Genomic DNA, 144,179 nt, shown 5'->3' on the forward strand with positions numbered 1-144,179 from the left:
GGAATTAACCTCGAAAATACAGCAAGCAATAGGAGCGTAGCGCAAAGGTCCCGAGGTCGATATTCACACGTAAAGGCCAATCCAACTGGTCAACGTCAAATAGTCGTTTATAAAAAATTATAATATACGAACATTATTATTATTGTGAACTGCAGCGTTAGGCGGGAAGCGCAGTGTGTCGGAATCCGCCTTAGTGTCTTGTTATTCGAATCTAAATAGTCAACAAAGAAAATGGCGTCGAACGGATAAGATTATCTCTACGGCAGAACGTAAAAGGTCGATAAACTATAAAGGTATAGATCGATTCAGCTGAAATTTGGTGTGAGGTGAGGTGAAAATTTAAGCCTCTCCGACCCCAGGAATTGGTAGAGATGCGAAAGTGCAATAGCGCCATTTTAACCGTGCCGTATTGAGAACCGTTGCTAGACCACTTCACATTAGTGGTCCAAATTGGAACGCTTAAGTTTGACCTGTTTATACTACAAAACAATTTAACCCTACCGTTCTCTGCTTTTTCGGGCTTAGGCATTTCGGAAACTGTCTTTAAAAAAAAGGTTAGAAGACTATAATATGGGTGTGTCATGGCATTTATTATGTGACAAGTATGTATGTGTTGGTTACTTTAATCTATATCGATCCAACAATTGTCACTCCCACATTAAATAATTTAGTTAGTTGTTAAAGATATCTCTTCAAATTATCACCATATGATTAGATTTATGGGTGTGTCATGACATTTATTATGTGACAAGTATGTATGTGTTGGTTAGTTTAATCTATATCGATCCAATAATTGTCACTCCCACATTAAATAATTTAGTTAGTTGTTAAAGATATCTCTTCAAATTATCACCATATGATTAGATTTAAAGGAGCCAAGTCTTTAACTCGGCATCATCCACAATCTTCGACATGGCAAATACGACTTACTGGTCAAGTTAAATCAACATTAATGCTGTTTTCTTACCATGAAAAGGTGGACTTCTGGTATCCAATATTTAAGAGAACATGAAAATTAAAAAATTGGTACACGAATCGCGTGCAAGAATGCTTTCGGCGCATTTGTAATGAAGCGACTAGATGAACGAGGTTACACATTCCACAGGCGAATACTACCGGTGTGTAGACTGGAATAACCAGACGCCAAAGACTGCCCTTGACTCTTCGCGTATTTCGTCCAACATTCCTATTACATTACCATATGCGTCGCGACCCATTTCTAGTTGACAAATAATAGCGATTTAGGATGATAAACTATTCAAAACAAAACACTAGGTATTTTTTATGGATAGAACTATTTCTCAGTTATTTAATAACAATGTTTCGTAAAACGTGACCTACGTGGATTTCCTTGTCTGTCTTGTGTTTTGTTATGAATTGTTAAATATTAATAAGGTTGTTGATAACATCTTTATCAAAATAAATATTATGTTATCGAGTGCAGTTAATTAATGAGATAAACGGAGAGAAGATTGAGATATGAAGGAAATCTGACAAGACAGATGCCATACGTATCGGTTCTTCACGAATTTCAAAGATGATTACGTTAAAAATGTGAGGTATAAATTGCGTTCAGCGATAAAGTGAAAAATCTTGGTGTGTATTTGGACATTAACAACAGTAAACCATCGTCCAAGATATGCTACTACCATTTTAGGAACATTGGCAACATCCGTCATATGTTAACTGCAGAAACCTCAAAAAAACCTTGTACAGTTGTTCGTTCATAAATATTATCAAAATTAGATTACTGTATCAGTCTTTTTACGGTCATTTCATCTCAATTATTACAATACAAAAACAACAGAAGATACCAAATTATACAGCCAGATTAATTTCCAAATCACCAAAACGTTAGAGTATATCTCCAGTACTAAAGTTTCTGCATTGGTTGCGTATAAGGGAATGTTCTTTTCATATGGGTTGCGTATATGTGAAAAGATAGATTTCCAAATTTTAAGTTGTATATCGGTGCCTTCATGACAATGCTCCTTCATATTTAAAGAAACTTAAAAATCTTATTTTAATTTACGCCTTTGTATGTCAATAACGTAATTAAATCAACCTGTCCATAATATCTTATACAAAGTATTGGACGTTAAATCGGTAATAAACAACAAACAGCATCCCTACCCAAGGCAGCTCGACCAAAATGGGCACTTTGCGGAACTGGTTTGCCGTAGTAAAACCAAGACCGCTGTAAGAGAAACGAAAATTCCGAGGATATACTGATGGAATAATGTCAAGCACTACAACTTAGTCAAACATTACCATGTTAGTCGGCCAGTGACAATCAACTGATGGTCAGAGGAGCACAGCAACAGCTGGATAAAATGAAAACAAACTTAATTGCCAAGCTGTCATCAGGGGGGGGGGGGGGAGGCTATTACATTATTACATATATACTTTGCATTAATATGTCTTAAAATTGTATTTTCTAATATAAGGTAACATTTATTTTCGTGATAATTATATATAGGTTTTTATTGGCGCTAGGAATATCTGTGCTAACTTATCACACTAAAGCTCATCTCGAGTGCTATGGTGTCAAAGACCGTGTGGGCCTTCTTCCCTCATAGTGAATGGTTGACGCAAGTAAGTGGGGTTCGTCGGAAGCGTATAGTCCAGTGAATTAAATAATGTTAAACATCAACTTTAAAAAGGTCGTCAACAATTTGATGGGCCCTCGGCAGCTGTTACACTGCCTATGGGATAATCCACCTCTGTCCATACGAGCTCTGCGATCCCAATATGAACATTATTACTGTATCAACATGGAAGCTGAATAAAGTTGGTTTTAAATCATTTGAAATTTCAGCATCTTTGAAGTGGAATGCCCTACCGTTAACTTTAGAATCTGCTCCAACATTTAAATCTAAATTAAATACATTCGTGTTTTCTAAATATCAATTTTTTTTTAAAAAAGTAACTTAAAATTAATCCTGCGTGCGCTTTGAGCAGACTTTATTGTTCGGAGTTTAGCGCTATATAAGAATGACTATCTCTCAGCCACGTGACTCAATGACAAATCTAGTGATCTTAAACCATTCAGCCACTCCCGTGGGCGATTAGACAATATGTGAATGTTTTAAAGATGCATTATGTAAAAGCTAACTCTAGCTATTGAAGGTCGTACTTTTTCCCTCAAATGTTATGTAAATTATTAATTAGACATTTATTCACATGACAAGTCCTTAATCAACACTATAGACATCGCATCGGATGGTCATAATTTTAATGGATTGAAAGACGATCGCCATTTAATAATTTAATTTAAACCCGTATAATAGAGACTTTTACTTATCAGAAGTGATCTGAATGTAAAATTCAATATAATTTCTTATTTTTTAAACTTCTATAGCGAGACCTGTCTCTTTATATATAAGGCATCTGTAAATTCTAGAATGATTCATATGAATATATAATAGTGATTTGACAGCCTTTTAAGCAACAGATATAGAAATAATTATGTGCTGACTTTCTTAGAAAATATAAAACTATTGCTTTAAGCACCCGTGACACGGAATATAAAACATTTATAATTTACAAAGACCCAGACTTCTTATTGCAACTATAAATCATTAAATTCAAAAGATACGAAGGTGAAAGCATTTAGGTTTTTCTGTAACCGAATTTGCAGAATGCTATTTGTAGTGCGTGTGAGCACTTGCAAATTACCACTAGGAATGTCAAATGTTGATATTCGAAGAAATTGGCAGTAACTTCAAACCACAGAAAATTTACATTTAAAATATGTCTCTGTTGTCGAATACTCACGACATCCGAGAAGAATATTTACTTACCAGCTATATAAGGGTGTACACGATAAAAGGGTTTCCGTACTTGAATATGAAACTAATGAAGAAAAGGGTGTTGATTTGATTAAATCTAGCGTGTTAGGAACGAACACTTTAATATGTGAAAATATCAGCCGATAGATATTTCGGGCGTCTACCACATCTGATTCTGTAAGCAGCTCTACTGTGTAAATTTGGTGTAGCTTCTGGCAGCTGTGCACTCAAAGCGTCGAGAATAAGCTCCGATTGTAGAAACAAAAACTTACAAAATCCGATTTAAATAAATTTACACACAATCTAACATGTCCAAGCGACCAATTTAAATTCGACGATGAATATGTTCAGCTTAGACTAAGCACCTATCCCCCGGTCTGACGGTTACACGTTTTGGAAAACGAAAACTCTGTTGCTTCAACTAGAGATAGAGTATTTAAACAAAGTCTGTATATATTCATCGTAATGAATATAGGCAGAGATAAATTGCTTCTAATGGATGGAGAGTCATAAAATTATAGTTTCATTATATCCATATCTTGACTAAGTTCGATTATAACATTTTCTGCTCGGGTTATGCAAAGTTATAAACAACTTGAATGCTCAATGTTTCATAAAAAGATGTGCTTATTGTAATTAATAAGTACGTCATTGGTTTGGGATTGATGCGAGGAACATAAGGCTTAGCTTTGGTTTGTTCTATTTATACTAACAGTCGCAGTCGTATCTTAAATACCAATATGGCATTGTAATCGGTAGATATATTTGTTCAGACCATACGTAGTAGTAATCTCACAAGAAAGCATATTGGCCCAAACATTATTAAAATCGACCTGTCCAAAGGTATCTTATAGCCATTTAAAGATTAGTGTACTGTCTATTTATGGGGCACCGCCATCTTTGTTTTCAAGTCGACGTCTGGATGATATTATCAAGATTTTAGCTAATCCGTATTGGCCTTTTGGAGGTCTAAATTAATATCGAATGAAAATATGTATAAGGAAATATAATGTTCAATGAATTCTACCGCTGTTCCTAGCTAAATGAGAGTGCTTCTTTAAATCTTGATTCATTAGTTTCTCAAGTGTAAAAAAGAAAATCATGTTTTCTCTCTAGTTGCATGACAAGATTGGGTTTGCTATTATATCTAAATAATGATGTTTGCCTTACTGGTTGTTTTGTTTAAAACGCCAACAACTATCAAGGAAGGTTAAACCGCCATTCCAATTGATAAAAGTTAAGAAAGGCTGGAAACAAATTAATATCACACTGTTAAAGTATATCGTGAATTTCATCAAATTTACGTGAAAGCTAATGTGATATACATGTTGTACATGTAGACATTATTGCCAAATGATAATTATAGTTATTAATTTGAGAAAATGGGACTTTTAATTCACCAATTCTAAAACAAAGAGCCATTTAATATACTTTAAAGGATGTATAACTCTATTCCGTGGAACCTTAAAATAGACGAAAATGGGTTGAAAGAACATATTATTATTAAGGTAATATGAATATATTTTATTTTTTATTGTAATTTTTAATCATTTCTGTTCGATGAAATACACAAACAATTCAATTTAACCTGTAGGTTATTTTCGCTCATGGCCATTACTAATCCCGGTCAAGTTCATAGAGAACCCGATGTCGGGAACGGATTTTAATAATATCTCCATTGTGTGTTAAATATTGTATATCAGGATTCCATATTTTCACGGTAAGATAAAACTGTCAATACTGATTGAAATGGAACAATATTAAATATTTATTTTAATAAGTAGTTTTTTTTTTATTTCAAATATTATGGATAATATTGAGTTAGGGCTATACATCCTTTAAAAACGAGAAAATATTACTAAAGATATAGCCTCTCTTAATTTAATGGAAATTACATGTCATTGAGATGTCGAGCTCTAGAAATAAATTTTTAATTTCAAGATACAAGCAATACTTCGTCTGGAGCTAGTATATCAAGTAAAAATGTTTATTTTAAGACGACGGTGATGGTAATATTCGACGAACCACTATTCTGTCCAATCAATAAGCCCACACAGTCTTACGGTATTATGTATTCATTTTTGTCTTAATGATGCCTTCCCGAGAACAAACTGTGCGTGTTGATGATATATTTGGAACAAAAACATATTCCAACTAATTTATCTATCAGCACTTTGCTTAAACCCCTCTCAAAACATTTTAAACACAAGGATCTTATTTAAGCGGCCACGAGAGAGAATACAATTAATAGCTTGTAGTTGTTGTTAGCAGATGTCCATTTACCAAAAATATAGAAACTTCAGTAAATTATTTTTTGACCGGTGTTTATCGGAAAATCTACTCTTTTTAGAACAGAAATCGGTGTCTCTACTTTTCACTTATATACCAAATATGCCATACCTTTAATGGAAATAACAATCTGGTTTAAACACAGATTCTGCTTCGCTTCGTTTTTTTTATAGTTTAAATTGTTGTTTCACTTGTCCTTTCTAAACCAGGATCTAGAAGGGTTGTTCAATAGCCCGCTTTCTTGGTGATCCGAGGGATTAGCTAATCAGATGGTCAGTTGGGTTCAATTATTGTCTTGTACCTCACGGAACTGTGGGTAGATTTTCGCAGCGATATAAAACAAATGACAAAGCAAAGGTGCGTATTTCCGTCCAGATATATATAAAATTACTCCACAGATTGCTTAAAGGGGTATTAGGTAAGATTAGGGCTGACTGTTATCGCTATAATAGTTAAGAATTAGATAATGAAAAGAGACTATGCTGAAAATTCAGTCAAATTACTTCACTATGAGCCGAGGTATTAGCGATAGAATTATAGGCTAGTCTCTATCGCCATTACTACCGTTGTTTCTATACTAAATATCGCAGGGATCCGATGGCATAGAGAGTTGATTATGGTTTTGGTAAGTTGTCTAATTAATAATTTATAAAATATTTAAGGTCTAAATAAAGACCCACAATAGACAGATTAAGCCCTAGCATAATGCGTGTTTAATCGAATGACTAATCAGATTGTAGGAAATAACTATCCCAAAGATACTTTCGTGGTATTGGATCTTTAAGTGTTAAAAGTGACAACTAATTTCACACGTTGGTTATGATACTATTTTTCTTCTGTGATTCTCCTTACCATATAGCCAATATAACCGAGGGGTTTAGCCAATACCACTACATACTTATATTTATATTAAATTAAGTGTAAGACATCGAGTTAATTCTCGGAAAACTTGGTCACCGCTTCTAGATTCCCGGTGAACGAAATGACAATAACAAAATACGAAAAGGGCTTGGGTCTTTGTCAATAAATAAGTGTAATTCGGCCGAAACACGTATTGTTTCTGTATGTGTTTTTACTATTTTCTTCTTTTGTGTGTGTGTGTGGGGGGGGGGGGGTAGTCAGATTTTGCAGCCAAAACTGTACATGGTGCAAACATTTAGCCAACGTAGATGTGGTTGACCTCCGTGGATCTACTTATTAAATATAAATAGGGCCAGGAAGTATTTTACAGATGGGACGAAAATAATCTCAGATTATTGCTCAATGGATCTTCTTCAGGTTTTTGGACGAATCCCATATGGGTTCTGACTGGCGTTTTTTTCGAATTTGGAAGTTCGCTCGATTAATTTTAGCATCAAAGATTTGCGAATGTTTTCTCCATCTATTTTGTTAACATTCAAGATGGCGTATCTCAGACACTATTTGAGGTATCAAGTTGAATCTTGGTAGGAATAAGGAAAACACATCGATGCCTTCATCAAAATGGCATATTAAAAATAAAATGCGACGGCCTCAGGAAATTTCCGATTCCTTCCGATTTTTCCCGAACGTGAATAATTCTCTCCATTTTAAAAATACACTAAAAAGGACATATGTGGTGTTAGCCCCAGATAGTGTCTTTCATTTTCAGGGACATTGTTCCATAACATTTTCAAACGTTTGGCCGCCGTATTGGATTTTACAAAAAAATCTTCAAATCGATATTCCGATTTTCGAAAACTTTTTTGTTTTGTTTGTACCTAGACCAGGTGGCAATAATTCTTAGGGAGACTTTTTTGAATTTCGACGACGTTGTTTATTTCCGGCTTCGCTTTGAATGTTTCCGACTTTTTACCTACTATCTGGTGACCTAGCTGTTCAATGACCATTGCATATATGATGAACCTGACGTCTACTCGTAAGTAAAAAAAGGTAAATTTAATAGTTTTATTAGTTGTAAACGCAAATATGGTGCTCCCTCTCTCTCTGACGTCCGTGGTTAGCATGCTGTAGGCGATGTGTATTTTCGTTTATTAAACATGTTAACTTAGTTATATAATCCGTTATCCCCTCCTGTATTCACGGTGTAGTATTCATACCCGATGTTTTTCTCTTAAGATTACCTGACTCATACTTAAATCCTTATTCACGAATGTAGTCGGTATAACCCATCTTTTTATGAGATTACCTTATTATCAACTGTCTCTGCACATTTGTAAATTGTGTATGCTTGTTAACGTCTATTGAAATCTTGTCCTGTGTGAATTATAGTATTCTTAAGCCATTTTGTAAGGTAGGTAAAAAGTTAATACAATATAGGGCAATTAAAAAGCGGCATATTATATCATTCTTGATACAGGCTCGACTTTTAAAGCAATGATTTGAAAGTTTCTGAGCGTATTTGCTGTTGTGGACTGGAATAGGGTGTGGGGAGAGCAAAGTTCGATGGCGACTACAAGCGCTGAACTTCTAAGATTTTAATCCAAGAACGCCGAGATTTAAAATAAAATGAAATAGGGTTTAACGTCCTGCTTTTCTGCACGGTATCTTCGCTATAATAAAGACGGGCATGAGCAATTCAATTGGTTGTAAGGGAAATTGTGCTCGGACAGCAACGCTACACCCTTCTCTTTTTTCTTGCTGCCAATGGTATATAGGCGTTTTTCATCAACAGGCCATCCTCTTTTATTACCAATAAGGGGAAATCGGACAGGAAAATCCACGAGAAATTTTCTTGCCGAACACCAGACCTCTTGGTTACTGAGCAACACACCATACCCACTGAGCCACCGCGGCATATCTTGTATGAAGACATGGCAGCCCAATCCGGATTTCAAGTATTGCGACGCTCCCGCATGCCGGAGAGGGCGCCACAATACCCATTAAATGTGTGACCATAACGCACAAGTGACTGCAATGAAATGAAATGAAATGTTGTTTAATGGCAAGTGAGCTCCAACCAGGCTATATTGCGCCAAACATATGGTGAATCTAACAAGACAAAGTAAAATGATATCACATAAATGAATTTATATATGTAAATAAAAACAAATATCACAGAAAATATATTAATTAAAAATAAATATAACAAATCTTTTACATATATAAATATTTAAAACGATATACATGATTAAATATATACATTGAGAATAAAAGTTTGTCTCTTTTATAAATGTTAGCAAATAGCTGACGCACTGACTGTCAACGGTAGTATTTAGATCTAATTTACTTGAAATGTTTGCACTCAATCAAGATGTGACTGCAAACTAGAGCTTAGAACACTATTCTGCAGATTACTTTGACATACCAAACCCCACCTGTGACTATATAGTTTCCGTATAAATACAATCAGATATGTGCAAATATGTATGTTCGCCGCCGCGATCCACACCCAGATATGTGGTAACAAAATAAACAGCATGAACCCGTGAATGTTTTAGGCCATCGAATTTGAGCCCCAAGCAAATTGGCCCTGGGCGAATTTGTTTAAAGGGGAAATTTTGGCCCGGGACAACTTGACCCTCGACGAATTGGGCCCCTATTGTGTTGACTGCCAACAGTAAGATGGGTCTTTAACCTGCTGCCAGTGTGAAATAACTCCTCATTCGGTCACTGATATGAAATAAATGATTTTGACTAAACACCAACCAAGCCATTTGTGGACAATTCTATGATATGGTGGTGTTAGCCCCCTATATTATCTTTTGTTTTCTGAGACTTTTCTCCATAACATTTTCATCCCTTTGGCCGCCACATTGAATTTTACAAAAAAAAACCGTTCAAATCTATATTCAGTCGTTATTTTGATTCCGATTTTCATCTTCTATCTAACCTTTCAATGACCCTTGACCTTCGCGTATATGATGACCCCGATGTCTACTAACAATTAATATCAAAAGTTCGATCTTGAAGTATAACTTCCGGTTTTATTAAGAGTTCACAAGCGGTTGCCATGCAAGATACGCCCACATTTTGCAAGAGATGGACATAGAACAAGCTCAAATAAAGAAGTGATTTTTCTTAAAATCAAGGGCTATAATTCAGGAATTTACAATCCGATATGCATGAATATTGCAAGGAAACAAGATCTTTGGGTTATAAACATGTATTTAAAGTTTCATCAAAATCGGATTAAAATTGTGTCCCCTCTCTAGAGGGTCCAAAACCTTGATACACCATATATTTACAATATTTGCGTACGAGGGGCAGCCATTTTGTCCGGCAGTTTTGGTCCGATTTGTACGAAATTCAGACTCATTCATCATAAGGGTGTAACAGTGATATATTCAAACGTTGTTTTAAATCGGATAAAAATTGTGACATCTATAGGGATCACATCCTAAAAACGCGAGTTTTCGCATAATCAAGGGCCATAATTTAGGAAGTTATGATCCAATATGTGCGAATATCGAAAGGAACCAAGATCTTTAGGTTATAAATATGTTTGTCAAGTTTCATCAAAATCAGATCAAAATTGTGACCTCTATAGGGTCCACAACCTTGATATACCATAGTTTTCAGTTTGAGAACGAACGGCGGCCATTTTGTCTGTCAATTTTGGGCCGATTGTCACGAAATTCGAACTCGGCCGTCCCTTGAGTGTAACGGTGATATAATAATACGTTTTTCTTAAATCGGATAAAAATATTGACCTCTATAGGTTCCAAAAGCTAAAACCGCGATTTTTCGTACAATCAGGGGCCATAATTCAGGAAGTTACAGTTCGATATGCGCGAATATCGAACGGAACTGAGATCTTTGGGTTATAAATTTACATTTCAGGTTTCAACAAAATCGAATAAAAATTGTGACCTCTATAGGGTCCACAAGCTAAAAACGTGATTTTTTGTACAAACAGGGACCATAATCCATGAAGTTTCGATCCGATACATGCCAATATCAAAAGCAGCCGAGATCTTTTGGGGATAAACCTATATTTCAAGTTTCGTCAAAATCGGACAAGAATTGTGACCTGTAGAGAGTCCACAAACAAATTGTGGACGGACGGACAGGGGCGACGACAATATACGTCCACATGAAAATGTGGGCGTATAAAAACGACAGGTTTTGGATTTGACTATACTCAATAATTTATGGTGTAAGTTGATTTTTGACGTGACCTGATCTACCGAAACACGTCAGTACTCCTTCGGAATTCTAGTTTTAACTGTTACTTAGAGCAGGCTTTAAAACTATGTTTTCTATTGATTTCCCGTGCTACACTAGTTTTACCCTACACCATCCAACCGTTACCCAATAACGGGAACATGTTGTTTTAAAGGCATACCTATATTCCGCAGAAAGTTTATTCTGGTCTGCATTAACCTGGCGTGTGGGGCCGTATTATATCAAGTCAATAGCGTCCGGATCTTGCCAACAAATTAAAGGTTTGATTTCACTAATTGTACGCTACACTATCTAAATGTTGCCCAATAACGGGAACATAATGTTTCTTTAAACTTTAATAAAATAAAAAAAAGTACGAACAATCCAAACCATTAGACAAAATTCGAAGTCCTAAAAAAACGGTATAGTCAAAATAGTGTAATAAGGCAAAACAGTGTAATCAGCATATTTAAGACATACCTAATATATTCCGCAGAAATCACTAATAAAATATCAAGCACTGGGCTACATGTACTTTAAGCAAACACTAATAATATACAGGAGTATCCAGATCTCCTTTAATAGGATAGCGTCCGGATCGTGCCAACAAATTAATGGTTCGATTTCAGATTCGCCACCTTATCTAATCTGTTGGATCTTGCTGATTCATTGCCGGCTGCCATATTTTTTCATCTTTAAAAAATGTTTATCAAACTTTGTGTGTTTATTAGTTTGATACGCAATGTGTTATGCATTAAATTAATACTAATTGTCACTGTAATAAACAAATTAAATTAAAAAGAAACGTTTTCCACAAATATTGCCAATATTGATATCGAATACTAACTCTGATTCTGATTTAGTGGCAAAGCTGAAAATACCTTGATGAAGTTCAATAATGGACATTTTCTGGATAGTATATGCGGAGTGATACGCAATTTGATTGGTGATACTTGGTGTATAGTTTCATTGCATCAATTCCTTGACTAAATAATGTGCATTTTCTGCAGAAAAGTCAAGATTTCAATTTCAATGATCGGGAATTTGGGACACAATAATTGAGGTAGAATGTTCAAACACGGTGTAGATATTTATTGAATACTTCGACTTACTTCGATGATGATTATTTTTACTAAGGCTAAGTACAAACAAGCAATTTGATTGGTTGATACCTAGGAAGACGAATTCTCGAAAAATGTTCGTTGTTTGTAGATAATGAATCAGAAATTGATTGGCTTTAGTTGTTTCAACCAGGAGTGAATTACAGTACTTATATTGTCATGTATTGAAGTTAGAACTATCACTTTTAATAGTAAGTTAAAGAGTAACGGCTTTCTTAACACAAAATGGGGATTTTGAGATGGTTATTTATGGCAACCGAATGTGTAAATAAGGCTAAACATTGTCGATTTACATAAATGGTGCTTTGTTTAAGTGCTTCCACACACCACACAACTATTGAATTGGTACTTAAACTTTATCATTCTCCATTTTCATGACATATAGCGTCAAAGACTTTGCGGTGCTTATATTCTTGAATGGCGACTTATTGATGATTCCTCTGTTTCCTGGAAGTGTCAAGCGTCAATCAAACCAATTAAGCATTATTGAAGATAATCAATAACATGTATAGAAAAGTTATGACAACCTGTATAAGGAATGCAGTTCCCGCGTCAATCATTATCTTTTTGCTTCCCGAATTTGAATCTTGAAATATTCCATATATTATTGAGACAACGGCACAAAATGACAGCATGAAATTGGGCTGTATTTAAAATATTTAATGTTGGCAATCACAGAATTGAATTGGATTATCGCGTAATAGCAAATGACAAAAATATTGATGATGAAAACCATCACTTGTCAGATTAAGCCAGGCATTTACTGAAAACCTAATCCAGTGCTGCATAATGAACAAAGAATCCGCAAGGTTTCATCGATCAAGTTGAAGGCGTCCCTTGATTGAAACAGGCAGCATTTTAAGTCGACATCATAATGTTCGTAGCCTTAATGTAAAGTTAAATTAGGAGACAGTAGTCTTATTTCTGACAATAAATCTTAATTTATCAACCTTAATGTCATCAACACTCAAATTTATAATCAAATATGGGAAAAGGTAACTTGATGAACTTTACGTTTTTAAACAATCGGGTCATACATAGGCCAACATGAATAACATGAAAATATCTTCATCAAAATAAGTAATTAGGCATACAGATTTAGTTGTAGATAGACATTTTTAACCGAGGTGTAATGCGGCAGAATTTTAAAAATAAATGAATATGGCGTATCAATGTGTATTGCAATGTATAATATGATTAGGGTTGCTGCTATATTCAAGGGGGTGTGGGGCATGGTACGGAATACTTTTATACGATACGTCGTTGTCTTAAGCCCCCATTGTTGGTCACCTGCTTCCTTTGTTGTTATTTACTAAATTTATTACGTGTTCACTGTTTCGTATCTAGACTTTGTAAGTGGGCAGATTGATGGGAGTGAGAATCTTTATTAATAATATATATATATACGAAACATATTGAGGAAATTCTCCTCATAGAACTCGGTATAAAGATCTGCATAATGAACATCCACGCATTTTACTTGGAATATAAGTTGAGGTATTGCGTCCCCAAGTCGCCATCAATCAAATTGCTTAACTGTAATTTTCTCTGACAGAATGTGTCCATTTTAATAATCCTCCGCGGACATCAGAATGACAATTTGCCTATATTCTTGTGTTGTATATGGATTTAAAGTGTGCTTTATGGGCGTGTTTTTGAATGTTAAATAATTATTCAAATGACACAACAGAAGTTCCCGCGGTATGTTCCTTTAAATCTAAAACAAATTATTTGTCACGGGATGTATACCCTATTTCCACATGCCGTATTGTATACCAGCAATAATTTGGTTGGAAAACAACATTCGTCACACTTTGTAAAGACGACAATACGATTTAACCTACTTGCTCTTGAAGTTTATCGAAATGTAGGTGAGGACCAGATTCCTAATTCCAACGTATTTATATTGGATGTGCTTGATATGTCAAAACCAATGTATCAAGAGTCTAGAACCTTAATGATGCGAATATCGATAACACCGGTCAATGCAAGGGATTGCTTTATATATATAACCCAGGAACTGCTATCAAATAGGTACATCTATTTTGATATAGTATTGACGTCGGGTGGATTCAGATCAAGTGGAATAATCAGATGATTTCCAGGAATAGTTCTGTATATAGTTTAAAACATTAGATGAGTTTTTCCTTTCGTCTGTCAAAGTACATTTCCGTTTATGCATTGGAAAACGTAGACCCCATTTCCCGAGTAAAATTCTCCTCCTTAAAGGGTACTGAAAATGAAGGATTAAAAGTGGTAAATGCCTGTAGATATTGTCGTTTGTTATTATATAACCCAAATGTCATTCAAATTAGTTTAGGCATTTTAACTTAAAGTAAGAAATATAACCATGTCATACAAACTTGCCGTCGGGTTTGTGTACTCAACCACTGACTGATTCTTACTCTACTTGTGTAATAATAAAAAAAAATACGCAATCAGCTAGACAACGATGTGTGGCTAATTATTACAAGATTGGTTTAATTTTAGGTTTTATTTAGAATTTGTTATAAATATACCTTAATCTAGACAGCCATTGCCGGCACATTTCCGTGACTTTTGATCGAAGTAGATCTTAATAAGCCAACAATAGAATACAATAATAGGCCACAGTGTCTTTGGGATTAAAGCAAGATACGTGAAATTTTCATGTATTTATAGAGGGAAATGATGTTTAACGACAACTCAACACAAACTAGGTCATTTCGGGACTGTGGTTTATAGAGGGAAATGATGTTTAAGGACATCTCAACACAAACTGGGTCATTTCGGGACTATGGACAATGCCACAAAACAACTGTACATGTAGTAAGATTGGTAGAATTTTTGCTCTTTAAATTAATAGCATTGTATTAGTAATATCTCTTTAAATTATTATTAGATTCACACATTGTATAGAAGTCATGTCTCTAATGCACTCAAATAATGAGTGACGAATTTAAATATAAAAAGGGTTATAATTTAGTAAATATAACTGGTTCCGTGGGAATCAGAATATCATATTTAACACGTGATTGGAAATTTACTAATGGCATCATACACTGTAACCATCAAAGCAAATCCATTATTTGCAGATTCTTTAGTCATGGCGTAAGCAAATCTGCTAAAAAGCCTAAACCAGCCATTTAAGATTCAGATATCGTTGGATTCCAGAGAGATTACCATCTGATTTCCTAAACCATATAATGCAGTGCTTTCTATCAGCAGAGTCGCCCAGCCAGTCTGGGTGGTTTAAGTGTGCTATTGTAACCTATTATGCATCATAACCATATGTATCCAGCTTGATATAAAATGTAGAACTGAACTGTTTCATTGTTATTCCTGGTAAGACAAACGTCTTAACTAATGAAAAGATAAACGGCTTAACTACTTAGATAAGAAGAAAATACACAACTTGAAAAGAAAGCAAAACAGAAAATTACAAAAACTAAAGGATAACAAGGTTACAATGATATGTAGTAAGAATAGAGTGCATGGGTCATACGTAGGAAGTGGCTACCGGTTTAGTACTTGTCAGCTTTCCACGTCTGACAAAAGACCCATGGTGCTACACAACGCCAACTGGGTCATTTGGCCACCCATCTCCTGCGTTGATATACGTTATTGTTCATACACATAAACATTGGAGGACTATTTAGAATGTAGTACCGCCTAAGAGATATAATTAATAATCTTCGATAATAGATGGTAACGGTTGAATGTTTACCCGACGAGTTGTGAGCATGAAACTCGACAAAGTTGTTATTTCCTGTTTGCGTGTTCAATTACATTAGTCCACAGAGCATAACACAAAGGATTACTACACACTCGACAAAGTTGTTATTTCCTGTTTGCGTATTCAATAACATTAGTCCACAGAGCATAACACAAAGGATTACTACACACCTCTTTGTAATTCGCTCGTTTCATAACGATTCGTCTGAAAATTTAAATCTTTGAAATTAATGGCCATTGGATGTTTGAAACCTCCAACACTCTGGCGACACAAATGGGGCATTTTCCAAATTCACTCTAGAATATAGGGTTATGATCTAGAGCCGCCCAATAAGCGAATGGCCTGGTACGCTTCATACACTAGTAACCTGGAATTTATTTTGAAAACGAACTCTGTGGATAAGTTATTAAAAACGATATGTTGAGAGTAATAATAAAATAAAACCAAGTACGAACAATCCAAACCATTAGACAAAATTCGAAGTCCTAAAAAAACCCCAAAACCCCCCAAAAACATTAGTCTATAATGCTAAATTAATAATGTTAAAGTCTCTCAACTCAATATCATCCAAAGTCTTCGACAGTATTTGTCTTTTTAAATTAATATTAATGTTGTGATCTTACCGGGAAAAGACGGGCTTCTGATATCTAATATTTAAAACAAAATAAACATTTTACCATTGGTACACGAATCGTGTACCATAATGCATTTCGGTGCCATTTGTAACAAGAGACTCGAAGAACGATTCTAGACATATTCCACAAGTCATGTCAAACGGTGATGCCGTATTCTTATCTGGAGAGCATGCGTAATAAATCCTATCGCTGTAGACTGGAATAACCAGGCGCTAGAGATTGCCATTCGATTGAGACTTCCGGCGTATTTCGCCGAACACATCTGATTTGAAATTAGAGTAAAAACTGAAACAATTGAATGTAAAATCTGTGTATTTACATTCATATTATATTATTATATGCGTTGCGACCTATTTGTGTCAATTTCTAGGTCCCAAACATTGGCGAGATTTAGCTCCTTCAATAAAACTGCGACGTGAATAAACATCGGCCATGCTCATATGTATTGGATAATTTAAATCGGATTTGAGTTTGGAATAAGTATATTGAGTATCAAATATGGTTTATGCCCGAAACACTTATATGTGCTCAATAATCCGATGCCTTCTTGGGGTATATAAATTTAATCAGACACCATGATTTATCGCTATTCGATCAGGACTTCCAAAACCCACAATCACACATATAAAGCATTTCTAAATGGACTCTAGAATAGTACGAGCGTATTTGTAATACTATGGTCTCTGCGACCATATTGTATCTTTAACTAATTATTGGATTCCTATATTGTAGAGAAGTCATATCTCACGAGTGATAGGTTTATATATAAAAATAGTTCTAATTTCACAAACATTTAATTCTGGCTTAATAACAAAATAACACGTCTGACACTTCTTGTGGAAAGTTTCTACATGTCCATATAAGGGTAGTTCTTGACATCATTAAGCTCAGTAACCAATCATCATAATTCATTACATAATATTGGTCTAATTAAATAATTGATAGAGCTGTCTCAATGACGCTGTCAGTGTTATAGACTTTGGGTAGCCGCTAGATTGGTAGAGAGCAGGATCATGTAGATTCGGGAGAGACTGTTGAGGTTCAAGAGACCCCATTGATTTGTAGGAGAGCCATATGATGTAGTGTGTTCCTTCAGTAAAGTCGATCTGCGAATTAGGGGGTGGAGAGAAAGACATGTTAATTTTAAGTATTGTAATGTAGCCTAAGCTTGTAACCTATGTATCCAGTGCTTGGTATAAAATGTAGAAGTAAGACGAAAATACACAACGTGAAAAGGGGTCCTAGCTATAAGAAGAGAATTACAAATATAACCAGAGACAATACTAGACGATAACAAGTCTAATAGAATATGTAGCAGAGGGGAGAGTATGCGTCACATGATGGATGTGGGTTTGTTTTTGGCATCAATGCTTTCCACATCAAACCGCTACCGCATATCGCTGATATTTCCCAAATCAAACGTTTATTAACTGCAACAATTCAAGAAGAGAACTACTCAATATTATTTTTTTCTGGTGTATATTGTGTATGTTTATTTGTAATGATTAGCCATAAGTCCAGTAGGTATATCAATAAACATGAGCCAGTTGGTCATAACAAGAACGGGTATTGACAATCGCGATATGTAATATGTGACGTCACACACAAATCATCTTGTTTGTGTGGTCAGAAAAAGGGTGTTTTAAAGTCTATATAATCACAATGCCTTTAGTTGCATGTCACATTTTCATTTTATGTTCCCTTTAATATTACACAAATTACAATGTCAAATAAAGGCGTGTTCGTTACAAGATTACCAAATTATGTGTCGACGACAACTTGACGGAAAATAAACGAATAGTAAACCTAACCTGCATGGCTAATATTGTTACATAATGACAGATGTTATCGTGCCATCTTGACACATGAAAGCAGAATTGATGAAAATATCTTTATGTCGGCTAATGACATCCATGGTATTCTAGTCATTACCATAATATAAACTTACCATTATATAGCTGGCCAGAGTTATGTCATTCCCAATGTCTTGTAAAGAAATCTGTACTGAACGCTTAATCTGGTATATAATGCAATGTAGCCAGCTTCATAATCTCTTCCGTCATCCTTTGTCTAGAAATGGTTTTTAAGCAGGAATGAAACGGGAGATAGTAGGGTCTTGGGTTAAGGCTAGAACAAGGGCCGTATAAGTTGGTTGCAATCGGGACCGCGCCGGTCTGAGACCAGGCCAGAACGCCTGAGGTTACAGGACTCCCGCCTGGCGGAGTTCAGGCTGAGCTATGACCAGGGTTTTCTCAACACAAGTTAACTTTAATGAGTCATTTTAATTTAAGGAGTTTTTGTACAGTATATGCCCACAAGAATCAATGTGTTATAAGATGTTAAACCAGTGTTATCATCCAGAACCGATCCAAAGAACGAAAAGTGTAAACAATATGTTCATGTGTTTGACTTTTTAAATGAAAGGAGGGGCCATATTTGTCTGGAAACATACACATGATGCGTTGTTTTCTTGCAACGATTTCTATTTCGATCCAAAAGTTATCCAATTTCCACTTAATTATAGAAGATTATAACTTATATAGAATTAGCATCAATATTACTTATATAGAATTAGCATCAATATTACTTATATAGAATTAGCATCAATATTACTGATCGGTCGGTGCCTTAAAAAGCGTCCGTCATTTATGACATAATATTAGCAAAGTTTCATATTATATTACAAAGGGATACTGTATATACAAAATGAAATCTAGTCTGTTAAAATCCGCCTCAACAAAATCGCGTAAGGGCCAAAAGACCTCAAGAGGTTAGGCAGGCGATCCTACTCCTTGTCATGTACAAATAGGGTGATAAGAATTGGCCAGCAATGAAAAATACATGCTTCAAGAGAAACTATATCTATTTTGTATCCGCCCACTTGGTTTAAGGTTGTCGCCGCCCCATCCATTCAAACATGTACACAAAGGGATAGTTTCATAAACCAATAACTCTAATGTCGCCTTCGAAATAAGAAGAAATATTGATGTTCTTTAAGTGATCCAACGACATAAATTCTTCAGCTGAATACCCAAGTTGTTGGTTTCACAAAGAGACATCAACAAGATTCTAATTATTAAAGCAGTACCCGGCTTCGCTTGCTATCGTACTACTCTTGGGAGTGAATGAAAGAAATCCGCGAGTAGTCCTTTGATATTTCTAAATCAACGGTAATCGATCCCCCATTTTGTTAGTACGAAACTACGTGTATACATATAGAATCAGACAATCACGCAAATGAAAGTTAGTCCATTGATTGGTAATAAACTTTTGTAGGAAAGAAGTGCAGGGGGTAAGAGGTATGTTTTTCAAACAGTGAATCCACTCTCTTCCCTACTACGTTTGATTAAACTCATTACTATGCATCAATATTCTATTATCGCAGACACTTGCCTCCTACCAAATCATCTGGCGACTGACAATGTTGATATAGGGGCTAGATAAACCATGTCTTTGGCTAAATTTGGGAATTCAAATATCGCTAACAATAAGAGAGACGAACCTACTACTGATAAAAAAACCATATACGAACCGTCTTTATCTAAAGTACAATGCCTAACCATAACCTTTAATGAAAATTCGGTTAATGCAATCTAAATTTTATCTTATGCGAATGATAATAAAGAAATACATGTTTTACTTTGGCATATCAATTACAATGGGTTTTTTTTGTTACCTAATTATTTCTTGGAAATAGATTCATGTTCCCAAAATAGAACACATTTGGTTCATGTAATTAATTAAAAACTGTTCTCTATGCGTATCACGAATATATGTCATCAAATTAAAGACCAAACAAGCATTATGTTTTAATTAAAACCCCTGTGACAAGACGGTCATTATACCATTTTGTTTATTTGAGGACATATAAAATCATAAAACTATTCTTTAATTTGTAATCGAGACGGTTGAAACTTAGCAAGTAAGCTAGATGTCATCATGTTGGCCTCGCTGATGGACAGAAATATGACCCGATATTTTATTATTATGTAATCCATTATTGAGGGGGATGATCACGTGGCTAAGTGGGTAAGACGCTGGCTCGCTAACCTGGAGGTCGGGTGTTCGATCCCTGCATTGGCCGAGAAAGTTCCTCGAGATTTTCCGGCGTGGTTCCCCCTTGTCAGTGATGCAGGACGGAGGGTCTGACAAGGACAGCTGTCTAGTCCTTCGGATGACACGAAACACCGAGGTCCCGTGTATACATTAGAATGCACGTAAAAGATCCCTTGGCAGTTGGAATTCGATATAAGAGTAGGCGATAGTGCCGCTGCCCGGGCAAAATTTCCCTCATAGCACACTGTATGGCGTATGCCCGTCTTCATTAGCCCAGCATAGGAGCAGAACAGTAGGACGTTAAACCCCATTTAATTTCATTTCATTATTGAGGAAATACAGATAACCAATCAACTAATAAATCAATCTTAATTCGGATTTAAGACAGTCCCATCAAATGGGTTGGAACAGTCTTGTTACATAAGGAGCAGCATCGATCCACGGAATTTTCAAGTCGTCTTATCTTTGTAAATACTGAACGGAATTGAATCGATTTTGGACTAATATTCCTCTTAGAAGTTCAGCTTCACAATATTGTAGTTTGCAAGGGATTCTATAGGGTTAATTTCGCACACAAAGTCTTTAATAATTATCTTTGCACACTGCACGGGCATCCAACTTAATATACTTTTAAATTATATTATCCAGATAAGGCATGCGTGAATGTTCACATATGTTATGAACGTATTCACTTGTAATTGGAATTCGGTTGCTGAAGTCCAGTCGATAAGGCAGACGAAAATCGTTAAGACCAAAATTATTGAAGTCGGTCAATCCTAAATAAGTCCACTGTACTTTCTGTTGATTTGATTATTGTGTTATAATCGTCTTAAATGTGTAGTTTAATGGTCGAGTGCGAGACATTAAGTAATATTGATACTGCACGAGTGCGTTTAGCACGAAGGCTATATCTATGTATTACGCAATGTCTTGCACGAGACCATTAAACAGCTTAAAATACAGACACTATCCAGCACCTCAATTTCAATGAAATACGTCACGCGGGTCCAATATTTCAGCAAGTATAAATAATGTACGCTTGGCACATTGTCCGTACCACTGTGTGAAATAATGGTACGCCAACATCAAAAGATGACGTCACATCTGTATTTTAATATAGCTTATTATATTGGTGAACATTTAGCAAATACCTATAACCTGTTGGTGGTTGTTTCATCGTCCTACTAGCTGAATATCACTTTTCCGTTCTGATTATCTAAAATTTTATATAAATAATATGTCGATTTGACTTATGGGGAGTTTAAGTCGCAAGTCTATAAACCAGTAAAACGTATTACATAAATTATTATTATTATTATTATTATTATTGATTTTTTGGACTTGAATTGTATGGCGGAATGATATATATGTAGACATAAGGATATCGGAAAATTTTACATCATCCATAGAAGTATATAATCCTCTTCTCATTTCCTGAAAAAAATGTGTATGGGGCCAGTCTCCTTCAAATTCATTTATCATATAATTATGATATATTTGGCTCTTTGTTGGTAAAAATAAAATTAAAAAAATCTGTAATAAATCTGTAGATTGTTCATTGCTCGCAAGCATAACCCACTTTTATATTAGATTTGAAGCCACATATGAGTAATGGATATGATGTAGTCCGAATTATGACAGGTCACGCGTAAATAATGTAGCAGATGAATTCTAGAAGTTATTATGTTACTGATCACTCCAATCTTCTGGCTATACCAGCAGTGTGCTCTTTATAAGTCTTCGTCGTCATTTGACGTTTCTAATCTACAGACATTGCGATGGAAACTTGTAGCAACACGTATTTAATAAATTGGCTACTCGTCTCATAAATCGAGAATCAGACGCTTCCAATTGTTATCATTTGCTTATATAGGTTTCGATTTACGGTCACGTCTCGCGCGATGCAACTGAATAACACAATATATCATCGATATATTGAAAAAAGGAATATTATAGATATATTTATCGCGCAAAGATCACCTTTTGAAAAATAAATTGTCTCCCGATAAGTAGTCACTATTCATACTTTCTCTTTCACGAAATCAAACACTATTGTGATAAGTTCACTTATTTGTGAATTTTACAGTTCCCGGGTAGTGTTCAGTCAAACACAATAATCCACACAAACTTAACATACACTAAGGAATAGGGCGAAAACCGAGGTCCTGTGCAAACGTTGGCGCGTCCGAAAAGAATCGATTGACAGTTGAAATTTGAAGTATGAGTACGCCGTAGTGCCGCAGCTAGGGCATATGCCCGTCTTAATTGCTTAGTCGGTAAATTAGTAAATTTAAATGTGTCGGTGGCATGTTTTTAATACTCTGTATTGTAATTTAGTTCAGCCCATCTTAACCTATGGATCAGCAATTTGGGGCACTAGAGAATTTAGATGCGTTAATAACGTTCAGAATAGAGCCTGGCGTTTTTTCTTAGGCGTGGGGAGTAAAATATCAAATTTGGCGGTCAGTGGTGATATGGGCTGGGCATCAAACTTTACAAAACAGAAAGTAGAAATTATTAGATTCTGGAGAAGATTATCACGTGTAGACCCAACACGCCTTGTTAGTAAGGTTAAGGCGTGGTCTTTTAAATTCAGGAAGTCCTGGGCCTGTTTCACGAAATCTTAACTTAGATAAATCCAAATTTTAGTAATTTGATTGGATAATATTAGATTGATTTTAGCTCTTAGCCCATCAAAATTGAAGTATCTACTAAAATTTGGATTTTATCTTTAGTTAAGATTTCGAGAAACAGGGCCCAGGAATAATACGTTAATAAAGTGAATGGTCAAATTACAAATCATAATTTCTGATTTATTCAATATACGTAAAACTGATATTTTAACTCTGAAAGATTTTAGGCTCTGGTATCAGGGGCTATAAGGGGTTAATTAATGGTAACAAATTAAGAACATATAGGCTATTTAAGCACTCATTGTATGTCGAAACTTATGTAAAATGTATATTCGACAGATCGCAACGTAGTGTTTTAGCAAAACTACGACGTGGGTCATTGCCTTTAGCAATAGAAACTGGACGTTTTGTAAAACCAGTGACATTATTAACAGACAGAAAATGTAATTATTGCCACACGTCAAATATAGAAGATGAGACTCATTTCTTGTGTACATGTAAATGCTACATTGATCTGAGATGAAAGTTATGGAACGCCGCAAGCAACATAAACCCACATTTCCTAAAGCCCCCGTCAGACCGGGTTGGCGCCCTACGGCGAGCAGAAAATGCACCAGGTCGCCGGCAAACGTGCATACAACGCGAGAAAATGTCCCAAAATTTTGACAAACTTGAAAAAAGTCGCGTTCTTACCGCGACCTGTGCGATTATACCGCGTTCTCATGGCGCGCTCGTCACGACCTCTCCGCGCTTATGGCGTTTCTATTGAGATTTATTGGCTTGGCATTGGCGGGCATCGGCGAACCCACGCCGCTCTAACCAAGCTCAGGGGGTTCTTACCACGTGTCTTCTATGTGTATCGCAACTGCACGTGCGTTTCTACCATGTAATCACGACGACTATATCAGCTGGTCAGATTTTTTAAAAATTCAAGATGACGACATATATACACACTGATGTATGAACTTTGAATCACCTGTTTTTATAGCAAGTCGTACATAAAAAGCATGGTCACAATAGGAGCGTAATGCAAGCTTGGTAACCGCGCCATGGTCGTATTAAGACTTCCATTTATTTGAGATGTTAATGTCCCAAACCGGCTATAAACTTACATTACTCTCTTGTGGGTGAGAAAGAAATATTATTACAAGTTAGATAAAGCTATATATTATTATGTTATTTGATATTGACACGTCATATTGACAGTAAGGTGATTGTAGACTCAATGTCAGTTGTATTTTATGAGAAATGATAAATGGTAGCAGTTATTTTTCATATCTATGATTTAAGTTCTCTGAATTTTTATGCACAGAAGTTACACTATTCCAAGAAAATAGATAAAGGAAACTAAATGATCTATTGCCAAGCTGTGTTTATGTATACATGGCGAAATTACTGATAGCGAATTCATTACCTGTATTTGCATTTTAGGTGTGTATAATGTCGATATCAATAAGTATATGTTTTGATTGTCATTAGAGCAACAAATCGAAAATGTTTCTGTCATTAAGAAATGGCATTCCAACCTATTAACCTTTCATCAAGCAAGCATAACATACTGCTCGTTTAGAGGACATATCATTAGTTTTACCGAGCATACTCTTTATTCATATTCCAGAAGTTTGGCATTCTGTTGTGTTGAAAAATGATGGAATGTGTATGTTATGTATTTATATTAAAGCAGCCATATATCAAGGTAGTTAAGACATACGAACAGGTAAACATAAAAGAAGAGATAAACAATGTTACATATATAAATTTGAAATGACTGACGATAAGCACGTGGCAACTATCTGATAACAGGTATGCCTTCCGCTAATCTGTATGGTATTGATGGATGTGTTAAAAATAACGTGCATAATTCTTTGTGTCAATTATCACATAATTTTTGAATGAAATATTATATTTTATGCAATTTATCGCAGGCTTTTGTTTCTCCACTAGTTGTTTACAAACTGGAATTAAAAGCTTGATGAGTAATTTGACCTCAGATTGTGGTTTAGGGTTAGATTTTAGAATCTGGGGAAGAGGTTAAATCTCCGCGTAAGCACTGACCTAGGATGATGTAAATTTAGTTAGTGGTATTTCCTAATTTTATATAAATAAATGTATATAGAAATTTGGCTGTTGGTCTTCTGTGGGTGGCTTCTGGTATATTTGTTTCTGAAGAAAAATATAATATTAAATTGATGCCCTCGGGTGAGAGCTACCATATAGTGTGTTTCTTACTAGGGATTGGATTTTCAAATGGAAACCTAGTTCTAGATATCTCCTTTATAAATTTAGTCAAATTTCGTTTGTATACATAATTCTGTTTAATGTATAGTATGTATTTTTCAATAGGAAATAGAACGAACTAAGCTTAAATTATAATAAGAGAAATTAGGCGACTGGGTGTATATCCGGTGCACCATGTTATTGTAATCAACATAATAAATAATGTTATCTCACTTTCACTTTAAATAACTTGATGACGCCTTGTTATGTGTTAGAAACATAATTATGATGAAACTTGAAACGGGAGAGAGAGAGAAGGGGGAGAGAGGGAGTACTCGGAGAAACCCCTAGAGATGACGCAAGCGAACCTACTACCTATACTCCTACTCATAATGCACGAAATAAATGTAATGGTTTTGTAAATGTCATTGATTATGTTCTTTGATTAAAAAAACATGGTAATTAATATTAAAAATTGATATGCTTTGTAGAACCAAATAAATACACAACTTACTATTTTCAGACCATTAATTATATATAATAGATTGAAATTAGCTAGTCAGTGACTGCGTAAACAAACGAACCGCGTGTTAAGGTTGATTTTCCTCAAGTTCTCCATCCATTATAAAAACGGGTTCACTTCATTTAGATTTCTTTGCTTACATGATTACATTTGCACAGCATACAAACTGCTTAATTTCCATCGATCGATAGGTTTTTTTTATATACACAGTCATTTCGATTGAGTTCGCTTCATTTTAGTATAAATATCGAACGATCGGCGATGCCGAGTGATTTACACCTCTTGGAAATATCCACCAGTGTCTATAGACTCATATCTATGAAATACCTCGTATTCTACAAAAAATAACCGATCGTTGGAGGAACTTCATCTAATGACGTCACAGAATCCAATATAAATAGTTGATCTGTGGGTTTCCTATGATAGTACACACGTTATCACCGTACCAAGTTTACTAACTGCCACAACATATTAAGACTATTTAACAGACTTCGATAATAGCTCTACACATCTTAACAATTAGGTTATACTCGTCTTGCGCGCTGTGAATGCTATACCATCATAGAGTTCTTAACGGCACCAAGCTTCGTTTAATAGTAGTAGTACTATATAACTACCGTTTACAGTAAACAGTCTCTGTACAAGTTTGTTCAACAAATCGATTTTGTTTTAGATTTTATCAAAAGTGGACTTTTCTGTTATATTTATTAACAAATATTCAGATGTGCCGAAAACAATACAAAAGTTACTAATGATGCAAGCGATAGAGACATAGGTGCAGGTCTTGTAATAGGTGACAATCTCACTAGTGTTGTTTTATTATTAACTAATAAATAAACAGACATGGGTTGTGTAAATTCAACAAAAAATAAATTAAAGCAAGGAAAGTTCGAAACCTCTAAATCTGGACATCGGAAAACATACTTGACAACAAATGGGCATACGGGAAATGGAGTTTCCCCAGAGACATCTCCCAGAGAAGAAGATATTAAACCAGCTATCACAGAAAGACAAAAAGAACTAGTGTTAGAATCGTGGGAGATTGTACAGGCTGATGTGTCCACAGTTGGGGTTAATATGTTCATGCGGTAAGAAAATTTCTTTTGAAATACAATATATTTATTATTATTACAAACTATTAGTATTTGTTTAACTATTTGTATACGAGTGATTCTTTTCGACGAGTTCCTCCTGTTATTCGCATTATAGAAATCATATTTCCATTCATGTTCCAAAACTGACAGTGTTTTAATTACACTATACGCATCAGAATATGAACAAAAGCAGTTGGGATTTTTCTCATTAATAAGCTGAACAAACATTCTGAAGTTTCAGGATTTTGTTTGCATCTTATGTTTTGATTGATGTTCGTACCATGAGTTGTTATTAGATGACAGTGTTTGTTATGGTAAACAAGACAATATATTGCCGACGGGTAACGCATCGTGTTATATTTCAGACGTTCTGTAGACCCATTATATGTTTCTGTAGTATGGGACATAAGTGTCTGATTTTTAAGGACCGTCGTGTGCTCGTAAATTGTTAGATGTTAGATGTTACTGGGTTGTTAAATCCAGACTAGCTATAATTTCGGACTTACAAGCCGTTTAAACAGCGATTTATTATAGTTAACTTTAAGAGTACATAATTTACTTGAAATCGTAAATGGCCACAATGTATGCATATGCCGTAAGATAGCTAAAGCTGGCAATTTTAAGCCGATCCTTGCCGATGGCCAAGCTATGTCAGTAGAGAAAAACAGCTGTAGTAGCGAGTTTGGTTTTTAGAAAATAGTTTATTTTCCCCCCTAAGCTAACTAACCAATCGCCGACGTTTGAAACCAGCTTAACCCCATGATGACGATGGGAACAAGGGGTTAAAAAATCATAACGTGTTTCTGTAATGTACATAAATGATGAATATTCCATTTGTCTGTGCTTGGGATGAGATGAAATACAGACATATATGATCTCTTTTATCATACAACTTTAAAAGTATTTCTAATCTGCAATTATGTATTTAAATACAACGTCTATCACAAAGTGACTCACTCGATCTTTTTCAAGTCGATAAATGTCAAAGGGATAGTGTTTTTGTATGACTTCACAATACTATAATAGTACCTTAGGGGCGATTATGATAGACTTATGGTTAAAATTACGATTACGATAAATGTTAAGACACGAGGCCTAACATAATAGTATTGATATCACATATCACAATCGACATTCCAAAACTAATTGAAAAAAGAGATGTAGTTTACGATAAAACAAAAAGATAATTGGATCTATTATTTCCACATTTTAATAATATGATGCCAATAAAAAAAATTAATTTATTGCTTTTATTTTTATTGAATTGCGTGTACGCTTAAGGAAATGAAAATGGGATTTAACGTCATATTGTTGTGAACCAGCCGGGTCAATGAAATATTGTCCGTAGAGTGGCGTCTCTGCCTGTTCTATACAGAATTCCAATGGTTAGTGAACGTGTGCGCCAATTTTGTATATAGTTTTCCTTCCATCCTAACGACTAGAGACTGTTCCCTGTTCCTTGTCAGACTCTCCGCCCTGAACTGACATCATTCTGCACACCAATGAGAATAGATTTTTGAAATGAAATTAAATGAAATGGGGATTAACGCCCTACTGTTCGGCTCCGACTTGGCTAGTGAAGACGGGCATATGCAATACAATGTGCTATGAGGGAAATTTTGCCCCAGCCGCGGCACTATGGCCTACTCTTACATCGAATTCGAACTACCAAAGGATCTTTTACGTACACGCCAATGTATACACTGACAAGGAGAAACAACGTCGGAAAATCCCGATGAACCGTCTCGGCCAATACAGGGATCAAAAACGCGACCTCCAGGCTAGCGAGCCAGAGTCTTACCCACTTAGCCACGAATATATTTCTGTCCTGAATGGCCGCCATATGGAAAAATTAGTATTCTATTTTATAATGCGGTACTAATCCGTTTATAGCTTTCATATACACACAGAGGCTAAATAAACATTTTCAAGTTTATTAAATGGAAGCGAAATTGTCAAAGTATTTAGGAATTATATGCCTGTTGTTTGTTCTCAAGTGGAGCTAATTGTGGACGGTGTACATTTAGTATCCATTGACTGACATGGGGAACCTACGAAGGAAATTCTTCAGGATTTTTTTCGACCAACATCGGGTAATGAACCTAAGACCTCCCGCCGTACTTAGAGCACCACACGCACGATCTGGTAAACTGTTATATTTAGGGCCTTGGAATTTGGATAATGCAACGTAAAAGACAAAAAAACTGCGTTTCGCTAGAAACCGGAATCTGTCCATCAGATAGGATATGTGTATCGCAGATTCGGTAAAAATGGTTAAGGTTCATTAGTTAAAGATACATTATGTGATATTAGATAAAGAGCTGGCAGGTCCCACTGTAATAGTTAAAAACTAGATAATTTAAAGAGAATCTGCTGAAAATTTCAGTCAAATTGATCCACTCTGAACCGAGATTTTAGCGATTGAATTTTCGGCTTAGCCTCGGTCATCATTACTGAAGTCGGTACGATAACAAAACATAGTCTGGATTATCCATTTCATGATTAAATTATGAATGGAAGTCGAACAGCAAATCGGAACCTAATCCAATAAACATCGCAGGCTAGCGACGAAATCGAGAGTTGATTATGGTCTGCATAAGTTAATTAATGTCTAATTAATAATTTAGATAACATTTCAGGCCTAAAGAAAGACCTGCAATAGACAGATTTAGCTCTTGCATTTAATGCATGTTTAGATAGGAATAACTACTACTTAGATAATTACTTAATACTTCATTACCTAGAAAGTGCAATAAGGACAACTAATGCGACTTTACGTTTATTACTTAATATGTATATATTACAAAAATAATACTGTACGGAATTATAATTTTACAAAAGGCAGGGGGATTATTTAGTTATATGTTTTCTTTATATACATGCAGGCTTACGGAAATCATTAACGACCTAAAAGAAGAAACTAGGATTATATTAAACTGATTGAATATTTTTCAATGAGATATTATTTTTATAAAGTTTAACCATATTTTTTAATAAATTATTCTGTTATTCAAAACATATCTTAAAATAGTAATATAAAGCGAAAATAATGAATGAAAATACACGGTCACACAAAAATAAATGCTTGAATCTAATATGTTTGGTAATATTATAGGCGTTAAACGTAACAAATAATTTTGTTGACCATTATCACATGTTAAGTGTACGCGCTAATTTCATCCCATATGATCATGGCACATTCTTTTCTTGAGGTACCTTTCAGATTTCTTCTCTTCGGGAGACAATATCATAAGTACAAATGTGCATCTAATATTAGTTAAGTTCCCTTTAAATCTTATATTTATCACCTCGAGATGGGACGACACTGCCGTGAGTCAATGTGTGAACATTGTTAATATATTTACATATTTAAAACTAATAACGCTGAATAAATGCAACTCTGTTGTCACCTTACATATTTTCTTACATATCAATCAAATTGTATTAGTTGACAGGGCTGAATTTTACTGCGCAACAGAAATTGTTAGAATGTCTCATAAAGAATATCTATGTGGAATTTAGATGACAAATGTTCAGAAGGTAATTGGTACTCTTATGGGCGTCAATTAGTGCCTGCCTTTATGTACCAGTCTATTTCTGTATTAATTTATCCTAGGTTCGGTGATAATATATGATCCCCATGAGTTCGAGATTAAAGAAATCACAACTCAGCAGTGTACACGAAATTTCCTTCAAACCTGTCACATCAATGATATGCTAGCACACTAAAAGCTGCATTCAGTTAAATGTTGATAAGTAGAAATAGCTACCTCGTCTCTGATCTAATATATCTATTTAACTCTGGGGTTTCTGATATTACCCGACGTGTTTACTCATTCCGAAACACCTGAAGCGGGTTTCCTTTTCGTTTTTATAGTTCAAAATTTCGTTTTACTTATCTTGTTATATAACCCGAGTTCTGGTTGATATGATGGATTAGCCAATAAAACGGTCTGGTACGGTGAGTTCTTGGCGTGTGGTGCACGGAACCGTGGGTAAAGCACTAGAAAAGCCGCTCGTATGACCCTTGATACGACCCTCCACTACAACCGGTCAGATCTTCGGAGAACGCCTGCACATACGATGCCATATGTGTATTGTGCGTTAGGGCAAGGGTTAGACTTGGTCCAGGGTTAGTGTTAGCGCTAGCCCAGTTTACATTTCGTTACCCTAACTACATATGACGTCATATGGGCTAAAATGTGCAGGAACGTCTCTGATCTAGCGTTCTCCCAGATCTTCATGTAGTGTAGGCCATCGAAAGTATATAAAAAAAAAAGAAACGAAACATAGATCTGTATTTTAATCAGATTGGCTCCAATACTGAAACATAGGCATGGATATGAGGGATTTCTTGGTTAGCGGTTTCGACTATTTGGGGTATGATTGGCGGTCACGTGAAAATGTCGAACAAACACAAACCGAAATCGTAGTCTAAAAGAAGAAGGGTAAAATACTTCAAATGCGGTTATTACAGTTCCTTGCAATGTAGACGCAAACTGAAATTACTAACTGTTATGAACAGTAATAGCCAGTTAAACCAGTACGAACGTGCTATATGAACAAGGAATTAACCCAGTATGACATCATCACAGCCAGCTTGGAATCACAAATCGAAGACAGAACAGGCATACCAAGCCGTACTTGAATTGACGGTAGTCGTTTCCAAGAACACCAATACGTTGAGTAATGATCTTCTTGCATAGAAATAAAATAAGAATCACTTATTTTAGTTACATTAACCTTTCCGCATTTGTTTTATTTCATACCTTCAATATTTCATTCGCCCAGTATTCATTAATTCAGTTAAACATTTTTATTGTTCTTATGTTTCTATTAATCCCTCATTTTTACTTAGACGTTAAGCTACTAATTTTATGACAGACAGTTGACACATTAACGAGTTTAATTACCATCTTATTGTTTTATTTTATTGCAATGTATTTTATATTTTAATCGTTCCTCTTTAATTGTTATTAGTAACATTGGTGTATATTGTTCACGATACATTATGGGAGATTAGATAAAGAGCTGGCAGTTCTCACTATAATAGTTAAAATCTGTATAATGTAAAGGGAATTTTCTGAAAATTTCAATCAAATTGATCCACTCTGAATAGAGGTTTTAGCGATTGAATATTCGGCCTAGCCTCGATCATCATTACTAAAGTCGGTACGATAAAAAAAACATAGTCTCGATTATCCATTTCATGACTAAATCATGAATGGAAGTCGAACAGCAAATCGGAACCTAATCCAATAAACATCGCAGGCTAGCGATGATATCGAGAGTTGATTACGGTCTGGATAAGCTAATTAATGTCGTAATTAATTTTAGATAAGATTTCAGGCCTAAAGAAAGACCTGCAATAGGCAGATTTAACTCTTGCATAATGTATGTTTGATTAATTAGATACCATTTTATTATAAATACCGATATGTACATTTATATAGCATTCTAGGTTTCATCCCGTTTCCAGGACAGTTACTCTGTTTGCTGGACGTGCTGTTCTCATGATGTTAATGTTTTCAGGTAATAAATAGTTTCAAGGATAGTTCCAGTCTTTAGATATTACCGAAGATTCTCGCTGCTGCAGTATTCCGTCATTCTGTAGAATTTGATATATGTTAATGATATCGGACGATGTGACAGATTTCCTTGTATGCTTCAGGTTTCTGTTTAAATATTGTATCATTTAAGGGAATATGTATTTTATTGTGGCATATTTATGTATCAGTTTTTTTTTATATATTATGCGGCACACACGGTTATCATGTGTTTGGCCATACAAAAAGTATATAAAGGTAGACCATGCAGACCTACATTAAATACTAGTAGTTTCATGCTCAGAAGGGATGGCCTTTATATCTGCCCACTTTACACAAGAACCGTTTTGTGTTCAATACACCATTTTACAAGAAAGTCGTTTAACGTTCTCCTCGACAGCTATTGTAAGTTAACGGTAAATTATTTCGGCGAATAAATCACTTTAATTTATTTCTGGTAATTTAAATGGACATGAGATATTTTAGGTTGACATCTAACCCAATCTATTGAACTATATATTATTGTAATTGTCAAACGCTGAATAGTTACATTTACTTTCCTATTAATCTCAATACACCGCGACATTGATTTAATTTGACTGTTGGAAACGGCTGCAAAGTACGTTTGGTATATCTGATTGGACTCGTCCAATCTAAGTAAAAATGTTAACAATATTTGGTTGTGTATATATATATAACAAAAATATAAAAGTGTTTGCAAAAAGAACTACGTTATTTGTCGATTACTAGCACTTTCGCTTATTTTATTCAGCTCTACACTCTACAGGTAAACAACATTTAGATAATACAACATTATGTTGTTTACCTGAGGACCTCAATGAAATAAGCGAAAGTGCTAGTAATCGACAAATAATTTTCTTTCTTCAAAGACGTTTATATTTTTGTGTATTTAATACCTAAGAGTAATTATCTTTAACTTTTCGAACATCAGCTTAGAAGCTAGGCTATCCACTCTGTTCAAAACTAAAATTGTTAGCTGACAGTGTTAGATTGAAAGTACTTACAACATTGCCTCGAAGAACATGCTCAGCTGCATACTTATGTTGCAATTAATTAAAATTTAAAGGGTGGATACAACGAAGGTCTATAAATAATTGTATCTATGATCCTTGTAATTCGAGTGTTATTTTGAAATTTTAGGTTGTCAGGAAACGAATATACTCGCGCAGTCCCAGAGTCTATAGACAGTCTGGTCCCGTACAAAATCAATCTATATGAGAGGGAGAGATAGGGGTTAACGCCCACTCGACACAAGCTATGGTTCAATTTCATCCAATAATTCGCTTGTGTGTAGAGATATTTAGGACTGGTAGGTAAACCTGAGGACCCGTAGAAAACCTACGACCATCCCACCACTTATCAAGCACAAGCGGGGAATCGAAACCACGCCAAATGAGTCAATGACAGACCTCTAGACTTAAAGCGTGCCCCATATATACTCTTCAAAAACCGAAACGCATAGTGACATTTCGTCGTCGGTATATCCTCGCTCTACCATCGCCTTGTTGCAACATGAACCGCGACTCATCGCTGAACCAAACTGTTCTGCAACGTTGCTGTGGCCATACCCTATGTGCCTCAACCCAGTCGGATTTGACGGTGTCGGCGTATTTCAAAACAACAGCTCTAACGGGACACCTGGATCGTAATACGGTTTCACGTAGGCGTCTGTGGACTGTCTGGTCTGGTCTGAGATCCTACGCCGCCCAGGAATTTCTGCTGCAGTAGAGGTCACTGTTGTGAACCGTTTCCGCAAATAACGTAACCGGATGTGACGAACCAGAGCAGGTGGGGTCACTCTTGTTTGGCCTCGGCTTGGGTGGTCACGTGTTGAACTCGGATGTCGGTACCTATCCCAAAGGCGAGAAGTGGTACTCTGGGAAACATTCAGCAGCCTGGCTACATCTGTCTGGTATTCACCTGCTTGTAACCGACCGATAGCGTTTTTGCGTTGGTCTTCGTAAAGAGGTGGCATCACTCACTTGGCTCGTTGAGTGTTTACATGTGCAACTGATTTTGAAACCGAGAACCCCGGGATTTTAAAGGCCTTAGGTGTGGGTTTCATGCGAAAAGCTTGGTGCAATCAAGCGAAAACAAACTTTGGCAAAACGTATGACCAGTCACAATTAGTGACCCTACATTTAAAACCAATAATGAATTCCTTTTATCCTTACATAATGACAGTAAAAACAAGTAAGATTTATGGAAACAACGATTCGGTTCAAATAAAAAAAATGATGAAAAATGGGCTGTGGGTTTCTGTTTTTGAAGAGTATATATTAGAGAGATATAAAAACTCGTCACCTAACTTGCATATCGTTATTCCCGTCAATCAAATCCTTTAGTTCTGTCAGCGAATTCAATAGAACAACTCATAGTTACATATTAATTCTTGAAATTTAAAAACAACTGCGTCTTTTATTGTATACATAGCCATGAGGTTGTATGTTTAATGCAATCATAGTGAGGGGTCACTGCGAGGTCAATCAGTGCAATTGGATAAGTACCCACGAACACGTTTGAATTTGTTTATCACGTCATACAAGTTACGTCACCATTTTAGCCTTGGACTTGCATCTGTAACCATGTTTGGGTTCTAACGGACTAGTGGAACAGTATACACGGTTAATTAATGACCTACAATCGTCGACATACAAGCCTTAGTGCACGCCGTCATTATTACTACTGTGTGAGTAATGGCTTTATTAAACGCCCGTTTCCACTGAGTTGATATTGCAGACATGAATATCGCTTTAATCTGGCGTTGATACCTGTAAAATTTAAGAGTATATTTACTCGACACGAATATGCTATCTTAACGTTCTTTAATTTAGGCAATCATTTAGCGTACGTTAGTGCTTTATGTATCTTCATCGAAAGAAGTGTCATGTGTCTAAATTTACTTGACCCGAATATGCTATCTGAAATTTCTCCGATTTGGGTTATCCCATTTCGCGTGGTGCTTATGTACTTCATTGAAACATATTCCATTTTATTATTAATGTGGGGTTTCACATATTCTTGAGAACTTTTCAGCACCACGGATAAAATAAGTAAATATTTATTTAATTTATTAATTCCCAACCGCTAGATGTACATATTAACGTCGCATCAGGTAGATTTGAAATATAAAAATTACAGTAGAGGTAAACAGGTATTGCATATGCCAGAAACTGCTGCTGAAAGTCACACCTCTCGGATCCCATTCAAACCGAGTTTTCCGTAAAGTCTAAAATGTCAGCGTGCCAAATGCGACTACTCTTATGTAGGTAGGATTTGAGAATTACATTTCTAATCTTGTCCTGATTAGAGAAGTTTTATTTCGCTCTAAGCATACTACTAAGAAATAGTGGAATGTTATACAAATCCCAATTTTAAAAAATGATAAAGATACCCTTAAAGTCAAGCTTATTATAGTTTTCCCTTGCCATTTAAATTGACATCAGTGATGAAAGACATAGTTCACTATATTAAAGAGAAATTATCACTTTGACTAAAAAAAAATGAAATGCGGTTTGACGTCCTACTTTTTAGCACCAACAGGGCTCAAGAAGACGGGCATACGTTATGGTGCATGCTATGAGAGCAATTCTGCCAAAACATTGGCGTACTTGTACATCTAAACATTCCCGATATAAATTGCGTAACCAAATCAAGTGTATATACCATCAAGTGCGCATATCTCTTTAATAATAGAAATGTTTTAAAGGTGCCATCCCAAGTACGAACTCTGTGATTTGGTGATATAAATGGATTAAAAAATATTCAAATGACTTTATCTGTCAAACGTTTGCCTCAAACCCATCTCAAAACATCTGAACCATCTAAAGGTACCTATAGGCGTAGCATTATCTATTAAGTGCAGGAGGACCGCACTATACGCAAAACAAAAATCTACAAGATAAACCTGCTGACAAAACAGAATATAGACATTGTAAAAAAATAAACAAATATAAATTAAGTGAATGGATCCTGGGGCAAGCCTTAAGCGTCCACTACGCTGTACAGTCCCGGGCCTGAATGGTGCAGCCTTCACGTCAATAATTCTTGCTTTAAGTTCTAAGTTGTTCCTATATAACTCCTACTGAGATTTTATATATACTATACATTTTCATGCGTTATCGAATTTCAATAAATTTCTTTGCATTTTTTAGAATTGAAACTACCTCTCGTTTTTCTTACTATATCTTTGCATTTTTTAAAATTGAAGATACCTCTCGTTTTTCTTACTGTTAGATATCAGTGTATGTTAGAAGTTAGTTCAGCTCTGAACGTAGGTCTCATTTCACTCGGCCTGTACGTTCAGGAACTCTTCTGTTGAATCCTTGTCGAAACTGAGATCCGCCCCAGCCAATGAAGTCCGCCAAGTTGGTAAGAAGACGGAGACGTATTTTTTAACAGCGTGTTGTGTCGCTCATACTGGTTCTATCGAGGTAAGTAAGGTCTTATTTTCTCACTAAGGTGTTCATTTATATTGTTCAGGCGTTCACTGGGTTGACACGCGACCGTTTAGCAGTAAAAAGTTGCCCCGTAAGATTGACTGGGCGGATCTCAATTTCGACAAGGATTCAATAGAAGAGTTCCTGAACGTACAGGCCGAGTGAAATGAGAGCTGAACTAGTTAGAAGTAGGCTCGATAAATCCAGTAGACAAAAGGAAAAGGCCTTATCTTGAGAATGGTCATGTATAATCCATTATAATGGATCAGAACATTCATGTATTCTCGAAATATATCTATTTTAATTTTCCCATCGTCATTATCATTGTTGAAGATTGATGTTACATTATGTTGTTAAAATTGTGTATGCATACATTAGATACCGTAATCTATTATTATTGCTATTATGTTAAATTAAATGAGATTTTAGTTGTTTAAAAATGTATTCTAGTAATCCGTATAATGAAATATTATTGTTAGCCTATGCTATGGACAGACTATGAGATAAGATTTGCTAAATGTTGAACTTACCTGTTAAATTGCATATGCATACTGTATGTTTAATATTGATAATATTAATAATTGTTCTTGCTATTTTTATACGCCCACATTTTCATGTGGACGTATATATTGTCGTCGCCCCTGTCCGTCCGGAAGTCCGTCCGTCCTAAATTGTTTGTGGACACTCTACATGTCACAATTCTTATCCAATTTTGACGAAACTTGAAATATAGGTTTATCTCCAAAAGATCTCGGCCTGCTTTCAATATTGGCATGTATCGGATCGAAACTTCATGGATTATGGCCCCTGTTTGTACAAACAAATCACGTTTTTAGCTTGTGGACCCTATAAAGGTCACAATTGTTATCCGATTTTGTTGAAACTTGAAATGTAAGTTTATAACGCAAAGATCTCGGTTACTGTCGATATTCGCGCATATCGGACTGTAATTTACTGAATTATGGTCCCTGATTGTACGAAAAATCGCGTTTTTACATAGTGGACCCTATAGAGGGCATAATTTTTATCCGATTTGAAAAACCCTATTATTATATCACCGTTACACCCTAAGGACGACCGAGTTCGAATTTCGTTAAAATCGGCCCAAAATTGACAGACAAAATAGCCGCCGTTCGTTCTCAAATAGCGTAAAAATATGGTATATCAAGGTTGTGGATCCTGTGGAGGTCACAATATTTATCCGATTTTGTTGAAACTTGAAATGTAAGTTTATAACACAAGGATCTCGGTTCCTTTCGATATTTGCGCATATCGAATTGTAATTTCCTGAATTATGGCCCTTGATTGTAGGAAAAATCATTTTCTTTTTAGCTTGTTCTCTATCCATCTCTCGAAAATGTGGGCGTATCCTGCCTGGCAGCCGCTGGTTAATGATGGTAATGGCACGGTATACGTTGATCCGATTTTAACTAAAAGCTTAGTTGTTTAAAAATTGTATTCTAGTAATCCGTATTATGAAATACTATTCTTTGCGTATCGTATTTGCAGAATATGAGATACGATTATCTAAATATTTTACTTGTTTGTTAAATTGCATATGAATACTATATGTTTAATATTAACAAATTGTTCTTACTAATTTTAATGATGGTAATGTCATGGTATACGCCATATTTAACTAAAAGCTTTGTTTGTTTCAAATGCAATCGTGCACGCAGTATTATGAAATACTATTGTTAGAGTATGATAACACAATAAATTCTTCAAACAATCCAATAACCGGCAGCCAAATATAATTGATTTTTGTCGAGAGACACGGTGTTATAAGTCATCAGATTTATTAAATATTACTAGGAAAGTTCCATAATTCAACTGTTTACAAAGAGCTCGCGCTAAAAGCTTCACAAACCCTTTGGTCATTATCACATTTTTATTAATTTTACTAAGTCCCTAAGGATTTTGAAACCTTCTCTAGTTGTCAAAATGTAAAATGTTCTTTGATTGTTTAGAGCCATGTGATGTGTTACAGCACTTATAATATATACAGTTATTTCCCCGAGACAGTATTGCCATATATCTTAAGTTTGTTTTACGTAGCCCAACGTTATTTTATCAAAGCGATCGGTGGGTAGTTTAGAGGAAAGCGTTACTTTTATGGTTATGATAGATAATAATACATATAAATGTAACAATCGTTCAAATCTAGACACAACCACTCAAAATTGAATAGGTGTCCATTTATGGTCATTCATTAAGAACATTCTCAAAATGGCTGTCTTTTTCTAAGATGCCTGAAACTTTCGGCGTAAAATGATATTCATTTGCCCAAAAGTAGGCCATCTTTAACAAAAATGGCCGCTATCTTAAACAAAATGGCCATCATCTTGGATTTTTGAATGGCTAATGGCCTTATTCAAAAGGAGTATTTGTGCACTAAACCATCGATTTCGACAAGTATAAAAAGTGTAAGTATTTCTGAATATTATCAAATCTCATAACTACCGAAACTCGAAGGACTGGCGTACTTTGAGTAAGTTATTTGCGTTAGCCTTCGTTAACTCATTCAAAACAACTAAACATGCGTACGAATCGTCATAATTATCGTTTATAACTCGGTGACAGCTCATCAGATTTGTCAAACGTTTTGGAATCAAAATATTTGAACATCCACGCTGAAATTGCATATTCAAATCACGTCAAACCTTAAAGCATTGTTTCACATGACAGCTTTACGTGTATATTATCTAAAAAAACAAATCGAAATAAAAATGCACAAAATAACAAAAATACATTTAAATCATAGAAACGATTTCCAGATCAATAATACATGTATTTTTATTTCTCCCTTTTCTATGGTTTTATAGTTATATTGGAGCTATTAAAATATCTGATTTATTTTCGTGTCCAGAAATGACCAGGCGCGCAATACTGATGTTTGTTACACACTGAACTTTACCTTTGCATACGCTGGAGGTTGTTAACTTTTGGTATTTAGAGCTTTTTTGTGATTTTTCCTTATTCAGTATTGCAAACCTTCACCTGAATGTCACCGTCCCTGAGTTGTCCCCTGCACAGTCGATATGTGTATAGTGTGTGTGGGTTAGTTGTATTTTACGTCCGCTTTCACCGAGGTGATATCGCAGACAAAAAATGTGTATAGTCATGACTCCTCCTTAAATATCTTTGCTTCACCGAAAACGAATTCTAGGCTGTATAAAGAGGCAAGGGATTCCCTTATACCTTGCAGCTGGCAGAAAGTAACACGTGAAAATAAACATAACATTCGCCTTGAATTTTAAATATACATTATACACTGTTGGTGGGCATACGCGAACAGCAAAGCCGTCAGTTATCATAATACATAAGTATACCCTTTTAGTCCATACTGATTTTGGTTGTTCGACGGGGCGATCGATACTATTGTGTGCATACTTATTATTAAAGTGGTATGGCGAAACCAATTTATGAAGTTTATTAAAAGATTTTAACATCTCGGACGTAAAGCTTATTAACGTCGCAATGTCGATTGGTGCTCTAAGAATGCAGACGTAATTTCTTTTCTGTTGGTGATTAAATGGTTGTTTAGATTTTAAATAAAAGTAATACCGTGCAATTGCATGAATTACTAATCTCAGACATAACATAATATACGTGATTGCCTAATTTACCGTTTCGATCCACTACGCAGTCACTAATTCCCTTTCAGCGGTCTCCCACGGACGGAGTCTTCTGACCGCTCCTGTCTGTCGCTAGCAAAGGCTGACTTCGACCGTGAGAGAGAGCGTTCCGACATGAACTAGAAACTTCACCAGTAAGTTAACATTCGATTTATACAAGTTTTGAGATTTACATGAAAAGAAATGAAATGGGTTTCACGCCCTACTGTTCTGCTCCTACTGGGCTAATGTAGACGGGTTTGCGATTTACATACTTCGCGATAAAAGAATAATAGCGCTGAGTTTTTTTAATACATAACTTTATAAGTTAAATTTATGAACTTTTGCTGCACATAAAGACGCCGATTGGACCAGCAAATCGGTTTAAATTAAACATGCGACACAAGTCATAAAGTAACTATCACATCACTTTGAATTACCTATACGTCGCACGAGTTGTTCTAACAAGTTTCTGGGTACGTAGTTACTTGTACTGAAGTGTAAATGTTAACACCATAAAAGTGTTGTCATTAATCAACTAAATTCCTTTCGAACAGTAAAAAAAAATATGGTTCAAAATATACAACATACAACAATTGTTCAGAACCATGCGATATATTATTGTTTTAAATAACTAAACCGGTTTTTTTTCTTGTTCAAAATGATTTTAAGGTTCGCGACATGAACATCTTCAGACATGAAAATTCCATTTCTACTGAGAAATGGTTCTTATATATTGAAACATAAAACGACAATTTATCAGATGTGAAAGTTAATCAGTCTAAAAGCAAGCAAACAATTTTATTAACAAAACAGTAAGTAACACTAGAGTCAGTGACAATGGTGTTTCAGCTGAAAAAAGCTACCATCGCCAGCTATTCTGAAATGGCCGTAAACAATTATAGATTAAGGTCACGTCGAGAACTATTTTTTGACGAAAGCAAAGTGCTATCCAATCAATAAATCTCAGTTGACAACAATGATTTAGTCATAAGACCAATTTTTATTTCTTATGAATTCCACACGATTATTTTTATCCTTTAACATTTCGAACTTTCCACCATTCATACCGGAAATGTCCTATGTTTGACCTTCCGTTTAATGGACTACTATTTTCCAAATTAATCAAGATAGAAATACCAGCTGGGTAGTAAATCAGAAGTGCGTTAAATAATGTCAGCATGTGTTTCAACTTAGAAATAAGTGTCTGGTTTTCAAGATATTTTTTCTCTGCTTTGAATATTACATGATCACTATCTATATATACGTATATTAGCCATGCCCAGATAGACATCCAAGTCCATTGAATGGCACGATCTGTGTTTCCAAGATAGGATTGTCATCCGAAGTAGTGACAACAACTAGATATATAGCCGATTAAGTTTTAGGTTTTTTTTAAAAATATATTTTATTTGCTTAGAATGTGATTTGATCACATCCAAGCTCATTGAAAGTTATTATCTGAAGTGTTTCCAGGATTGTAACCTATTTTTGGTTGGTTCGTAGAATCAAACTGCGATCAAGGGTAGATAAATTGAATACGTGAAAACCCCGTGGATAAACACAGGGTATTGTGGAGTAGAACGGAATGAGACCACTTGGGATACCGAGGATGCGGGGTGCATGGCTGCAGGCAAAGTAATCATTGCGTATTAATCCAAGAGTTACAAAATACTTCATTACATCGATTCGTAAAATATGTATTATTATTAATATTCTTAGGTTTTGAATTGAGCCAAAACTATTCAATAATTTTGATCTGCAAATAGCTGCACAATAACACAAATAATAAAAATATATTATTTGACATTTATGTCTGAACATGAACCAATATTAATCACAGTCTTGGTTATTGAAATTGCAATCCGACACTCTAAATCGTGATTACAGTTGTCCTCGTTGAAATATAACTGAAAATGCAAACAGGAAAGTAGGCGTCTGAGTTGTATATTAAATACAAGAAACGTTAAGACCACACAATTCGTAATGTTTCTTGTTGCCTTTTGTAACTGATATGTCGAACCTTTTTTCTTCTACGTCTATATCTGTTTTAGTTATAAAAATATTTTTTCATAGTTCGGATAAGAGCGTGTTGTTTTTATAACACTATAAATGCCAAATCATTGCACCCTCAACATTAAAGTTTCGATGCACTATTTAAACGGACCCATAAATATATATATTATCTCTCTATTTACCGTAAATACTTTAAAAGTGCGAAAATCTGTCATTCGCTGATATAATCAATGTTTCTTAACCACATCAAGTTTCAGTCTATGTGCGTCATTTGCATTTTTCTGAAAATATCAAATTTATTAAAATTTGTATTGTTATTTCTAATCAGTTATGTTCGGCGAAATACGTGAGCAGTTCAAAATGAATGACAATCGTTTGCGTCTGGACAGTCCATAGAGAAAACGTCACTCACTGTTTTTTAAAATGTTCATTTTGTCTTAAATATTGGATATCGGGATCCTCCTTTTTCCAAGTAAAATAACAACATCAATATTGATGGAATTGTACCAAAATTGTACTTGAATCTGTTATTTTTATCATTTATTATATTGTTTAATCATGTATGTATTGCTCATCTATCGCCGTATCATGTATACACGTTACAATATTCATTTTAATACTGTTGTTTGATTTGCCTTAAATATAGCCAAATTATACACTGGTTGAAATAGACGTTAAGTCCCACGAACGGTAAGAAATAAATGGGTCACAACGCATATAATAATGTAATATGAATTATATAAGCCGATTTACATTCAATTGTTTCTGTTTTTACTGTAATTTCTAATCGGTTATATATGTTCGGCGAAATGCGCGGATAGTCTGAAATGAATGGTTATTCCAGTCTACACCGGTAGTATTCTCCTGCATGGGATAAGTTTAGCCTCCTTCATCGAGTCGGTTCACAAAACTGGTGCTCAAAAGCATTCTAACACGCGATTCGTGTTCCAATTTTAAAAGGGTCTTTTTGTCTTAAATATTGGATATCAAAAGACCACTTTTCATGCTAAGATAACACGCGATTCGTGTACCAATTTTAAAAGGGTCTTTTTGTCTTAAATATTGGAAATCAAAAGACCGCTTTTCATGGTAAGATAACACGGTCAATGTTGATTTAAACTGACCAATAGACCAATAAACCGTGTCTGCAATGTCAAAGACCGACTGATATTGAGTTAAAGACTTGGCTCCTCTAGAGAGGCATTTCTGTCTTTTTGGCTTCAAATGTTATATCAACGATCATTTGGGCATTTATTAACATGACAAATCAATAATCCACTCTCTATCTCTAGACCATCGGATGGCAGAGATTTAAACAGAGATTAGAACGCCCGCCAGATTTAAGTATTTAACGTTAAATGGATAATTGAGACTGAGACTCGTTTGCCCAGTAACGTTGCTACAATAATAAATAATCTAAGCTACGTCTTCTAATACTCATGACTTCACTCAGAATAAAGTAATTTAAAGGCTCAATACCACTCTTGTTGTAACTGAATAATATGTCCCAATCTTTATTCTGATCAACAAATTGTACTATTTTACAATATTCCAATTAATTGATGATACAAATTTGATCTTAACACACCTAATTTAAAAAATTAGAAAAATTCAACTAAATGATTTGAAAAGCCTGACGTAAAGCTTTTCAAATGTGACTTGGATTTAAAAATATTTTTGAACCCTCTGGACAAGTAAAATAGGATTTAATGGATAATTTACACAACAGGTAGGACACTAACACATGTAGTACTTAGAATAAGGCTATTTTTTTATTTTCTGGAGCTGTCAAGCCAGCAAGAGTGTTACTGTCCCTTTAAATGAAATATTCAATATGTATGTTTCATGATTTATTTTTGTACTATAATAGCAATACAGCTCTTTATCTAAATCTTACATAATGCATCTTAAAAGAACTGGAGAATTAACCGAAGTCTGTTATATCCGAAGAGAATTTGCACCTCTAACGATGTTGCAAAGATAAGATTATGGAGAGCACGGGAATATAAATCTCTTTTCTCATTTGTTGGTTAAATTATTTTTAGAAACAATTAATAACAAAACGTTAAACCTTAAAATAGAATATTTTTTTTCTGAAATTAATTATGTTCCTGTAATTTAGACGCCACATTTAGCATTCAAATTCGGTTCTTTTGTAATGCGATACTATGAATACACTAGTAAATAAATTTTATGTGGCTAAAAATGGTTTTGCATTCAGAGGTCGCGAATTACAAAAGGTAGTTTATTAGCTTTAAAGCGGCGACGTCGATGTTGCAATATTTTATACCATATATTATATATACTTTAAATATTTGTATTCGATTGCCTATGCCTCGAAAGAGGGTGGGTGGCAGCGTAGTTTAATGTTTGCTCAAAGTGTTGGAAATCACAGAAAAAGTTCCCCCTGGAGAACCCCACCCCCTTTTAGTCGGTAATGTATACTCCACTGGTTAACCCCACCCGCATTTTACCACTGCTCCCAGTTTCTAAAAAAAATTGGAAAGTATACTATTTGATCGAACCTCGCGGATTTAACACCGACAATGAGATGGATTACTGGTGGTTTTTAAACAGTTATCTAAACTCATCTACACAGGATGTTTAATAACAAGATACATAAATCTGAAGAAAATTCATTAATCGAAACATATTCTGAAAACAAGCTAGATTTTCGCTAAAAGTCATGTAAATGTCCCATTTTAATAAATAATATACATTTGTGGAATTCCCTACTGTGGAGTTAAAGAAATCTATTTACTTCCTAATACAACAGACGCCAAATATATATTTATTGTATCCGTCAGATGTGATCCTTGCTGTGAAGTTTATAACCCCTGGCACGAACACGGCCTATTTACCTTTACTCTGGAAGCAGAGTATTTTTTTACTTAAAACATTACATGGTGGCTAAGGAGATGCGTTTACTTTAATTATAGTAATACACCATATATACATCCGGTCAATCACATTTTACTGTCTTGTTTATTTTTTATTACAATTTAAGTTGGTGGGGTAATTAAATGCTCAGCTAATTATTGTTTGTCTGATTATTCAGAAAAAAAACCATGTTTCGGTCTTTTATTAACCACATAAATGTGTATTGTTAGGGTCATATGTTTATTCCAAGACGTTACATGACTTTAAATTAATAATTGGATCCGTTTGCCCTAACCGGACCGTTAATTAGTCTTTTCCCTTATTTTGTCTGAAGTTGGGCTTCGTTGGATGGCGCCTAAAATATTTTAAAGGTATTTGTTGGTAGCTGTAACTGCGATCTGTATATTAGAGGTAGATCCAAGATATGTTTTCATAGAGATATAGAGACGGAGGTGGTGGATTAGGTTTTAACGTCCACTTAAACCAGCCCATTGAAAGTAACACCATTGTTTTAACGATAATATATAAAATATAACCGCGCACAGCCTTTGTATGGAAATAAAACATACAGAATTATGATCATCTGCAAACTTATTGAATAAAATACTCCAAGTTACAAAATGGCGGGTAACATCTTCGTCAATTAATATGATTAAACACTGATTTATGACAAGAAATTGTTCTGGCTTGCAGAGATTTATTGCCATATAAAGACTATCGTCGGAGCAGGACAGAAGGACGTTAACCCTCATTTCATTTGTATATTTTTATTTTAATTATACGCATGTAGACAGTTTCGTTTTCGCAGTGGGTGGAGAAACGAGAAAACACTTGGGCGACATTATTTCAAAACAGAAGGACACATATAGAAGATGTTTCGAATAAATACCTTTTAATATTGAAACGTTTTGTTAAGATAAAATTAATCTATATAGAACTATTTGAACTATATGAAAACATATCTTGGATCTAACTCTAATATACAGATCGCAGTTACAGCTACCAACAAATACCTTTAAAATATTTTAGGCGCCATCCAACGAAGCCCAACTTCAGACAAAAAAAGGGAAAAGACTAATTAACGGTCCGGTTAGTGCAAACGGATCCAATTATTAATTTAAAGTCATGTAACGTCTTGGAATAAATATATGACCCTAACAATACACCTTTATGTGGTTAATAAAAGACCGAAACATGTTGTTTTTTTCTGAATAATCAGACAAACAATAATTAGCTGAGCATTTAATTACCCCATCAACTTAAATTGTAATAACAAATAAACAAGCTTGTAAAATGTGATTGACCGGATGTATATATAGTGTATTACTATAAACCCATCTCCTTAGCCACCATGTAATGTTTTAAGTAACAAAATACTCTGGTTCCAGAGTAAAGGTAAATAGGCCATGTTCGTGCCAGGGGTTATAAACCTCACAGCAAGGATCACATCTGACGGATACAATAAATATATGTTTGGCGTCTGTTGTATTAGGAAGTAAACAGATTTCTTTAATTCCACAGTAGGGAATTCCACAAATGAAAATGAAGATATGGATTAGGCCGTTTATGAGAGTAGCTCGTGGATCTTCTGAAATCCACCTGGCTTATATTAATGTCACGGAAAGCTTTCATCTGTAATGTGTCGGATATGAGATCAGTGCCATGTCAATTTTGCAATAAATTGTTGAAGGGTTAAATTCCTATTTGCCTTGTGTTCTTTCTGATAAACATTGTATACTCCTGTGATGAGGAACAAAGGTGTTAATGACTTAGTTTCTGGACCTCGGCCTTGAATTATCAGCCCTAATGCGTGACTTACTAGATTACAAATGGAGATCTTGATGGATCGAAAACAATAGTGTTAAAATCACATGTAATCATTTACATTAGCTTTCGGTGTCTAACAACTAGATCAGCTAGTGTTGTTAACAATACTTTCTAATGTAGTCAAATCTACCTTTAAGCTTATTATTCCGGAGCTATATCTAGGATTCTAAACATGCAATTCGTGGCAATATTATTAAACACAGGGGCCTGTTTCACGAAATTTTAACTAAGATAAAATCCAAATTTTAGTAATTTGATTGGATAACATTAGTTTGATTTTAGTGCTTGGCCAATCAAAATTGAAGTATCTACTAAAATTTGGATTTTATGTTTAGTTAAAATTTCGTGAAACAGGACCCAGGTCTATTTCATTCGTATCACGTGAACTCAGTGTACTCAAGAGTAAAAAAGCGTCCAATGCTACTGACTTTATTTCTCACAATTACTGCATCCATCGGGTAACTTCTACTTAAGCTTGCGATAATGTAGCTGTATTATAATGTGGACATGTTTAAATGCCTAAACGTCAATTAATTATTGCATAATATATATAATTCCCTAATTGCCCTTTCAACATCGTGTACCAATATGCTGATATATTAGCGAGCGGTTGTTGATTACTTACCGAGGTTTACCATGCAAGCATATAAGTGTCATAGACGTTGCAGAATATACCATGCAGAACACTCGACACCACAAATGTAACAGTTTCCGCCTAAATCTATTAACCTTGTAAATATATATTCTAGACTTAATGCCCGAAATACACTTAAGACATCAAACCCGAAATATACTACCCTTCTTTTCGGTTTTAAACAATTATTAAACCCTTCACATCTTAATAATGGCCGCATTGGTCAAGTGAATACGTTACTGCCTGCAACTTTCCTATAATCGGGGGCAACAATACTGAAATTAATTGTGTTCGAGTGTCTCAAATCAGCAAGGGCCGTCTTTCTTCTGCTAAATACTAACCTTTGCTGAAAATTAGATGACTGTGACATCACACAATGGGTACGATAGTGTACATGTATCACTCAGGAACTGCAAGAGTCATGTTTATTTCAATGCCAACTAATCTAATAGAGTGTGGATCTTTGGATGGACGAACCTGGGCGATGACAGTATTCCAGCACATTAGCTAGTTGGCGTATAACAACAAAGCGAGTTTACATAAGAACCCAAGGTTACGTCGAAGCTTTAGTAATTGTACGTTTTATGTTTACACCCGTAATGACGGGTCATCATGATATCACCTTAAACACTGCAAATTCCATTCAACTGGAACTTTCATGAGGTAATTTATTGGTGTAGTATGCAATCAATACTATAGGATAGCAATTCAACTGTAATTCATTCAATAAGGTCAAATTGATACTGTCTGTTAAATTGTACGACTTCGTAAACATTCTGTGAAGAAGCCATGCCTGAATTCCAGTCTGTCTTCCCTCTCTATAAGCATTTAAATTGCCTAGTAAATAGATTACAAGAAATCAATTTTCGACCGTAACACACTGCTTTAACCATCAGCTATTAAGGTTAAACACCCTTTGATACTCGGTGATGTCTTCTGGTGCCACTACAAAAGCTTAGACACTTCAGTTCTTGTAATGCCTCAATTATGTATTGCTTGGTATATTACACCTTTTTGGTTTTTCTCTGTTCTCTGTGATACACTCTGGTGGTATTATGTATCTTAATCGATATATAATACTATTAACTGGTGTAATGCGTAGCATATTTGTTTAACTTCTTTATTTCCCCCTATTCAAAAAGGCAACGAGTTGTGCAATTGCTTGGTCAATAAAAGTGGAGAGAAAAGACTATTTATTATAGTATCAATATGTCCCTATGGACCGTGTGTTTGATGTATCTTAAATCTGTTCTTGTTCACAAACCTCTCAGTATTTAATAAACTATCAAACACACACATCAATTATAACGTATCTAGAAACCTGGTCCTGAACAGATGCCGATTCCCAGTTTACTCGTTTGTTAACAGGACAAGCATAATCATTCCTTCTATATAAACAGTTCTAATATTAACTAAATATTGACTTGATTTCATTTGACATAATATGATTTTGAATTGCTCTGCGATTTAGAAGAGCCAAACCTCTTTGAATTAGGTCAAACAAAGTATTGAATCAGGTTGATCTCGTACTTCAATAGGGATGGGATTAGAATTCAGTTGAGAAAGATTGAGTTAAAGTCGACATTTTAGTAACTGTTGGTTTGTATCTCAACACCGGCATCCCATCTATATATACTGTAGATGTAATATTTTCAAATAAGCTCGACTGTCATTCTACAAAAGTATCTTAACGCGTCATAAATTTTGAATAGTATTACGCCTTACACTGGCCTACAATTATTACACGTTTATACATACGTTTAAACGTGCGCTTCTCGGCGTTGGCCTGATGGGTATGTCTCAAAGTTTGCATATATTATCTCATTATTACAGAACATACCACGTGTAAATGTGCACTCAAATTACAAATTAGGTTTATGTTAACCGTACACAAACGTTTGATTCCACGATTATGTTTTCATTAGCCCACTCGCTGCTGAAAAGTAAGAAGTTAAAACTAACTCCATCGCCATTACTTCTGACAATGTCAACACACATAAATCTGTTAATTTAGTGCATTAGCAAGGCTTGTATCTGGTTTGTCGATGAAATAATTTATTTGATGTAGCCATCATTGAAAACTAATTCCACAAAGAATATTCATATGCATAAGCTCTTCCCTAATTACCGAGGCAGTCAGTCTTATCGTTATGGCATGCAGTGAAGATTTACTGCGGAACCAATTTGTGTGTGTACGTGACAAAAAGTGGGGTTTTCCCCAGTTACCCACTGATAATGAAGAGCACTGCACTCAAGAGAAATAATAAAATTAATTTGTACCATATATGTTTTGTAAGGACCAGGGTGTTCTGGGTACAAGCTAGATCCCAATGATTATGTTGATGCTAGACCAGAAAGATCCATGGCAGTGGAAAATGAAGTATATCTTTAACACGATTGATTTCTATTATGATGAGCTTTAAAAATGGAAACCTTGTCTATTAAAATTGATAGATTTGATTTTTAGTGGTTGTCTTTTGTTATCCCCAGACCATCAATTTTTAAATTACAGAATTGTGAATGCCTTCTCTTATCAGGAATTAGCCCACTTATTTCATTTGCTTATTTCAATTACAGAAAGGTCAGACATGGAGGTAAAGGGTCACGCATGGTCCAATATAACCCGAAGAAATCGATTAAGTCCTTGTTATGTGTGAATAATTTGAATATTTGTTGCTGTCTGGTTTTGAAATAATTGCTTATGCGTGTTAGTTAATCTGAACATTACACTATGAAAAATATAAGTCAGGGTCGACTTCAATTGGTCTTTTGCATTGGATACAATATCACCAACATTGTGTGTTACTAAAGAACTGCACATGTCAATGATTGTTAACATTCATCTGCATCATATCGCTAACATTTTGGGAAAAGTAAACACAGATTCACTTGTTTCAACATTCGTGAGGGTACAATATCGATATACATTTTGAATACAAGCGCCAACTAATTTATAATGGCCTTAAGTGGCATAATACTCGGGTGATAATCCTCGTACCGTTTGCTTAGAAGCTTATGACATGTAAATATATCGCATGATGATTCCCATTTATGATTGGACAATAATGTATGTGATTTATTTGACGTTAACCTGAAAGCGAAACACTAGCTTTTAAAAAGAAATTGTGTAGAACACCTTTTTACTGCGATGATTAACATTCTATACTCTTTGAGGCACTAAGGATTATTTGTCCACTAAAAGCTAAACAGCCACTGCTATAAAAGCATCTTTTTATCGGACGTATATGTGTTAAATGTATCCATGTTAAATGAGCATTACCTTCTGTGAGTTTCGAAGAAGGGCATACGCCATGCAGTGTGCTATAAGTGAACTTCTCCCCGAACAGCAGCGCTACTGTCTATTTTTATTTCGAATTTCAACCGACAGGGGTTCTTTCACGTACACTTTCCACCCCATCCTGCACGTACTCGGTCAACGCCGGGAACGAACACATTACCCCAATGTCAGCGAGCCAGCGTACTCACTGTGCCACCGTTGCTCCTTGTAAGTTTCAACGAAATGAACATATCACATACCAACTGTCAACGTATTGGACCACCGAATATTACTGAACCTAACGACTAACGCAGTGATACGATATCAATAGGTATAGAATACGTTCGTTGGCCTTAACCTCTATACCATTTGCCATTTTCTTAAGACTATTGGTGTTTAAATAATAAACTTTTTATTGTTACAATGTCCGTTTACTGATTTGTATGTAATCATCCGCATCCTAAATCAATGGTTTAACACGCGAAAGAGTTTTCGAAATTAATAGTAAAATCTATTTCTATTCAGTCTAGAATGTTTTTACAACTCAATTTACCCGCTATTTCAGATTTGTTAAAGGTCCATAGATTTCTTTTCAAATCAATCTCCGTATACAAACAGAAGTATAGTAAACTTTTTAATCAACTCGCGAGGCCGTTTTATGGTATTGTGATGGTGTTGCTAGACAGGCGTAAATGAAAGAAATAGTTTGTTCACTTGGAATAAAAGACAAGGTTGCGATCTATTTTACAGAAATTCATTTAGTCACAATATTTATATCTATGCTCATGGCGTTTCAATAAATTGGTTTCACCGATCAGCGACGTTCTGCCTGAAGTTCCTCGAACTTTTATTGGGTTATCTAATTGATTTTAAGTCGTGGTTGTATGTAACAATGTTACTTCAGAGAAAAAAGTCATCATGTATTTCTGGATGAGATTGTTCAAATGTTTCATCTTGCTCCCCGACGGTTGTGTTGACAAGATTGGAAGTGAAAATAATAAAATACACATAACTATTGTCAATCAATGATTTTAAAAAATACCACCGAGAAAACGTCTAGTTCACAAGGTGAATATATATTCTTAGTACCAAAAGGATTTGATTCTAATTTCTGAGGATGTTTCCAAGTATTAACCGATATCAAGAGATTGGCTAGCCGCGACTGGTTCATCTTCAGAAGCTAACATTTGAAATCGTATTTAAATAATAAAACTTATATGCAAATAAAGAAGTTTTATTGTCTTGCGATTGCCAAAAGCTTATCACAAATATGCTTCTGATAAGATTACTTGCAAAATTCGAAGTAAACCTGGCTACTCATTTCTGTCATAATGAAATATGGGGATCGAATCCGAAGTGTTTATTAGGGATATACATGGCACTCGCTGTCACGGAGCATACATTCATTGGGTTTTTTTTATGAGGTGAACCAATGGCTATCATGAACAGATAGATATGGCACACAATTTCATCCCCCAGACGGTTGTTTATTCATATTTCGTCATCAAGATTGATTTTCCTATGTAAGAGCGAGGACAAGGCAATAGACGGTTTGAAGCAGGCTGATTATAAACTGTTGGTAGCAATCTGCCAAAGCTTAAATTCTTTTTTCGAATTACCTACCAGACGCATCAAAACATCTGGTCTTGTGGAATATATTATTTTCTTGATTCTTCTTACTCAGTTTATATATATACATATATATCTTGAATAGTAATTCTAATGCAATATCACCCATCCCCATAGCGGACTGTATAATATATTCTTTAAAAAAGTAGGGGATATTAAAATGCAAATACCTATGCAGGTTGTGATATGATAAATAGTCATAGACACTTGACATGCTTTGAGGGTATGTTCACAGATGAAGAACTTATCGCCCGAACAGAACCACTGAGCTGCAGATGCGACATGCAATAGCACCATACACATGGGAGAGGTTCATTGTCAAATTTGACACTTCAAGGAAGGGTGGATGAAAACTGCCGCGTGCTGGTTTATCCATCCATGTTTGCTTTCCTATCGGTTCTTGCATAAGATTTACTGTTTAGTGTATCTTTGCTTGAGTGTGTTACGTTTAATTTGATTGGGAGACGTGTTCGTCGACGTCAACCGACAACACTGCAAGAATTGTCCATGGTACTGCAAGAGGAGTGGGTCAGATTGCCCTAAATCTTGATTGGGCGGGTCATTGAGAGCATGCCACGACGAATTGCTGAATGGCTGAGGATTGTTGGAGCAATTACTCATTATTAAGACAAAAATCAAAAAAGTCCATTTTCACGTTTGACGGTGTATCTCTTTGTGAGTGAAATGGGACCGTCATATAAGCCGCCCATATGAACTGTTTATATTCATGTGTAGGCAATTGGCCTGTTATTAACATACACATGGTTACCTCTAATAAAATAAAAACAGCAGTGCATTTCCGCAGTTTTGTATTGTATTTTAAAGGCTCAATACCACTCTTGTTGTAACTGAATAATATGTCCCAATCTTTATTCTGGTCAACAAATTGTACTATTTTACAATATTCCAATTAATTGGTGATACAAATTTCATCTTAACACACCTAATTTTAAAAATTGGAAAAATTCAACTAAATGATTTGAAAAGCCTAACGTAAACCTTTTAAAATGTGACTTGGATTTAAAAATATTTTCGAACCCTCTGGATAAGTAAAATATGATGTAATGGATAATTTACACAACAGGTAGGACACTTAAACATCTAGTACTTAAAATATGGCTATTATTTATTTTCTGGAGCTGTCAAGCCAGCAAGAGTGTTATTGTCCCTTTAATATCCCCTACTATTTTTTAAAAGTATATTTCTCTGAAATTATATATAAATGCATGTATACATTGAAGAAAGGTAGATGAAGGAAATGAATTTAATTTCCAGTAAAAAGACTACAAAAAAAGACTCATTAGCAGTGACAGAAACGCCTGAGAACATCGGCGAGGTTTGCCAAGCGACCACGTGCTCCTTTTCACATATACAATAGAAGGTGGAACCCGTAATGAAATCGTTCATAAACCAATGTGGTTACGCTACTAATGCTTTGAACATTTCATAGGTTGTTAACAAAGCTTATAAACCTATAACGGTAAATCCCTTTGATCTTTGGGGTATATTCTATGCCCGGAGTAACTTGCGGTCTGAAAGTCGGGGGCGACTTTGGATATATACAGGGGGATTTTGGGTTATTCTTCTGAAAGTTTTTCTTTAAAACTGTAACGGGTTACTCTTCCAAGGTAGGTTTTTATTTTCCTTAGGAAAACATGATATCAGGTTTTTCTTACTGGAATTCTGGGATATTCTCATTGTACGTACATGTAAACACAGACGGTTTATAAGCAAGATAAAATCCTCGACTTCGATTATGCTGGGGAAGAAAGACTAAAGAAAAAAAACCATGACAGAAAAACCTCGGCCTGCTGGCCTCAGTTTTTCTTTTTCTCGGGTTATTTTCTTCAGTCTTTCTTTCCCCAGCATAACCTCAGTCTCGTGCTTTATCCTACACACAATAATACAATGTAGATCATTGCATTGTAATCGCCGAGATTTGCAGATTAAGATTGCTTGACTACAAAATTACATCGTGTGCCAGTTAATTATTTTTAGGGAAATCGCGAAGTTCCTGTGATGAATACAGTCCGGTGTGTATGCTTAAACTGATATGCTATGATTAATTTAGAAAATGTAATCTACTAAGTAAACCTTCAAGAGGTACAAGTACATTCATCGCTCCAACATCAAAGAGGGATACATCTGGCTAGGATTACTTATTCATCTATCCCCTTGGAAATCCTAAGGAGCGTTACGGTGCCACGCTAGTAAAATGTTGTGTAAAACCTTTAATTATTCCACGGGTTTCTTTGAAGGAAACGCTTAATTAATACATTTTTAAAATTTTTCTCAGGGTAAATGTGTTTTTCATTCTGTTATATATCTTTAAATAAAATTACATCAAGGAAAAACATTTTTAAGTTTTCAAATACGTAGTAGAATAAGAAGTACAATTCTTCTACATTTAGTTTAACACCCAATGCTGCCCTGTACTTACTATGCTGTTCTTAAGGATATGACCGGGGCGGCAAAGCGCAGGGAAAAATTTCAATAATATTGTTCGGTGTATATAAACTATCAAGTGAATATTTTATTAATAAACAGAACAGCTGACCATTAACTCGATATGGCATTCGGACGATCTGTTTTCAAATACAAAATTTGTGGTTTTCAGATAGCCTTAAGACATCCTGTGACAGGCGCCCTCGTGACGTCTTTGATCACGTCGGCGTAATTAAATAGCTTCTATTTTTATTTTTAACGGGATAAAATATCCACCTTATTTCATCTATTACATGCTTCAAAAACTCCTTAGGTCTATCATTTTATTTTTCCTGGTCGTTAATTAGAGGCATCATACATTCAAATTAAAATGAAGAAAATTACACAATTATTACTTACCTTTCTCTCTCCCGGATCCATATCCGAACATTTTGTTTTTTCGAAAAAAGAATCAAAATTTTACGGATGTCTTATCACGAGTTATATGTACCCCCATTTAAAAAAAAAAATGCTTTATGTAAAATATAAAAAACTGAATATGAAAAGCTGATATCTGATACCATAATCGAAACAATGAAAGAGATACAGTTGCTATATGCAACTACATGTTTTGTTATATTAAGTATGATTTCCACCAGTTCTATCGGGCATAGGGCATATTAGTTCAGCCTTTATAAAAGACAAATCTTCAGTGCCTGTTTATTCCAAGCTACCAGACATAATTTGTTTGTATCTCCATATTTGCGTCAAATATCAGGCTGGTGTCCAATATTTTAATGCAAATCAAATGGTACTCATTTCGAATACATAAGGGTCGATGGAACAGGATATGAAATGAAATGAAATGAAAAGAAATGGGGTTTAACGTCCTACTGTTCTGCTTCTATACTGGGCTAATGAAGACGGGCATACACCTTACAGATAACCAGATGGATCATTATCATTCATTTGTAATCTGACACCATATCATATTTTAAAAATAACTGCAGGAGAATCGCTCAATAGGCTGACTACAAAAATACAAAATCAAGTCGACATCGAGATAAAATAATTGACATTGACATAAATAGCTATTGACTGGTAAAGATTTCTAATTCTTTGCTACTTAAAAGCACATATATATAATCTGGGGGTGTTTTTCTTTTTATCAATTTTTTATTTTATAAATAAACTTGATATGATTATTAATAATTGAGAACTAGTGTCAAGCACAGTTGAAGGGTTTTGGGTAATATCTTACAGAAATAACCGTTCTTGCTAATTACAAGCTTATTTGTAGCAAATAAAACTACGGGATGTGGGGTTAGTTCCTGTTTTCAATTTTATAAAATGTCAGAAGGATGTGAGTAATAACCTGCGAATAAAATCTGTGACATTCAAATTAGTATTTACTGTAAGAATAACATTTAAATCCTTGTGACAGAAATGAACACATGAGAAAACAAGTCAATGACATTATTAATTAAGTTGACTTGTGTACCGGTTATTAAATCGTTAACTGTGTGAAAAATGACAGCTATTACGTATAGTAATCTCGTGTTCATTTGTCGTATAAGAGCTTACACTTCATCTTTAAATTGAAACCAAACACAGTAGACATTTTGTGTTTGGTTAAGATAAAATGGTAGCTTCTGCACATGGCTATTGTAACAAGTACGATCGTACTGTGGACCAGGAACAAAGTATGACATCATTACCGCCGTGTTGGAATTGTGACATCATGTCCAAAATTAATACGCAAGTTTTATATCTACCGTAATTGAATTGGTGAAATAGGCTTTATTCGAAAAGCATTGGCCCAAAGAACAATAAATTAAGTAATGGTTTTGACTAGACGGATGTAAATGAAATTTGGAATGAGATACAGAAAAAAAACCCAATGGTAATTCGAGACAAACTAGGTGATTAAGGGACTTATATTTGATCAAATTTGATTTCAACAATTCGCCTGCGCAGAACGGGTTTTGTCTGTGGGATGAAACCACAAGACCCGGGGAATACCCACGAGCTTGCCCAGGCGACCAAACTCCATGTCACGTACATGTGAGGAATAGAGATCACGCCACTTTACTTAATGGCAGACCGTATGATCTATCTGTTTAAACAGCCAAGGTTATATTCTCATTGGCACCAAATATAATAATATGGTTTCACATTCTGGTTCGTCAAAGATCAAGCCGCATTAAGTTCAGATAGAATAAAACCCGTTCAGATCTCTTAGGAATTTAATTGGCATAAAACAATCAGGTTGCTTCGATCAAAATTGTGACGATCATAAAAAAATAGAATATAAATCAGAAAATTAACTCAGATAAAGAACAAACCAATAAATCTTCAGATTCTGTTTAAGTGTGCTGCCATTGATGTATTCGTCAGCTCCTGTCCTATAAAAAGTGCTTGGTACAACCTAGAATCTTTTAAGGAAATGTATAATTAATAGCAATTGAAGTCTGCCGGAATCACTCTATCCAGATTAGTAATGGGGGATTGTAAAGTTAATGACAAGGAATACCTTCAACTACTTTTCCACATTATGACCATGTGGGTCGTCATTGTTTAATGATGGATTCTGATTTCAGAATAATTTTTACAAGACAAAATATGAATCCGCGGGCTAGATCTATAAAATTGTCGAATAATTAGATACGCTGTGGGATTAAAAACAAAAGAAAATTGGTCAATCAATACCGTCCATACAGGAAAAGCAACCAGTGTAGAAAAAAAGCCAACAAACACGTTTAATTGATCATCGGATAACATTTCACATTTAAATTCACACAATAACATAACCGAATGACATGGCATGGTGTGAATCCGAATTAAACAGCTAGTCTATATTGAGGCTTCAAATATCTCTCTAAGAATAAATATATCGATGCCTGTTTGATTACTTCACAAGTCCACAGGCAGAGCAGAATGAAATCGGAAAATAAAGGTTTTTTTTTAAAGAGGCCTTATAACTTTCAACAAAGAGAATAAAATGTAATTTAAATTCTTTATTCACTACCATATTCATAATAACAGTAGACTCTCCTAGTCATCGAGATTCCAACCCTACCTAGAATAAGGCATTTTGCCAAAGCGTCCGCGAAGCTTGATAGAAACCAATATATACTTTAATATATGCAACTTGTTAACGTCAATGTTTCTGAAATATATATTTTCATATCTGTCACAATCGAAATGGACACTGTGGTGTATCTCTTTCAGCCAATCGCGATATTATCAAATCAGCCCCAAGTGATGCGTTCGATTGTTGATGTCTATATACTGTTTTCAGTATTTTAGGCTATTCACCAAAGTGAGCGGAAGTCGCTTTGTTCATAAGATTTAGTATCGTTTTGCTCTAAATTGTCAACTGTCAAAAGCAAAATAGGGTATATTCTTAATGTGAAGAAGTAGAAAGGGTTGTATTAAAATATTGGTCAAAACCGACATTTTGATTTTCACAGCGGTCATAAACTATTAAGCTATTGCGTCGTCGACTCAAAAGAGTGTATGCTAGTCATGGTCTTTAGGTCCAGTAGTACACTAATGGTAGGAGTGATTAAACTATTATATTTCCCGAACCTATACGGTCATGTTAAACCTTATGTCAAGCTCAAAATGTCACTTTCTGAGATACCCCTTATATCTAGTTCGGGACGATTGTACAACATACACCAAGCAGTACTAATGACGACAGAAGTCTTGTCTATATCCATTAATGGTCATCTCCAGACCAATATAATCTCCTGCGCTTGAGCAATATTTCATAATATGAAAATCTAATTATATATTTCGCTGTATGGTGTCTGCGACATATGTAGGTTACGAACTGAATGCGATTAGAAACGTGCCCGAATGAATATGATTTGTTTTCGTCAAGATCTCACGCAGTTTTGAGCGTTATCCAATCATTCTGTTCAAAGTGAAATCGCAGTAATCATAATGATGATCAGTGGGTCGTAAAACTATCAAGTGCATCCAGACTATTCTTGATACAAACGTAGAAAAATTTGTTTTAAACATACATTATGCAAGAGCTAAATCTGCCGGTTATAGGTGTTTCTTTGGGCCCGAAATGTTATCAAATTAATTAACTTATCCAGACCATAATCAACTCTCGATGTCATCGCTAGCCTGCGATGTTTATTGGATTAGGTTCCGATTTGCTGTTCGACTTCCATTCATGATTTAATCATGAAATGGATAATTGAGACTATGGGTTTTTTTTTATCGTACCGTCTTTAGTAATGATGATCGAGGCTAGGCCGAAAAATCAGCAAATTCCCTTTACATTATCTAGTTTTTAACTATTATAGTGAGACCTGCCAGCTCTTTATCTAATCTCCCATAATGTATCTTTAACTATACGTGAAGCGGTGTCAGCTGTTCTACAAGTAATATACTTTAAATTTGATAGTTAGCTTTAACAACAGGATTATAAGCTTAAACGGTTTCGTTAGTTTTTGCGAATTTATCAAGTGGATGATAATACAACCACCGGAAAAAATATCTGATCCGTTCGCTTTCTCAATTTATCGGTGACCTGCCCTGTGTTCGCGTATTCTGTAACATGATCACTATGTAAATGGCGGATTATAATCACATGGTTATATGTACCCACCCAGTACTAATAGTCTTCACTAAGCTTATTTAATACGTCCAGCAACTGTTACCGAAAACCAAGATATAATAAACCGAAATATCTTGTTATCCGTTACCAAATTACGAATGTATTGGTTTTTCATCCCGATGTTATGTTCTACTCAGTAAGCCGGTCTCCAAAACCCCGAACCAAACTATATAGCCCAATGAGCGATATATGTCGTGCACAAGGCAGCGTTTGTTCTTTATAGAACATTATTAGACAGTTACGATATTTAACAAATTCTGTTGTATAATTAGCATGAATGCACCAAGTAAAACTTTCTGAACTGAATTAATGAATATGGTACATTAAAAACACTATTAATTATATCTACGTCACCTTAATGGAAATATATATGTATTAATCATGCAGAACACTAGTAATCTCCTACTGGACTTACTAGGCACTATAAACAATATATTAGTTGATTCGACCATTGTTCCCGAGGAGCATAATCGTAATCTGCGATTTATACATTAAGAGGATTGCCATTCATATATATATACATAATGGGCATAATTGTAGGTCTGTGAAGTGTTCGTATTTACAAGTTTACGTTTATTATCAGTCCCTAGACGTATATAAATACTTTATAATAGCCGAGTTACTACTCATGTAGAAATAACTTATTATTATTGTCGCAAATTGAAACCTTCTTCTGGTATTCATTTACGACGTTGCTCGAGGCATGTAATCACATTAGAGAACCGAATCATCTTAGCTAGGGCGCGTTCTCATGGAAATGTCATCTTTGTATTGTCAATGTACAGATTGTAAATTAAATCTAATATCAGCCGTTCGTCCTCGACTTTGTTTAAAAGATTATAGAGTTCAACATTTAATATATCTATATCATTTATTGATTGTGACGCAAGGTTGTATTTCTAACCTTTAAATAAAATCGGATAAACGCCAGTAACAATAATAAATCTCACCACTATTTTTTGTATGCTTGTGGGATTTAAAACAAAGTAATAATATTGCCAAATAGATGAGCAAAAAAAAAACCAACAAAAAAACAATTATAATTGGATGGAAAAGCAGAAAGGTTGTGCCATTGTAGCTGTTTAATTCTCTCAATGACAAAATTAGTTATATCGGTCATTTTTATTTTCAGATTGTTTGAGACGCAGCCAGATGTACAAGACGTGTTTGTTCCTTTCAAAGGGAAGTCAGTGGATGAACTTAAAGACAGCACCCAACTTAAATCTCACGCTATGCGAGTCTTGAGTGCAGTGGAGAAAAGTATAGCTAGTTTTGACAATCCAAAACGGTTAGAGGAAATGCTCAGTGATCTTGGTGCCCGACATGTTATGTATAATGCCAAGGTGGATTATATTGACGTAAGTATAAATATAATGATCACGTGGGGATTCATATAAAAACTAATAACGTTAATTCCGAAGTAGAACGTTATGAAAATGCATTATGTAACGACCATGTAAAGCGTATCATTATTTCATTATCTTTGGATTAGGCCGAATAAAGAAGAAAACGGTAAAATTCTTGTCTTCTGAATATTTAAGTCATTTAAATGCAAAATTTTGATTACACACAAGAACCATCCCACGTATATAAATCGAGTTTCACTCATAAGAAATGTCACATTAAAATGAATAGAGATAATTTTTATGGTTACCATTTTACAAAATGTAACTTTTAATGCTGATTGTGTGTGCTGTTTTATTAACACCCGTGGTTTTTGGCAATCGATATATGCACTCTAAACCATCATTTTGTGAATTTGCTGAAGGTTATCTTAATTCCACGATGTTAGCGTCAACGATTGATAAACAGCAGAGACGTGGGATGGTTGAATTCCGAGAAGAAAATATCACAATTTCACAGGAAACGAGTGCCAATACGATGCATCTGTTTTATTAATTAGAAGTAAAAAAAAGGAAGCTGAAATATCTATTATGTAAAAGATAAAACAATCTTTGTAGCTAATGTAGTTTTAAAAAACGAACTTATAAAGAAGTTTTCGGTACTTAATCACGTAAAGTTCTTATATTTCGCATAGCGGGCAATCCTCACAAGTAGAAATGACCAGCTAAGAAAAGTGGTAGCGAGTCAAAATCTTTGCTTATTCGAGTGTAAATGGAACATTTTCAATAATTGTTGAGATCGTTAAATATTTGGTGAATGAAATGGGGTTTAACGTCCTACTTTTCTGCGCCGACTGAAGCCACGATATAATGTGCTATGAAGAAAATGTTACCCGGACAGCGGCTATACGGTCTACTTATAAATCTAAATCCAAATGCCAAGGACGCTTTTATGTGCAGTGCACGCCAGTGTGTGCACAAGACCTCGGTTTTTTGCACCATCCGAACAATTATACGTTGTCCATTACCCGGCCCTCCGTTCTGCACCATATACAAAATCCCTGAGAACTTTTACGGTCAGCTCAGGGACAGAATGGGACAGCAAACGTCTTACTCACTGAGTCACCGTGGCGCCCTAAATATTTGATAGTCAGTGGTGTCTGCTTCCTCTCGATGCAAATGGCTGCAAGCGGTGCTAGCAACAGTTACAGATATATTTGTAATTTAAAAGACGCAGATCCTGGGCGCCCTGTACGTAGACACAAAGTATGTTTTCAACACGAAATTGTTTTTGTTATACTAAACGTGTATTTGATAAATTATATCTTTTAGATTTGTTTAATTGGAATGGTCTACGTTAAAATCTTTTAAATCGATTGTCTCCAATGATTGAATGTATTTATTTCGTCCTAAACCTACGTATTGTTTCTGTTGAATGTCGTGTTGATTGGCAGACATGGTAACCGTAATGAATTGTTCGAACCACCAGTCAATCAGACATTTACGTCTGTTCCTTGGGTTAAACACTATTTAATCTTTAAAGTTGCAATTGATACGGATACAATAACATGGGCTTATATTAGTTTGCTGCCATACGATTTACTCTTTTGTATATTCGGTGTTATGGTTCATTGGCAAATGCTAATTAATAATAATAATAAACGGTCAAATGATTAATATTAATAAGAAACCACCAAATATTATATGAATACTAATAAAAATAATAATACTGAATTGATTTTAAAAAATAAAATCGAATAAAGACAACGTTTGTTATGGAAAGACATGTAATTTGCGAGTAAAACAAATGTATAGAGTCCAGTTCGAGTGGGGGTGACGTATTTTTAGTTGATTTTTTTCTGTTTTGTTAGGGGGGTGGGGGGGAGAAGACTAATGCTGGTGTCACACTGTCCCGAAATTGACACCAGATGGCCATACGAAAATAGAATGCTGAGTTTTGAGCGAAGATGGCCCCGAAACTGGTCAAATACCAATCGACAGCCAAGGCAAGTGCGATGCCTACAGAAAATCACACGATGGCACCCGAACCACACATACGGAGACGTGAATTTTGTATAATAGTTTATACCCGCATGACACACGAAGGCCACACGATGGCTTGTAGAGTTGCTCAGGACTGACTCAGGAAGATAATTTATCGGGCATCACAATCTCTTGAAATTGACACCAGATAAAGTAAATTAAGCCATCGTATGACCTCCTGTGAAGTTGTTTCAGGCTCCGGCAGCAACTTCATGAGTGCTGGCAAAATCTTTGGCATGCCAAACAATTGCCGAAGGACCTTGCGGAGATTCATTTTCGTGTTGAATTTGTGTGTTCATTTTGCCCTCCATAAGGCCATCGTAAGGGCATAGAGAGGACTTCGCGTAGTCTTGTTGCCTTCATTGAACAATCGGGCAGTTTCTTTTTTACTTCGCATTGTGGTTGTATGGAGAACAAGCGGTTGTCATGCAAGATACGCCCACATTTTGCAAGCGATGGACAGATAACAAGCTAAAAAATGTGATAATCCAGGAAATTACTGTCCAAATATAAATTTCATGCTTCATCAAAATAGGATACAAATTGTGACCCCTGGAGGGTCCACAGCCTTGGTATTACATACTTTTACACTATTTGCGTACGGGGAGCGGCCATTTTGTCCGGTAGTGTCGATCCGATTTCATCAAAATAGGATACAAATTGTGACTGTCCTGATATTCACCGATACACCGAGGAAAGGTGCTAATAAGTTACTTACATCACATTTCTATCGAGTATTGTGAAAATGTGAAAAATAGTTTTTATTATCGAGTCGTTTCAACCGAAAAGTGACAAATACTTTCTGCTCTTTCATTATTTATCCCTTTCTGAGCCCCACGTTACATTTCATGGTAGAATGATTTCGCAGTGGAGAGACGACCTGGGTAGTATTTACACGTGCGCCTTGCTATGATACTCTGAGCGTAATACAATCACGTGTTTGTTAAGACCATATCGTTAAAACAACTTGTCCAGGGCGTAGAGGACTGCGATATTATTAAATGTAGTGTAAAGGAAATGCGAAACGTGGGTCATTCCTGGTGAAAGTATGCATCGGCGGATGGTTCTTCCGTTGAAATTTATTTGTAATAAAGTTTATGACTTTCTAGGCGTTTTTTTCATCCTGCTTATTTTCAATGCCTGTGAAGTGTCCAGCAAGAGAACTGCGCCTTCTATCATCACAATTAATTAAAATAATTCTTCAATATTCTAATTTATATATTTTGCATATTAATATAAATCAAACCAAATTATGAAATAGATGCCAATTGATATGTATAATAATTGATTTTTGTAATATGTTGTTATCTTAATTTAATGTCATTGTATATGTTTTTGAACTGCCATGTAGTCCCCCCCCCCCCATTTTGTTTTGTTACTATGATTTTGACTAGTTGTTTCATGTACATTGGTTAGAGCCATCGTTATCAATTGCGATCTGGGTCGGACTAAACGTCCGCTACTTTTGGTTGATAGGTATCTAAAACGGTATAAAAGTATCAGTGTATCACAAATGAACAGTACTCTTTCTGTACATTTCTAATACACGGATACTTTTATGCATGAAATGCAAATAAACAGGACAGTTTTATCAAAGGTTGCCAGTGGCAACGAGTAGAAGTGGGATGTAATAATATTATGCGTACTACTCTAATGGAGATAAACACAATTGAGACAATCAATATTGATCTCGGTACTTTAGATGAAATATTTGGAGATATGTCCGAACATGAACTTAAAACACCAACCCTCTTGTCAGGTATCAGCTACAAACAATAAAATATACAATAATCTATTACAAAAACATAAAGTTTATTTTAAAAAATATTTTTTAAAAAATGAAGTGAGAATTTTTTTTATTTTTTTTTTGGGGGGGGGGGGCTATACTCATACTGCTACTATAGCAACCGAACGATAAGCGAGTCAAATCTAACGAGAGTAGCCTGTTATCCCGTTACGTCAAGACGTTTTCATTACGTCAAAATTTATTTCTTTGGTTTTTACGTCATTAAAACAGATTTGCAGTTTGACGAATTTTGAAGTTTACTACACAATAAAATGAGTTCTTTTGAAATCTTAAAAAAAAATAGCATGTTACAATGTCGATAAACACCTGTTTCGCATTTAGAGGGGTGTTATTGTCCAATAGACATGGGTCCTAATGATCTCAGGACATGTCTATTGGACAATAACACCCCTCTAAATGCGAAAAAGGAAGTTTTTATCTGCAAAATAATCCATGATAATATCGAAAGGAACCGATATCCTTGGGTGATAACTCTATATTTCACATTTAGTCAAAATCGGATTAAAATTGTGACATGAAGTGTCCACAAACAAAGTGTGGACGAACGCCCGGACAGGCTGGGCGACGACAATATACGTCCACCTTAAAATGTGAGCGTATAAGAATGGCCAATGGCACCGATAATCAGTCAAAGATGACACGATTTGACTAGATGATTTCACGATAGCCTTATGAAGGACATAATGGACACACGAATTTAAAATTAAAATTGAACGTTTGCCAGCGCTCAGATGCCCTCACGAATGGCCCGATGTTTTACACTTAGAACCGAACTTGAACATTTACTCTAACGTGTGTCAATCTGGAGTCAATTTCGAGACAGAGTGACGCCCGTTTAAGTAATCAGTGGATATTTTCATATTTACTACAATCACCTTCCGTAGTTAAATAGGTAGTATAATTAAAATGGAATAGATTTGATGATTCGTGAGCATACAGGTGTAAGTTGGTTGGTTAATAACATTGTCATTTTCTGATAGAGGCTAAAGTTTAAATAAACCTTTCTTTTTGAATCAATGTACAACCCGGAAAAGTTAATGTGTCATGATTCGCCCCTATGTATATTATTGTTACCTGTATGCGCCACAATTAACATTCTTAAAATTCAAACAATTAAAAACCCTATCGATATTAAAGATGTATTATGTAAGAGCTAAGTCTGCCTATTACAGGTCTTACTAGTGGCTTCAATTGTTATATAACTTATTAATTAGACATATTCACATGACAGGACTATAACCAACTCTCTGGACCATCAGGTGGCCTAGTTGTAAATGGTTTTGAATAACTGCGAGATTTACAAATTAACGATAAAATGGATAATCGAGGCTAGGTCTCGGTTATCAAGTAGTGTTGCTGCAATAATAAAGGATCTACCCTACATCTTCAAACAGTCATAACTTCGCCCGTAATTTGAAAGAAATGTTCAATATATTCATTCTACATTTTCTATTTTGGAACTATTATAGCAATAACGGCTAGCTCTTTATGTTAATCTTACATACTGCATCTTTTAGGAAACACGTTATCCGTGTTTAAATATACTCAAAACGCTTTATATTTGAACTTATGAACTCAGATTCGCCAGAAAATCAAAACAATTTCAAAAGGACGTCACCGACAACCCACAAATTATCCTAACTTGTCTTTTTTCTTTGATAGCAGTAGCGATGCTAACCGGCCATTATGTCAAAAGAATTTCAATATGCGTGTCATTCTAACCCTGGACTCAAGGGTCATATGGTCGTAAATTAGATCGAATTTACAATGGCTGTACTTTGAATCTTACATTGTAGTATATAAATACATCTTCATTTGACATGTTGAATCTTGGTACTTGATAACTTGTCATCAGCAATCGTCGAGTCATTTGCTGGTTATTGTTAGCCATAAAATGCCTTAATTAGACCATCGCGCAGTTGAATGGTTGGCCTTTGGTAGGCGTTCGTGTACTTGTTGTATATTCCAATAATTGAGATCTTTTAATAATCAAGGAAGAACATAAGCGTAACATGAGAGAGAGAGAGAGAGAGGTAAAGAGAGAGAGGGGTAGAGAGGGATATATAAATATATATATCTTTATTTCATAAAATCTTCGTTTACGCGTATATAGCATGATGCAGATAGACGGAAGGGGGGAGGGGTATGGAAGTTAAACATGACTGCAACCCAGCAACCTTGGGATCGTAAACACGGTATTTGCATTGATGATAGGCGCGATAGTCCACTTCTAGATTAACACTATCACTTCCGCAGATGAAGTGGCAATAAAAGTTTCTACTTTGTGATCAAATTCACCTACACTGTTACGTCTATTATGTGCACCGCTGTCCCTTTATTTGTCATTAACATTTCTTTTGTTTAATTCGGAAACGCTTAAATAGAATTGATTACCACTATAATAACCAATTATTATTACATGAAGATCATGAACATTAACCGATAAATTCTAAAAAAAAAAAATATATATATATATAGTATTTCCGATCAATACAAAGCACAAGCATCGAAAATTGACTGAACATAATGCACGCACAATAGCATTACCGTTTTATCGCCAAACATAAAATAATGTCAAAAATCACGTCATACTGTTTGCTTGCGTGCAGCGGAAGAAGTCGTAGTAAATATTTCAGACAAAGAATCGATTGTGTATTATATTTTTTATTTATCGATTATCGTAGCACGGCTTTACCGAACTGCTGACCATACTAATTAGACATTATTATTTATATTTCTTTAATGGGGTAATACTGTTATTTCAGTAGCATAAATTTGACATGCGTTCACATCATGTATAAGCAATATTTTTTTTATGAATTTGTTCCATTTTATATACTCTTTAAAAAAAGTAGGGGATATTCAGAAACAATACAAAACTGCGGAAATGCACTGCTAATTTTAGTGTGTGTGTGTGGGGGGGGGGGGGGGGGTGGATGGCTGAATGGTTAGCGTGCGCGCGCTGTATCATAAAGTCTGTCATTGAGTCGACTGGCGTGGTTTCGAATCCCCGGTTGTACGTGACAAGGAGTAGGGTCGCCTGTCCAACCTCGTGGGTTTTCTCCGGGTCCTCCGGTTTCCTCCCACTGCTAAAGACCCCTACGCGCAAGCGAATTATTGAAATAAAAATTAAAACCATGTTAGTCCCGAAATGACCTAGTTTGTGTCGAGTGGACGTTAAACCCCATTTCTCTCTCTCTCTGCTAATTTTATTAGATGTAACCAGTGTATGTTAATAACAACGTATAGTCGTTCGGATGGGACAAAACCGAGGTCACGTGGAATTCGAAATAAAGAGTAGGCTGTAGCGCCGCTGTCTGGGCAAAATTTCCCTGAACACTGCATGGCGTAAGCCCGTCTTCATTAGACCAGTCGGTGCAGAAAGGTAGGACGTTAAACCCCATTTCATTTCATTTCGGATCTATCGATAGCTCCCACAGCGCTTGGTAGTCTGGAATTTTATCACCCATGCTTCACTTACAGCGAATATTATGTAGATGAACATGTTGGTAGCATTAACATCATTATACTTCATTTATCTTCGAGAGTGATAAAACTGGATCAGATTAATGTGAGAGTGAAACTTTTATTGACAGAATATTGCGAATAAAAACAGTAAAAAACAAAAAATGCCGACCCGCATGTAATTAGGCTTGTATCATTCCACGAGTACTCACAGGCATAATATTAAAACTTAATGGACTGACACATCTCATGCTGGGATAGCCGACAATTTAATGAACAAAAATGTAATAAAACACTAAATAGGACGGTAAAATTAAATATACATTAAAATTAAATTACTGTATCTTCCAATGGTAATTTTACATGTGATCGTAAACTACAAATTACTATTTATATATATATTTAACAAACTCAGTACCATTGTAGTCGCTTCTCATCTAGATTTTCTGTCAAATACAAGACTCATAGACAAATTAGATGATATGAAGTTTAACGTTTTATTTCTGGGATAATGAGGACCGACATACGCCATGATGTGTGCTATGTGGATAATGTTACCCTGACAGCGGATCTGTTCCCTATACTCTTGTTACAATTTGCCGGGTACGGACACCTTTACATGCCAGTCCCACCGTCCAAAGACTATACCTCTGTGCTTTATGCATTCTAAATCCATTGGATAATTGTAACCATCATAAACTATTTCGGGTTATAATTTAGTCATATTTATATACATAAACGTTGTGTAAGTGGTATGTTTAGCTTTTGAACATCTGATACCACTTTTATGTGTGAGGAAGGTTCATGCAGCTGGCAGTATCAGAAATTCCTTTATGATTATTTCAAGCTTTTGTTATTTAATTACTTATTTACACTGTAGTCGTGTATGTTATTAGACAATTTTCTTTACTGTGTATTCGAAATCTCGAGCACATAGAATCGATGAAGTCCCGTTTGAAACATATACCAGAATCAGTAGAGGTAATTCAGACAAATTGAGAAACTTTTTATATTATCTGGCATGATTAATAATATCAATTAAATTTAATGGTTAATAAATATCATTGCAATTTAGCATTAAAAAAAAGATAATAATTATGACTTATAGTTCGCACGAGATGGCAAGAATAGTACAGATAAGTTAATGAGCTACAAGGGAATTAATAAATAAAGAAACAAAAAAAGAAGATATAGAGAATCTCCTACCAGTCTTTTTTGATATAAAAAAATATCAACACAAGTTGATAAAGTATAACAAAAACGAAGCTCTGACGAGTTTGTTTTTTTACTTTATCAACGAGTGTTGATATTTTTTGATATCAAAAAAGACGAGTAGAAGATTTTATTTATCACCCAATCCCTTCTTACATGCACAAATAGATAAATATAATTCTTTGCTGTAGATTTCACTTTTACTGAACATTACGGCGTAATGATACATCATTTTTTGACAGCAATTCAACCATTGCAAAATCCTTTATATTGACCCAGTGTTTCCATCCAGTTCAATTGAATAACAATAGTTCATTTTTAATAAAAAAAACCAAACTTTTAATAAGAAATGAACTGTTCTTTGAAAATAAAAAAAAGTAGTTCCTTTTCAACTGACCAATCAAATTCATGTAAAGCGATATCTCCTAAGGAGATATCGCAGTAGATTATGAAATATATCACACAAGCGATATCTACTGTAGAATGTATTATTGGGTGATAAACTCGGTTATCTACTCTTCAGAATTTAATAAAAATAACAAGATACTGAAATCAAAGACAAATGTTAGCTTGAATTGAAGAACAAACTCCCCGCTGATAATCATCAATATTTTAACTGGTTAACTGATTACATTTTACTCCCTCGTAATTTTTGTCATCATGCCATCATGACGTTTACCTCATATTAACCTGTTAAAAGCAATTTAACCTAGATGCCATATCCGTTCCGTTTGTTATGGCAGCTAACGCGGAACAAAATAAAACAGAAATTTGATTTTATTTTAATTAACCGTGTTGATTGTGATAATGAGGTTGTTTCTTACAAAAATATTAACTATATATACTATTTTTGACGCATTGCCCACAACAATTAACAAGAAACCTGAATGAGGAGATAATATAATTATCAAATGAAGTAGGTGTTCATTGAGTTGTACAGTCTTGGGTCTCAAAAAAAAACGATACACAAACTCCTGTTAGTAGAATTCGTGGCATCCCTCTGTCGGTTTTCGCGAAACCGGCCAAACTCCTAAAAGGCGACCATGCTTCCAGTATTATTTATTATGGTTTAAGCTAAGCATGTTTATTTTATGGATAAGTTCAAAAATGTCTTGGTGGATATTCAGCTATTGGGAGAGGAAGGTTATAGCCGTGCGTCCAGTTCACAGTAATCGTAGATGATCCCTTAATATGTCGACTTCTAAAGCGGATGTGACATATTTTGCCTCATGACGAGATAAACCCTATCTTATTTAATCGTAAAAGAATAGTATCCACTAATGTGCCACAGACAACAGCGTTTGATCGCTTTAGAAACAAACCGTTATCGTGTTGACCTATTGTCTATACGTAAAATGGAACCATATGTTAGTCCCAAATTAACCTAGTTTGTGTTGAATGGACTCTATCTTTCCCTTTCCCCCAGTCTCCCACTCTTTCTCTCCCTCCATTACATGATGATGAGTTATAACTAACATGCATGTACTAAGTTCCCACCATCACGATTCGTGTTGCGATTTAAATAGTGGTTTAATAGTGCAGTAATCGAGGTGATCCTTTCAGGTCTCATCATATATTGAGGTCATTCGTTGCAATCGTGTTAATCGTATTGAAACGTACCAGATCGTGGACTCAATAGGGACAAACCTATCGCAACGCATCGTACGACAGTGGGAACCTAGGGCCAATTTCACGAAGCGTACGTACTGTTAGTTACAAGTTGAATAGATAGTAGTAGTTCGATTCGTGTATAGGAGCAATAAATGTCTTTCTGGATATCTGAATTGTTTGGCTATACATATGCACAGATTAATCTAAGTGATTTACTTAAGTGCCTTATACTATTTATAGCTATCTTTTTGTGGGTTTATAGCCCCGTTAAAATTAGTTCATTCAAATAATTTACGTCTAAATACTGTATTTTCCCTAAACACTATTATTGCTAGTCTGACGTGATGAGTAGGAAATAAAGTCAACATGAGACGTAATTTTGAAAAGTAATTGTGTACGTGAAGATTTATTGAACAACTCAATCAAGATGCCATCACAATATAGTTTTGACGCCATCAAGTTGTATTTGAAAATGTTGTAGTCTCCCTAACAATGTACAAGTTCAATGAAATAAACCAGTCTTTTTATATATTTCTTTCTATTTCAGTTGATTGGACCGCAGTTCATTTGGGCTATAGAGCCAGTGGTCGGCGACAAGTGGATTCCGGAAATGGAACAAGCGTGGTCCGATCTATTTAAATACATCAGCCATATAATGAAAGCGTCCATGACGTTTTGACGGGTTTGTCTTCATTACTGCCAGCTGAAAATGATGTTCTGCCTTTTAATGACGAAACCAAACATGCTTAGTTCAAGAATCCTACATTACATAATGAAGAAGTCGACAACTAACGAAATTGTTATGTAAAATGCTCCTGGGGAATAAATATAAATCTATGGGGGATAAATCATCCCGCAGTTTTACGCCTCCAATTCTAACACCTTAATTAGGCCCAGAGAGAAAATGCAGCATGAAAAATGGTATGAAATGTTCTTGTTGTTTTTGCCTAATGGATGCTATAAATAGAAAATCCAATAGACAATGCAACCCAACAGCTTGGCAACATGAGAAAAACAACGCTGATAATACAGCGTAGAAAACAAGAAACTTTCATCAGAAAAGTTAACCTATTTCAAATTACAAGGACAATAATTCCACGTGAACCCTTTTGAATTAAAAGAAATACAGTATGTTAAAGCCATTCTTCTTTAAACTATTATCATAATAGAATAGGGACTGTGGTGTTTTCAAAGTGTTACTACAGACATGTTGTACAATTTATCATATCATGGTATATTATTAGATATATTATGTGTATTGTATTTCTTCACGCCACGAGTTGCTGAGATATTTAGCATCAACAATAAGAATTCTTAAAAATTCATGTAATTATTTTATTCTGTGTGCAAAAAAATCGAGTAAATCGGCTATTTTGCTAATTACATAAATGATCAACTTTTTGGGTTTGAAACAAACAGTAAATTTTTCTTTTTGCAACACAATATTCATGTATTCGGGACAAAAACTACGGGATCAGTCATTTAATGTAAATATGTGTATATAGTATGTTAATTTGATGTCGTAAACTGTGATAGGTTCGGAAAAAATCTTGTACACTCAATGATATTATGTATTGTATATATAATTGTATGTAGATATAAAGTTAAAGTCGAATTAATGAATTGATTGTTGTTGATGCATAATGAATAAACTCAGGGAATTTTGCAATTTGTCGTGCGATGCGTTACGAATGCGATGGTGGGCTATTCGTAACGTCGTGGAATTTTTATTTACTTCGCTGAAATTTCACGTTTAGATACGAGGTGGTGAGAGTCGATACGTAATGGTGCGATTAGGTCACGACTGGTCAATTTCAGGTGACACGATCTGGTCTCCCGTTCGGATACGTTCCGAAAGGATTGTCTCTATTGAGTTCACGATCTGGTGCGTGCAGATACGTTCGGACACGTTTCCATACGATAATTAGGGGCGGATTGGGCCATCGGGCGGTCGGGCGGACTGTCGGACAAAAAATGAAAAAAAATAATTTTGTCCAATTCGTCTAAAAAAAACTTTTTCTGCTGAACATTATATGGGGATGGGGGGTGGGGGGTATTGGACCGGCCATGGAGCGATGATGATCATGTTGTATGTGGCCGGTGGCTTTAACGGGCGGCCACGCCATCACTGGAATCTGGAATGGGCTGGTATAATAGACTTCATGAATTTCACTTTCGTCACTCTGTACCAATGTGTCGCGTGGCCTTCCATCACGGGAGGAATCAACTAGCGCTCCCAGCAACAAAAATGGGACATTTTTCAATTAAAATATTCCTACTTATTCAATATTTCTAACTGGTTAATCAAATGATCAAAATTTTCTCAACTAGTCCCATTTTTTAACCAGTTGATATATCTTGACTCTTTACGATAAAAAGAATGATAATACGTTAATTAATAATATGAAGATATGATAATTTCACAGGTTGATGGTTGTAAATTACTTGCAGGTCGGGGTTTTGGCCTAAATTAATCGATTTATGAGACATATTATTTGACAGAGATTATAATCAGATATGCCACCAAATCGCATATTTGGGGTTCATTTTTCAAAATTTTCCATGGCGAGAGCCCCCGGACCCCCCGTCCGGGCTCCGCGGACAATAAAAGGGGCCGCTCCGACACGGAAGCCCGGGCCGGTTCCTGGCCCCAATCCGCCCCTGGGTAGGATACGATTGTGGTCGCGATGTCTTTTACGATCGGGATCGAGAGTGATCACAGTTTGAGCTACAATTGGACCCCGACGGCCCGACTCGCCATGGCCTTCATTGTTTCCTGAACTTCTACAGGGATCGCAGTGCATCTTAATGCTAGGTTCACTATGACGAATCGTGGTCTTAATCGTGGTGATCCTATCAGGTCTTATCATATCTTGTGATTAGCCGTGATAATCGTAAAAATGTTTTGGACTGTTCAAAACTTTTCTACGATCAACACGATTAATTTTCAATCGTAATCATCGCACCAGATCGTATTGGATGGTAACAATACGCAACAGGTCGTATCTGAACGGGAGACCAGATTGTGTCACCGGAAATTGACCAATCATGACTATATCGCATTCAAGCACACCAATTCGTACCAGAACGTATCGACTCGCATCACCCCATTCCACGATCAGCTAAGAATGGCCAGTGGTCGCGTTTATAGCACATCACACGACAGATAAGATAATATTTTTGAAATGAAATGGGGTTTAACGTGTCCTACTTTTCTACACCGACTGGGATACGGACGACGAACATACGTGATGCAGTGTGTTTTTAGGGCACTATTGCCCAGACAGCGGCACTACGGCCTTGCCTTATATCAAAACCCAACTGTCAAGCGTTCAGTGTGTACACGGAACTTCGGTTTAATGTCATCCCGAACGACTAGACAGCTGTCCTTGTCAGGGTTAATATTTCGAAATATGCATATATAGAATAACATATGTATGGGTGCCAGAAGCACTAAAAGAATTTAAACGCTTTTAAACAGATAAAAGGATACAATACGCATTAATTTGATCGTCCAAAAGTAAAAACCAGTGGTTACCAGGCAAGATACGCCCACATTTTGCAAGAGATGTATCAACAACAGGCTAAAAAAAGCGATTTTTCGTACAATCAGGGGTCTTAATTCAGGAAGTTATAGTTTGAAATCCGGGAATATCGAAATGGACTGAGTTACTTGGAATAAAAAGATATATTTTAGGTTTCATCAAAATCGGATACAAATTGTGACTTCTAGAGGGTCCTCAACCTTGGTATTACATACTTTTACACTATTTGCGTACAATGAGCGGTCATTTTGCCAGGCAGTTTCGGTCCGGTTTTTACGAAATTCAAACTCAACCGTCAATAGGGTGTAACGGTGATATATGATTTTTTTTGTACAACCAGGGGCCATAATCTAGGAAGTTACGGTCCGATATGCGCAAATATCGAAAGAAAAGAACATCTTTGGATTATAATCATACATTCAAAGTTTCATCAAAATCAGATGAAAATTGTGACCCCTTCGTGTTCATAAGCTAAAAACGTGAGTTTTCGTACAATCAGGGGCCATAATCCATGAAATTTTAACTTTACAAATTTATATGAGGTGTTCTTAATTGTGTTCTTTGTCCCCTGTGTTGAGTTATATTTTCCGTCAGTGTTATTGAAGTTACATCCCACTTCTACTCGTTGCCACTGGCAACCATTGATAAAACTGTCCTGTTTAATTGCAATACATGCATAAAAGTATCCGTGTATCGGGAATGGACAGAAAATGTACTGTCCATTTCTGATACACGGATACTTTTAAACCGTTTTAGATACCTATCAAGCAATAAGTAGCGGACGTTTAGTCCGACCCAGATCTAGGGTGACCCACCATAAATAAATATCTCCATATATCTCGACAATTACGCCACAATATTTATATATATGCCAAGCCTCAAATCAGTTTCACACAATTATAGTCACTAAATAAACGATCATGTTGTACTTAATAAGCTATGACCATTAATCATCTATAAATAATAGACTGAAAACTGGTTCCAGGTGTCGTCCATAACATCCAGACACTTTTGAGTAAAAGATAGGTTACGTGCCCTTGTTTTGAAATTAGTCTCGCTTAACCAGTCTTTCGACCATTCTACGTCTGATTGACAGGTCGGGATAATCAAGACTACTTTTTTTACGAAACATAACAGAAAGCTAGAACAAGAAATTGAATTTAGAAATAAGCACGTTAGGTAGCTCAACAATCGTTTTAAGAACCTTGTAAAAGTAAAATGAAACTACTGCTAGTATCATGTTCCTGTCTAACCCGAGTGATTCAGAGATATTATTTGTACTAAACCAAAAGATGCCGCTCTTAACGGTACAGTTAATGATAAAGCGATTTAAAAAATGAAACGAACGTAATTTCTAAATCTGCTATAATAACCAAGAAGCTTAATTTCACTGCTATTCAAATTCGTCAGCAATAATTTTTTTACGGCTGTAATAGTTGATAGATTTGTAGAGAATTGCACGTGCCATGGCTATTTATAGTATACTATTCAAAAAAAGTAGGGGATATTTGATTTTGGGGGCATAATACTAAAATATGCAAATGACTACGAAAAAAGTCACTATAGAACCTAACAGAAGAAACATTTCCAGTTACATGTGACGCCCAAACGCACCAATAGCTACCGCATGGAATGCAGGTGATGCTTGGGATCATCATGGGGGTCCAACCCAAGATTTGCACGACTCTGACTTTGAATGTTACAGTCATTGTGGCATTGAATTCCAGGGTGGAAACATCAGTTTAATTGTTTTAGTGACCAGAAAACAAATTTTAATATGCGTCGGCTTACCCAAAATGAAAGGTTACGTGCCCTTGGCATGCTACAGATCGGCACAACACAGGCGGTTGTGGCGCGGACGATGAATGTTTCTCAGTCTGTCATAAGCAGGCTATGGTCCAGATACCGTGATACACAATCTGTACAGGACAGACCACGCTCAGGTAGACCAAGGGCGACTACTCAAGCCCAGGATCGATTTATCCGTACCTTGGCCTTGAGAAATCGTGTCATCACAGCAAATCAGATCAGCGCTCGTCTTCAAACAGACACTGGTGTGAGAGTGAGTGGCCAGACGATTCGGAATCGACTGCATAGGGGTCACCTTCGCGCCCGACGTCCTCGCGTGATCCCTTGTTTGAGAGATCATCACATTCAGGCAAGACGTCGTTGGTGTAGGGATCGTCAACACTGGGATAATCGAAGCTGGAGCAATGTGATGTTTTCAGATGAGTCAAGGTTCACTGTTGATTTTTTGGACAGACGTAGGAGGGTGTGGCGTCGTCGAAACGAGCGCTTCCAAGACGTTAACGTCATCAGACATGATCGATTTGGGGGTGGTTCTGTTATGGTGTGGGGAGGCATCACTGTTGCTGGAAGAACGGCTTTACATGTTGTTGCAGGGCGTGTTACAGGCCAGTACTACCGGGACAACATCTTGGCAGTCCATGTTGTGCCGTTCGCACGACGTCATGGCCGCCGTTTCATCTTCCAGGATGACAACGCAAGATGTCACAGGGCCAGGATCGTTACAGGTTACCTCCAACAACAGAACATCACCACATTACCTTGGCCAGCACTGAGTCCCGACCTCTCCCACATCGAGCATGTCTGGGACATGCTTGGACAGAGGTTACGTCAACGTCAACAACGTCCTGCCAATGTCCAAGAACTTGCTGCTGCGTTGCAACAGGAATGGGTCAATCTGGACCAAAATGACCTTAGACGTCTCATTAGGAGTATGCCACGTCGGATCAATGCTTGTTTGGCAAACAGAGGAGGATTTACCCGTTACTGACTTGGTTGTGATGCTGTGGTAACTTTGCTGTTTGACCCCGGGTATCATTTTACCCTTATAATGGTCAGTCTGTGCCTTACTTAGTCTAACGATCATTTGGAATAAATCGATGAATGTGAACTTCATTTCATTTTGTCATTTGTTTCTTCGTCAGTTTCATTAGGTGACTTTAATAACACTTAAAAATCAAATATCCCCTACTTTTTTTGAATAGTATATCATACTGTCAGAAAGTTGGTCTCGGCACGGCGAATGTGCACGCTTCAGTGGTAGTCTCGAACTATCAGCGGTGGACTGTATTTCTGCAGAGTACATGGGTCACCCTACCAGATCGCGATTGATAAGGATGAAACAACTAGTCAAAATCATAGTAACAAAACAAAATGGGGGGAACTACATGGCAGTTCAAAAACATATACAATGACATTAAATTAACATAACAACAAATTACAAAAATCAATTATTATACATATCAATTGACATCTATTTCATAATTTGGTTTGATTTATATTAATATGCAAAATATATAAATTAGAATATTGAATAATTATTTTAATTAATTGTGATGATAGAAGGCGCAGTTCTCTTGCTGGACACTTCACAGGCATTGAAAATAAGCAGGATGAAAAAAAACGCCTAGAAAGTCATAAACTTTATTACAAATAAATTTAAACGGAAGAACCATCCGCCGATGCATACTTTCACCAGGAATGACCCACGTTTCGCATTTCCTTTACACTACATTTAATAATATCGCAGTCATCTGCGCCATAGACAAGAAGTTGTTTTGACGATGTGGTCTAAACAAACACATGATTGTTTTACGCTCAGAGTATCATAGCAAGACGCACGTGTAAATACTACTCAGGTCGTCTCTCCACTGCGAAATCATTCTACCATGAAATGTAACGTGAGGCTCAGAAAGGGATAAATAATGAAAGAGCAGAAAGTATTTGTCACCTTTCGGTTGAAACGACTCGATAATAAATACTATTTTTCACATTTTGCTTCACAATACTCGATAGAAATGTGATGTAAGTAACTTATTAGGAGTGTATCCGCGAGAAGACCATGCAAAGATCGCAAAAAGTGCTAAGATGGGGGGTCGGAAGTTTTTGACCAAACTTATGGTATAACACCCCCTAGGGACAAGAGGTAACATGCTGAAGTGGTTACAGTCTGACGTCGCTCTAAAGGACTGTACAGGAATTATTCATTTTATGGGTAAAATTGCGGTTTTCACATGTGTATTTGTCACCTTTTTTAAGCAAAGACTCCATTCTATGGTGGAATAGCAACCTTCTAATTTTGACCCTGTCTGATAAAGCGGGTGGTCAACTTCTACCCCAGCACTAATTTGAAAAAAAAAATCAGTACATACTAATTTTGTGTGGACTTGTTTTAAGGTACCATATTCACATTGTCCTTATAGTGCAGAAAAAGATACACTGTAACTTTTTCTTTCATGGTCGCAAGTAGAATTTCTTTGGATGGTTTTGAAGTGCTAAGCACATAGTATCCATAGGTGTAAAACAAATGACCGGAATGCAACATACTTAAAATATACAGCTTATTGAAAAGTGCTAAAAAAAAAAGCTTTTTTGACTTTTATACGTTTTCACCATATCCATCGCCATTATTTGTACCATGTTGTACTCTATATAAGTGTGTATTTGTATTTATTGTATATTTGGTATTGTCGTATTGTCCCTTTAACATATTTGTTGTATTGTCTCTTTAAGATTTCATTTTCAAACAAGTTACCGAAAATGGCTACAAAATGTTTAATCTCAGAGCATGTTTCCGCTATTCATTTTGGGACACATCCACTGATTTCTACAATACAGAAGTGTGGAAGCTTAAATATTAACGGCAACGAAGCCTAATTGCGTCGAAGTGGGTGACATTGAACAGTGTAGTATGGTAGCTACAGCTCTCGGGCACCGTCAGCTGCACCTTCAGGGCCGGATTTAGAATAAGAGAGGCCCTAGGCAAACCCCCTGAACAGGGCCCACGACATGGACCTTGGGGCCCTGGGACAAGCAACTCGGTGAGAGGGTGGGTCGGGTGAAGTCATGCGGTTGGTGGTTCGAATCTCACTTTTAGGTGAATTTTTCATTTTCGTTGGATTATTTTATTTAAAATAATGTCTATTTGAGAGTAATGGATATGTTTGTTAAGATTGAGCACGTCGAAACTCCAATGAAGTCGTGGACAACTGCAGAAGTCAATTCCCGTTGACGCCAGATGAGCCATGAACGATTACAGGCCTTTGAAAGTATTTTTTTTCAAGATATTTTTATAAAACAGATACTAATGTATTTTAGGACTGGTAGTAAATACCATATGAATGAAAAGGAAAATAAATTGTTAGTTTGTTTTATCTACTACGGTTAATTTTTGTATCAAATGTTGGGAGGTTGCTTGTTCACGTGAGCATAAATTGTTTAAACCCACCCCATGAAAGAAGTAGCTATAGGGCGTCAAACTTTGGGTGACGAAAAATGGCGAATTTAGACAGGCTTTGATATCCAGTCCGTATACAGATCTCGTTCGCCAGAATCGTCTGAAGTTAATATTGTGGTAACAGCACTGAGTCATCGATAAACTGTGTGAGTTTGGTCTTTCTGCTACATATAGTAAAGGTGTAAGGACTTGCCAAAGTTGGTATTTGAGAAAAGACAGATTTTGGCAATTTCACCATATGAAAAATGTTTTTTCAATTTTCTCATACAGGAATTGAAAGATTTATCTAATATTGCACATTTATGTGTTTTGGGACTATCCCAACTTATAAACCAAATTTGGTCAAAATCTGTGATTGAAGCCTTAGCACCTTCTGAATGGTTTTCTCGCGGACACGCTCTTAGCACCTTTCCTCGGTGTATCGGTGAATATCAGGACAGTTTTGGTCGGGAGCCGCCTCGGCTGGGCCCCTCGACCAAAACTGTCCTGATATTCACAGATACACCTCGGAAAGTGTGCTAATAACTACTACATAGCAAAGCAAAAGATGAATATACACCAACACATTGGCCTTGTATCATAAGAAAACTTTATCCTATATCGCGCTCACAAAACATTTGACGAACCGACGCGGGGATGTAGATGTTGACATAATTTGGCGTTTAAAAATGAGATATTTAAAAAGACATTACAGCTGAGCTGTTCATCAAAATGCCCGAAAAAGATACATGCGCCGGTGCCGGTCTTCTGTGAGAGCGGAGCTTACCATGTAAGGACCCCCAAGCAAATTTTGGAAAATTTGACGGCCGCAAACGCATTTCCTGCTATTTTAGCCCGTGAATATAGCAACTTCAAAGTGGTCTAATATAGCCTAATTAAGATGGCTGGCTGGAATTCCAATCAACCAATCAATCGTTTACAGTCCACGGAGACTGTACGTCAGGAGAAAATGTTGAATATTTAACAGCCGCAAACGTGTTTTTCTGCTATTCCGGCAACTTCAGTGTGGTCCAATATAGTCTACCCTATAGCTGGGCTGACCTGAATCCCAAACAACCAATCAATCGTCGTGAGGTATGGGGGCCTCGCACCCCCCGGGGAAATTTGGAAAATCTAATCGCTGCAAATGCGTTTTTCTACTAGTCTAGCCCGTGAGTTAAACAACTCCAAAGTTGACCAATGGTTTTGTAACCGAAATCCCACTCTATGCCGACCTGAATTCAAACCGTCCAACCAGACGGTTGCAGCTGCATTCATAGTTAATAATCGATGACCGAAAAATGTCGCACAAAGTAGGGTGGCTCCAAACAAAATATTTTAATCCATAGTCAATTCAGTATAAATTCGTGATAGCCAATTAAAAGTAAAGTAAAATTAGTGTTTTATTAGATTTTGGCACTTTATTTCGCCATCTAGATGAATTTTTTTTTTCATTTTACCGTCTGCCTGAAAATTCAGATTACTCATCTGGCTCGTTAGCCTATGGCTTTAAATCTCAATAAATTCGTCTTAAACTAAAATTTCATCTTAACTTAAGATAGGCCAGTTTCATAAAACGATTTTAAAGGCTCAATACCACTCTTGTTGTAACTGAATAATATGTCCCAATCTTTATTCTGGTCAACAAATTGTACTATTTTACAATATTCCAATTAATTGATAATACAAATTTCATCTTAACACACCTAATTTAAAGAATTGGAAAAATTCAACTAAATGATTTAAAAAGCCTAACGTAAACATTTTCAAATGTGACTTGGATTTAAAAATATTTTCGAACCCTCTGGACAAGTAAAATAGGATGTAATGGAAAATTTACACAACAGGTAGGACACTTAAACATCTAATACTCAGAATAAGGCTATTATTTATTTTCTGGAGCTGTCCAGCCAGCAAGAGTGTTATTGTCCCTTTAAGCATTTTAGATAAAGATCCACTAAAATAACAATTTTAACTTAAATTTTATTTAGGAGTGCCTAACTTAAAATCACGACATAAACAAACATTGATTAGCGCTTAGTTGTTAGATCTATTGCGACAGATAATTTCTTTTCGTTGCATGGGAAATACAGCTACGGCCCATCCGTTTATTTTATTGTAAGTCAAATGAAGCAATTAGATGTCGCCCCATAAATTCGAGCCCAAAGAAAAATAAACATTTAAACCCCAATAAACAAAACACTGTATAATAAACCAGTGATTGTTGTCCCATATAACTGTATAGTTTTGTCACTTTATTACTGTTTGATATATTATCATATGATTCAAGTCTGTTATACTATTTTTAAATAATTAACAAATAAAAAAGAACAAAAGAAAAACGTTAAAAAATCTGAACTCTAATATCTAATGTCATAAAAAGAAAGAGGGAGAGAGATGGGGTTTAACATCCCCTCGACATTGTATCACGCACAACTGAGGAATCGAAACAACACCAGTTGGCTCAATGACAGACATTATAATAGAACGCACACGCACTATAATTCGGCCATCCAACCACCCTTATAAAAAGATGAGCACTCTAATTTATAATAAAAAATATCTAAATGGTTAAAAAAATGGTTTAAAATGATCAGTTTCTTGGTATTAGAAGTCTTAAAGGCCTACATGTTGTCTTGGGTTAAATTATTTGTAAAAAAACAAAATTGTTTATTGAAAAATGTTTTTGCTTATTTCAAATAAAATTTTAATATCTTAAATTTATTATTTCTTATTAAATAATTTTAAAATTCGACAAAAATTTACCGCGGAGATCAATTCGTAAAACGTCACAATTGAGTCGCACCTTACATAGCTATGCTCCGCTTATTAATCTTTTAAAAATATTAATCATGTTTTATAAATTCCCAAAACACACCCACAAATATCATGTTTGTGAGTGACAATTCTCAATAGTTTTTGTTTCCAAAATACCATAAAACTACGAAATCCAAGCGATATAGTTCATCGAGACGCATTAATTTCATTGATGCGTGCTAATAAATCAAATGTCAAGGTCACGAAAGCAGCAAATTCAAAGCTAACCCACCGATACATTGCCAAAAGAACAAAACACAATATAAACTCATTCCATTACTGCCTGTCCATGTGCAAACATTACTACAACGTATGGAACTCTTCCCATTGATATAATAACCGTTAGGTCAACAGTTTACAGTTCCGAAGCGTATTTGTTTCAATCTGTACGCCAGCTGACGACAAACGGAACCACGCAGTTGCAGTTAGTTTTAACTATAAAATATATTAATATTTCATTTTAAGTTATAATCGATCTTCTCGAAACGCATAACATACAAAATGTATTATTTTTGACCGAAACAGGGCCCTGGTGATATTTGAATTGCAATGACCTGATAATATTGAACGTCAATGAGTCGATGCTATTTAATGGCAATGACCTGATCATATTGAATGCCAATGCCCTGGTCATGTTGAATGTCAGTGGCCTTTTACTGGAGATATTGCCGATTCATTGAGTGCAAATGACCTGATGATACTGATGGCTAATTACCTATAATGTGTTAACTCGGTTAAACTACATACATTATTGTGGAACTCGTATAGAAAATGACAATACGGGTTGATTGTATTAAAAGTTATTTCTTTTACATGTATAATACAAAATTAAAAATGCATTATGTAAGAGCGAAATCTGCCTATCGCAAGTCTTAATTTGGCTTCTAAAGTTAAATAGGCTATAATTTAGAATTTATTCACATGACAATCTTATAATCAAACACAGAGATTTAAACGGATTAAAACACGGTTCGACATTTAATGATTTAATTTAAAAATTACAAAGTGAGGTTAAATGACAATAAACAATCAATGCCACATCTTGTCAGAACTTCAAACAGCTATAACTTAGCTCAGAACCAAGTACTTGGATTGAAATTTTTAATATTAAATTTGCATATCTATTTTTTTAATTATTATAGCAAGAACGAACAGATTATGCATGACTGTTAACCTTTAATTACAGGAAGATCAAGAAGCATCCTTTATACCCAAACAACTATGTCAAATGTGTTACCGTGGAAACATAATCCGAGAAAATTCTAATTAGCAAAGGAAAAAACTACGGAAACAATTACTCCCCAAAGAATCGTTTCGCACGACGCCCGTTATGATCAAAATGGTATAAGTCTAATCCTTTACAAGGAAAGTTCTAATAACCATAATCCAATCATTTAATGTGACCGTCTGATTTTGTTTTTTTTTCAATCCATAAGGACGAATACTATCCACAATTTTATTTCCTTATTAATCCTGTGAATGTGATCCAGGACAATGTTCTTGATATGAATTTTATAATTTCACTGGGATTGGTCATAAGAGTTTAATTAAGGAAAAAATGTATCGTTTTTTTTCAAATTTCAAAAGCACACCCCTCCGCGATTACAAAGAAATAAAGATGGCGGCATGAAATCGGTAAGTAGTAACACTATATTATTATTTAGACGACATTAACTTTAGGATTGATCGAATTTAACCATGTTTGGTCCGAATCGTAAATTATGTCGTTCTCAAGAGAGTAGTGTGTCGATATATTTCCTGGTCAAATTCTCGACAGAGCTATCCGGTGCATTTCTATAAAGAGCAATCGTTTGACAGTTCTGTACTGGAGTATCTTATCGACAGATGATCGGGGTTAAATTATTGATAGCAATATTAGGACAATTTACACACGAGAGCTAACTGCGGTGAAAGATGTGGTGTTGGGCGCAAATATATCATGCATTGCAGGAAGAATTATGACCCAATACTTCGTTCTATTTTCTGTGAATAGTTCACCTTATATTCAACTTTCAAATGAAATATTTTGTACATGGTGAAAAGTCCATTTTCTGGTTATTACAATAATCCAACAAATTATGACGATTCTGTAATAAACTTGCTTCACTGTTTACGTGCTAATGCTGCGTAGAAGGATATTGCACGATTATATAGCGGGTTTTCAATCTTTTATCAAATTATCAACTACCAACACTTTTCGCAAGTACATGCATGCATGTCGACCTCTGTTTTCTGTCCAACCCGAACGACTAGGCAACGTCGGGTCAGATAAAGAGAGCGATGATGGGGCGGACAAGAAAAACTGCTTGAAATTATGCAGGTTTGGAATTTGCTCGTGAAATATTGCTATATATTTTATATATTGTCTACAAACAAATATCTCGGGAATATCTGCTGTTGGAGACTTTGACTAAAAACAGACATTGTAGAAGTAATAACATGTCAATCTATTTTAATGTAATGCAGAGAAAGTGTTAATGACACAAAAACGAAAGGGGAGCAAAAGAAAAACCTAATGTTAGCTTTGGTTATTTAATTAGACTGAGCAAATTTAGTTAGACAATTATAAAAGCTCTAATTTATACATTTTTGTCAACCATGTCTTCTTGATAAATAAGCTAGTTACCTTTTCCCGGAAGGTTAAGCTGTCATAAAATTTTCATGTCAAGTGTACACAATTTGCCTCTAAATTTTGAATCTAGTTGAATCTAGAGAGCAGAGTAGCATATTTCGTTTCTGTCGGAGGGTTGGGTGATCAAGTTGAGTGAAGTGGTGTGGTTTCGAGCCCAAGATTGTGCGTGACAAGAAGAAGGGTTGCCGGTTTCAACCCACTGCTAAAGCGAATTATTGAATTAAATTGAACTATATGTTAGCCTTTCTCTCAGTGCGCGACAACTCTGTGGAGTCTTGTTCCATGCTTGCCTATCGAATCAAACATTTCGGCTTTCGGGTGTAACGCGCTCGAATGTGACTATTTACCCCATTCCCACAACACACACACACCCACACACACACACATGCATCCTCCATACTCACACAGGTACTTGATAGTTTGTGTTTAACAACCTCCATTTGATGTAAATTTAATTAAACATCAATATCCAACATGTCTTTAAAATATCAAATCTCGGCCACATTTACTTTTTAGAGAATCTGACAAAACAGATGATCGAAATCCAAAGGATTTTTAATGTGAATGATCTGAACATCTACATTTGAAATTTATTCTGGAATATTTGACATTTTCAAAACTTCAGTAGGTGTCATTTTTCTCTTTTTAATTTAACAAAAAAATAATCATAAAAAGAGATGCCAAGATACCTAAACCTACGAGTTTTGTCGTTTCCGGTTTCAGTCAGTTTGACCATCATTCTTATTGACCAGCATAAAAACCCAGTAACGACAAATTTACTTTCAGTGGAAGGAAACCAGAATACCTCAAATAAGGTGATAAGATCTGTCGAATCGTGATTATCATAGAAAAATTAATAACAGGTTCCATAAGCACCAATAAATCATGTTATTATGTAGGTATCATATTTCCTTTATGATTTGTAATAAGGGAAATCAAATAGCAATCTCCTGAGTAAATCAGGATGCATTATTTAGAACAATAATGTACATCAGGTTACCTTCCTATTTGTGATTCAAGAGTCTATTTCGGAATATCTGACATATTTTTGCATTACCTGAAATACAATATTCATTAATGGTTAACCTGATTCTTGGTTTGATATCTAAACGTTTGTTTTCAGAATCACAACACATCAGGAAGGCCACGTATTGGATAGATACGCGATTGAATCAATAATCGTTCAGTAAAGACACTAGAACCAACTGGTCATCAGTACGGCTAATACCCACTAGCTCGTATGTTGAACTTTTGACAAAAACTGTCAGTAGGCCCTGCTCAATAGATTCTAGAACAAACTGGGCCATAATACATCATTTTGTTTAGCGGTGGACTAGTGAACACCCCTTAGTTCATTTACAACCCGAAATGATATCTGTCTTCATAATTTAATGTCTATGGGTAAGTGTTATAGTCGAAAATACAAATTAAAATGGTAAGCAAGTAGGTTTCCGTATAGCCTACATTAATCATTCTATCATATCACTTCTGGTACCCTCTACTCTCCCTGACAGAAATCTAGACCAACATATGCCCTCTCGTCCAGGTTCTGGGATGTGCCCGTCTCCTTCCCGGTAGAGTTATAATCTAATGGTGGGTGACCGACCGGCGTTCATGTGGAATGTAAAACAAAGTTTGTGATGAGTATGTAGGCCTATTGTTAGATTCGTTTTGTTGTTGTTGTAAATGAAATGAAATGGGGTTTAACGTCCTACTGTTCTGCTCCGAACTATTCTGTATTGGTTAGTGTCAGTACCGGTACCGGGAAAATGATGGGTGACCGACCGGCGTCTGTCTACGTGTAGTAGAACAGTAGAACACGAAAGTAAATAGTCAGCCTCGCACAACAGCTGTATAGAGATTTCCGGGTACAGCCTATATTATCGAATCTAAAACGAAAGTTCGAGCATACATTACACTAAGTCTGCGATGGGTACCGGAGTTTATACTTTGCAAAACACTGTATTAGATTAACCCAATTAGGTTTTTGTATGCGACACCCCCCTTTATGGTATCGGACAGCTTTAGCTTTTGAGAAGGCCATATCTTGAAAACTATTAATTTAAACAACCCATATTTTCCCAGATTCTCGTAAAGCGTGACAAAAGCTAGAAAAGTAACGAGATTTATTAATGACATTGTGCCGTGCGTTTATGTACTTAGTTTTACAGCCAGTATTTTCAATTTTTTTGTCGTTTTCTCTACACGTAATCTTTTTACGCGATAGGTCCCCATTCTTTTCGTGCAGTTATAGTGGATATATTTGGAATCTAATATTGAATTAAAATTGAAATGTACAGATATGCCAATCAAACGTTGCACACAGCAACTTTTTGTTTTTGTTTTTGTCTTTTGTACATATCTGTATCTAACTGTACTTTTTAATTGATTGGTGATGCTATTAATGAATACGTTCTTTTGTCGGCTACTGACGTATTATTTGCTTTAATTTTTATTAAAATTATTTTTAAGTCCAGATACTTTTATTAAATTTCCAATTAAATTTAATCAATTTGAAGATTTCAAATAAATGTATGTCTGCTTATATTACATTTCAACAAAGCAATGTAGTAGATACTGTACGTGATGTGCTATATTGTGGGGTCATGCCACCAATTACATACCCTATTTAGGTATCTACGAATCTTGGCCCTTATATTTGTCACCTTTCTGATATTTTTTGCCAATTTCTCAGCTGGCAATAGTGACTTATAGGATTAATAGGATTATTCTTTAACAAGGTAGGACGGTTTATGGATAAAATCTATTTTAAGGCTTTATTTTAATAAATTTTAAATTGCAGCTTTAAATACGATTTTTTGTTGATTTTTGGGGTCTGGAATCTAAATAGTGTGTTTATGGTGATATGTATGGCTGGTAGATACATGCTCAATAGAATGCTATTCAAAATTGCCTGTCTCAAAATGTTCATGGTGTAGTTCATATAATCTTAGGAACAAGAAATGGCCAGATGTCGCCCAGTCTGTGGCGGAAAGTACTTAGTCCGACGAAAATGTGGGAAAAAGTTGGGGCTGGGCAAAGACGCTAGAATTTCCATTAAATACATGCGAGCATAACTGGTGGTCTGCAGCCCATTTAAGACAATTATGAGTTGTCTCTCTTTAAGTTTTGTTTTTCTGAAGTCAAAACATATGTGCACATCTATATATACCCGTAGTTTTTGAATGATATTGAAGATTCAACCACTTTATTAGGTATTTTCTAGAGTGAATAAATGTCTAAATGATAATTAATATAACAAGGGAAGCCAGAAAAAAGACCCATTGGCGGATTTAGCTTTTACATAATGAATCTTCAACAAAATGGAGGGGGTTGGATGGCCGAATGATTAGCACGAGCGCGCTGTATCATAAGGTCTGTCATTGAGTCAACTGGCGTGGTTTCGATTCCCCGGTTGTACGTGGCAAGGAGTAGGGTCGCCTGTCCAAGCTCGCGAGTTTTCTTCGGGTCCTCCGGTTTCCTCCCACTGCTAAAGACAACTAATCGCGGGCGAATTGTTGAAATAAAATTGAACCCTATGTTAGTCCCGAAATGACCTAGTTTGTGTCGAGTGGACGTTAACCCCCATTTTTTTTTTCTCTCTCTCTCTCTAACAAAATGGAACTCAAACTTAACGTATACCCAGGGGGGGGGGAGTGGGGCATCCTACACAGAATGTATACAAATATCCTGATCTTATTGCACTAAAATATAAAGATAATATGGAATGATAATTTATTAAGCGTTCCCTGGCTAGATGGGCAAAAGAAGATGATATACATTACGCGGTATATTATTATTAATAAAACATTTAGGTAATAAAGGACCATGTTATGACAACGATATTAATTCAAAAACACATGCTAATAATATACTGTGTATGAATTAATAAATGCATAAATCTCAGTTCCGATGAAAATGATATAAATACTACACAATGTGCAAAATCTATAGCATATTACACTGCGATAGAAAAATTATTTTTAGTAATAAAAATTCAAAAGTGGCAGGGGGTAAGGCGCATGTTCACTGTTCAGGGGGTTTCTGGATTCGTTCTCGGTTTTGACCCGTGAAATCTTATAGTGCAGGAAGGAAAACATGATGACCAACGTCTAGTAGCCAGGGTGGGACAAAACCCCGATATCCCATTACAGGACCATTGACAGTTAAAATTCGATGAATTGCCTTTAAGGCACACTTATGGAGCAATCCCATATTCAATATCCTTTATTTTACAGAGGCATTGGACATTTAATCCCAATCTATTTCAAAAGTAGCACGGAAATTGTTGACTGTCAACTTTCTAAATATTTTTATAGTCGGTGTCATTCTAAAAACCTCGTATGTTAAACTCCATTTCATTTCATTTTTAAGATTTCGAATTTCCAAATTATTTCTTTTTACGACATACAAGGTTTCTGAACTTTATTTTATTAGAACCGTGTGAATTACGAGCTTTTGTTCAGGACAGATGGAAACTGTTCAACACCAAGAGTTTGCAGGCTGCCACAAAGGAACAAGAGACCACCAACCTCCGAGAACTCCTCTTCGCGGACGACTGTGCCATCAACACGCACGATGAGAGGGAGATGCAACTCAAAATGGACCGTTTCTTGGCGGCCTGTGACAACTTCGGTCTCATGATCAGCACGAAAAAATCCGAGGTGATGCATCAGCACTTCGACCCGCAGATTGAGGAAGACGGACAAACTCTCCAATCCGTAGAGAAGTTCACCTACCTGGGCAGCACCCTCTCCAGCAGCGCCAACATCGATGATGAGATCAACAACAGAGTCTCCAAGGCGAGAAGCGCATTCGGGAGACTGCGAGAGAAAGTCTGGGACTGGAGAGGTATCAGTCTCAAGACAAAGCTTAAGGTATACAGGGCGGTCATCCTTACCACTCTATTATACGGCTGCTAGACTTGGACTTCTTAACGAAGACACGAGCGGCAGATCGAACGCTTCAACCTCAAGTGCCTCCGGAACCTACTCCACATTCGCTGGCAAGATAAAATCCCTGACACGGATGTCCTGGAACAAGCTGAAATGCCCAGCGCAACCACCTCAGTGCACAAGGCACAGCTGCGATGGTCTGGTCACGTGTGCCGCATGTCCGAAGACAGAATCCCCAAGCAGCTCCTCTATGGGGAGCTTTGTCAAGGAAAACGGAATGTCGGCCGACCGAAGAAGAGATTCCGGGACAATCTGAAAGTGTCTCTGAAAGATTTTGCTATAAACTCAGAGACCTGGGAACAGACGGCTGCGGACCGCCGTTCGTGGCGCTCAACCATCTGCAGAGGGGGGAAGACAGTCGAACGCACCTAGCCAGGCAGAAGCGGCAGGTGCGTAAAGCTTCGAACAACACAAACAAATCTCCCTCCCACTTCTGCCAAACCTGTGGGAGAGGCTTCCTCGCCCGGATCGGCCTCGCCAGCCATCTCCGGGTCTATGACTGATGATGACGATGTGATTGTCAAATGGTCATCTTCGAATCGATGGACGAACAACATCATACCCTAGTCGGATATCGACGGTAGGAACAGAAAGTTACGCGCGTTTTTGGCATGAGGTAGGTATAATATAGAGGCAACGTAGATTTAGAAGCTCAATACGGTACACGACTTAATAGTGCAAGGGGACTGCACCACACATAATTACACAAAACAAATATACGGAAACATACAATACGTAGAAATCACAAACAAACGTTCATATCAGATTAAGTGAATGGAACCGGGTGCTAGCTGTAAGCGTCGAATGTGCTGTACGGCCCCGGGCCTGTAGTGATACAGACTTCACTCAAAATTGAAAAATAAACAATCAGGAATATAACCCAGAGAAAACATTGTGTAATACTAGTACTTGTCATGATCTGATGAAATATGAATGTGAGCATTTTGAAGTAAAAAATTACCTAATCAAGTAACCATATCGGGGAAATGTAGAAAGAAGAGCCAGTTAGTCTAAAATGGTCTATGTTATAGTGAGAAACATTTTAAGTGTTCAAAAGAATTGGGGTATATTGACTATAAAGAGGGCATACATTCCATTTACCACACAGGAGAAAAACAAACAGTACTGAATATAAAGAAGCAAACGGAGAAAGTGCAAACCGTCTCGACGACAGCCGTCCGCTGACTGAATGGCGTGACGTAAATCACGGTAGGTTTCCAAGTTATGTGAAGAATACGGTTAAGAGATAGATCTAGACAGGGCCCGCGAGAGCGATATCCGGGTCTGGGACAAGCAACTTTGCGAAGTTAGGAGGGGTGGGGGGCTCGAAAAGTTTTGAAAGACACCGTCCCTAGTGTCATTTGGCGTATTGGTCAGAAATATCGACATGTACTTTACGTCTCATCAAAATCGGATCAAAATTGTGACCTCTAGAGGGTTCATAACCTTGATATACCAGATGTTTACACTATTTTCTTTTCTAAACAATATTTTTATTCATTAAATCTGAATTTGGATTGGGGAACAGGCTATGCCTATGTGTAACCCCTCTCTCTGATTTAGAAACATGTACACATTATAAAAGTATATACATACATAATTACATAAATATAGAACATATAGGATACATAATGGATAATATAGAGTCTCTAATTTGTTGTTTTTTTTATTTTGTTTTATAATAAATATTTTAGTGGAAATATTGGTGAAAATCTATTTTATATGTACTGCTTGGTAACGTACAATTGTCCAATATCTCACAAACCAGTTGGGAGAGGCGAGGATATTAGGCGAGTGTGCGATATTGAGGACTGGAAATAACTTATGGAGAATTAAATCATTTTGATAAAAGAATAAATTGTTTAACGTCTTGGAAAATAAGTGTGTTTATCTCTGGACTAAGGAATGCCTTGTAGATTTGAGCAACATATTCTAAGTTTACAGTGGATTATTTGTAATTTTCTTTTCCCTAGATAGTAATATGGTGGCAGGGTGGTATCAAATTTGTTTAGTAAATTTCAAAAGATAGCAAGGGATCGAGAGTTTCTAATTAGGGTTTCACACTACGTAGCTTGTGTGAAACACTATTATTTTTGTTAAGATTATTATTCTTATCATTATTATTATTATTATTATTATTCAAATTCAGTTTTGATTAGATCTCAGCAACTGCTTGTCGCGTCGTTTCGATTTCTTCGGTTTTACTGGGAAAGTGGGTGTGACTTAGAGGATAAAACTATTTTGAACGTTCTACGACAATGCGAAATATCCGAAATCACCGAAGTTATCGTTTTTAAAAATATTGCAGTAATTTTAACAATAATCGTTGGATTTTAACTTTCGATACATTTTGGCATAGCCGGAGACAGGGCACATAGCTACGCCTGATTTTTGATTTTCGGCAAATCTTCGCAGATATTAGGCGCCAAATATAGAAAATTTAAATTTTTACAAAAAAGTTTTTTATTTATGAATATTTTTTAATCAAGTTTTACAAAGAATTTAAAGAGTCATCTGACTTGAGCAAAAATGTATAGTTTTTTTGTCTCCGTAATTTTCCTTGGCCGCCAGATTTTAAAATATTTCTACGTAACTTTTATAAACTTGTAGCTATAATCCATACGAAGAAAATGTATGTTAAAATTAATTTGTAATATAAGCAGTTGCCTAGAAATGGGCAGTTTTGCATAAGTCTCTGTTTTCGTTATTTTGCCTTTAAAATAGTCAATAATTATTGGATTTTCATAAAAGTGACACCATTTGATTAAAAAAGCAAGTATGCGTCATATCAAATTGATTACAATTTAAAATTGACATCGGAAGTGACGCCATTTTGTCAAAAACTGCATTTTTAACTTTTAAAATCAATATTTTTTTCAACCAAGAATTATTTAATATGTATTAATATTTTTAACTTTTGGTTTAAATTAAGATATTAATAAAATTCATACGGTCATATAGATATCATAAAATTGTTTCTAACTTGTTCGGTTGCGGAGAAATAGGCGGTTTTCTACAAGTCACTTTTGAAGGTTTTTGTTCCATAAAAGTGTCAATTATTATTCGATTTTCATAAAATTTTCACCATGTGAAGCCCAATGTCATAGACGATGTTATGAAACCGGAAGTAATGTCATTTTGGCAAAAACTGTATTTTTAGCCTTCAAAACAGATATTTTATTCAAATGAATCTGATTTGTAATGTTTTTAAAATTATGATATTTGATTCCAATCAACAAATAGAATGAACCCATACGATCATACAGATACCACAAAATGGTTTCTAACTTGTACGGTTGGAGAGAAATAGACGATTTTCTATAAGTCACTTTTCAAGGTTTTTGGTCTATAAAGGTGGCAATTATTATTCGATTTACATAAAATTTTCACCATGTAATGATGCTATTTCTGATTTCATAAACCAATCTAACGTTTTCATTATCACCGGAAGTAATGTAATTTTGTCAGGATCACTGACATGTAACCAATGTATAAAATGAATTGATTGCTGGATTTGGTTGATTCTGCGTCCATTTTATTTCATGTGTGCAATGCTTATGTGGAAACCTGCTTAACGGTTTCATTGGTACCGGAAGTGACATAAGTTCAAGGGGAACGCGGCACCAGTGAAACCCGTCATTACTGCTTCGCAGTTCTAGTTTCAAGTTTGAGTTTGTTCCATTCTCGTATACTTGAAGGGATGAAGGACTCGCAGAAAATTTCAGTTTTGCATCTGATTTCCTTTAGTTTATCTTTGTTTCTAAGAGAATAATTACTAGGATTAGAGGGAAGTCCCAATAAGTCAAAGAGATATGATGGCGCGAGGTTTTTAATAATTTTATACATTAATTTTAATTTATGACGCCGCGTCTTTCCGACAGTGGAACAAACCCAGTCACTTTGGAGGTTGTTAATAATTTTATACATTAATTTTAATTTATGACGCCGGCGTCTTTCCGACAGTGGAACAAACCCAGTCTCTTTGTATAGTAAGGCATGGCTAGTACCTCTAACTGTCCCACAGATAGTGCGTAGTGCATCTAATTGAAGCGATTCTAGTTTGTTAACTAAGTAATCGCTGCACCCATCCCAGATAATATCGGCAAAATACAAGTGTGGAAGTATAAAAGAAGAGTATATTATGTTTAAAGATTTTCTATTTAATCGATATTTTAGAGAATGAAGGCAATTTACTAGTTTTGATACTTTGCTTACAATGCTATCTATATGATTATTCCATTTACAGTGGCATCTTTAAGTGGCATTTAGCGATCGGAAACACATTAACAGAACACAGTTTTTATGGGATACAATCACTAGTTTTATTCTAAAAGCACGATGTTTCGACAAGTATCCTCTTATCGTTATCAAGCACAATGACATTTAGTAAACTTGAGGTCAATATATACAAAATTCATAGTGAAACCATCAACATGGATTAAAATAACAGTAACAAAAATAATATAAGAGGTGAAGGATATTTAACAACAAGCACAACAAGGTATCTGTGTCTCATCAGCTTTACGCTGTTTATTCATGGCACCCTTTGAAGGGCTTCATACTAGTTAATAACCCCCTACTCATGTATTAAGAGTTTATTCAGCCAGCTAATTACCTTGTTGTGCTTGTTGTTTCTGTTAACGTACTAGAGGGATCATGCCTACGAGTAGATCTAGATACTCATTGTGGGTAACTTACTTAAGGAGTATTAGCCACAATATGAGAATTTTACACTGATTCCGCGAGGTGTAAAATTTTGACCGTTGTTTGACGTTGTTATTGCAATTGTTTTTTGTATTTTCTGTATCGATGCGTTACACTGGCAAACATAAACCTGGACACCGAATAAGATTTATTTGATGTAGATCTGCAGTAATGAATTCGTATCGCCTTTGATTTATTTTATTTCTAAAAATAGATAATTTCTACCTTAAAAAGTTTATTACAGGAAATCTAATTATTTACTCCCAATAAATTATCCCTAGTATGACACATCTTATGATATTCCAATAATTATCCTGCGAAGTTTTATCATATAAAACGCCCTAAAGCCTTTGACGTCATCGCCGATAACGCTTTGCTGAGTTATAGCAATTATAAAAGAAAGAAAAAACAGGCCAATCGTGATACGACGTTTGGTCACACGTTGAAAATATATTTTTATCTTAATAAATTGAGATCTGCATAAAAGTGATTTTCGAAAAAAAATGCCGACTTATTACCAGGTTTTGAAATGACACAGACGTTATGTTAAAAAAAAAACCGTCATTATTTAAAAATGTCAAGGATATATAATTAGCTTACTGACTATTTAGGGCTTGTTTTAGTTTTCATTTATTTCCTACATTTATATAACAGAATTCCTAGATACAAGATCATTGTACAATTACAGAAAAGTTCAAAAGCGAAGCTCGTGAACATGTATAATGCGAAACTAAAGAAATTGCCCATAATTGTTTGTCTCGATTTGTTCTTTTGGGTAATTTTAAACTTTCTCTACAAATCTTCATATTTCCTAACAAAACACCAGCTATAACGTATTGCATCAAATGATTTTAAAGCACGATTTTTCGAAAATCATAATAGGTTTTATTATTTCTGTCCAAAAAAGTATTGAACGATATGGTGTAGTTGATATTTCTGACAGCCATTCTTTTTCATTTTCTTTTTGATAAAAGCACACCATATTGTCCTATTCAATTGATCCTTAATATATACTTTAAGAATCATTTAAATCGGACAAAGATTGTGGGGTCTAGAGGGTCAACTTACTTAGCGTTAGCGCAATTTATATTTTGTGTAAAAACCAATAGTACTTTATTTTGGCATATTGAACAATTCGTTTGGCTTGTTTTTTCCCTGACGTCTGTATTTAAACTTCTCTCTCGACTAAAATGTCCCAGATTCGAATCCCCGTGGACTGGAGTTGACAAATAACATGTTTCCCGGTCGTTCGATGTGACGAAAAAACGAGGTTAATGATAGGTAAGATATAGCGAATTAATCAAATATCAAATTTCTCACGGCTTATATAAACACTAAATATGTACTCAGATTGATTATTTAACATTTAATTAAGAAAGCAAAATCGAAATACCATCGCTAGAAAATGCCCAGGTTTTGATTCAATCTGATTTAAACCACAGGCCCAGCAGGTTTCTCCTATATCGATAAATTGCACTCGAGCAGCATAGATCGATCAAATTTCAATTCCATATATCTCTGTATATACTAAACGGAATTCAACCATTTTTTGAATGATACCCCCAAGTTATTCATATTGCTTAAAATAACACATTGGGACTTTAAAATCATTTTATTCGATATCACTTTAACTACAATATCTTTTTTTTTACAAATACAGTGCTCATGGACTCGACATAAAATCAATATAACTATACCGTTTATAGATCATGGTCATGGACACAATCAATGGTTATTAAAAAAACATGTGTTTTATCATATGGACACGGGTAAATTTATGCAAAACATTTCTACATATCTGTTGCATATGTTACGGTTTTAGGGCTATTAAATATTTATTCTTGTTCACATTATTAGTTACAGGCGGAAAAATTCAAAGCTGGGAATGGGTATGTTGTTATTTCTGGCGGCCTCTTTTCATTTTTTTTTTCGATAAAAGCACACCAAATTGGCTATTCAGTTGATCCTTAATACATGTTAAGAATCATTTAAATCGGACAAAGATTGTGGAGTCTGAAGGGTCAACGGACTTAGCACAATTTATATTTTGTATAAAATGCAAGGACCATAACCATAGATGTTCCGGTTCGATTCAGACCAAAATCGGACTCCTCCGGGATATATGATAAGTCCCATCTGAATCGGACCATAATCCAAGAAGTTGTCCAAAATCGAACCCATTCATTTCCGTCGAAAATCCGTTCATCAAAATCGGATAAGGTCTCCATATACTCTCCACAAAAAAATGTTAACGGACGTTCGGGCATAAGCGAAGATATAATTAATTCACATGAATATGTGGGCGTATGAAAATCCTCTCAATCGGTCCTGTGGGTAAACTTTTGTGAAAGAAAGGCCGGAAATCAAAGCCGTCATGGAAAATGACGGACATTTTGAAAATTCAAGTGGCTAACTTACTTTTCTTTATCAATGACCTTAAACATCTATGAACATTTTAGTGCTTGTGTCCAGATTTGAACGATTGTTACACCCTTTTGCTTCACTGCTTCACTGATACCCCCGTGCAACGTGTTTTAAGTTTGTTTTTACATTATATTCAGTGGTGGACAAGACCATTGTATTTAGCTTGCATCGATTCTTATAAGTTTCAATCTATTGTAGACACTGAAATTAGTGGTTTTCCTGTCTAGCAGAATATGGCAGTTTAGATTACAAAAATGGAAGTAATAATTATTTCTTCATCAAAGTATTTGTTTTGTAACAGCTTTTTTGAAATGTTTGACGTTTAACGGAAACCATCCGTATTTACATAGGTCTAATCGTACTGTACAGGCAAACAAACTAATTTTGAAATAATGATAGACCACAGAATGCTTCCAACTTAACCCTTCCATTACAGTGCTTCTTTTCCTGTATGACTCCAGGTACAAATTGGCGGGTGTCAAATTTGGTGCTAAAGCTTCTGTCACGCCATTGCGATATGTGTGTACGAATATCAAAAATCATAAAAGATCGTGTTAATCGTCTGTCTTTATTTACAACAGTACACAACCTTTGTACGGTCCAAGCCGTGTTTCTGCCAATTATGATACTAGTATACACATCTGATGTGTATGTGTGAGAGAGGGGAGGGGGGCGTTAACGTCCACTCGATACAAACTATGGTTAGAAACATCCCCGCCATTTAATCGTTTAACGTTAAAATGAAAAACGAGATTTTATTGGTTTATCATAATAGCATTGTCCATCAAGGCTAAGCTAGTCTTGTAAAATCTTCAAACACGACTAACTTCACCCAGAATAAAGTAATTTGACTGCAATTTTCACTATTTTTGAACGGCCAAGTCTTTATCTAAATGTTACATAATCCAACTTTAAATACAAGCAATATAATACAGGAAGATTTAGGGTCAACATAGCAAATCCGTAATGATTAGAAGTTAAACTATTCGGCCAAACTATTTGTAAAAGTATCAAAAGGATTTTTTATCTGGTGATAATACTAGAAGATTTATAAACAATGGGGTTGTACGTGAAAACCAACAATCGCGTGATTCTCCTCTAATGGTCACGATGTTGAGATTAAAGGAAGCCACTTTCAATTACTTGTCATGCTGGATATCAGGAAGTACTATTAATACTAATTTTCCTCGACAGTATCAGAACCGGGGAATGTGATTTTCCCTTTTAAGTCTTCTGATGGAAAAAGTATTTAACCTGAATTTGTCTATTAAAATGTCTGAAAATAATTCCGGTTAGATAAACAAGATTAAATTGTTATTGAAACATTTGATATAAGTGTAGCGGAAGAGTTTGGCATAAATTTAAATTTTCAGTCAACAGATGTTGTATACATTATTAATTGATGTATACAGATGTATACAGATTACCGCTTTTAAAGAAAGGCAGGCTAAAAAAGGTCAACGTCCGGAAATGCGACAGATGTTGGATTGTAATCGTAAAGGTTCCGCTCTGTTATTGCTGCTTTACTGTCTTAGACTGTCATTTACAATCTTTGTTCATTATTATACCATTTCCATTCGTAACGAAACCAACATCCCACAACTTAGAATGAAAATACATCTCAACACTATTCGACCCTGGAGACTTCCTTTACATAACCAATTTAACTACGTTTGCGTGTACAAGCCAGCAGAGAATACGGCAAAGAAGACGGAAATATACCTAGAAAATTTCCCCTCGATTAGTTTACTTCTACGTCCTCACCCGTGCGAATATAATTGATCATGGTTTTTTGGTAAGATATGTCTGAGTTAGTGAAGTAGATAAAACATGCCCGATGGAATAATGTCTACAAGCGTTTTAATTAAATGATTTTAAAGAGTCCTATTAAAGATGATAATGGTTAAGGTTGAGCTTTGGCAGAAATCAGATACGTTTTTTATTTTATTTATTTACATGGATGTATATGTAGTGTAATATATATTAAGGAATTTATAGCACAGTGGTTTAACATGTATATATTAAGGAATGTATAGCTTAGTGTGAAAAAGTATTAAGGAATTTATAGCCAAGTGTGAAAATGTATATATATTAAGGAATTTATAGCCTAGTGTGAAAGCATATATTAAGGAATATATCTGCTGTTAGAGCAATTAGTTTGACAGGTTAAGTTTAAATCAAGATTTGTCTCAACAAACTCTCATTTCTTAGCAGAAAAAAAATCTTCCAAATAAAAAAAGATAGCTATGCAAATCGTGAATATATTATACCCACACAACACTTATGTCTCTAAAACAAAATGATAACAATCCATTATACCTTCATTAAGTCTGAGTCCGTATTCAAAGTTTTTCTTTTTGCTGAGGAAAAATCGATATTCAAAGGCAGTATTTTACAACTCATTGACTTTGTGAAAAACTTAACTGCACAATTAAATTATGGAATGCCCACAATCGTCAAAAAGCACGAATGAATTTCTAACTTATGGAATACCCTCTACTGCCAAAAATCACGAATTTCTAATTTTGCACGCAATTTATGTACCTTTAAGCAAAACACTATACCCATACCAAGCTTACACTGTCATTAATTTTGAGAAATATTTATTCCGCTTCAATTTTATATCATTGAAGGGGTTTACTTAGTCTTTGTGTATATGGCAGATATGAAAAGGAGGAGAAAAACATTACAAAATAGTATACTAAGTTTTGAATATGGCGGCCATTTAGCACAGAGATCTATTCTCAAAGTAAATAGTTGTATGTGTACAGAATGCACTATATCCTATCAAAATGTCGAACTATTATATTGTAAGGTAGTATGAGTTTAAATCAAAGATTTTGACGAGACTGATATTTGGTGGAAAATCATTGAATCGTGTATGGGCAATTGCACATCAAAATTATCTTTCAAATTTCTCCATCAATTTTGAGGTGCTTGTTTTGAACGTGTATTGGTCTCTTTAAAGAATCTCAAACGCCTGGCATTAATGGTACAATTCGTCTACGAAAGTTGCACGTGACGTTAATTTCTACCAGAATAAATAATACCGATTAAAACGCAACAAGAAATTAATTGTAAAACGATGGTAGCAACCTGTGGTCAGCAGTCATCATATTTGTGCATGGTTATGGCCTAATAATAGACGATAATGAAATGTAACAATCTGCAATGGTTGAAGTTTTCTTGTAAAGTAATAGAGGCGTATCCGTTTGTCTTTCTATTCTGGCGTGTTTAAGTTGCCACCTGTCAAATCTTTGTCAAAATATTTAAGAGGATTAGGATGGCCGAGTGATGTTACAACTCGCAAAGCCTCTTATCTATGCAAAGTTATGGGTTCGATCCCTAGTGCGAACGGACGACTATATGCAAAGAAATATTTTGTTAGTCCCAAAGTTAATGTGGAATGTCCATCCACTCCATTTTATCCACCCTAATCCCGACCCATCCTCCTCTGGAACCACAATGACTTAAAGACTATGGCTGTGGCTCACTCACTAGGTGTCTCCAGGAGACCCCGGGTTCGACCGTGTCGATGGCCAAGACTGTACCTCAGAATGTCTCCTTATCATTGGTGTAAGACGGAGGGTTTGGTAAGGACGAAAATCGAGAAAGCTGGTACACACATTAGCTTTCACGTAAAATTACTTGATTTCTGTTGGAATGCGAGTACTCTGCATAACGTATGCCCGTCTCGATAGGCCCATAAACATAGAACACACCCAGCGGGCGCACAGAAAGGGTGGCATTTCAGTAAACTTACGAGTAAAATAGAACAGAATAGCAGAATCCATCATTAGATACATGAATGCAATTCCATAATCAACCATATTATAAATAGTTAAGCGGCATTTAGTAATACAATGAGAATAACGCATGCCATTTCTATGGAATACAAGTTGTTTAAAAGTTTATTTCTGGCCGTGATTAACTGCCACATCTCCATATTGCTGATGAATAAACGTCTAAGTAAATTGCATTCCATATAATTGTGGCATGTGTTAAACAGAACGTATAGATCGTGGTCAGTTTTTTTTTATCTAATTTCATTGAGAGCCATTAATGTTTAACACACACACTTCTATTATTCTACACTGAAAAAAAACTTGTGTTGAAACAACACAAACTTGTGTTGTTTTCAACACAAGTTAGGTGTCTCTATTTAACAACACAAACTTGTGTTGAAACAACACAAACTTGTGTTAAATGTTGAAACAACACAAAACTTGTGTTAAATTGGATCAAATAACACAAGCTTGTGTTGAAACTTGTGTGAAAATCTACACATTACTTGTGTTGAAATTTCTGAAACTTGTGTTGAAATTTTTGAAACTTGTGTTGAAATTTTTGAAACTTGTGTTGAAATTTTTGAAACTTGTGTTGAAATTTTTGAAACTTGTGTTGAAACTTGTGTGAAAATCTACACATTACTTGTGTTAAAATTTCTGAAACTTGTGTTTCATATAAACTTGTGTTACGAACCAACAAATTTCCCCATGTAATAGCAACCCTCCTTTTGTTCTGTTCAGCTGTAATGTTTGATAAAAAACATAATATATTTTTTTTGGGTTAAATTATGATTTATTCAAAAAAATATAGAGAAACCAATACAATGCCAATTCAATACTAAATATACTTAACTGCACTAAATATACGAAGTTTAATCAAAAAAGTAAAATACTTATATAATTTTATTGTACAATGACAACCGGCTCCCCCCCCCCCCCCCCCCGCCAATCATAAAATTAAAATAAAAATAAAACATATATAATAAGCACTGACAAGACTGAAATGCACAAATAAAGCACTAATAAGATAACTAATTATGAATTCAATTGAAATATGTTTGAAAAATAAAAAACAAACATGGAATATAATAGAATTTACAAAATATTTACAGAGTTTTAAGAAGTTATATATTGATATAGGACCCTCTCCAAATTCAAAAACAAATACAAAATGAAACTTATACATGAAAAGAGCACCCATAGAATAACAAATAAGTACAAGGATTAAAGGTTATTAAAAAAATAAATGAAACATAAATAAGGTAGAAAATTGCTAATATTTACATACAGGTCACACAACCTGTGGGACAGAGGACCTGGTAAGGCACAAGTAATCATTTACATAGAACGGAAAACCAAGGTCCTGTATACACACTGACATGCACTTAAAAGTAAAAGAATCTTTAACAATTGATACAAGAGTAGACAACAGCATTGCTGTTTGGGCAAAACTACTCTCATAGCAAACTGCATGTTAATGCCCATCTTCAATACCCCAGTTGGAGTATAAAAGTATTACGTAGATACCAATTTCATTTCAAAAGCAAGGTAAAGTCGCTCAATATTTTCCATAATGTACAAAATTAAAAAAATGAATTAGAATTCAATATTGGTCAATTTGAATCAATATCGATGTTGTTATGTTGAGGTGAAAATATAGGAATCTAATATCCAATATTTAAGACACAATTTATATTTCATAATGGTGATATTTTGTAATGAACAAGTAAAACAGATTATACATGACAATGTCGTAATAATTAGTAAAGGCGGATTCACAAACAACAAAATAATAATAAAAAAAGCATGAAGAATGGATTAAGCTTGCATAAACAAGTGCCGTTCAATTTAAACAGTTCATATATTTCATGAACATAATTAGAAAGTACAATAAGTTTTTCAAAAATTTAAGTCATATATTCATATTATATTATTAATTGTGCTTTTAAAACTATTTTCTTTTTTTTCAATATTCGAAATGAAGCTCAAGGTTTAAATTTGATCTACCGGTAAATGCGTGTTTAATATTTTACAATTTCGGACCAAATTCTGAGTGCTTTCGAGGTAACAGTGCAGTCAATGGTGTACATAAAATTCTGTATAGAATTAAAAGCTACTTGTGTTTGTGGAGGGTACTTAACATTAAAAACAAAAAAAGATTTAAATAAAAGGTCAAAAGCCACAGATAAAAATTTAGAATTCACAATGACAGCATTTTTTTCCATAATTATAAAAAAGTTTGAAGGTTTAATATTAAGTATATATGGCTGGGTTCGCTGATTGTTATCTGAACTTAAATATTCTTCTAATGATGTTCCTATCTGAAAAATAAAAAAAATAAACTTTCTATAATGCACAATGTTTAAATAAACAAACATTTTGCCATATATTGAGTGTTTATGTGGTTTCAATTCTGCATAACATTTTTGCTCAATAAGGTCAGAACCAGAACAAAAGTCTTGAAATTTGGGACTAAAAAAGAAATTTTTATTATGGTTGCGTAGGAATCTTTAACATTTACCACCGATTTGTACAAAAATGAAATTAGCTATAGGGAAGTACTGTTCAGCTCCGACTGGGCTAATGAAGCCATACAGCTAGCCAGCGTCCTACCATGTCCCCCCCCCCCCCCCCGCCCACACACACACCTATTTGTACACCATATTGCAACAGCAAACACCATCTTACCAACTAGTGGTTCAAACACTATTAAACAGACCAACTACCATTTGCATATAAGTCAGCCATAGCTTATGTTTTTGTCATTTCGATTAGAATACAGGCTTTTCATATTCGTGAATCAATGATCTTAATATGGATATTAAGCAATTCTTACCGGCACTTCTTCAATAATGCATTTCATTGCATCTGATGTTGACACTCTGTATCGTCCCATAGTTGGTAACAGAGTTACTATACATCGTATCATTTTCAGTGTTGCTTGGTCTGAAAGTTGAGATAAAGTATTAATGATTCATTTCCTAGTTTTATGAGTGCATAAATTTCACAATTCTCATGTCAGCATTAAGAAGTGATAGTCAAAATATTATGTCCCTATTTGAAGGCAAATGATCATCAAATATACTGTTCTGTTCTGACTGGGCTAATGAAGACAGACATACACCATACAGTGTGCTATGAGGGAAATGTTGCCCAGACAGCGGCACTAAGGCATACCCTTAAATCGAATTCCAAATGCCAAAGGATATTTTATGTGCACACCCAAGGCTCTACACAGCATTGTGCAAACATAAGTAAATTTTCAAAACCACTAGCCAAACAAAATTTTCAGTTGCCAAGTCTGAAGATTAGAATAATTTGTCGTATGATATAGCTAAATTATATTGTGAACATACATAACTCGTCGTCCTATAATAATAATAAAAAAAGATGTTTTAAACATTTTTTTCCGACTGGGACTCACTGCGAGACTAAGAGGGCGGTCGGCGAAGCTTGTAATTTTGCTTGTTTGGGTGGTGTAGCGTCAGTAGCATGACTATCATCATTTTTCCCCAACTGAGACTCACTGCGAGACGAAGTTACTTTACTAGTAAAGTAAGACGATATAGGTTTGATTCGTCTGCTAGCCATGCTGTCAGCTGTCTCGCAAACTTCTGATAAATACAGCGCATTCGCAATGAGAATTTCCTCGCAGAGGACAATGAGATTGACCCAATTTCAAACCAGGAAAGTAACAAGAGTGACATTTGACTGGGATCATTGCCGATTACGTTATCTTTAACGGAGTAAAGTTCAGATAGCTATAGTGTTAATTGGGGACTTCAAGATATATGTTCACTCGCCAGAAACCTAGCATTTATAAATATCTGGTCGCCATTGTCAAAATTCACAGGACCTTGGTTTTTCATCCCAGCCAAAGAACTAGACTGCTGTCGTTGTCAGGCCCTCCGTCATGCACCACTGACAAGCAAAAATCATGCCAAAAAGTCACTATGAACTTTGTCTGCCAACACCGGGAGCTCACAACAAATAGCTACTCTTAATCATAAGAAAAATGCATGAAAATAGGTCATCTACTCACTTGGATCATATTGTGTCTCCAAATCAAGATTGCCTACTACATCAGGGCAGCGTCCATTTGTTTGGCAATATGTTATTATTTTTTTGGCCCATTCATTTTCAATTTCTACAGAAGTCTGACAGCAATCAGGATACAATCTTTTAAAATCTATTGAAATCTGAAAAAAATTTGAAAGGTAAAAATATTTCCATCATACTCCTAATTTACTGTAAAAATACACACATAAATGTATTTTGTTGTTCCCCGTCCATTTGAAGAAAGCAGGGGACTATTAAAATGGGTTCGTCCGCCTGTCTGTCGGTCCGTCACAAAATAACTATCTAATTGAGCTAGAGTGTTTATTAGGTCAATGCCTTGATGGAGTTCAAAGATGAGCATTTTCTGCTTAGGGTAAGTAGAGATAAGCAATTTGATTGGTTGATGATTTGGGACACGATAACTTTTAGTTCTAATTAAGTGAGAGTGAAGAAACTTGGTGTATAGCTTTATTACACCAATACCTTGACTAAGTTCGATAATGAACGTTTTTTGCTCAGGGTAAGCAGAGCGATAAGCAATTTGATTGGTCGAGACTTGTTGGCTTGTTTTCTTACAAGCAATGACATTAATCTTATTTATCTCATAAATCCTTTGTTTCATTTTAATTTCATATGCCTAGTGACTTGTATTGAACTTTCTTGACTATCCAAATACTTACCAAATCTGGTGTATCAACATATCTGGGATAATCGGAAAGAATCTCTCTCAGAGACGGAGAGCCTTTCTTAATCCATTTCTGTCGGTTATTAAACGTCGCTGCCATGGCATCAGCGATTTCCTTGAAATTTCTTTCCGTTGAAACGGTATGACTTGCTTTAACTTTTAAACGTTGTACCTCATCATCATTAATGTCATCTTCTTGATCTTCTGTAATAACTAGAAAATAACTTTTTTTTTATGACACTTGTTCTCAGTGTATGGAATTGATCAATGTAAATGTTAATTTATGAATACTTATTATAGTCGGCACATTAACAATACCATTATATCAGCCAAATGTAGGGTAAAATTGATGTAGTCATAACTTAATCAAGCCAGTAGTATATTTTAGTTAATACAGGTAAAAACACATACCAAGTGTTCTGGCTTTGTATTTTTTCTGGCTTTTATCATATCGTCTGTAAATTTCTCTCATCCGGTTAGTAATGAAGCCTTTCCCTGCCCCAGGACAATAATATAATTCCTGAAAAAAGGACAACACTAATTGAAAATCTAATTATTTGCAATTGTGAATACGGTATAGAAAACTGTTTTGTAATATGATGTTATTTATACTTGCCACTTTTGGGGCCTTTAATATTTGAACAAGTAAAGCGATCTATATGAACAGGTAATCACCAACTACATGAACAGGAAACGTCATTGCATCTATGCAAATGCGATGTCGTAATATATAAATACTAAAATAAAATCAAATGTGATTGTCTAAAAAACCAGCATGCTAAGTTTCATGAAAATCATACTTGAATTGGCAGACCTGGGCATTGCCCCATGAAGAGGAAGAAGAACAAGATTACTAAGTGTATAGAACCAGTTCCTTATTCAAAAAGAAATATACAGATAGTACTTACATAGCCTTTGCCTGATTGACAAGCTCTGTGAGGGAAAGTTTCGACAATGTCTATTGCCATTTCCAACTGTCTCTTAGGAGGTGGGTAACTGAATAAAATATTATATGTATTAATTGGCTAAAATTGACTAGACAGTTTTGATTGGGTTAAAATAATGTTAATTTAATAAATTTACTTTAAATGTTTGATGTATTGGTTTGCTTTGTCACAGATGAGCAGTCATATCTAGCCACACCTAGACAAAAGTAAGATTCCGTCAGTGCCCATTCAGGTACAGTATTACTATAGTAATCAGAATTTTAGACTCCAAAATACCTTAACAATAGAGAGGTTTTGCAACTAAACAGTTACACTAACATTTAGATAAGTGTAAATGGAAACTGTACATTATGACGTTTGGTAAATTCACTCTTACAGTTACACGTAGTAGGTGGCGACACAAACTTGGTCCACGATCTCGATAAGCCTTCATCACAGATACATTGTCTCGGCCTTTTCTTATTTTGTCTACATGAAGGTCTTCTCTGTGGATTTAGTTCTTGAAAACCACGATTCAGAGAAAAGTTATGGACTGGATTATATAAATTAAACAAGGTATAGGCTGCTATCCATCGGAAACACTTTCATGATGTGCGCCTCACGTCATATGTCACTAAAACTGATTACATTTAACCGTGTAAGTGTAAATGTAAAGTTGCGAAACCTCTCTGATAATCTTTTCCAGTGGAATTGAACACTTACCTTCCAAAATTGTCTATCAGAAAGCTACAAGCTGCTCTTATCATTAATTTTTCTGCTCTTTCATCTTCCAGTTTTTCTTTATTCATTTCTTTTATAATATGTTCTTTTTCTGGGTGGTTTTTTATGGCATCCAATACTGAAACTGAAAAAATAAACACATGATATGTATTTAACAATATATACAAACTTTGTGATATGAAATGAAGTTTGTTTCAAATCCTCTATAAAGATTAAAATCCCAAGGTACTACCCCAAGCAGTAAAAATCTAAAGCATCCTTGTTTGTCATTTGATTTGTCTATCAGCAAATACAGTAAGGTTATTATCTTACATGTAAGTAAATTATTGGATCATTTTTTTGTTCGCTTGTTTCTACGAAGAGTAAGCTGCAAATATTACTGTTGCCACATGCAATCAACAATACCAATTGATCACTGTGGGTGCTACATGTACATCCCTTCAGCAGACAACACGCTGACAGTCTGTCAGTTTGTGATATGCTTATATTTTTGTTCTGTAGTAATATGGAGTGTCTATTTATTTATTTATATATGCAAAATAGGACATACTTTTATTGGATAACTACCCTATAAATACTCTTCGTGGGACTATATCTTTACATACAGTAATAATAGAACATTGTTACAAACAATTAAAAAAAGATGAAATTGTTACCAGTTTTTCTGTGTGGCGTACTGGGTAAATTCCGTGATAACGGTCTTAAAACATCATCATCTTCGGACCTGCATGGCTTGCTTATAACCGGAAGAGCCATATGTACATCATTTACTGAAAAAAATAACTTAACTTTAGAGAGAGAAATTTCTGCAAATCAGTACCAGAACAGAAATATTATTTTGTCCAGTTTAATTTAATTTATCTTTTCCTTTATATGTAGTCTGGCCTACATGTATTCTGTATATCTCAACAGGTAATGATAATCCATCAAATATAGATACAGACTTTTTCTGTTCTTGTTGAAACTTACCCAAGTCTGAGTTTTCTGCTTCACACTTGAGCAAGTGTATGAGCTTTCTTCTCTTTATTGGTGGTAGAATGGTAATATCCTTCTCAACATCTAAATACTTGAGATCATCAACAGTTTCTGCACCAAGATCTAAAATGTGCTTGATGACTGGATCTTCTTCAGGGACATTCAATTTTCTCTTTAAAAAACTAGCAATATTCTCATCCTGAAAATAATTTAATTGAAGAATATTAACAATTTTTGTCTACAAATACATAGGTCATACAGCTACAAAAATTGATAAATTATTTCCATACATTGAACATGAAATGTTTTATTGAATTTTATTTTCAGTCAGTGCTTTTCATTAGGGACTTTACGAGTAGCAATTTACCTGAAATTTAATGGTCTATGTATGTACATGTGTGTAGTAGTAAAGAAATAGGCATCAAAACAAGAATTCAAGTGTATTAATTACAAAGTTAGAGCATAAGTCCTTATGTATACTCAGAGATAAAAATGAATACTAAGATAAGAAGCAATCGGAAAAATATCACTGGCCTAGGCTGCGGTTGTCTGTTAATGACATTACGTAAAGGTGGTAGTTTGCCACTAGATGTATGTATATTTAATGGAAATTAGAGTTACGCAGTTTCATAATTAATATCCTACAGTCCTACATGTACATCAATTTTTACTGTTTTAGATTATATTGCATGTTTTAGCATTACAAGGATATTTACATAGAGCTAAATGTATGCAATCCAGATATCAGGGATTGCAACTGAACATGCACTCAACATTTTATGCATGATACAAACAGTCTACATGTATGTACATGTACTTACGTCAATAACAACTATCCAATAATGCATACTTCATGACAATATAAGTTTTTTCACAATTATCTTCAAATGATGAGTGCAATCCAAGTGGATGACAATCATGTAATTTGCATGGTTCTGCAATGGTGTATTCATCTTTAAAAGTAACTTCATATGAGTGATAGTGGTTATTAAATTGGTACGTATGTAGCATTTGAATGATAAGTCGAGCTACATTTTCCACTATTAATATATTTTTCACTTGTCCTAATTGAGGTTCGCCATTATTCATGCCCAATACAACTATCATATTTGGCTTGTATTTCACGCCATTGTAATTTAAATAATTTGCCATAAAGACTTCTTCATTGGGAGAAATGCTGTGCTCATTGAGTAACCCTGTTGGGATTTTGAGCGATACTGGTAAAATAACTTGACCTGTTCCTACATCAACTGTTAGTTTTACTTTGGGTGTAATCCAATCAACAGCTAAACGTATTTGCTCTTTCCACGCCACACTTTTGCATATATTTTTGAAGCATCTAATAATGTGGCACAAGTCCTTTGATGGGGCATGTTTAGCTTCGTATCTCATACACCAGTACTGAGAAGCTGGACCAAGTTGACGCAGCTTAGAAGGGTAATGTACAAGAAAATGTTGTTTCGGTATAATAGTGTCATCAGGGAAAAGCGTCTTAAAAAGACAGTGATGGCGATATATAATTTCTTCTAAATAGACGGTAATTTCAACAGTTATAGCTGGAGCCAAAATAATATCGGTTATTTCCATTAGAAGCTGAAGTAGAAGTAAATGTTTATCATCTGTTGGTATAAGGTCTCCAATTAGTAAAAAAATGTATCTTCCCAGACACCAGGACTGTGATGCATTCAAACCCAGCTTTTTATCTTTCGATGCCAATTTCTCTGGTTTAATCTGTGTTGGCTTATTTTTACAATCAACTAAGAAATCAAACATCTGTAGTCTTGCATTTAGTCCTTGTACACTGAAAAGTTTGAGATTTACAAAATGTTTTAAAACACGCTTTATTTCATACTGCAAGCACCCTTCTAAAATGTCATGCATTGGATCTGGACATATATTGTTTGGTATTGAAAAGTACTTTAGCTGACTAAGGCAGCAACGTGAATAAACTCCAGATATTTTACTCGTATTGGGATCATTTTCAACATCCTGAACATCAATTTCATGTTGTTCTTCTGATCTTAGTCTGAAGTCACTCTCTCTAAATCTATGTTGGAAATCATCTTTAGAACCATAACAAAAATGGCACGGAAGGTTGGAATTGAAACTCTGGCTAAATCCAAAAAGTTGGTGAATTCCCAAATTGTCACCAGACCACATTGTTAAAGCCCCCACTATAAACTTAACTTCTCCATTTATTTTAACATCTAAACCAGACTCCAATAACTTGAGGTCATACAAAAGAGGTTCGAGTATCTTAGTAAATCCATACTTCTTTACATCTTCAGCAAAACAATAAGCAACCGGGAATATATGGTTTAATTTTGAATTATATTGTTGTGGGATGTTGTGGATTGTCATATATAACGCACCGACTTTATGCACACTTGTTTTCGATCCTAGTGGGTTTACCGATTCAAATTCATCAAAGTACATATGTAATTGAATTGCTTCTGGATGCTGTTTGAAAAATGGTTCCTTTATATATATTTCCCCATCCGAATACTCCCGTAATGTATGGCGCCCAAACTCTTCATCAAAAGCCACTTGTTCTACTTTGTCATGTTGATCTTCATAATTAATGAAATTGTTGGTGTCTGACATGACCTTCGTAATCGTCTCTATGATCGGTACATATTGCATGCTATCATTTACATATTTCATAACAGATTCACCATCTGACGTTGACTCGGTTCTGTTTCCTATAGCTATCTCTACTGGCTGAACCATTCCTTTTTCTTCTATGAGGTACTTTTTTTGAAGATAGTCTGATCTTATTTCTTCAGCATTTTCTACAAGGTCTTCGATTTCTGACAGCATTTGAAGTATGTCCGTCAGTTGTCCATTAAAACCATCTGGAATGCTTGATGATATAACTTGTACTACAGCCTTAAGTATGCTATCAACACTCTTCAGTGTGTAGTCAATAACTGTTTGGTTTATTTTTTTTACACGAAGTTGGAGAATAAAGTCAATAATATGATCTTTTATGAACGACACGGGCAGTGGAGCAAATTCATTAGAAATATCTTCAGTGGAATGATTTAGTTCATCATCACTGGAAAAGTCCATATCTTCGTTTATCTGAAGATCACCATCTGGGTATCCATAATTTCTTTCAATTTGTTGTAAAGTTTCTGGTGGGTGACATCTCTTCAAGTGCATCCTCAAAGAATTCACTGTGTCAAAAGTTCTGCAACAATTCCCTTGTTGACACTGTAAGGAAGACTTTTGAATACCTGTACTACACAGGCCATGTCGAGAATAAAGATGAACCATGTACTTTGAAACAGTAGTTGCATTTCCAATCACACGGTCACAAATATAACAATTATAACCCATGTCACTTCAAAGTTCAAATCACTTGTAGTAAAAAATATTGCACAGAAACTTCAATCCATCGTGATAATCTGATAAATAAAAGAATTACACTGTAAGTACATGGTCAGCCAATTCATACATGTACATGGAGATAGAAGTGTGATAACTGACACAATACTTCACTTAAATTATATAACATACTTTTACAAAGAAGCAGCTGACTAGCATTATTAGGGCGTATCGGTGATATAGTTGAAAAGTTTTTTAAAATCTGATAAAAATTGTGACGTCGAGTAGAGGGACCACTAGCTAAAACATGTTTTTTCGTACAATCAGGGGCCCTAATCCAGGAAGCTACTGTTCAGTGTCAATAAATATAGTGTGAACAGGTAACAACATTACACATCTACATGAAAATATCTGTGTATAAAAATTGTGTAATTTTGCGGCTGAATCAACTCATTGATATTGAATTAATTGAACCTTACATGTACATTAGTTGTATTTTGTAGAATTTGGTTAGAAAGTTAAAGTTTTGATAATATTCAGATTCTCAATATGTGCAAGTTTTTGCTATACTGGTAAAGTACCATGTTGATGAACATCAATATAAATGATAGAACTGGTTAACCACATTCCAAACATAATCTTATCACACAACTGGGGGTTTAATGCCATACTGTGCTACTTGTACTTGGACAGGGCTAATGAAAATAGAGAATATATACAGAGAAATGAAATGAAATGGAGTTTAACGTCCTACTGTTCTGCTCCTAACCTGGCCTAATGAAGACGGGCATACGCCATACAGTGTGCTATGAGGGAAATTTTGCCTGGACAGCGACACTACGGCCTACTCTTATATCGAATTCCAACTACCAATGTGTACACGGGACCTCGGTTTTTCGTCCCATCCGAACGACTAGACAGCTTTCCTTGTCAGCCCCTCCGTCCTGCATCACTGACAAGGGAGAACCACGCCGGAAAATCTGGATGAACTTTCTCGGCCAATGCAGGGATCGAACACCCGACCTCCAGGCTAGCGAGCTAGCGTCTTACCCACTTAGCCACGTGATCCCCAATATATACAGAGACTTCAAGAATTGGAAAGATGCAAAAAGGAGAAACCTGATTTATTCTTATTGACTGATAATCCAGTTGAATCAAAATGCACTATTCCAAAAAAAAAGAATCGACTGTCATGAGAAAGAAAGAAAGTCTTTGCATTACTTTTTTTGATTATTTATCTACTTCAATTTTTAAGTGATAATTTATTTCATTAGTTCTAAAAATATAGTCATACATGTACTTTTATTACTTTATCTAAAAAGTTTCTACCTTCTCCGTCCTAAGGATCACAAATTAAGCATCTGTTTTTAATGATTTCTATCCATGAACTTTGAATAATATTAATAGTCAGTTGAGAAAGGAATAAATGCAGTACCGGACACTGGTATTTTATAAATAGAGATTGTCTAAATCTTGCGGTTTAAGAGCACAGGCAAAATTGCAATTTGTCATCCAGTGTGGAGATAGAAGTAACTGTCAAAAAAAATATAAAAATAATATGTAAGTAGAGAGTTTCTCCGATCTTTTTGACAGTCAATTTTTTTTTATGAATAGTTTGTTTCAACTGATATCCTCTCATAATTTTGTATAAAAACTCTTCCTTATTACAGAATTACAACATTTGCAAACATGTCTTTGAAGTACATTCAGAATGTACATGTATTTAACCAGTTCTTTCACATAAAATGTATGTACTACTGATGGACACCAACAATTTCAGTAAATAATTTATATAGGCCTACTCAGGTAGTATGTTATAAGTTCATGTTCATTTTAGTAAGAAATGAAAATAATCATGGTTAACGTACTGGAAAATGCTTCAATTTATGTAGGCCTATTATCTCTTTAATCATACTCAGAAAGTATATAAGTTTTATTCCAATTAACATGTAACATTAGCAATGAAAAAGCTCGGTAGGGGCGCACTGATACTATTTTTATCAGAATTAAAAAATTTGACCGTAAAACTAGCTATTTTTGTTCCACGACTTATGAATGAATACAAACATCGCAAAGGGGAGAAATTGGAGTTTGTGTCAATGATGGTTTGGACATCTAGAAGGTATTTACGACTTATCTTTTACTTTTTGAAAAATTAAAATTATCAGGAAAAGGTAAAAACGGCCCTCGTCACTGAAAGTAAATGTATTTTCGGGTGCATGCTGTTTCGTAACCTGGCTGTTCCATACTTAGTGCATTCGTACCTCACTTCGTACCTCAAATTGATTCGTACATTTTCCTATGTTGTTGAAATCAGTTGGATTTGATCAAATCGTTTAATATGTTTCATCTTTATTTCAATTTCTTTAAAACACATTTAGGAAAACAAACTAAACAATTTGAGGTACAAATCTCGTGCATATTCTAATTATGGCTCGACAGCCACTTTTATAAATTTGATCAAATTGTTTCACCTTTATTTCAATTTCTTGTAACTGATTTCAACAACATAGGAAAAGGTACGAATCAATTTGAGGTACGAAGTGAAGTACGAAATGGCTCATGTGAGGTACGAATGAACTAAGTACAAAACAGCCAGGTTAAGAAAGACCCTATATCAAAACAAATTATGTAGCCCAAATTTAAAACTTCCAATAGATAGTCAATGTCGGAAGGATATTTCCTGAAAATTTGATGCAAATATCTTCAATAGTTTCTGAGAAATGGTCTTCAGTCACTTTTTGGCAAATTTTTAAAAAGGTGTATAATCATAATGACATTTATCAATTTTTTTGGGTTTTAAAAGTGCAATAACTTACTTATTTCTTAATTAATTTTGATTTGTTGGGGGGGGGGGGGGGGTCTTAAATTGGAGGGGGGTGGAATGCTAGTAAGTTTTAGTCAGTTTCAAAATTTTAAAAAAGTTTTTGCATTGCTAGTGACATGTTTTGCCATTGATCTGAAGCAAACTTTTGATAGATAATTTAGTTTGGATTTTATGTTTGAATACATCATCAAATCACAGTTTGTACACGGGAAGGCACCTTTAAACATAACAAATTGCCAATATAAAACAACAATAACACACAAATAGATCTACGATAAGTATCGTATAATAAATTTGTGGTAGCTTTACGTCTAAGCAGTCTAACAAGGCCTGTGGCAGTGTGGCTGAAGTAATTTTTTTGTTACGGTACACATTGTAATTGTTCGTACAATAGATCTACGTACATGGCATTATCGTGCTTATCTTTTTTTTTTTTTGTTAACAGAATTCAGATTTCAACCGATCAACTAACACAAAAATGCAAGTAGTTATTATCTGGTCCGTACTGGGTTTTCTATTTTTGCCAGAATGTCAAAAAAAAATTACTAAGAAAGATGGCGACCATGTTTATAGTATTTATACCGAGCTGTAGATCTAGGCTTTCTGGTAATTCTAAGTACCGTATAAGAACAACTAATGAGAATAACGCACAATTTCAAACAAAAAATAAATTGATCCATAAGATTTTTGAATTATCGTAAGGCTTTTGTAACCTCCATTAAAATAACATTAACATACCGTATATATTTCTTGTTACCCGCCATTAAAAAAAATAACCACCACACTCCCACTTCCGGTGAAACCGGATTGGGTTAACTGAGGCTAGCCTACTTTTTTTTAAACGGAACGAATTATTAATGAATCATTAATACATAGAATCAATATCGATGCTAAATAAATGTTACAAATACATGGCATGAATTATGTAAATATTTACAAACCTGCGGTCTTACATTCTCTGTTTCCATTTTATTTTTCAAAGTCGGCCTGTCACTGTCGGGACGCTGTTGATACTAGGTTAATTCACTCCCAATAATAAAGCAGTCTCGCCGTTTCAGGGTATCTGACTGAACGTTGCTAATACGATAATACAATAATGCCACACAGTTAAAATATCCTAAGCTTAAAAAACAATATAAGGTTTCCGAACAAATAAATCGATTATGAGACACGCTTAATAATGTTTTCCAATTTATGTAAGATTAATTAAATTTGATTGGTTTTTTCAGTTAACCAATAATGTACGATTTCGATTTTACAACCAATTAAATTAAATAAGAGTTTAACTAATTTGTTTCCCACGCACATTGAGTCAACTTTTAAAAACACCCATGTGCTAAAATTCACATGTACATTATGTATTTCTTTGATCTACCAGATTATTGGGCCAATAAAAGTCAGAAACTTCCAGACATTGTATAAACTGCAGACATCTTAACAACAATTAACATGCTAATCTGTCTGGTTATTTGTCTCAGAAAAGCAGTGGATATTGCCATAATAATATTTTGTTAAGTAACTAAAACATTTATTAATTGAAAAAAAAAAGAAGTAATAATTAACTACGTTGTCAATTCGACATTTTCTTTTCAGTTTACTGTTATAATGCGGTACTTTTCAGTCGAAAATCTAACGGTAGATTATGCTTTATTATAAAATGAACATGAATCTGTAAGTTTGCTATGCATACAAACAATACCTACCAAATGCATGTTTATACTTGTTGAAGACGTGTATCCTTTGGTGGGTGCCCGAATTGTCAAGTTAAAGGTCCTACTTTTGCCTAATTTGCTTACAGGACCACAAAGTAATTGTGTAATATATTACTTACATAAAGTATGGAAATAAATTAAGAATTTATTTAAGGAGCAATAATTTGGATTTTTAAATTTAAAACATGGAAATAATGCTGTACGTTGTTTTTATTTATGCAAGATACTCACCCTTTATATAAAATAATATGCATGTTATTTTAATGACAAAACGATTCAAACTGATAAAGTAATGATTTAATCGATTAAATGCCCCCTCTCCTTTGTTTAAACCATTTTAATGACTGGGATTACTGTTTCTCTTAATTTAACGTCCTACTTTTCTGCACCGACTGGGTTAATGAAGACGGGCATATATACGCCATAGGGTATATGAGGAAAATTTTATCTGGATTAATGGATTAAACATACATATGAAATTCATAACGGAATAATTTGTGTCGTAAATAGCTTTATTTGAACGTTTGCTTCCAGCGAAGTGATATCGCAGACAAGTGGGATAATGTGTGTGTGTGAGTTAGTTGTATTTTACGTCCGCTTCCACCGAGGTGATATCGCAGACAATAACATGTTATGTGTACATGGTGTAATATTTTACAATGTGATTAGCGAAAAAAAGGGATTAAAGAATTAGTTATTTATATATATTTACAGCGGACAATAAAATGGACGAAACGTTTCATGACAAGTGCAAAATGAGATGAGTGCTAGTGGGGAAAGACATACAAAACGAATATCGGACAAAACAGAGATGAACGTGGAGGGATAATGTTTAGTCTACCTTGATTTATTGGGCATGGATACGGTTTCAAGGCTTCTATTATTTAACATGTTGTATAAGCTGATCATGAATTCTTGTGTTTGTGGCTTAATTAACCAGTTGATTAATTAGTACTCAAACCCGTCTTGTAAAGAATTTAACAGCATGTAATTTAGCTTTTCAATTCATTGTTTTGATTAATTGAAACCAAATCAAATGATTATTAGTCACTTGATATTTTATCAAATGATAAACACCTCAGTTATAAAAAAAGTCAATGTGTTATAAAAATGTATATAACATATAATTTTGCAATTATTAATATTTTTGGCCGTGTTGACAAAACTATGATCTATATAGGTTCTTAAACATGTGGACTCCTGAATTCAGAACAAAAAAAAAACAAAAAAAAAAAATTCTTGACGATACACATTACTTGTGTTAATTATATGAAAAAAACACAAGATTTTATCTATCTACACAAGTTTGTGTTAAAACAATGCAAAACAACACAAGTTATGTGTTGAATAATTTTAACACAAGTCCTTGTGTTGAGATCCAACACAAGTTTTTTTTCAGTGTAGTTAAATTACATTTACACCCATCATTTAAAATAAGCATAGTGTTACCCTTTCTAATGTCTACTATATTTGATTGACAATTAGAAGCTAAAGATTACAACCAATCCAGTTGTGATTGCTATAGTACAATACGCCCCAGGGGGTATAAAAACAATTGTTTCCGAATAGAATTGGCCAAATAAGATTTGCGGTTTTCTAGGGGGTTTTCAGAGATGTCACAATATTTGACCGGGGCGAGAATGGTCCTGACAAGTTTACATTAGACACTGTATCTCGAAAGGTCTGTGCCTTTAACCACGGTGATGGGAGCTGTGAATATCCCTTTCCATCCCCACTTTCGCGCCGTAAGATTTTCGCGGTTAAAGCCGAGTTAGTGTCTTAATTCTTGCAGAGAAGATGGTCAAACATATTCAGATGGTGTTCAGCTATGTGTTACGTACATATGGTGTGGCAGTAAACTGAAAACGGGAAATGAAATAAAAGGAAAGGTATAGAATAGACTGACGAGTATGGAAAAGTCATTACAATTAATTTAATATACAATTGGGGATAAAGACATGGATTACGCTAATGCAACTTCCATCAAAAGCTATCTAACCTCAAGTCCAGAATTTGTATGATCCCTTATAAGATATTAAATAGCGATATTCCCATGAGCTTTAAAGGCTATTTTAAATAGATGATAGTCTAAATTGGATGTCTGGATACTGGGGACATTTGCAATGTATAGAACCATCGGATCGAAGGAAAATAGTCTTGAATTACTATTGGGCTGAAAAATCAAGCGTGAAGAGTACAGGATGTGCTTGGAAGTATTTGTGTCTGACCGCTATGCAAAGAATCTATTTTCAGACTTATCGACTCCGTTTTTAACTAGGAGTCCAGAATAATGTTTTGTTCAGAAAGAGACGTGACAGATTGTTCTACAACCCATGTTGAGGACAAGTACGATTAGTTCCCCATGGCAGTATGTCTTAATGAGGGTAATAAAGTCAATTTAAAGAAGCTCGTTAGCGTGAACGTTCCACAACTAGGAACCAATTCCAACTATATTTACCATGCCTTTCCTGTCGGGACGAATCTTGCAACTTACAGAGACGTAATTATTTTATTTCCTCCAGCACTTGGTTTTGTTTGGAGATCTGATTGAACGGAAATTTTCTGATCGTATTTTGAATTATTACCAATGATGGAACTAATATTTATGGAACAACACTTCCAGGGCACGATTTGATACTCACACCACCGACGCATCACATTGGCATTGGATTAAAGTTGGAATGTATAATGATTTATTTGCAGACGTCGGTAACACCGTGGATGTTATAATTGATATTAAAAGTGAAATGATTAGCCGATAACCTTGATTGTTGGTTATAAAACGGTATACGTGTGTTATTGATAAGACCCGAGACGTGTATTGGGCTCCTGCTTTATTTGACCACGTATTTTATTTGGGTTGAGCTGGAAATACATCTTCATATCTATGTCTACTCTACCCACAGGCATCACTTTGTGGTCCAGTTAATGAAGATGCATTGTGTAAGGTTTAAATAAAGAGCTGGCTGTTCGTGCTATAATAATTCAAAAGTAGATAATGAGAACAATAAGTATAATAAAAATTTCATTCAAATTATTATGTTCTGAGTAAAATTACGACTGTATGGAGATGTAACGTAGATTGTTTATTATCGTAGCAACTGTACATGACAATCGAGGTTAAGTCTCGGTTATCCAATTTATCGTTAGATTTTTAAATCTCGCTTGTGTTTTAATTCGTTCAAATATAATCCATCTGATGGCCCAGCGATTTGATTATAGGCTTGTCATGTGAATACATGTCTAAATAATAGTTTATATAACATTTGACGACAAAGACCTGCAATATGCCGATTTAGCTCTTACATAATGTACCCTTAAGCAGATTTAATTGAGGTGTTCAATCTCTTTGACTCATTCAATGAATGTTTGCTGATCTCTACCGTATCACATGTTTTGTTGTCATGTCATCAAGATTTCACAATTTGACCATCCACTGTATTATCTTATTGGAATATTGAATAAATAAAGTAAATAAAGGCATCAACATAATACTTGTGTCAATCAAACATACATACACATTTAAAGCGTATTCATGTAATGACAAGTAACTGTCGATCGGTAATACTACAGCAATATCTGTGATTGATAAATAATAGATCTTCTAATTCAGTGTCTGCATATAACCTATATACGATTATCCCCAGGTCTTGAGCCATGAATAGAATTACTCGACAAAATTGGCTGAAGCTTAAAATAGTTATCAGTTACTACTTGTAAATGTTAATATGTTATTTTATACGTTACATTTAAATCGACACTGAATATATTCAAACCGGAATAACTTATCATTAATCACTCATTAATTATACCAGTTACTCAATATGCATATTGAGGCTAATATTGTTTAATAAGATCCACCATTACCATCTTGAAAAGCGTCATTTACTGAAAACAAGTGTTGTTTTTGGTTCCTAATTATTTTAAGAATGCTTGTTTTCGAGACTTTTCCGTTATATAAAGACGGGAGGGACGTATGTTGAATTAAATCAATTAATAGCATTATAATTATTTTAAAATTTCTGTCCATATACACGGAACCATCGACAATAAATCTCGTTGGTATATATAGGTCGAACAGATATCATTAGTATCATTAAGCACTAAAACAAAATTATGTGCCAAGAACCCGAACACTATAAACCAATATCTATGGATAGCCACCAAATAAAAAGCCTCTCGTTATCGTTACATAAATTGCTATATGTGTTAACATTAAATGCCATTTTCCTGTTATCTGGCACGTTTCCAGAATCCCATATGAGTTTTAACACTAACTAATAATCTAGTTGTTATGAATTAAACTGTACGTAATGCTACATGGTGTTTATATTCAAATATGATGCCACAATCAGTTCAAATTAACGGTAGCGGTGTTTATTGTAGGATCCAGTCTAGACCTATCGTATAATTGGAGCTTCGGTAGCCCAGCGAGTAAGGCGCTGGCAATATCCAGGCTGATAAATGAAATGAAATGGGGTTTAACGTCCTACTGGGCTAATGAAGACGGGCATACACCATTCAGTGTGCTAAGAGGGAAATTTTGCCCAGGCAGCGGCACTATGGCCTACTCTTATATCGAATTCCAACTGCCAAGGGATCTTTACGTGCACGACAAGACCTTAGTTTTTCGTACCACCCGAACGACTAGACAGCTGTCATTGTCATACCCTACGACCCACATCACTGACAAGGGGGATTCCAGGGCGATTTCCTGTTGTCAGTGGTACGGGAGCAGTGCCTAGAGGTCCCCTGTACACGCTGACATGCACGTTAAAGAACTCTTGACAGTTTGAATTTGAAATCAGAATAGGCAGAATTTCCATGTAGCACTCTACAGGGTGTATCTGTCTTCAACCCCTTATGCATTCACACGAATCAACATTTTTTTTATTTTTAACAAGTATAAAATAATTAGGCACTCCAAACATCTAGTAAGTTCGACTTTGGATTTCCTCTTCTTTCGAAAATATAATCCGGTTTACAATCATATCCAAAGGCACCACAATCAGTCTTAAACAGACCACTTAATGCCAGTAAATCCGGTAAAGGAACTTGGCTATAAGCTTCTTCTAAAACTAACTGACGATTCTTTGAACGCAAATCTCTTGGTCCCGATGCTCTAAACGCCCTTTCAAACATGTTCCTTAATTCTTTATTCGTAACTGTTTTTTCTTCTTCGGTGGTTAAGGGATATCGGATGTCTTTAGATATTACACCTGTGAACTGAAAATTGCGCCAAGCGCGACGAAATCCCTCCGCTTTAGAAACACAATTTCGAAACTCTAATATATTCTCTATCAAGTGGCGTGACACAATAGCTATAGAATCCATCTCTGAACTTTCTTCTAGATTTTTCATATCCTCCATTAAATATGGAATGTGGGTCATGTTTAATTTGCCCAATACAAATAACGTATCTTTTTTGAAAGACTCTATTTTAGCAATTATATCGTATTTAATTTGACATGGCCGACAGTGATCAGAAAGTGGAGTAAAATGACCATCTCTTCCCCAATTGTTCTTCTCTGATACAATAAGATACTTGACAATTTCAGGAAATGTTATGTCATGGCCACATTTCAGAGCTTTTTTACTTGCATTTACTCGAATAGTGCGAATAATCCTTGTCCCAACAACCTTTCGAAAGCGGGAATTAACTAGAAAAAACTTATTAGCAAAAGCCGAGAAAAGCCGCGAATATGGATCCCGGGCGATGACAAACTTTAAAGAATCTTGTAGAACCGCATGAATATAGTCAAAAGACGCATCTTTGAAAGTTGGTGCATTATCGTCAAATTCGTTTACTATTTCGAAAGGACTTGACTTTTTTGAGTGTCCCGAAATAATCTGAAGTAATCTTTTCCAAAATGTTGAACCGATCTTTTCTACAGAACAATACAAGAAATTATGTTTAATATCATGGTAAAAATGTTTTTTAAGCACTTCATCATCGTTGTTGCCGACTTTCTCGAGTTCTTTTCCACTACAATACGAATGTAATCGTCTTTTCCTTTCTTGAAGAATTGGCCCAATATCGTCTATATTCAGTTTCTGAAGTATTAAACAATAATTATTGTTTGAAATTAATTTCTAATGTGGCGGACATCTACGGATAGTTGTGATGACGCAATTATTTTGGGGGTATCAATAAATCGGAATAGCCCAAACCACAATTTGCGGATATGAATATCTAACAGGATAATCATTATTGTCTGAGTTGTTAACAGTATCCAGAGGAATGCTCAAATGGGTTGATCAAGTTCGTCACACCTTTTAGAACACAACAGCTCTGCCTCTTACTGAGATTGAATGTTCACACTTGGTGTAGATGCTAATTGGGTGAACATTGTTTGCTTAAGTGATCCGAGGTACATGTACTAATTTTGACCGTTAATTTATAGAAAACAGTATGGGACTAATAAAATGGGTTCGCCCGCCTGTCTTTCACACTATTTGGGATACAATAACACTCAACACTCATCCTTGTTGTGGAATGTTCAAACTTGGTATATTTGTTCATTGGGTGGATATCATGATGAGAATTTTCTGCTTAGGCTAATTAAATCAACAATTTGTAAATGAGATGAAATGGGGTTTAACGTCCTACTTTCCTTATCAGGTCCTCCGTCCTCCACCACTGACAAGCGGAAGCCACGCCGAAAATCCCGATGAAGTTTCTCCGCCAACACCGGGTGCGAACCCGCGACCGCCAGGCTAGCGATCCAGCGTCTTACTCCCTTAGCCACAGTAGCTCCCTCTATTCTTTCGAGCACCAGCTGTGATTTTAATTAGCGAGTATAATGGAACTTATTTAATTAAGATAAATACCTGATTTTTTCTTTGAGCGGAATTTGTAAGTGGCAAATGTAAATCTGAAAAATAAATACCATCTGAATTAAAGTAGCTAAGTCTCTAACTCAGTATCATCAAAAATCTTCGACATTGAAAACACGAATTATTTGTCAATTCAAATCAACATTGGTCTTGTGATCTTACAGGGAAAAGATGGGCTTCTGATATCCAATATTTAAGACAAAATAAACATCTTACCATTGGTACCATTGAACAAGGGACTCAAAGAACAGGGCTAGACATATTCCACAAGTCAAGTAAAACGGTGACGCTATATTCTTATCTGGAGAGCATGCACAATAAATACCATCGGTGTAGACTGGAAAAACCAGACGCATGTGCTTGATAACGATAAGAGAATACTTATCGAAACGTCGTGCTTGTGTATAATAAACCAGTGATTGTTGTCCCATATAACTGTATAGTTTTGTTATGTTTCCAATTGCTAAATGCCAATAAAGGATTATACACTAGAGATAATCATTATTGTTTTACAGGTTCCATTAGATCAACCAGCTGCTTTAAGTTACAGGCTTCTTTCATTATGCTTAAAGTATATTCACCGTTATCAACTGTTTCTTTGGGTTTATTCTGCTTACATTATTTGTTAGTAGCAGCCTGTTTAAAGCATTAAGAAGGTTTGCTAGTTTCATTTTGTCTACGTTAGTCACGTTCTAACATTATTTTGGTGAAAGTATTCACAAATTAATTCATTTTGGTGAAAATATTCACAAATTAATTCATTTTGGTGAAAATATTCACAAATTATTTACTAACTTCATTTTAGTGAAAGTATTCACAAATTATTTACTAACTTTATTTTGGTGAATGTATCCACAAATTATGTACAAATTACTTACTGTTTCACTACCTTGCTTACAAATTATTATGTTCAAAGTTTTCACAAATTACTGACGAGTTGCCTGTTGGTTTGTTTCATTTTGCTTGAAGTATTAATAAAATACTTACCAACTGTAGCCATTCGGAGTCGGGTCACTTGTTTGAAATATTCGTGTGCATAAATCACGCAATAAAGTGATAAAGGAATAATAAAAAAGAAAACGAGATTCAATAATTTGAATTTGAAAAGTTTGAAAACTCTGAATTTAGACATGACTTGTATATTGTCTAACAAGGACATCTATATTTTGTATACGTTTAGCGTCAATGTTATTTTAAATAATTAATCAATATTAATCAATAATCAATTTTAAATGTATTTACCCGAAACGCGACAACCATAAATCAAGCTGACATTTTTGCGTCGAATAGTTTATCGGTTTTACGTTAAGTGACAGAAGGTGATAAGATGGAGGTCGGCCGATTCGGTTCATATTGCCATAGACCTAAGGCTCAGTTCTGAGGGGGCGGAGGAGGAGGGTGTGTCCATCAAATGCGTAGAATACATTGCCGATGGCCCGTTGTGGCGTTTTCGAGATACAATTGAATAGTTTCATGGTTGGACTCCAGTATGCAGGTCGCGTGGATTTCTGGAAATCCCAGTCTGGGAAAACCGACGTTAATCTGGGACCGGGAAACACTTATCTAACGACGTGATTACAAGTTTGCAAATTTTTTATGAGTTTTCATGAATTTCACCGATTTCGATTTGACAATTTTTACGTATTTTTGAAACGGGTTTCGAATTCTTTTGGTCCTGTTGTTTAACTTTACATTTTTATTGAAAGAGTGATTACGTTCGGTAATTTTCAGCATGTTTACATGATAGAAGAATGGCTGCGCATTCACTTTCAGGGTAAATGATCTCATTTGTCCTTTGACCCCGAATATCTCGAAAACGCCCCAATGGCGGAATGATTACCACTCGGCACCGTATTCTGCGCAACAAATACTGTAGAAAAGCGATTCGCTTCAAAATCCAATGCTTGTGGGGTACAGTGTATTGATGCTTTTTAAAGATATTTTTCTCATTCTTTCGTGAATCGTTCTTAATTTTCCACGTATGATCATTCGAAGCTTTTCACTCCATAACATTATTCATGTGGTTGTCAGTTGGTAAAATGAAAAGGGTGTCTAGCCATGCATATTTTGCAAGTTTTCTATAAATGAACTCAATTTTGATATATAGTTGAAGTTTACTGTTAGTTGTTCTTTTCTAGGGTTATTTTCTTCAGTCGTTCTTTCTCCAGCATAACCTCAGTCTCGTGCTTTATCCTACACATAAAACTCTGCGCGTATCATTCATTGGGTGAGTTTCAGTTAAGAACTCTCTGGGTATGGTAACCTTATCAGATGTAAGACACAGGCTAATTGCCTCATATCAACCAGATTGTGTCGATTTCCATTTTCTTTCATGTATGGGCTACATTGCTTGAGCGCATTTCTTATTCTTAGATAATAATTCTGATTTGGCTTCGGGGGAAATAGTATATATCTACTTGCCGCTTCGCTGTGGGGAGCGCTGAATCGGCATTGGGTCACTTGATCCGTGAAGAAAATTTTTTAATGGTGTTCTAGCAGTTTATACATAGCGTTCTACTGTCAGACACTGGAGATATAGGCATTGTGGCCTTTTCGCTTGATTCTTGATGAAGAATTCGGTGATTTCGCTTTTAATGGTGTTCCAGTAGTTTAGACATTGCGTTCTACTGTCAGACACTAAGGACGACGGAGTTCGAATTTCGTGAAAATCGGTCCAAAACTGACAGACAAAATGGCCGCCGTTCGTTCTCAAATAGCGTAAAAATATGGTATATCAAGGTTGTGGACCCTATAGAGGTCACAATTTTTATCCGATTTTGTTTAAACTTGAAATGTAAGTTTATAACACAAAGATCTTGGTTCCTTTCGATATTTGCGCATATCGAATTGTAATTTCCTGAATTATGACCTTTGATTGTAGGAAAAATCACTTTCGTTTTAGCTTGTTTTCTATCCATCTCTCGAAAATGTGGGCATATCCTGCCCGGCAGCCGTTGGTTTTTATTTATAATAAAAAGTATCAAATTATATTTTGTTTATTGTTTGTTTCATGACATAGCTGCCACTGCATCTAGTATCCGAAACCTGTCCTACTACAATAGCATGTAGTTTCGACAAACAAAAGGGACATATTAATCAGATCTAGTCGAAAGTAAATGGGTCTCCCAATCTTAATATAATACTACAAGCTTTCTGAAAGTTTCAGAAAAATCTTAACAAGCATGTGGCCTATATTGTGCTATCGATCACTATAAGCAGTGCGGACAAGTTTTGATAAAAAAAGGACATAAAACTTTAAACATATGAATCCTACTTGGAAGAAAACATAGGGATCCTCGTCCCATCATAATACAAGATCCTTGGAAGTTTCAGAAATATCTAATCAAAACTCTGGCCTCTTTTAGCTCAGAAGTACTATTCAGGTAATCAGACCCTCTGAATACGAACTCAATTTCCGACTCGCCACCTTAATACTTTTGCGTTATTTTGCATGGTTTTCTCGTGGACTTATACGTAACGGTTATAACTACAATGTACAAGGAGTAGGGTCGCCTGTCCAACCTCGTGGGTTTTCTCCGGGTCCTCCGGTTTCCTCCCACTGCTAAAGACCCCTACGCGCAAGCGAATTATTGAAATAAAATTAAACCATATGTTAGTCCCGAAATGACCTAATTTCTGTCGAGTGGACGTTAAACCCCATCTCTCTCTCTCTCTCTCTTTATTTTCAAGTGTAATTGACCTGCAATCTTGCTCTAGCCTTGGGAATTTAACTAATCGTATTGATTGGACACAAATTGAATTAGTTAGATATTTAAGGAGTGTAAATAGTTGGAAGTGGACGTTTAGCTACTTTAGTATTATATTTTGTAAAGTAAAATTAAGTACGTTTTTTTTACTTCTTTTGTATATAATTGTAGATATTCAACGTAATTACTGAAAATGTTACGAACCGTTCCTGGACCTTCCTTTAGCGTAGTAAAACTGACATTGTTCCAATATACTAGATTGTCCAACTCATCCCATTCTTTGATCAAATTCCTGGATCCACGCTTAGTACAACTGTACTATTACAAAGTAATAACAGTCAATAATACATATTTATGATGTAGCAAGGGTTTCAATCATGAACATATATCAACATCATATGTCACTCCAATCGATATACATCTGTAGAAATGTCGATATCATTTTAAAGCCACTGGAACCTTAATCTATATAGATGAATTGGTAATATACCTCTTTTTAGCAGGTTAATCACCATGCTGTGACGATTTTTTACAGCTGACGGAGAGAGGAGGCGGGGTGTTACAAATTAGTGACACCAACATGAAATGGGTGTTTAACGTCCTATATTTCTGCATCAACCCGGCTAATGAAGACAGGAACACGTCATGTGCATGTAATGTAGTATGATGTAAAGGAAATGTTGCCCGGACAGCGGCGTTTCCACTTACCCTTCATCGAATTCTGCCATGGGTTCTCTTACGTGCAGGCACTAGTCCACATATTCACTAGTCCGCCGATATCTATTATTGTCATTTTTACGATTGATGATCACATGTAAATGCACACCCGTAACGAATTCTGACAATAATACTCACGCACCCACCCTAACAATGAAATGTTATGAACCCACCCTGACATAACGCACCCAACCTAATAATGAAATGTAAAGACGTATACCCACTCTGACTATTATCGTTCTAATAGTTTGTTATATTACAGTATCGTGGTGTTATAAATGTGTTCATATGAAATGTACCGAAACCTTAAGGTGGTCATTGTTTCTTTTGATACCAATGTAACAATATTTTGACTCTTGACTTACCTGTCTGACCTTGACCTTTGACATAACATGGTCTTAAATATTCAGTAGGTCCTGCTGTTTTTTAGAGGTTTTTTTTGATACCCATAACTATAGTTTTTTTTTATACGCCCACATTTTCATGTGGGTATATTGTCGTCGCCCCTGTCCGTCCGTCCGTCCACAATTGTTTGTGAACAGTCTACAGGTAACAATTTTTATCCGATTTCAATGAAACTTGAAATATAGGTTTATCACCCTAAGATCTCGGCTCCTTTCGATATTGGCATATATCGGACTGTAACTTCATGGATTTTGGCCCCTGATTGTACGAAAAATCACGTTTTTAGCTTTTGAACACTGCAGAGGTCACAATTTTTATCCGATTTTGTTGTAATGTAAGTTTATAACCCAAAGATCTCGGTTCCTGTCGATATTCGCGCATATCGGACCGTAACTTCCTGAATCATGGCCCCTGATTGTACGAAAAATCGCGTTTTTAGCTTGTGGGCCCTATAGAGATCATAATTTTTATCCAATTAAAAACCAAATGTATTATTATATCACCGTTGCACCCTATGGACGACTGAGTTCGAATTTCGTGAAAATCGGCCCCAAACTGAGAGACAAAATGGCCTCCCTTCGTTCTCAAATAGCGTAAAAATATGGTGTATACTGAATTATGGCCCCTGATTGTACGGAAATACGCGTTTTTAGCTTGTGGACCCTATAGAGGTCATAATTTTTATCCGATTTAAAAAAAGCGTATTATTATATCACCGTTACACCCTAAGAACGGCTGAGTTCGAATTTCGTGAAAATCAGCCCAAAACTGACAGACAAAATGGTCGCCCTTCGTTCTCAAATAGTGTAAAAATATGGTATGAAAAATCGCGTTTTTAGCCTGTGGACCCTATAGAGGTCATAATTTTTATCCGATTTAAAAAAAAAAACGTATTATTATATCACCGTTACACCCTAAGGACGACTGAGTTCGAATTTCGTGAAAATCGGCCCAAAACTGACAGACAAAATGGCCTTTTGGCCGATTTTCACAAAACTCGAACTCAGCCTTCCTTTGGGTTAACGGTAATACACTAAAACGTTTTTTTTTTAAATCGGATAAAAATTATGACCCCTATAGGGTCTACAAGCTAAAAGCGCGATTTTTCCTACAATCAAGGGTCATAATTCAGGAAATTACAATTTGTTATCCGCAAATATCGAAAGGAACTGAGATCTTTGTGTTATAAACTTAAATTTCAAGTTTCAACAAAATCGGATAAAAATTTTGACCTCGAGGGTCCACAACCTTGATATACCATATTTTTACGCTATTTAAGAACAAAGGGCGGCCATTTTGTCTGTCAATTTTTGGCCGATTTCCACGACATTCGAACTCCGCCGTCCTTAGGGTGTAACGGTGATATACTAAAACGAGATCTATGGGTTATAAACTTACATTTCAAGTTTCAACAAAATCGGATAAAAATTATGACCTCTATAGGGTCCACAACCTTGATACACCATATTTTTACGCTATTTGAGAACGAAGGGAGGCCATTTTGTGTATTCGCGCATATCGGAACGTAACTTCCTGAATTATGGCCCCTGATTGTACGAAAAATCATAATTTTATCCGATTTAAAAAAAAACGTATTATTATATCACCGTTTCACCCTAAGGACGACTGAGTTCGAATTTCGTGAAAATCGGCCCAAAACTGAGAGACAAAATGGCCTTTTGGCCGATTTTCACAAAACTCGAACTCAGCCTTCCTTTGGGTTAACGGTAATACACTAAAACGTTTTTTTTTTAAATCGGATAAAAATTATGACCCCTATAAGGTCTACAAGCTAAAAGCGCGATTTTTCCTACAATCAAGGGTCATAATTCAGGAAATTACAATTTGTTATCCGCAAATATCGAAGGGCGGCCATTTTGTCTGTCATTTTTGGTCCGATTTTCACGAAATTTGAACTCAGTCGTCCTTGGTGTGTAACGGTGATATAATAATACTTTTTCTTTAAATCGGATAAAAATTATGACCTCTATAGGGTCCACAAGCTAAAAACGCGATTTTTCGTACAATCAGGGGCCATAATTCAGGAAGTTACGGTCTGATATGCGCGAATATCGAAAGGAACCGAGATCTGTGGGTTATAAACTTACATTTCAACAAAATCGGATTTACCCGAAACGCGACAACCATAAATCAAGCTGACATTTTTGCGTCGAATAGTTTATCGGTTTTACGTTAAGTGACAGAAGGTGATAAGATGGAGGTCGGCCGATTCGGTTCATATTGCCATAGACCTGAGGCTCAGTTCTGAGGGGGCGGAGGAGGAGGGTGTGTCCATCAAATGCGTAGAATACATTGCCGATGGCCCGTTGTGGCGTTTTCGAGATACAATTGAATAGTTTCATGGTTGGACTCCAGTCTGCAGGTCGCGTGGATTTCTGGAAATCCCAGTCTGGGAAAACCGACGTTAATCTGGGACCGGGAAACACTTATCTAACAACGTGATTACAAGTTTGCAAATTTTTTATGAGTTTTCATGAATTTCACCGATTTCGATTTGACAATTTTTACGTATTTTTGAAACGGGTTTCGAATTCTTTTGGTCCTGTTGTTTAACTTTACATTTTTATTGAAAGAGTGATTACGTTCGGTAATTTTCAGCATGTTTACATGATAGAAGAATGGCTGCGCATTCACTTTCAGGGTAAATGATCTCATTTGTCCTTTGACCCCGAATATCTCGAAAACGCCCCAATGGCGGAATGATTACCACTCGGCACCGTATTCTGCGCAACAAATACTGTAGAAAAGCGATTCGCTTCAAAATCCAATGCTTGTGGGGTACAGTGTATTGATGCTTTTTAAAGATATTTTTCTCATTCTTTCGTGAATCGTTCTTAATTTTCCACGTATGATCATTCGAAGCTTTTCACTCCATAACATTATTCATGTGGTTGTCAGTTGGTAAAATGAAAAGGGTGTCTAGCCATGCATATGTTGCAAGTTTTCTATAAATGAACTCAATTTTGATATATAGTTGAAGTTTACTGTTAGTTGTTCTTTTCTAGGGTTATTTTCTTCAGTCGTTCTTTCTCCAGCATAACCTCAGTCTCGTGCTTTATCCTACACATAAAACTCTGCGCGTATCATTCATTGGGTGAGTTTCAGTTAAGAACTCTCTGGGTATGGTAACCTTATCAGATGTAAGACACAGGCTAATTGCCTCATATCAACCAGATTGTGTCGATTTCCATTTTCTTTCATGTATGGGCTACATTGCTTGAGCGCATTTCTTATTCTTAGATAATAATTCTGATTTGGCTTCGGGGGAAAAAGTATATATCTACTTGCCGCTTCGCTGTGGGGAGCGCTGAATCGGCATTGGGTCACTTGATCCGTGAAGAAATTTTTTTAATGGTGTTCTAGCAGTTTATACATAGCGTTCTACTGTCAGACACTGGAGATATAGGCATTGTGGCCTTTTCGATTGATTCTTGATGAAGAATTCGGTGATTTCGCTTTTAATGGTGTTCTAGTAGTTTAGACATTGCGTTCTACTGTCAGACACTGGAGATATAGGCATTGCGTCTTTTTTACTTGATTTGTGAGGAAGAATTCGGTTATTTCGTTTTTAATTGTGGGTTAACGTGCCGTACATGATCGATGAATCTATTCGCCATAGTGGGTTAAATCATTCCGTTGTTTGAGAATTAGACTTTGGCGTATAAATTTCATGATTTATATTTAGAATTTCGAGCAATTCAATCATTTCAGAAAGTCTGGGCACACGTTACATTTCCAGAATCCATGTTTGTGGGTTTTTTTATACGCCCACATTTTCATGTGGACGTATATTGTCGTCGCCCCTGTCCGTCCGTCCGTCTGTCCACAATTGTTTGTGAACGGTCTACAGGTCACAATGTTTATCCGATTTCAATGAAACTTGAAATATAGGTTCATCACCCTAAGATCTCGGTTCCTTTCGATATTGGCATCTATCGGACCGTAACTTCATGGATTATGGCCCCTGATTGTACGAAAAATCACGTTTGTGGCTTGTGAACACTGTAGAGGTCACAATTTTTATCCGATTGTCGTCGCCCCTGTCCGTCCGTCCGTCCACAATTGTTTGTGAACAGTCTACAGGTAACAATTTTTATCCGATTTCAATGAAACTTGAAATATAGGTTTATCACCCTAAGATCTCGGCTCCTTTCGATATTGGCATATATCGGACTGTAACTTCATGGATTTTGGCCCCTGATTGTACGAAAAATCACGTTTTTAGCTTTTGAACACTGCAGAGGTCACAATTTTTATCCGATTTTGTTGTAATGTAAGTTTATAACCCAAAGATCTCGGTTCCTTTCGATATTCGCGCATATCGGACCGTAACTTCCTGAATTATGGCCCCTGATTGTACGTAAAAACGCGTTTTTTGGCTTGTGGACCCTATAGAGGTCATAATTTTTATCCGATTTAAAAAACCGTATTATTATATCACCGTTAATCCCTAAGGACGGTTGAGTTCGAATTTCGTGAAAATCGGCCCAAAACTAACATACAAAATGGCCACCGTTCGTTCTCAAATAGCGTAAAAATATGGTATATCAAGGTTGTAGACCCTATAGAGGTCATAATTTTTATCCGATTTTGTTGAAACTTGAAATGTAAGTTTATAACACAAAGATCTTGATTCCTTTCGATATTCGCGCATATCGGACCGTTACTTCATGAATTATGGCCCCTGATTGTACGCAAAAACGCGTTTTTTGGCTTGTGGACCCTATAGAGGTCATAATTGTTATCCGATTTAAAAAAAAAAACGGGTTAATATATCACCGTCACACCCTAAGGACGGCTGAGTTCGAATTTCGTGAAAATCGGCCCAAAACTGACAGACAAAATGGCCGCCGTTCGTTCTCAAATAGCGTAAAAATATGGTATTAGGTTGTGGACCCTATAGAGGTCACAATTTTTATCCGATTTTGTTAAAACTTGAAATGTAAGTTTATAACACAACGATCTTGGTTCCTTTCGATATTCGCGCATATCGGACCGTAACTTCATGAATTATGGCCCCTGATTTTACGCAAAAACGCGTTTTTTGGCTTGTGGACCCTATAGAGGTCATAATTTTTATCCGATTTAAAAAACCGTGTTAATATATCACCGTTACACCATAAGGACGGCTGAGTGTGAATTTCGTGAAAATCGGCCCAAAACTGACAGACAAAATGGCCGCCGTTCGTTCTCAAATAGCGTAAAAATATGGTATATCAAGGTTGTGGACCCTATAGAGGTCACATTTTATCCGATTTTGTTGAAACTTGAAATGTAAGTTTATAACCCAAAGATCTCGGTTCCTTTCGATATTCGCGCATATGGGACCGTAACTTCCTGAATTAAGGCCCCTGATTGTACGAAAAATCACGTTTTTAGCTTGTGGACCCTATAGAGGTCATAATTATTATCCGATTTAAAAAATCATATTATTATATCACCGTTATACCCTAAGGACGACTGAGTTCGAATTTCGTGAAAATCGCCCCAAAACTGACAGATAAAATGGCCGACCTTCGTTCTCAAATAGCGTAAAAATATGGTATATCAGAGGTTACAATTTTTATCCGATTTTGTTGAAACTTGAAAAGTTTATAACCCAAAGATCTTGGTTCCTTTCGATATTCGCGCATATCGGACCGTAACTTACTGAATTATGGCCCCTGATTGTACGAAAAATCGTACAGACAAAATGGCCGCCGTTCGTTCTCAAATAGCGTAAAAAATATGGTATATCAAGGTTGTGGACCCCATAGAGGTCACAATTTTTATCCGATTTTGTTGAAACTTGAAATGTAAGTTTATAACCCAAAGATCTCGGTTCCTTTTGATATTCGCGCATATCGGAACGTAACTTCCTGAATTATGGCCCCTGATTGTACGAAAAATCTCGTTTTTAGCTTGTGGACCCTATAGAGGTCATAATTTTTATCCGATTTAAAAAAACGTATTATTATATCACCGTTACACCCTAAGGACGACTGAGTTCAAATTTCGTGAAAATCGGCCCAAAACTGACAGACAAAATGTGGGCATATCCTGCCCGGCAGCCGTTGGTTTTTATTTATAATAAAAAGTATCAAATTATATTTTGTTTATTGTTTGTTTCATGACATAGCTGCCACTGCATCTAGTACCCGAAACCTGTCCTACTACAATAGCGTGTAGTTTCAACAAACAAAAGGGACATATTAATCAGATCTTGTCGAAAGTAAATGGGTCTCCCAATCTTAATATAATACTACAAGCTTTCTGAAAGTTTCAGAAAAATCTTAACAAACATGTGGCCTATATTTTGCTATCGATCACTACAAGCAGTGCGGACAAGTTTCGATAAAAAAGGACATAAAACTTTAAACATATGAATCCTACTTGGAAGAAAAAATAGGGATCCTCGTCCCATCATAATACAAGATCCTTGGAAGTTTCAGAAATATCTGATCAAAACTCTGGCCTCTTTTAGCTCAGAAGTACTATTCAGATAATCAGACCCTGTGAATACGAACTCAATTTCCGACTCGCCACCTTAATACTTTTGCGTTATTTTGCATGGTTTTCTCGTGGACTTATACGTAACGGTTATAACTACAATGTACAAGGAGTAGGGTCGCCTGTCCAACCTCGTGGGTTTTCTCCGGGTCCTCCGGTTTCCTCCCACTGCTAAAGACTCCTACGCGCAAGCGAATTATTGAAATAAAATTAAACCATATGTTAGTCCCGAAATGACATAGTTTCTGTCGAGTGGACGTTAAACCCCATTTCTCTCTCTCTCTCTTTCTTTATTTTCAAGTGTAATTGACCTGCAATCTTGCTCTAGCCTTGGGAATTTAACTAATCGTATTGATTGGACACAAATTGAATTAGTTAAATATTTAAGGAGTGTAAATAGTTGGAAGTAGACGTTTAGCTACTTTAGTATTATATTTTGTAAAGTAAAATTAAGTACGTTTTTTTACTTCTTTTGTATATAATTGTAGATATTCAACGTAATTACTGAAAATGTTACGAACCGTTCCTGGACCTTCCTTTAGCGTAGTGAAACTGATATTGTTCCAATATACTAGATTGTCCAACTCATCCCATTCTTTGATCGAATTCCTGGATCCACGCTTAGTACAACTGTACTATTACAACGTAATAACAGTCAATAATACATATTTATGATGTAGCAAGGGTTTCAATCATGTACATATATCAACATCATATGTCACTCCAATCGATATACATCTGTAGAAATGTCGATATCATTTTAAAGCCACTGGAACCTTAATCTATATAGATGAATTGGTAATGACGATTTTTTACAGCTGACGGAGAGAGGAGGCGGGGTGTTACAAATTAGTGACACCAACATGAAATGGGTGTTTAACGTCCTATATTTCTGCATCAACCCGGCTAATGAAGACAGGAACACGTCATGTGCATGTAATGTAGTATGATGTAAAGGAAATGTTGCCCGGACAGCGGCGTTTCCACTTACCCTTCATCGAATTCTGCCATGGGTTCTCTTACGTGCAGGCACTAGTCCACATATTCACTAGTCCGCCGATATCTATTATTGTCATTTTTACGATTGATGATCACATGTAAATGCACACCCGTAACGAATTCTGACAATATTACTCACGCACCCACCCTAACAATGAAATGTTATGAACCCACCCTGACATAACGCACCCAACCTAATAATGAAATGTAAAGACGTATACCCACCCTGACTATTATCGTTCTAATAGTTTGTTATATTACAGTATCGTGGTGTTATAAAATGTGTTCATATGAAATGTACCGAAACCTTCAGGTGGTCATTGTTTCTTTTGATACCAATGTAACAATATTTTGACTCTTGACTTACCTGTCTGACCTTGACCATTGACATAACATGGCCTTAAATATTCAGTAGGTCCTGCTGTTTTTTAGAGTTTTTTTTGATACCCATAACTATAGGTTTTTTTTATACGCCCACATTTTCATGTGGGTATATTGTCGTCGCCCCTGTCCGTCCGTCCGTCCACAATTGTTTGTGAACAGTCTACAGGTAACAATTTTTATCCGATTTCAATGAAACTTGAAATATAGGTTTATCACCCTAAGATCTCGGCTCCTTTCGATATTGGCATATATCGGACTGTAACTTCATGGATTTTGGCCCCTGATTGTACGAAAAATCACGTTTTTAGCTTTTGAACACTGCAGAGGTCACAATTTTTATCCGATTTTGTTGAAATGTAAGTTTATAACCCAAAGATCTCGGTTCCTGTCGATATTCGCGCATATCGGACCGTAACTTCCTGAATCATGGCCCCTGATTGTACGAAAAATCGCGTTTTTAGCTTGTGGGCCCTATAGAGGTCATAATTTTTATCCAATTAAAAACCAAATGTATTATTATATCACCGTTGCACCCTATGGACGACTGAGTTCGAATTTCGTGAAAATCGGCCCCAAACTGAGAGACAAAATGGCCTCCCTTCGTTCTCAAATTGTACGGAAATACGCGTTTTTAGCTTGTGGACCCTATAGAGGTCATAATTTTTATCCGATTTAAAAAAACCTATTATTATATCACCGTTACACCCTAAGGACGGCTGAGTTCGAATTTCGTGAAAATCAGCCCAAAACTGACAGACAAAATGGTCGCCCTTCGTTCTCAAATAGTGTAAAAATATGGTATGAAAAATCGCGTTTTTAGCCTGTGGACCCTATAGAGGTCATAATTTTTATCCGATTTAAAAAAAAAACGTATTATTATATCACCGTTACACCCTAAGGACGACTGAGTTCGAATTTCGTGAAAATCGGCCCAAAACTGAGAGACAAAATGGCCTTTTGGCCGATTTTCACAAAACTCGAACTCAGCCTTCCTTTGGGTTAACGGTAATACACTAAAACGTTTTTTTTTTAAATCGGATAAAAATTATGACCCCTATAGGGTCTACAAGCTAAAAGCGCGATTTTTCCTACAATCAAGGGTCATAATTCAGGAAATTACAATTTGTTATCCGCAAATATCGAAGGGCGGCCATTTTGTCTGTCATTTTTGGTCCGATTTTCACGAAATTTGAACTCAGTCGTCCTTGGTGTGTAACGGTGATATAATAATACGTTTTTTTTTAAATCGGATAAAAATTATGACCTCTATAGGGTCCACAAGCTAAAAACGCGATTTTTCGTACAATCAGGGGCCATAATTCAGGAAGTTACGGTCTGATATGCGCGAATATGAAAATGTGGGCGTATAAAAATCGCTTTCTTTTTAGCTTGTTCTCTATCCTGCCTGGCAGCCGCTGGTTTTATATTGCGGCGGACTATAGTGCACCCGCGAAATATTGAGCAGCAAAATTTCTTTTATTTTGCCAATCAAGATAATTAAGCCCACAGGTAGACAAATAATGTATGTGCTTTTTAGCAATTTATCCAACACACTTCCTTCTTGACAAATGGGGAAACCGGTATGGCTTCTGTTTTTGACATAAAACATTGACAGAAAGACAAGGTAAAAATTAACTTCGTAGAAATCAATTATTTTCACAGGGTTTTATTTATTTCTTATATTATCTGAGATTAATAGCAAGCAGTCAAGGATCAACAGAAGTCATTATTAATATTTAAGGGGACTTTCTGTTTTGACTTATCGTCCCTGTATGGACTAAGTGAATGGGCTTGATCGTCGTCCTTTTTTATGCGCCACCCAGGATACATGGCGACAATTAGGACGACCTACATGTATTTAATGGTAATTATGACGGTGATTTTATTTGTTAGGAAATATTGATGATGGTATTTTCAAAAGTTATATAAAACCAAACTACTGTCTTCGGTGGCTCAAGAAGATCCCCGGGTTCGTTTAGAAAGTTTATAAGGGGTTTAACGCAAGCACAGCGTCTAGTCGTTCGAATGGGACAGAAAAACGAGGTCGTAAAATAACCCTTGACTGTAGGAATTCGAAATAAGAGTAAGTTGCAGCGTCCCTGTCGGGGCTAAATCACCCTCCTTACACACTGCATGGGGTATGTCCATCTTCATTAGAATAGTGGAGTGGAAGCGTGGGTCGTTAAAATACCCATTTGTCATACCATCGGTCTTTGCCATGGTCATGGATCTTCTGGACCGTGCAAGCTAGGTTAGCGCGGAGATTTTATCCGGCGGTACGTAGGCATATAAATGCAACCAAAACACACTGGTTGCTTTATAATTGTTACAGTAAATGGCCTTTTCCACAAAAATGTAAAATGATGACCAATATTGTGTTAAAATCATAGGACCATATTTTATTCTAAATTATTAAATTTAGTTTATCTTTAAAATGAATCTTATGTTACTGACTTTCAACTTATCTATAGCTGTAAAATAAATTTTATGTCAAATGAATTTAAAGTGAATGTTATGTCAAATGGATTTTAAGTTATCTGTAAAATGAATTTTACCTGATTTGCAAAATGAATTTTAAGTTATCTGTAAAATGAATTTTAAGTTATATGTAAAATGAATTTCATGTTTTATGTTTCAGTCATATTTCTTGTTTTATTGACAACTATGGTGGACGACCCCATCGCTCCCCCCACCCCCTCGGCCCCCTATCAAATGACCTGTTGTTGATATTTTGCTTCGAAATTTTTTTTAATGCAAAACATATTGACGGAAACTGATGAATGGATAATCATTACTTTATTCTAATGTTATAAATGACCATATGTTGTCATTAAATGATTTACAACCTACTTTAAAACAATTCATATCAAGAATCTATAAACAATTCAATGTTAAAGGAACCGTCCCGGAATCCAATGGTTAACAGGTCCCAATTCTATGGAAACAATTAATTACGGCTTATTATTGCGCGACGTTTCATTGCTTGATAAAGACTAGAGAAGCCTAGTCGAAACGTTGCTCAGTAAGTATATTGCACAGAATTGTGACTAGTTCTATAACTGAATGTCAAACAATCCAAAATATAAAACTTCAGCTGAAATGATAGTCAGGGTTACTGAGATAATGATTTCGATTAAATTGTTTCGTTTTGTGACCTGAAACACAACTACTATCTAGAAAACAACAAATTTCATAGGTCTCGACTCGGAAATGATAGCTGCAATTGTTTAACGTTATTTCAGGCACAAATTTACCAATATTCTGTAATTGCATGACCTGGTGGATGCGAATATAATGTGCTCTTTCATTTATCTTTGTCAAGAATCTGTTCGTCCATTTTCATGTGATGTTCATTTACCTTTTCAAGCACCCCAAACATCTAAAAAATTCGATTTGGGTTTGTCTGTTCTTTTAAAGATGTAATCCGGTTGACAGTCGTACCCAAAAGCGTCACAATCAGTCTTAAACAGTTCACTTAATGCCCTCAAATCTGGTAGAGGAACTTGACTATAAGCTTCCTCTAAAACTAACTGACGATTCTTTGAACGCAATTCTCTTGGCCCCGATGCTCTAAACGCCCTTTCAAAAAGTTCCCGTAATTGTATATTGTTGATAGTTTCTTCTTCATTGGCACTTAAAGGATATTTAATTTCCTTTGCTATTACACCCGTAAATTGAAAATTGCGCCACGCCCGACGCAACCCTTCAGCTATGGATACGCAGTCAGGAAGTTTTTTTATATCCTCTATCAAGTGACGTGAGTTAATGGCAATGGTATCCAGTTCCGTACCTTCCTCTATTCTGTGCATGTCTTCCATTAAATGTGGAATGTTGGTTGCGTTTAATTTATCTAATACATATAACGTATCTTCTTTATAAGTCTCCAGTTTAGCAATTATATCGTATTTAATTTGACATGGTCGACAGTGATCAGAAATAGGGGTGAAATGGTCATCTCTGCCCCGATTCAGCTTCTCGGTGATAATTACGAATTTGACAATTTCCGGAAATGTAACGTCATGGCCACATCTTAGACTCTTTTCAGTTGCATGTACTCGCGTGTAGCGAATAATCGAACCGCCAACTACTGCTCTGAATTTAGGGTTGACTAGGAAAAACTTATTGGCAAAAGCCGAGAAAAGTCGAGAATATGGATCCCGGACGATTATGAACTTCAAGGAATCTTGCAAAACGGCATGAATATAGTCGAAAGATGCATCGTTGAAGGTAGGTGCGTTCTTACCAAATTCATTTACTATATCGAATGGACTAGACTCTTCCGAATTGCCTGAAATGATCTTAAGTAATCTTCTCCAAAAAGTAGATCCTATTTTTTGTACGGCACAATAAACGAATTTATGTTTTATATCATGGAAAAAATGATTTTTTAAAACTGCATCGGTATTATGTCCCACTGTGTCCAGTTCCTTCCCTCTACAATACGACAGCAAATGATTTCTCCTTTTTTGTAGAATTTTACCTGTTGCCGAGGAACCGAAATCTACGCTGACTGCCTGAAGATCAAATAAATTCAAAATTAAATTTATTTAAATAACGTTCATTGTTAATAGATGATTGGTTAGACCCATAGTCTAAAATTGAATATGGCTGATGTAATATTACAGATGATTTCGAATATTCTATTAATTCTTGGGCGATTGTTTTCATGTAGGAAAGTGCGAAACTAAATTGTATAACGAAATATACTAATGGGGTTGCCTAGCACCCACAGATCAAATATATTGTCTTATTATCATAAAGATCCATCTAAACAGAAATTAGCTTAAAATAAAATTTTAATGATAAATACCTGGTAATTGGGTTGAATGGAGTTATTATATGGTACATTAAATTCTGAAGAAAAGAAAATGATCTGATAATTACTTAGCTTAAAGCATTTCGTTTGTAATGTTATATATTTACGTTGAATATTGCCATCTCATTAATGAAAAGCTGATAATTTACATTATTTAATCCTTTAGAATCCAACCATAAGGCGAAACTTAAGGGGCATTATCAGCGCATTAACCTTTGCCGCATTTAGATGGCAATTATTGGTGATTGTTGTTATTGGTCTGCAATGTTCGCTTTCAGAATAATCAAAATAGCTGATACGTCCTCTCGTTTCACAAAGCTAACCACGTTTAGTTGTTGTGCACATATATACTTGACTGTAAGGAATAACAACTTTACATTTAGTCGTTCTTGGCATCTTCACACATCAAAACCAACATGCTAGAATTACAACCATATATAGTGGTTATCAATTGCCAATTTGTCTCTCAAGGAAGTCTACACGCTTAATGAAATAGAAAATAAGAAATGGGGTTGTTTAACGCCCTACTGTTCTACTCCGACTGAGCTAATGAAGATGGGTATGCGTGCTATAAGCAAATTTTTGTCGGAACAGCAGCACTATGGCCTACGCTTATTTCGGATTCCAACTGTTGAGGGCTCTTATACGTGCACGTAGTGTGTACACGGGACCTCAGTTATTCGTCCCATCCGAACGACTATACACCACTGGCATGGGGGAGACCACGCCGGAAAATCCCTGTGAATTTTTTTGGTCAACGCAGGGGCCGAGCTCAGGGCCTCCAGGTTAGCGAGCCAACGTCCTATGTCCACTGAGCCGCTCTGACTCCCTTTGTAGCTTCTTTATCTTGGGGCCGTGGGGGGAGAATGGTTAGCATGTGCGTGCTGTATCATAAGGTCTATCATTGAGTGAAGTGGTGTGGTTTCGATTCCCCGGTTGTAAGTGACAAGGAGTAGGGTCGCCTGTCCAACCCCATGGGTTTTCTCCGGGTCCTCCGGTTTCCCCCCACTGCTAAAGACCCCTACGCGTTAGACGCGAAATGACCTAGTTTGTGTCGAGTGGGCGTTAAACCCCGTCTCCCTCTCCCTTGTTCCTGATGAAATTTACTTCTCCTTTACACAAATAACCATTTATTAGAACAATAAATAGATGACACTACCATTCGGGCATATTTACTCATACAGACTGGAGAGGGGATAGCTCAACTTAGCCTGGGGATTAACTTACCCCCTCTCCCCTGCTAACTGACAGCTCGAAGAACACAGTTGTTGCAATAGAAAAAAGGTATCAGGTGTTCTCACAAAACAATGACATTATTATATATGACGCAAACTACCCATCTATCCACATAGTTGGATTTATACAATAGGATGTAAGAACTAATCTATATTAAATTTCCACATCTTGAGAAGCGGAAGAAATCAATGTCGATTAGTTGAGAACAGGATTTTATGAGTAATACAAACTGTTTTCCAAATGTGGTGTAGTCGAAAAGGGATCTAGTTGAAATGTGGGTAAACCGTGACCGCAAACCGTATATTCCGGTGATAACCCATTAGATGACCAGTTGTTGTTGTTCGTCATGTTTAACCTCCGCTTCAACCGATGGTGGTTTCGGTGTAAATCCACGAGATTAAATGGGCGCCCCTATCTCCAAACCACATACGAGCGGTCAAAAACCCGACCAGCTAAAGCTCGAAGCCCGATCGCTAGGGTATCCCAACCCGCAAGACCCTTTGCTTAAATGGACCCGTCTGTCTATGCCACTCATGTCAAAGGGTTGGAGGTAGATCGGCGTTAACAGTTTTGTTACGTAGTTTGGTACTTTAAAAGGGAGCCCCCTATCTCCAGACCATACATACCAGGGGTCGAAAACCCGACCGCAAGCCAAAGATGACCGACCAGCTATATATCGCAGCGCGGTTCCTAGGGCATCCCAACCCCTCCAGATCCTTTGCTTAAATAGACACGTCTGTCTATCCCACTCATGGCAAAGGATTGGAAGTAGATCTGTGTATAATTTGTGTTGCATAATTTGATACTATATTTTATTTAAGTGCACAAGGCGACGCGTGATGAAATCTGGCTGGTAATAGAAGACAGCCCTTTTAAATATAATTGTTGTCAATAATCCACATGTTTGGCTGGACTCGGGTTATAACAGTGGCAGTGTACTGAAGAGTCGCATAGTTAGATAACAAATTATTACTTACCAGCTCGAAATCTTGTTACTTGGATAAGTATTACCCCATTGTGAATAACGCAATAAAGTGCCACAGATAAAACCAAAAATAAAAACAAATTGGATTTTTTAAATTTGAGTTGTCTGAATTTCGGATAAAACAACATGACCTCTTTTTATTAGAGACATGAGTAAGCATACAAACAGGAAAGCTTTTAACTTCTATTTACTATATTAAGGTCACAAATGATTCAATAGAATCAATATGTACTAGTGATTTTATGTATACTTGTTATTGATGTCGAAAACATATTTTTCATTAGTTTAAAGGAGCTAACCCTCTATTCTTCGAAACCTAAAATGGACGCAATTAATGAGTCGCAATGTAATATTGATTTACATTGAATTATATATTTTTTTTAATTGTAATCAGTTATGTTCGATTAAATAACTTAGAAGTCTCAATTGAGTCGATTGTGCCTGGTTAGTTCAGTCTACACCAGGAGTAAGATTTGACATGTAACTTCCGTATAGACGTTTTATCTCATTCATTGTCTTTTTAAAGGCTTTGGATTGGAATTTGTAATCAGTATGATCTTTAAAATACTTGAGCCGTCCAAATTGAATGGCTGTTGTTTGCGCCTAGTTGGTCCAGTCTGTATATTTATTGT

At 35.6% G+C, this 144,179-nt stretch overlaps 3 protein-coding genes and 1 long non-coding RNA gene across 4 annotated transcripts; 1 reads left to right on the top strand and 3 right to left on the bottom strand.

Moving 5' to 3' along the window:
• Positions 1-26,405: 26,405 nt before the first annotated feature.
• LOC126822005 (uncharacterized) lies at positions 26,406-72,440 on the top strand. The gene is made up of 3 exons (XR_007680600.2): positions 26,406-27,153; positions 61,241-61,466; positions 72,137-72,440. It is a non-coding gene; the product is annotated as an uncharacterized LOC126822005 (long non-coding RNA).
• A 31,175-nt stretch (positions 72,441-103,615) lies between these two features.
• On the bottom strand, positions 103,616-110,025 carry LOC126821999 (uncharacterized). Its single transcript, XM_050550712.2, has 10 exons — positions 109,904-110,025; positions 109,077-109,281; positions 108,764-108,877; positions 108,090-108,231; positions 107,349-107,436; positions 106,852-106,960; positions 106,436-106,653; positions 105,739-105,895; positions 104,533-104,642; positions 103,616-104,017 (listed from the first exon to the last, which is right to left on the bottom strand). The coding sequence occupies exons 1-10, from the start codon at positions 109,928-109,930 to the stop codon at positions 103,718-103,720; spliced, it is 1,470 nt and encodes a 489-aa protein (XP_050406669.1). The 5' UTR covers positions 109,931-110,025; the 3' UTR covers positions 103,616-103,717.
• An 11,087-nt stretch (positions 110,026-121,112) lies between these two features.
• On the bottom strand, positions 121,113-124,922 carry LOC126822000 (carbohydrate sulfotransferase 9). The gene is made up of 3 exons (XM_050550713.1): positions 124,776-124,922; positions 123,783-123,826; positions 121,113-123,005 (listed from the first exon to the last, which is right to left on the bottom strand). The coding sequence occupies exons 1-3, from the start codon at positions 124,918-124,920 to the stop codon at positions 121,866-121,868; spliced, it is 1,329 nt and encodes a 442-aa protein (XP_050406670.1). The 5' UTR covers positions 124,921-124,922; the 3' UTR covers positions 121,113-121,865.
• Positions 124,923-139,299: 14,377 nt separating this feature from the next.
• Positions 139,300-143,679, bottom strand: LOC126821560 (carbohydrate sulfotransferase 11-like). Its single transcript, XM_056101296.1, has 3 exons — positions 143,540-143,679; positions 141,321-141,364; positions 139,300-141,024 (listed from the first exon to the last, which is right to left on the bottom strand). The coding sequence occupies exons 1-3, from the start codon at positions 143,673-143,675 to the stop codon at positions 139,873-139,875; spliced, it is 1,332 nt and encodes a 443-aa protein (XP_055957271.1). The 5' UTR covers positions 143,676-143,679; the 3' UTR covers positions 139,300-139,872.
• Between the last annotated feature and the right edge of the window lie 500 nt (positions 143,680-144,179).

Source organism: Patella vulgata, chromosome 5, assembly GCF_932274485.2.
Source record: "Patella vulgata chromosome 5, xgPatVulg1.2, whole genome shotgun sequence".
NCBI classification, from domain to species: Eukaryota; Metazoa; Mollusca; class Gastropoda; family Patellidae; genus Patella; species Patella vulgata.

Bases quoted from the DNA above. Each gene is read 5' to 3' on its own strand.
- LOC126821999 (XM_050550712.2), bottom strand. From the start codon at position 109,930: ATGCATTATTGGATAGTTGTTATTGAC. The intron at 108,878-109,076 runs GTAAGTTTCAAC...TATTTTTTTCAG, and splicing joins AGCAGAAAACTCAGACTTGG to TAAATGATGTACATATGGCT. The intron at 108,232-108,763 runs GTAACAATTTCA...TTATTTTTTCAG, and splicing joins TACGCCACACAGAAAAACTG to TTTCAGTATTGGATGCCATA.
- LOC126822000 (XM_050550713.1), bottom strand. From the start codon at position 124,920: ATGTCTAAATTCAGAGTTTTCAAACTTTTCAAATTCAAATTATTGAAT. The intron at 123,827-124,775 runs GTAAGTATTTTA...TTTATTTTTCAG, and splicing joins ACTCCGAATGGCTACAGTTG to ATTTACATTTGCCACTTACA. The intron at 123,006-123,782 runs GTATTTATCTTA...TTAATACTTCAG, and splicing joins CCGCTCAAAGAAAAAATCAG to AAACTGAATATAGACGATAT.
- LOC126821560 (XM_056101296.1), bottom strand. From the start codon at position 143,675: ATGTTGTTTTATCCGAAATTCAGACAACTCAAATTTAAAAAATCCAAT. The intron at 141,365-143,539 runs GTAAGTAATAAT...TCTTTTCTTCAG, and splicing joins AGTAACAAGATTTCGAGCTG to AATTTAATGTACCATATAAT. The intron at 141,025-141,320 runs GTATTTATCATT...TTTGATCTTCAG, and splicing joins CCATTCAACCCAATTACCAG to GCAGTCAGCGTAGATTTCGG.